This window comes from Cricetulus griseus, chromosome X (assembly GCF_003668045.3).
Source record: "Cricetulus griseus strain 17A/GY chromosome X, alternate assembly CriGri-PICRH-1.0, whole genome shotgun sequence".
Lineage (NCBI taxonomy): Eukaryota > Metazoa > Chordata > Mammalia > Rodentia > Cricetidae > Cricetulus > Cricetulus griseus.
Genome location: NC_048604.1, coordinates 67,148,112 through 67,260,408, shown reverse-complemented (window position 1 = coordinate 67,260,408; position 112,297 = coordinate 67,148,112). Strand labels below are relative to the sequence as shown.

The window sequence follows — 112,297 nt, the reverse complement described above, 5'->3', positions numbered from 1 at the left end:
TGTGTGGGTCAATATCATAGTTTTCAGTTTGATACCATTGGTCAACCTGTCTATTTTTGTGCCAATACCAAGATGTTTTCAAGACTATGGCTCTATACTAAAGCTTGAAGTCGGGGATAGTGATGCCTCCAGAAGTTCCTTTATTGTACGGGGTTGTTTTGGCTATCCTGGGTTTTTTGTTTTTCCATATGAAGTTGAATACTGTTTTTCAAGGTCTGTGAAGAATTGTGTTAGGATTTTGATTGGAATTGCATTGAGTCTGTAGATTGCTTTTGGCAAGATTGCCATTTTTACTATGTTGATCCTACTATCCAAGAGCATGGGAGATCTTTCCATTTTCTTGTATCTTCTTTCATTTCTTTCTTTAAAGACTCAAAGTTCTTACTATACAGGTCTTTCTCATTTTTGGTAGTGTTACCCCAAGATATTTTATGTTGTTAGTTGCTATTGTAAAGGGTGATGTTTCTCTGACTTCTATCTCAGTGAATTTATCATCTCTATATAATAGATTTTTTTAGTTAATCTTGTATCCTGCCACTTTGCTGAAGGTGTTTATCAGCTGCAGTAGTTCCCTGGTAGAGTTTTTCAGGTCACTTATGTAAACTATCATATCACCTGCAAATAGTGAAAGTTTCACTTCTTCCTTTCCAATTTGTATCCCCTTGATCTCCTTTTGTTGTCTTATTGCTCTAGCTAGAACTTCAAGTACAATATTGAAGAGATATGGAGACAGTGAACAGCCTCGTCTTTTTCTTGATTTTAGAGGAATCGCCTTGAGTTTCTCTCCATTAATTTGATGTTGGGTGTTGGTTTTCTGTATATTGCTTTTATCATGTTTGGGTGTGTTTCTGTTATTCCTGATCTCTCCAAGAGCATTATCATAAAGTGATTATGGATTTTGTCAAAGGCTTTTTCAGCATCTAGCGAGATGACCTTGGTTTTCTTTTTCAATTTGTTTATATGGTGGATTACATGGATGGATTTTCCTATGTTGAACCATCCCTGAATTCCTGGGATAAAGACAACTTGATCATTGTGGATGATTTCTCTGATGTGTTTTTGGATTTGATTTGCCAGTATTTTGTTGAATATTTTTGCATCGATGTTCATGAGGGATATTGGTCTGTAGTTCTCTTTTGTCGTTGGGTCTTTCTGTGGGTTGGTTACCAAGGTAATTGCAGCCTCATAGAAAGATCTTGGCAATGTCCCTTCTGCTACTATTGTGTGGAGCAATTTTAGGAGTATTGGTATTACATACCAATCCCAGTTATCTCTCACTCTTGTCCTCCCACTCCCCCCACCATTCCCCATCCCACCTCCATCCATTCAGGGAGGGTGAGGCCTCCCATTGGGGATTACCAAAGTCTGTCACATCATTTGGGGCTTGATAGAGGGAAGCAGTATGGGGTTAGGGTGAAACCTGGTGCTAGGGATATTCCCAGGAATGCACAAGTATGTCCCTAGCTAAGACTCCTAGCAATAGTGGAGAGGGTGCCTGAACTAGCCTTCTGTAATCAAATTGGTGACTACCCTAATTATCATCATAGAACCTTCATCCAGTAATGGATGGAAGCAGATGCAAAGATCCACAGCCAAGCACTGGGATGAGTTCTGGTAAATCAGTAAAAGAGAGGGAGAATGGATTATAAGAATGAGAGGGGTCAAGATCATGATAGGGAAACCCACAGAGACAGCTGACCTGAGCTAAGGGGAGCTATCAGTTCATGGACTCTGGACTGATAGCTGGAGAGACTGCATGGAACCAAACTAAGCCTTCTGCAAGAGGGTGACAGTTTCATGGCTTCGCCTGTTTTGTGGGCAACTAGCAGTGGGACCAAGATCTGTCCCAGGTGCATGAACTGGCTATTTGGAGCCCATTACATATGGAGGGATGCCTTCTACAGCCTTGATGGAGGGGGAAGGAACTTAGCCCTGCATCAACTTGATGTGCCAGGTTGTCTTGACTCCCCATAGGAAGCCTTACACTTTCTGAGGATTGAATGGGAGAAGCTGGAGGACAACAAGGAGGGGGAACGGTGGTTGATATGTAAAATGAATTCAAAAACTAAAAACAAAAAAAAAAGGCCTCCTCAGCTCAAAGGAGCAGATTCTAGGTAACAGCTCAGCTCCAGCAGGAGAGGGATTCCCCAGTAAACTTGTTGAACATCAGGTCTACCAGAGTGTAACAAATCAGCTCCACTCTGCACACAGTTGTCTCTACTCCTGCAAAAGAAAGTCTCACACAAGCATCATTCAAGATGTTTATTAGGTGGGAAGAATCCAGGAGAGTCTGCCATGTGCACAGGGACAAAAAGCACCCAAAAGCTGATCAGGGTGTATTTCATTCACTGGATCAGATTCCAGGGGGGAAAAAGTGTGTTTCTGTGGCACTGGTTTCAAGGTCAGTGTGGATTCATTTAGTTCTGGTTGCAGGGCCAAACTGTGTTTCTTTAGCTCTGCTCAAGGTGTGTTTCTTTAACTGACCCTTTTTGCCTATTTCCCGCCATTTTTTAAAAAATAAAAGAACATGGAGGTGTCTGGGGTAAAGCAGACGGAAACAGGTATTCTGGTTCGGAAGTCACATAATACTGAGTGTTACAGGTTGGACGGAAAGGTATTCTGTCACTCCCGAGGAAGTGAATTCCACAGGTCACAGTAGGCATAGCAGTTTAAAGCTCTGCTTCAGGGAAAGGCTACCAGTGTGTATTAGGTCTGCTTCTGCAGGGCAGGGCTTCTCCAGCGAATTTGTTACTGTTCTGCTCTGCTTCCCCAGACAGCCTGGAGCTGAGCAGAGTGGAGTGTAACAGCACCGCTCTTCCCCGGGGAAGGTTTCCCCTATGAAAGGGTTACAGCCTCGCTCTGCTCCACACAGGATCTTCTCCGCTCCACCGGAAACAAGATCTCATCCAAACCCTACTCAGGAGATAGATGTATTGGCAGGGACGAATCCAGGAGAGTGACTGCCTCTCCCTGGGTGGAAAAGAGCAGAGATGTTCTAAATGGGGATTGTTAAGATTTGAATCTCACTCAGGAGGCAGAGGCAGGGAGATCTCTGTGACTTCGTTGCCAGCCTGTTCTCCAGAGCGAATGCCAGAATAGGCTCCAAAGCTACACAGAGAAACCCTGTCTCGAAAAAAAAAAAAGGAAAAGGAAAAGAAAAGAAAAGAAAAAAGGTTTGAATCTCTGAACTTGGACAAGCTCCCACTTTGGCTGGGTTTCTGCTCAGGCAAGAGTTGGTTTCCTGCTCAAGGATTGATTGGTTTTTGTGCTGAGTTTGCTCAGAGACACAGTGTGTTTCTTTGGATCTGGTTTCAGGGGCAAAGTGTGTTTCCTTCACTTGTCCTATTTAGCCTTTTGCTCTAATTTTAGGGCCAGAGTTTATTTCTTTCACTGGCTCTGATTCCCGGGACAAAGTGTGTTTCTGTGGCACTGGTTTCAGGGTCAGGGTGCATTTCTTTGGTTCTGTTTGCAGGGCCAAAGTGTGTTTCTATGGCTCTACTCAGGGTGTGTTTCTTTATTGGACCCTGATCCCCTACATACACCCGGCCCCCTTTTTTCTTAAAAAACAAACAAACAAACAAACAAACAGATATTTGGAGTGGACCAGATGGGACAGGTATTCTGGTTCAGAGGTCACACAATACTGAGTGTTACAACTCAGATGGAAAGGTATTCTAGCACTCACTAGGGAGAGAATACCACAGATCATAGCATAGCAGTGTAAAGCTTTGCTTCAGGGAAAAGCTACCCGTGTGTTTCAGGTCTGCTTCTGCAGTGCAGGGCTTCCCCAGCGAATTTGTTACAGTTCTGCTCTGCTCCCCAAGACAGCTTGGAGCGGAGCAGAGTAGACTAACAAAACTGCTCTGCCAGAGGAAGGCTTCCCCTGTGAAAGGGTTGCAAACTCACTCTGCTCCACCCAGGGTCTTCTCCCCTCCACCGCAAAAGAGTATCTCATCCAAACCCCACTCAGGAGATAGATGTATTGGCAGGGAAGAATCCAGGAGAGTGACTGCCACTCCCTGGGTGGAAAAGAGCAGAGATTTTCTAAATGGGGATTTTTAAGATTTGAATCTCACTCAGGAGGCAGAGGCAGGCAGATCTCTGTGACTTGGAGGCCAGCCTGGTCTCCAGAGTGAGTGCCAGGAAAGGCTCTGAAGCTACACAGAGAACAGAGAAACTCTGTCTCGAAAAAAAGAAACAAAAAAAAAAAAAAAAGATTTGAATCTCCCAGTTTGGCTGGGTTTTTCCTCAGGAAAGGGTTGTTTTCTGCTCACTGATTGGTTGGCTTTCTGCTCTGGTATTGGTTGGTTTTTGTGCTGAGTTTGCTCAGAGACACAGTGTGTTTCTTTGAATCTGGTTTCAGGGCCAAAGTGTGTTTCTTTCACTTGTCCTATTTAGCCATTTGGCTCTAATTTTAGGGCCAGGGTGTATTTCTTTCACTGGCTGTGATTCTCAGGACAAAGTGTGTTTCTGTGGCACTGGTTTCAGGGTCAGGGTGTATTTCTTTGGTTCTGTTTCCAGGGCAAAAGTGGATTTTGCCTCTGCTCAGAGTGTGTTTTTTAACTGGCCATTTTCCCCTACATACACCCCGCTCCCTTTTTTCTTAAAACAAAACAAAAAAAAAAAAACTTACAGATATTTGGAGTGGACCAGATGGGACAGGCATTCTGGTTCAGAGGTCACATAATACTGAGTGTTACAAATCAGATGGAAAGGTATTCTGGCACTCTCGAGGAAGTGAATACCACAGGTCACAGTAAGCATAGCAGTTTAAAGCTCTGCTTCAGGGAAAAGCTACCCGTATGTTTCAGGTCTGCTTCTGCAGGGCAGGGCTTCCCCAGCGAATTTGTTACTGTTCTGCTCTGCTCCCCAAACAGTCTGGAGTGGAGCAGAGTGGAGTGTAACAACACCGCTCTGCCTGGGGAAAGTTCCCTGTATGAAAGAGTTACAGCCTCGCTCTGCTCCACACAGGGTCTTCTCCCCACATCCGCAAAAGGAGATCTCATCAAAACCACACTCAGGACATAGATGTATTGGGAGGAAAGAATCAAGGAGAGTGGCTGTCTCTGCCAGGGTGGAAAAGAGCAGAGATTTTTTAAATGGGGATTGTTAAGATTTGAATCACACTCAGCAGGCAGAGGCAGGCAGATTTCTGTGAGTTCGAGGCCAGCCTGATCTCAATAGCAAGTGCCAGGATAGGCTCTGAAGCTACACAGAGAAACCCTGTCTCGAAAAAAAAAAAATCAAAAAAAAAAAAAAGATTTGAATCTCTGAACTTGCACAAGCTTCCTGTTTGGCTGAGTTTCTGCTCAGGCAAGGGTTGGTTTCTGGTCACTGATTGGTTGGCTTCCTGCTCAGGGATTGGTTGGTTTTTGTGCTGAGTTTGCTCAGAGACACAGTGTGTTTCTTTGGATCTGGTTTCAGGGGCAAAGTGTGTTTCTTTCACTTGTCCTATTTAGCCTTTTGCTCTAATTTTAGGGCCAGAGTGTACTTCTTTCACTGGCTCTGGTTCCCTGGACAAAGTGTGTTTCTGTGGCACTGGTTTCAGGGTCAGGGTGCATTTCTTTGGTTCTGTTTGCAGGGCAAAGTGTGTTTCTATGGCTCTACTCAGGGTGTGTTTCTTTAACGGACCCTGTTCCCCTACATACACCCGGCCCCCTTTTTTCTAAAAAACAAACAAAAAAAAAAAACAGATATTTGGAGTGGACCAGATGGGACAGGTATTCTGGTTCAAAGGTCACACAATACTGAGAGTTACAACTCAAATGGAAAGGTATTCTAGCACTCACTAGGAAGAGAATACCACAGGTCATAGCATAGCAGTGTAAAGCTCTGCTTAAGGGAAAAGCTACCTGTGTGTTTCAGGTCTGCTTCTGCAGGGCAGGGCTTCCCCAGCGAATTTGTTACTGTTCTGCTCTGCTCCCCCAGAGGGCCTGGAGCAGAGCAGAGTGGAGTGTAACAACACTGGTCTGCCAGGGGAAGCTTTCCCCTATGAAAGAGTTACAGCCTCTCTCTGCTCCACCCACGGTCTTCTCCCCTCCACCGCAAAAGAAGATCTCATACAAACCCCACTCAGGCATAGATGTATTGGGACATAAGAATCCAGGAGAGTGACTGCCACTCCCTGGGTGGAAAAGAGCAGAGATCTTCTAAATGGGGATTGTTAAGATTTGAATCTAACTCAGGAGGCAGAGGCAGGCAGATTTCTGTGAGTTCGAGGCCAGCCTGGTCTCCATAGCAAGTGCCAGGATAGGCTCTGAAGCTACACAGAGAAAGCCTGTCTCGAAAAAAAAAAAGAAAGAAAGAAAGAAAAAAGATTTGAATCTCTGAACTTGCACAAGCTTCCTGTTTGGCTGAGTTTCTGCTCAGGCAAGGGTTGGTTTCCTGCTCGCTGATTGGTTGGCTTCCTGCTCAGGGATTGGTTGGTTTTTGTGCTGAGTTTGCTCAGAGACACAGTGTGTTTCTTTGGATCTGGTTTCAGGGGCAAAGTGTGTTTCTTTCACTCGTCCTATATAGCCTTTTTGCTCTAATTTTAGGGCCAGGGTGTATTTCTTTCACTGGCTCTGGTTCACCGGACAAAGTGTGTTTCTGTGGCACTGGTTTCAGGGTCAGGCTGCATTTCTTTGGTTCTGTTTCCAGGGCGAACGTGTGTTTCTTTGGCTCTGCTCAGGGTGTGTTTCTTTAACTGGCCATTTTCCCCTATATACACCCGGCCCCCTTTTTTCTTAAAAAAACATAACTACAGATATTTGGAGTGGGCCAGATGGGACAGGTATTTGCTTCAGAGGTCACATAATACTGAGTGTTACAACTCGGATGGAAAGGTATTCTGGCACTCTCGAGGAAGTGAATACCACAGGTCACAGTAAGCATGGCAGTGTAAAGCTCTGCTTCAGGTAAAGGCTACCCGTGTGTATCAGGTCTGCTTCTGCAGGGCAGGGCTTCCCCAGCGAATTTGTTACTGTTCTGCTCTGCTCCCCAGGAGAGCCTGGAGCGGAGCAGAGTGGAGTGTAACAACACCGCTGCCCCGGGAAGGTTTCCCCTATGAAAGAGTTACAGCCTTGCTCTGCTCCACCCAGGGTCTTCTCCCCACATCCGCAAAGGAAGATCTCATCCAAACCCCACTCAGGCATAGATGTATTGGCAGGGAAGAATCCAGGAGAGTGACTGCCTCTCTCAGTGTGGAAACAGCAGAGATTTTCTAAATGGAGATTGTTAAGATATGACTCTCACTCAGGAAGCAGAAGCAGGCAGATCTCTGTGAGTTCGAGGCCAGCCTGGTCTCCATAGCAAGTGCCAGGATAGGCTCTGAAGCTACACAGAGAAACCCTGTCTCGAAAAAGAAACAAACAAACAAACAAAAGATAGATTTGAATCTCTGAACTTGGACAAGCTCCCACTTTGGCTGGGTTTTTCCTCAGGAAAGGTTTGTTTCCTGCTCACTGATTGGCTGGCTTCCTGCTCAGGGATTGGTTGGTTTTTGTACTGAGTTTGCTCAGAGACACAGTGTGTTTCTTTGGATCTGGTTTCAAGGCCAAAGTGTGTTCTTTCACTGGTCCTATTTAGCCGTTTGCCTCTATTTTTAGGGCCAGTGTGTATTTCCTTTACTGGCTCTGATTCCTGGGACAAAGTGTGTTTCTGTGGCACTGGTTTCAGTGGCAGTGTGCATTTTTTGATTTGTTTGCAGGGCCAAAGTGTGTTTCTTTGGCTGTGCTCAGGGTGTGTTTCTTTAATGAGCCCTTTTCCCCTAAATACATCCGGCCTCCTTTTTTCTTAAAAGAAAAAAAAACTTACAGATAATTCAGAGTGAACCAGATGGGACAGGTATTCTGGTTCAGGTGTCACATAATACTGAGTGTTACAACTCGGATGGAAAGGTATTCTGGCACTCTGGATGAAGAGAATACCACAGGTCACAATAAGCATAGCAGTTCATATCACTGCTTCAGGGAAAGGCTACTACCTATGTGTTTCAGGTCTGCTTCTGCAGGGCAGGGCTTCCCCAGCGAATTTGTTACTGTTCTGCTCTGCTTCTCCAGACAGCCTCGAGCGGAGCAGAGTGTAGTGTAACAACACCGTTCTGCCAGGTGAAGGCTTCTCCTATGAAAGAGTTACAGCCTCGCTCTGCTCCACCCTCGGTCTTCTCCCTCCACCGCAAAAGAAGATCTCATCCAAACCCCACTAAGGAGATAGGTGTATTGGCAGGGAAGAATCCAGGAGAGTGGCTGTCTCTCCCAGGGTGGAAAGGAGCAGAGATGTTCTAAATGGGGATTGTTAAGATTTGAATCTCACTGAGGAGACAGAGGCAGGCAGATCTCTGTGACTTCGAGGCCAGCCTCTTCTCCAGAGCAAGTTCCAGGATAGGCTCTGAAGCTACACCGAGAAACCCCATCCTGGAAACCCCCCCCCAAAAAAAAAAGAAAAAGAAAAAAAAAGATTTGAACCTCTGAACTTGGACAACCTCTGCTCTGCCAGGGGAAGGTTTCCCCTATGAAAGAGTTACAGCGTCGGTTTCCTCCACCCAGTGTCTTCTCCCCTCCACCGCAAAAGATGATCTCATCCAAACCCCACTCAAGAGATGTATTGTGAGGAAAGAATCCAGGAAAGTGAATGCCCCTGACAGGGTGGAAAAGAGCAGAGATTTTCTAAATGGGGATCGTTAAGAATTGAATCTCTGAACTTGCACAAGCTCCCAGATTGGCTGGGTTTCTGCTCAGGCAATAGTTGGTTTCCTGCTCACTGATTGGTTGACTTCCTGCTCAGGGATTGGTTTGTTTTTGTGCTGAGTTTGCTCAGAGGCACAGTGTGTTTCTTTGGCTCTGGTTTCAGGGCCAAAATGTGTTTCTTTCACTAGTCCTTTTTAGCCTTTTGGCTCTAATTTTAGGGCCAGGGTGTATTTCTTTCACTGGCTCTGATTCCCGGGACAAAGTGTGTTTCTGTGGCACTGGTTTCAGGGTCAGGGTGCATTTCTTTGGTTCTGGTTGCAGGGCCTTTTTTCTCTACTGTATGCATGTTACTGTGACACAGGCTTTGATGTCTCATAAATGCTTAAGCCACTCCCTGTTAGGCAGAACCCTTCTTATTACCTGTGCATTATGATGTGGGAACTGTGTGGCAGCACCAGCCTCAGTGCTGAACCCCGCTGTCTGGCTGTGGTGCTCCTCATGACGAAGGCGTCCAAGTCCTGGCACAAGGGGAGAAGGTACATCAGCCTTATGCCCAGAGAATGGGTGATCGTGTGTCGGTGGCCACTGGGCTCGGAGGACCTAGACGTCACCGCGTTGGTAGTGAGGCAACTGCTATGATGCTGCCTGGAATCCTCGCCTTGATGCCTGAGGAGAGGGCCACTCTGGCCGCCGCCATCATCTGCAATGGTTGGAGCCAGAGGCGGTCAGCAAGTGGCCGGCCCTGGTGCCCCTGCTGGAGCGCGTGTGTGAAATGGCTAAGAGTTTTGCCCCCAGGCTGGCTGCCGACGCCACTGCTGACCAAGGAGCTCTACTGCCAGCCGCTAGTTCATCTTGCTACCTATGAGGAAGGGCTGCAGGAGTCAAGGACGCGAAGCCGCGGTGCAAGGCAGGTGCATTGGGCTGGTGGGTGGGTGGGTGACGATGTGCAGGACCACCACGAGATGGCCCTCCAGGACATGCTTCGGAAAATGGACATTAAAAATGATGACGGTTTGAGTTTCTCTCTATTTACTTTGATGTTGGCTATTGGTTTGGTGTATATTGCGTTGATCATGTTTAGATATGTTCCTGTTATTCCTGTTCTCTCCAAGATCTTTATCATGAAGGGATGTTGGATTTTGTCAAAGGCTTTTTCAGCATCTAGTGAGATGATCATGTGTTTTTCTTTTTCAGTTTGTTTATATAGTGGATTACATTGATGGATTTTCGTATGTTGAACCATTCTTGCATCCCTGGGATGAAGCCTACTTGATCATGGTGGAAGATTTTTCTGGTATGTTCTTGGATTCGGTTGGCCAATATTTTATTGAGTATTTTAGCATCGATGTTCATGAGGGATATCGGTCTATAGTTCTCTTTCTTAGTCAGATCTTTCTGTGGCTTGGATATCAAAGTGATTGTAGCCTCGTAGAAAGAGTTGGGCAATATCCCATTTGCTTATATTGTGCGGAACAGTTTGAGGAGTACTGGAATTAGCTCTTGTTTGAATTTCTGGTAGAATTCTGCAGTGAAGCCTCTAAAGTCAGGAACAAGACAAGGCTGTCCACTCTCTCCATATCTCTTCAATATTGTACTTGAAGTTCTGGCTATAGCAATAAGACAAGAAAAGGGGATCAAAGGGATACAAATTGGAAAGGATGAAGTCAAACTTTCACTATTTGCAGATGACATGATAGTCTACATTAGTGACCCGAAAAACTCTACCAGGGAACTCCTACAGCTGATAAACACCTTCAGCAAGGTAGCAGGATACAAAATTAACTCAAAAAAATCAGTAGCCCTACTATATACAGATGATAAATCCAATGAGAAAGAAATCAGGGAAACATCACCTTTCACAATATCCACAAGCAACATAAAATATCTTGGGGTAACACTAACCAAAAAAGTAAAAGATCTGTACAATAAGAACTTTGAGACTTTAAAGAAAGAAATTAGATACCAGAAAATGGAAAGATCTCCCATGCTCTTGGATAGGTAGAATTAACATAGTAAAAATGGCAATCCTGCCAAAAGCAATCTACAGATTCAATGCAATCCCCATCAAAATCCCAACACAGTTTTTCACAGACATTGAAAGAACAATACTCAACTTTATATGGAAAAATAAAAAAACCCAGGATAGCCAAAACAACTCTTTACAATAAAGGATCTTCTGGAGGCATCACCATCCCTGACTTCAAGCTCTACTATAGAGCCATAGTTCTGAAAACAGCTTGGTATTGGCACAAAAATAGACTGATAGACCAATGGAATGGAATTGAAAACTCTGATATTGACCCACGCACCTATGGATACCTTATTTTTGACAAAGGTGCTAAATCTATACAATGGAAAAAAGATAGCATCTTCAAAAAATGGTGCTGGTACAATTGGATTCGGACATGCAGAAAATTTCAGATAGATCCATACCTGTCACCATGCACAAAACTTAAGTGCAAATGGATCAAAGATCTCAGCATAAATCCAGCCACACTGAATCTTCTAGAAGAGAAAGTGGGAATTACCCTTGAAAAAATTGGCACAGGAGACCGCTTCCTGAACATCATGCCAGTAGCACAGACACTGAGGTCTGCAATTAATAAGTGGGACCTCCTGAAACTGAGAAGCTTCTGCAAGGCAAAGGACACAGTCAGTATGACAAAACAACCACCCACAGAATGGGAAAAGATCTTGACCAACCCCACATCTAACAAAGGGCTGATTTCCAAAATATATAAGGAGCTCAAGAAGCTAGCCACCAAAACACAAAACAATGAAATTAAAAAGTGGGGTGCAGAACTAAATAGAGAATTCTCAACAGAGGAATCTGAAATGGCTGAAAGACACTTAAGAAAGTGCTCAAAATCATTGGCCATCAGAGAAATGCAACTCAAAACAACTCTGAGATACCACCTCACGCCTGTCAGAATGGCTAAAATAAAAAATACCAATGACAATCTATGCTGGAGAGGATGTGGAGAAAAAGGAACACTCCTCCATTGCTGGTGGGAGTGCGAACTTGTAAGACCACTCTGGAAATCAGTATGGCAGTTGCTCAGAAAAATGGGAATCAGTCTACCTCAAGATCCAGCCATTCCTCTCTTGGGTATATACCCAAATAGGGCATGTTCATACAACAAGGACATATGTTCAACCATGTTCATAGCAGCATTGTTTGTAATAGCCAAAACCTGGAAGCAACCTAGATGCCCCTCAACTGAAGAATGGATTGAGAAAATGTGGTACATCTATACAATGGAGTACTACTCAGCAGAAAAAAACAATGGAATCTTGAAATTTGCAGGCAAATGGATGGAACTAGAGGAAACCATCCTAAGTGAGGTAACCCAGTCACAAAAAGACAAACATGGTATGTACTCACTGATATATGAATTTTAGACATAGAGCAAAGGATTACCAGTCTATAATGCTCTTCACCAAAGAAACTAGGAAACACGAAGGACTCTAAGGATTATATGGTCCCCAGGAATGGAAGGGGTATGAACTCCCGAACTAATTGGGGGCATGAATGTAGGAGGGGAAGGAGCTGCTACAATAAGAGCAAGAAAAGAGGAGTAGAGGAGAGGAAATGGAGAGGCAGAAACATTGAGTTGGGGGAAGAATAGAGGAAAGAGAGCAGGATGAGAAATACCATATCAGAGGGAGCCACTATAGGTCCTAGAAGAGATCTGGAACCAGGGAGATCTCCAGAGACCTACAAGGATGACACGAGCTGACAATCCAGGCAATGGTGGAGAGGATAACCCAAAAGCCCTTCCCCTAAAATGAGATTGATGACTTCTCTTTATGCCATCCTAGAGCCCTCACCCAGTGGCTGAAGGAAGCAGAGACAGACATCCACAGATATACACTGAGCCGCAATCGGGAATTTAGTTGAAGAGAGGGAGGAATGAAGAACGAAGGGGTCTGTACCAGGTTGGAGAAACCCATAGGAACAGTTGACCTGAACAAGGGAGAGCGCATCGACCCCAGATGCTGTCAGGGAGGCCAGTGCAAGACTGATCCAGACCCCTGAACATGGATGTCAATAAGGAGGCCTCTGCACTCCAGGGAGCCTCCGGTGGTGGATTAGTATTCTTCCCTGGTGCAAGAAGGGACTTTGAAAGCCCATCCCATATGAAGGGTTACACTCTGGACACATGGGGAAGGGCCTAGGACCAGCATAAGAAGATTTGGTGGACTTTGCAGAGCCCCAATTGAGGGCCCTACCCTGCCTGGGGAGTGGTGGGTGCATGGAGTGGGGTGGGGTGGGGGTGGGGGAGGAGGGTTGGGGGTGAGGGGAGGGAGAGGGAGAAGGGACTTGAAATAAGCTTGTTCCCTAACTAGAGCTAATAAAATAAAATAAATTAAAAAAAATGATGACGGTGTCAAATCTTTTTCTTGAGTAATGGTCCATGTTTTCAAGGATGGCATAGTAAATTGGGGCAGGATTTCTTTTGGTGCCTATGTCACCAAACACTTGAAGAGCATAGACCAGTGACATAGTGAGTTCCAGACAGCCAGACCTACATAGTGAGACCCTGTCTTAATTATAAGCACTCTCGGCCTGGAGGGATGGCTTAGCAGTTAAGAGCACTGGCTGCTCTTTCAGAGGTCCTGGGTTCAATTCCCAGCAACCACATGGTGGCTCACAACTGTCCTAATGAGATCTGGTGCCCTCTTCTGGCCTGCAGGCAGACTACAGGCAGAAAACTATACATAATAAATAAATAATCTTTAGAATAAAAGAATTAAAAAGAATATAGATAAATTACCCAGAAAAGTAAGTCTTCTCTCTTTATGTATTTGAAAAAGTAACGAGTGTGTTTAATAGCACACACAGCAAGAAATAATGGGATAAAATACTTCCCTATTCTTTTTTAGATGCTTCTTGGGAAGACTCTATACCATACTTCAATCTTTGCCTAAGATACTCTGATAATGTTTACATATTCTCTTAGCTCCCACGTTAATCATCTGCTTATTCTCTAATGGCAAGTAATGTTTTACTCCCCCTAGTTCTCTAAGAGTAGTGAGTAGTTCAATCATCTTTGCTTAAGTAATACAATTTTTAAAAATCCTTTCTCTAGCTGTAACCTTTGGTATCTCATCTCAGCCACATTCTTAGAAGCATTGCCATATGCGCATTTCTAACATACTCTTTTTAATTCATCCTGATTTCTTATTGTCTTCACTTAGAGAGAACACGTAACTCAGACTGATACAATCATCCAATGTCCCTTGAGGTTCAACAACCTTGTTGAAACTGACTTCATCACATTGGCAATTCTTATGCTGTACTTTTCTTTTTCTTTTCTTTCTTTTTTTTTTCGAGACAGGGTTTCCCTGTATTGCTTTGGAGCCTGTCCTGGAACTCGCTCTGTAAACCAGGCTGACTTCAAACTCACAGAGATCCGCCTGCCTCTGCCTCCGAGTGCTGGGATTAAAGGCGTGCGCCACCAACACCTGGTCAGCTGGACTTTTCTTGAAGGACTAGTGGGAAGCATGAAGGACTAAGCAGTGTTGCTAATGTAGAATTAAGGATAGAGGGTGATAAAAAAAAACAAAAGATGTGCTCACAAAATTTGCAAGAAAATGGATAGACTTAAAATTTATAATATTAAGTGAAGTCACACTATCTCAGAAAAAAACCACATGTTCTCCCTCAAATTCAGAATCTAGCCAATAATATATGTAACAAAAAGTACATGTGGGTTCAGTATAACATGAAGAAAAGAGAACAAGAAAGGCTAACTATTATGAAATGAGGAGAGACTGAATGCAGGTAATGGACACGAGTTATGAAAGAGACATAAGTCTAATTGTTTTTCTAGTTCTAATTCAGCCATGGATTTTTGTTGCTGTTGTTATTATTTTGGTGGTGAATAGCGCATGAAAATATACTCAACAGTGAAAGCATAAAATCCATTCTGAAGCTCTACAACTTCTGTTTGAAATGGTTGCTCTAACCATGTAGATGTTCATTGAATCGTTGGGTCTGGCTGATTTAAGTGTGTGTCTTTTTTATTTGAGATATTTTTATAATAAAATTTAAATACACACATATGTACACACACATACTTTTAAAAAGGGTGCTCAAAATAATAGAAGTGAAGAAAGAAAATAAACCAAATTTTGCATTAGACTAGCACTTCCTTTTCCTTCCTCCCCACCGAAAGCTATCGAGAGGTGTATCCCTGATTACTAAGGAAATGATGCAGGAAATGTGCAGCATGAAGTTTCAAGTTACCTAGCTGGCTTGCCGGACTTTCGGGGCCTTCATATAGAACTGGTTAGTTAGCATATGCTCACTGGGGTTATTGGATTTCTTCTTTGGTTTCCTCTCTGTAAAATTTTTGATCTAGGGGAAAATGGTATTTATGGGTTTGCTTTGTTTTTTATTTTTAAAAAATCCTGAACTTTCACTTGAATTCTAAAATTATCTCTCAATTTTAATGCTATTTGCATACATTTTAAAGCAAGGAAACTACTCATAGAAAAGTTCAAAACCCACTTGCACAGGCATGCTTGACCAGCTTCAAGCCTTTCCTCAGTAAAGCACAGCCAGGGAATTGTAAGGACTGTGACCCACAACAGATAGATAGCATTGCTATTTTGTATCCCAGCTCTTTTTTCCACTGATCTAAGAAGCTTCCTTCCCAGCAACCCATCCTCCATCCTCTCAGTGTTCTTCAGATAAAAAGAGAATCCTCTCCTCCTGGAAAGATTATGAGACCTTCCTCAATTATATATAACCGGAGGCCAGAGCCAACTTGATGAGAGAAAGGAACTGGTAAGGTTTACTCCAGTGTAACCAATGGGTCATAAACACCTCCCTTCTAACAGTTTCTTTCCCCTAAAAACAATAAAGACTAGGATAGCCTTTTTATTTGCTGCGAAAATCCTCACCTTTCCTTGCAATATAACCCTTGAAGAAAGGAGGGGTGGGGAGGAACCCTGCTGCATATCAAAGCCATGTGAACTGTTAAAAGGGTCTGTTGCTCCAATATGACAGATAAGACCTCAAAACCCTAGACAAAGTAGGAAGCTCTTTTCTTAGACCTCATAATTTCTACACAGAAAGAAAAGTGTCAGCATTCAAGAAAAGCTAGTCTTCAGCTTCTCTCTTGGATCTCTTTAGTGGAGGTGGGTAAGAGTGTCACCTTCAGATTGATTACATGAGGAAATAAGAGGGGCAGGGTAATGAAGTGACATCCCAGTGGAGAATGTCTGTTCTTCCCACCAGGAGGGCCATATGATGATGAACAATGTCTTCTTACATCAACTCCTGCAAAATGCAATGGAGAACTCCATTTTGGAGGTCATGAAGCTGAAGTACTTAATAGATCTGACCTGTTGCCAGACAGTAAAAAATTAAAAAGAATTCCAGATTCTCCTAAATCTAAAACAACAGACATGATCCCTGTCTCTAGGAATCCAGCGCTGTAGGCTTAGTCTTTCAATGCACCCGCTGGCTCAATACTGTCCCAAGTCCTCTCTGAACTCAGGATGGAACTCACAGAATCTTGGAGTCAGGGAATGTCATAAAATCACTGTAGCTTGAAAACGGAGTAGGAAAGAGCTTGCTGAACTGCTGCTGACAATAATGAACCTTGGAGTTTGTTAATATTGTCTCTATTAGTTTGAAAAATGTAATTTGTGCATAGAAAAGGAACAAGCAACAGAATGAAGAGTTAACCTACAGGATTATAGACATATTTAGTACCTTTGTCCTGTGAATAAATCCATTATATAAAGAACAGAAACAATTCAATAGTAAAAATGTGATTTTATCAGTGGTAAAAGAACGGATGACATATAAACAAGGCAGAGTGGCTCAAGCCTTTAATCCCAGCAGAGGCAGGCAGATCTCTGTGAGTTCAAAGCCATCTTGGTCTACACAGTGAGTTCCAGGACAGCCATGGCAACATGCCAGGGCTACACAGAGAAATCCTAGCTTGAAAAACTTTAAAAAAAAAAAAAAAAGGACACACAAATGAATAACATCTATACAGAAAGTACCTCACATAATTTTTCATTACAAAGATAAAAGTGCCCACCACAATGAAATATCACCTCACTTATGTTAGGAGGTCCACTATGAAAAAAACAAAAGAGAACAAATAAGCCAAGAACGCAGAGGAAAGGAAACCCTTGCATACTGTTCATGTAAATCTAAGCACAATCATTATGAAAACACTAATGAAGTTCCTTCCACAAAAATACAAAAACAAAACTACCATATGATCCAGCAATCCTTCTACTGGGTAATCAATATGTAAACCTAATTTTTTTCTTTTATATTTAATTATTTAATACATATCAAGTTTATGTATCAGTAACTTTCAGTGTGATATTTCAACACAAAAACATAATCTGCTGTGATCTAATCCAGCCAATCTTTACCCTCCTTCTCTTCATACTTTCCAACCTTTTTGTTTTTGTTTTGGTTTGGTTTGGTTTTTCGAGACAGGGTTTCTCTGTGTAGCTTTGGGTCCTATCCTGGCACTCACTCTGGAGACCAGGCTGGTCTCGAACTCACAGAGATCCGTCTGCCTCTGCCTCCTGAGTGCTGGGATTAAAGGTGTGCGCCACACACCTGGCAATACTTTCCAACGTTTAATAGCACTAGTCTACATTAAAGTTGACATTTCAGCTTTCACATATGAGAAAGAGCACATTGTACTTGTCTTTGTATGCTAATCTTATTTCAGCTAATAAAAGTGTCATTTGTTCTATACATTTTTCTGCAAAAATAAACAACAGGACTCCATTCTTATCTATGGTTGAATAATAATCATTTTATTCATTAATATACTGATGGACATATAAGCTGAATTCATATTTTAACTATTATGAATTTCAATAAACTTGAATGCATCCTTCATTTTGACATACTGATTTCATTGCTTTTACCTAGGTCTCCAGAGGTGGGATAGTCAGATCATATCATAGATATTTTTGAATTTTAGAGGAACCTCCATAATAACCTCTATAATAACTTTAATTTGTATTCCTACCAAAAGTGTATAAAAATTGTTTTTATATTATCCTCGACGTATTTTTGTTGTTCTCATTGTTCCTGCAGAGGCAGAGGCAGAGGCAGTTACATCATCACCTGCCACCAGGTTACTTCATTTCAGCAACCCTTAGAAGTGTCCCACTGTGAGGGGGGATGGGGGGAAGTGGAAGGATAGGAGGGAGAGGGAACTGGAATTGGTATTTAAATATTGTTTCTAATTTAATTTAAACATTAATTTTAACAGTGCCCATCATCATAATCCTCTCTTATTCTTGTTCCTTTAATTTCCTGTCTGTCCAGCCTTTTGCTCTCCCGCCTCCTCCCCCAATAATCTCTTGCAGGTGGCATGTTCTCTTAGGCATACCTTGTTAGGCCTGCCAAAGGTACCCACTTGCCAGTTTTTATATTTTTACTCATACTTTAAAAAAATTCCTTTCAAGATTTATTTCTTTATGTTTATTGGTGTTTTGCCTGCATGTATATCTATGTGAGGTCACCATGTCCTTGGAACTGGAGTTACAGATAGTTGTGAGCGGCCATATGGGTGCTAGTCATGAACTGGCTTCCCTACAAGAGCAATCAACATTCTTTAACACCTGAGCCATCTCCCCAGCCCCTTACTTATACTTTTAACTGGGTATGGTGATCTCTGTTGTAGTTTTGATCTACATTTCCTCAGTGCTAATGATGTTGAGCGTTTTTTTTTCTTTTAAAAAGTGTATTATTATGATTATTTATTGTGTGCTTGCCTGTGTCAGTGTATGCCACACATGTGTGGATGCTGGAGTTAAAAGCAATTGTGAACCTCCCAACACGGATGCTGGGAACTCAACTTGGCAGTACACGGTCCTTTTTTAAGAATTAATTTTTTAAAACGATGTGTGTGTGTGTGTCTATGAGTATATGTATGTGAGTGCAGGTGCCTATGGAGGCCAGAGGTGTTGGATCCCTGGAGTGAGAGTTACAAGAAGTCAGGAAGTCACTGCCCAGGGTGGGTGCAGGGAACTAAACCCAAGTCCTCTCTTTCTCAGAGCAGACCGTGCTCTTAACCACTGGGCCATCTCTCCAGTCTTATGGATACATTTGGTTTGGTCTGTTTGTTTGGCTTTTGTTTTGGGAGTTTTTTGTTGTTTTTTGTTTTGTTTGGGGTTTTTTTGTTTGTTTTTCTTTTTTTTTTTTTCCCCCGAGATAGGGTTTCTCTGTGTAACAGCTCTGGCTGTCCTGGAATTCACTATGTAAAATAGGCTGGCTTGGAACTCACAGCGATCCTCCTGCCTCTGCCTCCCTAGTTCTGGGATTAAAAGTGTTCAACACCACTACTTGGTGATGTATTTGTGATCAAGATTCACTATTCATTAAAAAGCTCCAGCTAGCCTTCCTTAACATTGAGAACTTCAACTGTTTCCTAGCTAATGCAGTAAGACTTAAGAAATACTGGAAAAATAGCCAATACCCTAGTTTGAACCTGTCAGGTACAAGCAATTTTTTCCTTGTCAGGCTTTCCCATCAACTTAAGTCTTTAACTGAATGGATGAATTCAGTTGGAAGGAAAGACACTCAGAAAAACATCCCAGGTACTTGTATGGATGCATAGTGTTCTTTTTTTCTTCTGAGTATAAACAAGTTACGAAGGTAATAGTAATGGTAATGCAACTATTGACATTCAGTAGGAAAGACGCTTCCTTGGGCATTCCAGCTAGTTACTTCCCTCTCAAGCTGCAGGAGGTCTTGGAGACGCTACATTCTACATAGGAATTGCATGATGTAGTGCTAATGCAGACTTTGTGACAGTGCAGCTGTTTGGGGATCCCCCACCCTCCTGTAAGGAAGCCATAACCTAATCTCTATATGACACCCCCACTGCACTCACTGGTCTCACCAAACTAGATTTCATGAAGGTGAAACTAAACTTGGTCTGTCATTGTTGCTCATCTGGGATGCTTGGGTCACCTTAAAATATACTTCATTCAAAAATAAAGACAGTAATAGTATCATAATTCCTCCTAACGTGAGGAATTGTCTTGAACAATCAAACATGCACTAATTTCTTCTCGAAAGGAGGAATTAGTCTTTGGTATTTAATCATCTTCCTACCCCATAAATTGAATACTCTGAAGTAATATATGCTAACAAACTTAAATTCTACAATATAGTCAGTACCTTTTTTGGTTTCTCCAGACAGGGTTTCTCTGTGTAGCCTATCTGGTCCTTTGTCTTCCACTCTTTCTTTTCTTTAATATTTATTTTTATTTTATGTACATTGGTATTTTTGCCACGAGTGTTGGGTCCCCTAGAATTGGAGTTACAGACAGTTGTGAACTGCCATGTGGGTTCTGGGAATTGAACCCAAGTCCTCTGGAAGAGCAGTCAATGCTCTTAACGACTAAGCAATCTCTCCATTCCCCGTTCTTTTTTTTTTTTAAGATTTATTTATTTATTATGTATACAGTATTTTGCCAACATGCCAGAAGAGGGCACCAGATCTCATAGATGGCTGTGAGCCATCATGTGGTTGCTGGGAATTGAACTCGGGACCTCTGGAAGATCAGTCGGTGCTCTTAACCTCTGAGCCATCTCTCCAGCCCCATCTTCCACTCTTAACTGCTTTATTCCTAAAGGCTTTCAAATATAATCAAGTCTTTCCCACTTAAGAAGGTGAAGAAGGAGAAAGAGAGAGAGGAGGTGGATGAAGAAAAGAAATGACAAATGATGGCAAGGACTTGGGAGAAAAGAAATCCTTATACAGTGTTGGTAGGAATATAAACTGGTGCAGCTACTATGACAGTGTGAAGTTTCCTGAAGAAAAACTAAAGATAAAATTATCACATGAGCAAGATATAGTACTCCTAGGAATATACTTAAACAAATATATGTCCTCTACACATCCATATTCATTGCTGCTGTATTTATAATAACTAGGAAATGGAATCAACCTAGATGCCCATCAACACATAAATGGATGAAAAAAATGTGGTTTAAAATGGAATTTAATCAGCACTGAAAAAAATGAAATCATGACATTTTCAGGAAAATGGATCAAACCAGAGATCAGTATGTAAGCAAAATAAGGCATGTATAGAAACACAAATACTGAATGTTTCTCATTGCAGAGCATCTCTCTGTCTGTCTGTGTCTATCTCTCTCTCTCTCTTCTTCCTTCCCTCCCATCTTCCCTCCCTCTCCCCTGTGTGTGACTGTGAAAGGAGACAAAGCAGCCTTAAAAGAGGGAGAAGAAAGGAAGAAAAGAGAGAGTAATGGAATATATGTGGCATGAAAGCAGATGTGGAAAGAGACTAGAGACTGAAGTGAGGCAGGGGTGTGGTGGGTAGGATGGGAAAGAATAAGAACAAGTATAATAATATATGTATGATAATGCCACAATAAAACTCATTTCTATTATGTATGTTTGCTTTAAAATGGAAAATCAGTCTTCTGGGGGAGGAGGCAACACAAATAACACATTTTTTTTCAGATCTGTCTTAATTACCCAGCCTCAACCTTTGCTCTAATTTTAGATGCTGGGCAGAGAAACTGAAACAGAAAATAAACTAGAGTCATTATAGTTTTAGTCCATGGAAAGTGAAGATTGTCTATTAACGTGATGGTAACAGCCACTAGTAAAATGTATTGAAGAACCCTCTCTCCAGCTCCTTTCATGTATTTGTTCTTATACCTCATCATTACATTTCATTATGTAAAGATTTAAATGGCAAATATAAGCTAGATAGCCTAATAAAATCTGCATATAATTAACATCTGCCTAGTTTTAATGGGCTAGTTGTTAATGGAATTCTATGTTGACAGTGGTATTTCTAAAGCTTACTAACATGATTCTCGGAAATTTCCATTACACTTAGGTAGACATGCCCTTTACAATGTGTGACATATATGCTATTTTCTCTCTTCTCAGGTGCACTGTATTATTCCAGAGTACATAAAAACTAATCACATGCTATTTCCCCAGTTATAGCTTTATGATTTTATACACACACACACACACACACACACACACACACACACACTTTCTTTTTTGTTTTTATTTATTTATTTTTATGTGCATTGGTGTTTTACCTTCATGTATGTCTGTGTGAGGATGTTGGATCCCCTGGAACTGGAGTTATAGACAGTTGTGAGCTACCATGTGTATGCTGGGAATTGAAGTTAGGTCCTCTGGAGAGCAGTCAGTGCTCTTAACCAATGAGCCATCTCTCTAATTTTTTGTTTGTTTGTTTGTTTGAGACAGGATTTCTCTGTGTAGCTTTGGAGGCTGTCCTGGAATTAGCTCTGTAGCCCAGACTGGCCTTGAACTCACAGAAATCCACCTGCCTCTGCCTCCTAAGTGCTGGGACTAAAGGCCTGTGCCACCATTGCTCAGCTAAGAGGATATCTTCTGTAGAAGATTCACCAGCTGTGATTCAAGTTATTATACTAAGTAAACATAGGAGCAAAGCAGAATTATTTTTTCCAAGTGTCAATGATTCAGAAATATCTTTCCCTATGGCAGTGAAATCCTGTTAAGTACTTACTTTTGTTCACTCTCACAATTAGTGTTTAATGGGAGTGCTAAAACTATAACCTTCAGTCAGGATTGTTTAAATGGCAAAGAAAAAGCTCTAGATATCAGTCTCTTACTTAATGTCTTTAAAACAATAGTCCAAAATTAAGGATTATATTGGTTCCTTTTCAAAGTCAATATCCACTTCATCCAAATATCTACAGAGTCTGATATTATTTCCAGAAATCCCAGACTTTGGCATAAGTGGCAAGCAGTCATGTAGTGATCACACAACATTTTGTGAACTCTTTTTGGTCTGTAATTTTCATAATTAAGTTATGAAGAGTAATTTGGCAAGTTAGGTAAAATTCAAACAAACCAGACTGGAGAGGCAGCTCAATGGTTAAGAGTGTTTGTTGCTCTTGCAGAATTCTGGGGTTTGGTTCCCAGTGGTTCACAGCTTCCTGTAACTCTAGTCCCAGGTAATCAATGCCCTCTTCTGACTTTCTTGGGTACCAGATACACACTTGGTATGCATACATATATGCAGACAAAAACCTTAAACACACAAAATAAAAGAAAGTAAATTATTTTAAAGATTTATTTATTATGTATACAGTGTTCTGTCTGCATGTATGCCTGCACGCCAGGAGAGGGCACCAGATCTCATTACAGATGGCTGTGAGCCATCATGTGGTTGATGGATTGAACTCAGGACTTCTGGGAGAGAAGCTAACCACTGAAGCTTAACCACTGAGCCATCTCTCCAGCTCATAAATCTTTTTTAATGACTCAAACTGGATTACTATTCTGGATTTTTGAACTAGGCCAAGTTTTAAGAAAAATGATAATGATGAATTACTAATTGCCAATTGCAATTTCTAGGTTCAGTACCTAGAGATATTTTTCCTTTTATGAAACAATTTGCTATTTTTAAGTAATCTTCTAGCATACAAAGAAAAGCCGTTTGTGCTACAGTGTCAGTTGTTTTTAGGAAGGATTTCTGCAAACATCAAGAAGTACAAAAGCTACCACTAAAATTGCCACTGAGAACTCTCTTGAAAGCCCACATATTCTACTGCCAAATCTTGGCTTTTTCTTTTGATTTACACAGAGATTGTCATCAAGCTTGCCCTGATCTTTAAGCAATTCTGCTTAGAATCAGTACTATCTTTCTCCACACTGATAAGAATTGCCACACAGTTCCTCCAATTCCCACAGTTTGCTTAGCACCTGGGGGAAATACTCCGAGGATGATAGCATCTCTATCTCATGAGTCTTTTCATACAGCAATGGGACTATCCTGATGTCTTATAGATCCTTAAGCCTGCCATCCAAATGCCTGTGCTTACATCTTCATCTTTAGAGGTCTTTAACCTCTCTGAATTGCCATCTAGTCACAGACAAAGGCCCTGAAAACTCCATGCTCTGGACCTCCTACAAAGCCAGGGTAAACCAGTCTGCGCTGTTCCTGTTTCTGTCATTTTGCAGTTTTGTTCAGTGCCCGATTCTACATGAAATTTCTCCTTTGAAAATAAACCCATTTTTCGGGCAATTCCCTTGAATACAACTTCTAAGTCTATGTGACAGACCTCATCTGTCTTTAGCAACAAATCAAAGCTGGTGGTTTCCACAGTCCATCTACAGAAGTTCAATAATTTTGCAGGAGAATTTCAGTGTCAACATCCACAAAAACAATGCCACTGAAGGAGCTCTCTCTCCTTCACTAAGGCATGTCGCTGACAGACATTGTTAGAATAGCCATAAATTTCCAGTAAGAGAAAATCTCTGCCCTGGATGGAGACAGAAAACCCCAGTTGTGCTGGGTCAATCACCCAGCCCAGTGGCCATTCCTTGAAAGGCAGGTTTACATTAAGGCATGCTAAAGATATAGGCTAGATAATTTTTCCTTTAATGAAATACTATACTTTTCCTTCCCAGAATTCCTATCCCCTTCCCTCAGAGCAACCCCTATGGGCCACCCTGACATTCCACAGGTCCACATCAATCTTTAGGTACAACCTCAGCCTGTTCTTTTTTCTGGCTTTTTCAGAACCTAAGTCTCCTTTTTCTGACACTTTGGGCCTCCTCATTCTTTCTGTTAAGCCCCCTTCCCACCATGTGTCTGACTTCCATACTTAAATCACATGACTTTTCTCCTCTTCCCCTCCATTCTCCTCCCAGGGCAGCTGCTGCGGTTTACAGCTTGCCTGCCATGGGTTTTTTTTTTTCTTTTAAACTGTGATAAAATTGTCCTTGGGCTTCCATTTGAGTCCATTCTAAAGTGCTTTATAAGTGGAGACTAAGAACCCCAAGAGAGGACCCCAATTTCCTGTGTGTCATCCCCCTATATTATCTGCAAGTCTCTAAAACCGAAACTGGAGGTTTCCATTAACAAAGCATTGTCTTCCTGAATAATGTAGATAAAACCACCTGGAATTCTTTCCATACTTTCCATGAAGTCATGGAGCACTGTAGCCTTGCCAGCTGTAATGACTCTGCAAACTCCCTACAATCATTCACTGTCACTTTGTCAAGGTTTCTTGACAGGAGACCATGGAGATGCTGGCACTCTCAGGTGATTGTACTCTTGAAGTTTCTGGTAAAAAGGGGGTGCAAGCCAGGGTATATCACAACTGGCATTTGCAGGCCACAGCTTGGAAGACTAAAGAAAACAATGAAAAGAGCCTCCAAGACTGGTAAATAGGGTCCAGTAGAGAACCTCACACTGGCGAGTGCAGAGAGCCCTAATGAAACGTCTATGGAAAGACAGAATGCATCATTTTCCTGATGCAAAACTGGATTGTCTACAGGAGCATAGATCCTCCCTGTCTCCCTCCCGCAGGCACACCACAGCCGCCAGCACCTATTGAGAATTTCACAAGCAGACGTCGACTACAAATGTTTCAGCCATATGTTTCTTGCCACATTTCATGGTGCACTGTTGTTGGGAGGGGACAACACTCCTGCTGCTATCGTACATCGTACATCGTAGTTTCCAGGTTTCCATAGAGAAAGCGAAGTTGATAGATCTGCAGGGCTTGCCCAGAGGTGCTGGTTGAGCACTGCAGCAAACACTGCAGCAAACAGACAAGCAGACATTACAGAGTGGCCGCAGTGCTTCACCCGCATTGGTTACCCTGGCAACCTCACCTCACACGGAGGGAGATGGGGGCGGGGGAGGGGGGGATACAGCAGCAAGATCTAGAGCACTGCCATCAAGCCTGGAATCAATTACAAGGCACAGAGGCCAGCACACAGGCCAGTATTGACACAACGTGGTCTTTCAATCCGTAGATACATGTTACTTTTCTGTTTACTTACATGTGTTATTTAGATTTATTTAGATTGTTTTGCAGATCCAGGGATTTTTATACACACACACACACACACACACACACACACACACACACACACACACACCCTTAAAGGAAAAATTGAAGAGAAGAAAAAATCGGTCCCTGTGGACTGTAGCGCCAGCTTCAGAACTCTGCTACTGAATTTTGGTGCTGTTTTCTGAGCTGGTTCTGTTTTTTTTCTGGAATTTACTAGTTTCAGTGCTAAAAGAGAGCCATACAGCATCCATGATATGACACAGCAATAGAGATATGCAAGATATCGTCTTAGTCAAATATTAACAAAATGCAAGGTCTGGATGCCTATGTATGTGATGGCTGAAAATGTCTTTTAAAAAATAATGATTAAGAAACCCTGCTTCGAAAAAACAATAATGATAATAATAATAATAATAATAATAATAATAATAATAATTATAGTGAGATTAACTTTCTACTCCTGGCTGCATTTGGGAAAGTAAGGGAAGAAAATGATGAGCACAAAGCTACAGTAATGCAATAAATAAATAAACAAACAAATAAACAAATAAGGCACTGGACACGATTCATTGTCCTTTCAAGAGAAAAGAAAAAAAAAAAACACTCAACAAATCAAGCAAAAAGGAAATGTAACTAAACACAATAAAGGCCACATAAAACAAGCCCATGACTAATATCATGCTTAACACTAAAAAATTGAAGATTCTCCCTTTAAGGAGGCCAGGCAATATGCGGCAGGGTGAGAGCTGCTGCAAGCCGTCCCTTCAGAAGGCGGTATATGGAGATGTGAAAGTGAAGGTCAAGCAGCACAGAGACCCCAGAAGGAGACGTCAGGGACATGGACAGGCAAGCTTTGGAAGCACGTGAAATTGCCTTGAAAAGGTGGCCATGCCTAACTATACCCTGCAAGGTTGTAGTAGAGCTGCCCAATCCCTATTTCAGCATGGGCCAGGTGCCAAGCATACACTTAGGATTCAATGTTTGCTCTGCTACGTTTTGGTTTTGTTTGTTCTGGCCTATCTTTTGTATTTTCCTGTCCCTCTCTCTCTTGGAATGAAAATGTTTGCTCTGTCATTGCTGCTTGATGCACACAGCACGTCTTTTGATTTTTGCAGGGGCTCACAGCTGAGAGTCTACCTTGAGTCTCAGATGAGACTTTGGAATTGGCCCTTTGAGCAATGTTGGGAAAAAAATTTTTGAGACAGGGTTTCTCTGTGTGTATCCCCAACTGTCCTGGTACTCTCTCTGTAGACCAGGCTGGCCTCAGAACTCATAGAGGTCCACCTGCTTCTGCCTCCCGAGTGCTGGGATCAAAGGTGTGTGCACCACTGCCCAGCTGCAATGTTGGAAATTTTAAGACTGAGGATTCTTAGAGATACAATAAATGCGCTTTGCAATATGACATAGATGTGAGCCACGGCTGTTACATAGAGAAACCCTGTCTCAGAAAGAAGGAAAAAAAAGAAAGAAAGAAAACAATTTATAGATGCTATGCAATAACCACCATCAAAACACTAATGGTATTGTCCACAGAGAAAGAAAGGTAATTTTAAAATCCACATAGAGGACGCCAAGAGAAGATAAGAAGGGGATGGGGACAAGAACCCTTGGCCTAAGTGGGAGCCCAGGGACAAGGGAGAGGAAGGAGAGCCTTCATCCTGTTACTGTTCGAAGCAGAAACAGACACCCACAGCTTAACACTGAACCATACTACTGGAATTCAGTTGTGGAGAGGGAGGAGGGATGAGCAAAGGTGTCAGAAGCCAGCCTTGGCGACCCCATACCTAGTTAGACGCCAGAAAGTCTAGCTTATCACAGGAGATTCCAGATATCTGCCTGAGAAGCAACTAACACCTATCCCCTCTCCCATTTCCTTAGTTAGTGCCTGAGATAAACACAGGAGATTCAGAATACCTGCCTGAGAACAATTAACTCATCCCTCCCCCGACTTCCTTTTTCTCTGCTCCTCTCTTCTCTTTAAAAAGCTCCTTGGTTTCAATAAAATCGGCCTTGACAATGGAATCTGCTTGGTCCTGCTCTTTCTTTCTCGCCCATTATTTGCAGGCAGGCATGATCCACCTCGGACCCACGAATTACCGGAGCCCCGCGGGCCGGGGCAGGTGGCGCCCAAACGTGCGGCTCGAGGTACGGATTCTTCGCCGGAACGGAGACCCCCGCCCCAAGGAAACCTCGGTAGTGCACACCGACAAAAAGTCTGCTCGCCGGATTGCGATGGACGCTGGTCTGGGAAAAGTTCTCACCGTTCATGAGTGACTGATTCCCTGGTAAGTCCCCCCTATTCCGTTCGATAATATGGGCCAAGAGTTTGAGTAAAATGTAAGGACTTGATTCAGTTTTTTGCCTTTTGTCAAAAAAAAAAATGTCCATGGGTCATTTTAAAAAGCCCAGACATTCATCCCTAACTTGGAAAAAGGTCGGAGAAGGACCTTAACAGATTGCTCATAGAAAAGGGAGCTGAGGCAGTTCCCTCACAGACTTTTAGTTACGGGCCTTGAGCCTCATTCTCCTAAAAACCTTAAAAATTACCCTGTCTTTAGTCCAAACCCCAAACTAAAAACAGATAGTAGAAGCTTAGACTGCTCAAGTACAGGAGATTTCAGAGTTTAAACGTTTTAAAAGGATCCTTCCCGCTTACAAAAGCCACTGCCATGATGCAGCATTTTGAGTTTCGCAGGGGCTTGGGAAGACTAGGTGCGGCCTCGCATACACGCAGGCCCTCAGGAGAGATCTAGGAATGTAATGGAGAACAGAAAAATCCGAGCCTACTTAGAGATGGCTAGATAGTAAAGAATATACAGGACAAATGATTGGGATCAGCAAAAAAAGAAAAAATTAATAACTACTTAGATGAAGGGAGCCTTCACCTCCTTCCTTCATTTTAAGCTGGAAATACAGAAAGGCAAATACTCAATGGTAAAATTCAGCAAGAGCTAAGAGACTTAAAAATTTTAACAAAATTGCTTACAGGAGATAAGAAATTTACAGGTTTCTTGGATCAGAGAGAATGGCTCAGGGGAATATAGCAGGATGCATGTGCCAATACCATTCAAACAGCTCTAGGAACTATTAATGGTTTGTGTCTAGTATGGACCAACAGAGGCTGATAGGGAATATTACTATAGAAGCCTCACCCCTAGGAAATTAAAAGGCCTGCCGGTCAGGAGGAGGATATTTATTATAGAGACTAGGCAGGGACCTAGGGAGTTGATTAAGAATTGAATTCTAGGCCTATATGGAATTTTACAAAAATGTTAGAGACACAGATGTTGGGAACTTTGATTGTAAAATAGCTAGCCTATGATAATGTTGGTAATGCATGCCAGACCACGCTAAGGCCTCACAGGAGGAGGACTGATATGGCGAATTCATTAAGAATTTTTCAGATATGGACCTAGCTTACACTCAGGGATTATCGATGATGGCTGCCTTACAGGAAATTCAGTTAAAAATAAGTTATTCCTACACAGAAAGCAAGGCACAGGGAGGAAAAAATGCACAGAGCCTTCGAGAGGTTGCTTTGGGCATTTTCAGAAAGAGCTCCAGGTCAGACAGAGTCCCAACAAAAGAAAGAATAAGGGATCATGCTTATGCCCAAAATACAGCCACAGATTTTTCAGCGGCCCAGAGGGCATGGTCGAGCTAAGGCCAAGGTCAGCCAGCCATGGCAGTGGCCAGGGTCTGCCGGCCCTCAGCCAGCGGCTTGGTACCACCTCATGCTGGCATCTGCGGCAGGCTAGACAAAATGGCTGCCGGGCTGGCGGACAGTCTGCCTCCACGTGGTAACTTCCAGTCTTGGGAGATGCCGCCATAGTTGATGGCTAATTAATACATATATAAATACTATTGATACAGCCAGACAGAAACTTTTTGAGACTTATAGAGAAAAAAGGACAACATATTTAAGCTTAGAATTGTTCAAATTTTGGATGCTCATATTTCAATGATTGGCTATAGCTGCTATATTAGAAATTTCAATTAGGGATTTTTCTTTTCAACAAACTGATCATAACCTAGGCAAAAGGAGAAATGTGAGACGTATGCAAGTTATGAATGAACGGTGTGGCCACACCTGGATGCATGATATGATATGATTGTAAATTTATGAATGCGGATAAATGAAAATGCCTAAATTGCCTTGGATATGATTAGAGAGATATTTACATTGCCTCAGATATTGTTTTAAAAATATCAAAATCATTTTAACATTGCCAAAAGGAGCATCCAATCAGTCAGTTAATGCCTTAGCAGGAAAAATTTTGATTTCAGCCCTAGGAGACAGTCAATTAAAAAGTTAGCAAAAGCCTATAGCGTTAGCTTAGAGGCATGAGGATTCTATGGATGATTCTGTAAAATTTGACAGATGAGAGGATACAGGTCTTACTAAATTTTTATGATTAAAAAAGGAAATCTAGAAAATTAAAGTTAAAACATGATATTAAAAAAGGTTTATAAAAAGCCTCAAAAAAGAGCCAACCTGTTAGATTCACAGCTTAAATGTTTTTTCATATGCAAATTTAAGCCAGGTCAGCCAAGATGCAAATGAGATTTTATCAGCTTGTCAGCCTCAAAGGTTAGATTAGAAAAGGCTACTCAAAAACTCTAAATAAATCTAGAAAATTGTTAAAGATATATGTTATATTCTAAAAAAAAATTAAGGCTTAATAGATAACAATTAGAAAAGATAGTTTAAAAATCTTTAAATAAATTTTTTAAAAATTGTTATAAAATATTCATTGGTTAAATGCCTTTTTTGGGACATCTAATGATGATTTAAATCCTTTAAGTAAAATTCTATAAGGAGATAATGATCCAGATATACCCAAACAGCTAACTAGAAAGGTAGACAAGTTCTATTATTGGAGGAGGCGATTCAGCATCATCAGATATATTGACTATGCAAAACCATTACTATGGTTCACCAGCCTAAATATTTTAAACCCTTATTTTAAAGCATTAGCCTACATGGTACAAAAATGCCATATAGATTTTAAAAAGTATTTTAGGAAAAAACCAAGTATGATACCTGTCTCCTACTCTAAGCAACAGTTTAATTGGTGGTTTCAGAACAATGAGTCATAGGTGATTGCCTTTGCTCAATTTTCAGGAAGAATTGATAATCAGTTTCTAGCTCATGGACTGTTACAATTTGCACTATACATCCTTTTGTATTTCCAAAATTGTAAAAAGCAGTCCTATAAAAATATGTTATGTTAATTTTTACCAATAGTTTATTGGGAGAGTTACTTACATAGGTTTTTAATAGAAAGAAATAGATAAAACTGACAGCTCTGGCTTCAGCTCAAATAATCAAACTGCAAGCTGTTACAATGGTCTTTTAAATCCTGGTAAATAATTCATTTACTTTGTATACTGACAGTCACTATATATTTAAGGCTTATAAGGTAACAAAAACAGTCCCATACACAGGGTCTAGTAATAGTCAAGTCAAAATATTATTTAAGCAAATTCAAAATGATATTCACCTAAGAATCATGTTTATGGGTCACAATGGGAACCTATTAAATAGGCCTTTCCCTGATTACTAGCCAAATGGAATGAATTATCTAATTAACAAAATTGGTTGATTTGCCTTAAATAGAAAAAGCTCGACAGGCTTGTAACTTTTCTTCATCATAATAACAAAAGTCTAAGTAAGAAATTTGGCTTAACCAGAGAGACTGCTGGTCAAATCATCAAACAATATAAAAAATGTCCACAATATGGCTATGGCTAATTTAAGGATAAATCCTCAAGGCCTGCTCCCCAACCATTTATGACGAATAGATATTGAAAGGTTCAGGCATTATGCTGGCCTGCCCCTGTTACCTGGTGGAATCCACTCAGGCAATACCCTGGTCAGCCCAAGGTTCCATGGGAAAGAAGTCTGCACGCAGGTGCAGAGGACCCCTTTAAAAGATAGGCCCCTGCCCTCTCTCTCTCTCTCTCTCTCCCCCTGTTCCTGCTCTCTGTCCCCTCTCTCTGTTTCCCCGCTCTGTCTCTCTATGGCGACCGGCCATGGCGGTCAGCCATTTACCCTGTTCCTCTTCTTAGTCTCCCCATTCTACCGGGCCTTATAATAAACTTATAGTCAATATGTCTGTCTCAATATTTCTCTTTTCTTCTTTTTAAACAAAAGAATAACATTTTGGCACCCGGACGTGGAAAGGCTCTGCCCTTATACCTTCTGCGACCTGCTGGCAGGCACATGTTAGGCAAGGGTAACCTTACAATCCACTTCCATCTCCGCTTTTCCTGGCACTTCCTCCTGCCTGCAGCAGCCTGAGATGCCGGAACTCAACTCGCCGCTTTCCAACTAAGGATCTCTTAAACTCACTGATCTGCCTATTCGCTACAATCCGGTAAGAAACCCAAACTGTTCCCATGGGGCAGACCCAGCGCTGTTCAATCTGGGTCCATTTTTCAGTTTCGGGCTGGGTGCTCTCAGACAGGGCAATCTGTGCATTTTTCGGCCTTGCCCACGGGAAATACATTTTTAGGAGATCTTTCGGTTACTGGCAGCAAATAGGTAAATGAGCGGAGTTCTGCCTCCCAGTGGGAACTTTCTTTCACCTGGGAATGTCCCTCATTGTTCTGTTTGTTCTTTCTCTGACTGTTTCTTCTTGGTTGGCAATGTCTGCTTGAGACGCTCTAAGAGTTTTTGTTTGTTTGCTGGTTTTCATTTTGTTTGTTTACTGGTTTGAAACTTTTCTGGCAATTGAGAATGTGCTTACGGGGGTCGCCACCTCGACCACGTGTGCTAACCTGGGGGCCGCCATCTTGGTCATAACCATGTGACCTAGCTTAGGCCTACCCACTCACTTCAAGCACTGCCACCTGACATCTTGCTTTTTATTTCTTTCACTTGTTGGGTGCATTTCCTAAAGGTCAGGCATGGGATCCCGCTCCAGGAGCGGTGCTTTTTTACTTTTTTCAGTTCGGACTGCTGGGTCCTTTTTCGATTTCGGGACAGCTGTGTCCCCTTCGGGGCCAGGCCCCTGGCAACTCCCACGGGCAGACGTGCATCCGTAGAGGAGCTTTTTGCCGGTTCTCCACCTGCCTCACCCATGGGAAATGCATAGAGGAACCTTTCTGGTTTCATCCAACAAGCAGGTTAACAGACAAAAGCGGTTTACGGTTGCCGCTGTTTTGGTCATGTGACCTACCTGTAGGCACGCACAGCTCCAGCGGCCTATCGAACAAACCTGTCTGCCAGATTTTTGATTTCTGCCAGATCTTTTTGCTTTTTATTTTATTTTTGTCTTTTTCTTCTTATTTTATTTTTTGTCTTTTTCTTCTTTCACTGGCTCTGTTGTTCATGGCTTGTTTACTAAATACTGTGCCTTTCCAGGGCCCTCTGTTTAAATCTACTCTGTCTCTTTAAATCTCCTGTCTGTTTGCTACAATGTACGGATCAGAGATTGCATCCTAGTTCCCCTTTACTGTTATCCAATGCTGCTTGTCTCTGTACTTGTAATTTAATTTTATACTTATCTAACTCTATATACAACTTAAATTAAACTGTTAAGTCTCATATTTCTATATTGCTATATATCTTTAAATGATGGTAAACATTTAAAGTCATAAAGTTCTAATCTACCTTTACTTAAAATATAAGCCAAGTCTATACAACTTAAATTTAACTTATGTATCTTTAAATGATAGTAAAAATTTAAAATCAAAAAGGTCTATTTCAAATTAACAAAATATTTATACCACTCAGTCTATCCTATAAGCCGTTTACAAAGGTACAGCTTTTATTACAAAAAGGGATTTTTCTCTAACTAAAGACAAACTTAACTGCTAAGATCCTAAACAGACAGCCCTCAAATGCTCAGAGATCTAGAGAATATGGCATTTAAAATGTTTTGTTAAAAAGCTTTTTATAACAAAGAGATAGGCCAGTTGCTGGTCCCACCCCATTTCCTCCGAGAAGACTGATGGGCACTGAATAAGCTTCATCTCGAGTCAGTGACAACGCTGGTCACGGAGCAACCCTGCCCTTCACCTCAACTGGTACAAAGTATTCCAGATCGTGGACAAGAGGACAACAGAATCGACTTTCCCGGCATTGCTTGGGCCAACGGTAGGCGAGTCTTCCCAAAGTCTGTAATCCACAGGTCACAAGTTATCAGCAAAAAGGCAGATGTCCTGCAGCCCGCTACTATGGATGGAGGACCTTGGGGATGGCTGTCCATACAGCCTGCTGGCAAGTCTCTGTTATTCTTTAATCATTGATTCAGATAAAATCTTATCCTTCTCAAGAACTCTGATGCTTTTGACGACTGATAGTCTTGCCGGCTTAAAGCAAAACAGATTCCAGTAACAGGTATTTTAGGGTTTATCTATGTAAAGATAGGAAAGTCTAACATGTATGAAAGTCTGAAAATGTAGTTATGAAGGCCTGAGGATAAAAAGGCGTAAATGATGATAAAATGAGTTGAGACATTAAAAAGAATAAAAAATGTTCCTGATTTCTCTATTTCTCATGCTACTGTTCATAGTAAAGTTCAACAATACCACTATATGATCATAACTACAAGGTCAAGATTACGATACTTTTCATTGTCAAAAAAAAAATCTGTCTGTTTTAAAATGGTAATGCTTTTAGCCAAGTTGCTTCTAACATGAATATGCTGCTAATGTGTCTAATACTTATGTTTCCACAAACTCTAAGGATTCTTGTAAGTTCCAGGGAGCCGAATCAGATCCAAACAGGTCAGATTCACTCCAGGTAATATTCAACCTTTCCCTGGTCCCAAATTCCCTTCACTCATCTTGGGACTCCTTGGGAACCCCTCCCTCATCTTACAATCTTCCCCTCAAGTGACTGGACCTAAGAAAATTTTTTCTAAACTCAACCATGTCTTCTGCTCTGTCAACATCTTGCCAGGTCTAAGAGGCACCAGGGAGTTCCATACAGCCTGGACTACAATGAAACAACCAGCTTCCCCAGGACGTGGCAGCACCCCAACCTTCTCGGGTCCCCCAAAGATGGTCAACGCCCCCCACGTCAGCAGGAAGCAGTCTTAAGAATTCGACGCCCTTATTCCTTAACCTGCCATGTCTAAACACCCCACCTTTTTTAATAATAAGTAGAGGTGGGAATGAAAGGTTCAGGCATTATGCTGGCCTGCCCCTGTTACCTGGTGGAATCCACTCAGGCAATACCCTGGTCAGCCCAAGGTTCCATGGGAAAGAAGTCTGCACGCAGGTGCAGAGGACCCCTTTAAAAGATAGGCCCCTGCACCTTTCTCTCTCTCTCTGTCTGTCTGTCTCTCCCCCTGTTTCTCTGTTTCCCGCTCTGTCTCTCTATGGCGACCGGCCATGCGGTCAGCCATTACCCTGTTCCTCTTCTTAGTCTACCCATTCTGCCGGCCCTTATAATAAACTTATAGTCAATATGTCTGTCTCACCAATTTCTCTTTTCTTCTTTTTAAACAAAAGAATAACAGATATGCCTCACATTACAGAGTTTGGCAAGTTAAAAATGTGCCACTCCACAAACAGGAGAAGCCACCAGGCATGTTATAAGTCACTGTTTAAGATGTTTTGCTTACATGGGAATGCCAAAAGTTATAAAAACAGATAATGGGTCTGGATATACTAGCAAAGCTTTCCAACAATTTTGTGCTTAATTCCCCAGACCGGTACTACCGGAACAGCCCATATGGCCTAGTCCCGCCCAATGCATGTGGACCTGCCTGCCGAGCCCGGGCTAGCAGTGGCGGACAGCTGGGCCCTCGGGACATGGCATGCCGCTGACTCAGGGGAATGAAGCGCCTGCCTCTGCGCTTCTGTAGATCCACACTTCTATAGACATGAGGCGAGCCCACAGCCCAGGCAGCGATGGCTCCTGAGCCGGCAGGGACGCAGGGGCCGGGCCCGATGGCACGCCTTTAATCCCAGCACTAGGGAGGCTGAGACAGGAGTTCTAGGCTGTAATGCGCTATGTCTGCACTAAATTCGGCATCAATATGATGACCTCCAGAGAATGGGCGGCCACCAGGTTGCCTAAGGAGGAGGAATTCTATACCATACATTGTCTATGCTAAATTTCCTCATGTATGATGCTACAGAAAAATAAGCCTTGGATAGCCTCTGGCATCCATAAACGGCTCAAAATTATGCTTAAGCCTTATGGAAAGACCCCCTAACTTACAAATGGCACGGACCAGATCCGGTCCTCATCTGGGGAAAAGGACATACATATATTTTTGATACTCAGGCCAAATATGCTAGATGGTTGCCTAAATGCCTTCTTAATCCACCCAGGGAAAGCCCCTGAGGAGCCTTCTAATTCTGCTTAATTCTAGATAAAAGATGCTGTCTTTTTGGCTACTTATATGTTCCCACCTTCGATTGCCATTGCCACTGGAAGCCCTTATCAGATCTACAACTACACCTGGATGATCCTCAACCCTGCCAATGATGCTGCCAACTGATGCTGTCAACGCCTTCACAACTATTGCGACCACCCCCTCCTTTCCCCCCCATAGTTGACTTATATACTTTAGCCTTAGGGGCCTCTCCAGACTAGGGAACCCCTGACCATTCCCCCCCCAGGAGCTCCCTTTTCCACTGACCTTATTCTATCCTTAATTAACCCTACTGTTCAGGCCCTCCATCAAGCCAGCCACTCCCTTATAGAGGACTCTTGGGTCTGCTATTCTTCCACCCCTCCCTTTTCTGAGGGAATTGCAGGCATTTAATTTCTACCTTGCCAGTTCTACTAGATTGACTACTTAAACTGTCACCTTTACCTTTTCAGAAACTAACCAGATTCATTAAGTACCAGATTGACGCCATCCTCGAAAAACCGGTTTTGGTTCACTACCAACGCTTAGCGGCATTAGATTCTGAGCTGCCTGACGATAATAACCCTTCCCCCAGTCCTAAAGGACTGGATTTTTCAAGCCTTGAACATCGAACCTCCCGATTTCCTTGGCCTTGGAGCCGTCCATGACGGGAAATATCGTGGTGCCGCAAGCCAGATGCCGACCCTTCCCAACGGCTATAGCGTCCTCCATGACGGGTTTAGCGTGAGACTGACCCCCAGACGCCCACTCCAAAGCACTCCCGAGCTGCTAGCCTTATGAAGGGTCATCAGAGTGCTGGGGACAGGTGCATCTCACGTAACCGAAGACAGAGGCACTACCCCTCACTGTCATAAATGACAATATCATAAAACATAGGGTCCTGGATGCGGGTGCCCATCATGTAGCCTAAGCCAGATGCTCCATTTTATTATACTTAGTAGGGGGAGATGTCAGAAGCCAGCCTTGGCGACCCCATACATAGTTAGACGCCAGAAAGTCTAGCTTATCACAGGAGATTCCGGATATCTGCCTGAGAAGCAACTAACACCTATCCTCTCCCCCATTTCCTTAGTTAGTGCCTGAGATAAACACAGGAGATTCAGAATACCTGCCTGAGAACAATTAACTCATCCCTCCCCCCACTTCCTTTTTCTCTGCTCCTCTCTTCTCTTTAAAAAGCTCCTTGGTTTCAATAAAATCGGCCTTGACAATGGAATCTGCTTGGTCCTGCTCTTTCTTTCTCGCCCATTATTTGCAGGCATGATCCACCTCGGACCCACAAATTACCGGAGCCCCGAGGGCCAGGGCACAAAGGAGCCAAGACCGGGATGGAGAGACCTGCAGAAACAGTGAACCTGACCTACTGACAGCATGGAGACCCTTGTCATAAAGCTGGGGAAGCAGCATTGGACCAAACCAAGCCCTCTGAATGTGGGTGCCAGCTAGGAGGCCAAGACAGTCTATGGGACTTCCAACAGTGGAGCTAGTCTTTATCCCTAGAGCACAATAGACTTGGGAGCCCATTCCCTATGGAGGGATACTATTGCAGCCCAGATACAGCAAGAAGGGCCTAGGCCCTCCCCCAAATGATATGACAGACTTTGAAGGTCCCTGGTGGGGGACCTCACTATCCCTGGGGAAGAGTTGGGGGTGGGTTGGGGGGGCTGTGGGGAACATGGGAGGATGGGAGGACGAGGGAATTGGGGGATGGATATGTAAATATGAGTAGCAATTAAAGAATTTAAATAAAAAAGAAAAAATCCACAAAGAAGCAGAAAACCTCAGAATAGCCAAAGTCATTTATTTTTTGTTTATTCTTTATGTCTTTCACATGATGTCTCCCAATCCCATCCATCTGTCTCCCCACCCCAAAATAAAATTTAAGAGAAAAAGAGGGGAGAAAAGAAAGGAAAAAAGAAAGAAAGGGAAAATCTCTTTATGGAAGCTGCAGTGTGACACACTGAGTCACACAGTAAACCCCTCTATCCATACATTTTTACATGCAGGTGTTTATCACAAAGAATCATTGGTCTGCTTCCAGTCCCCTGGCCTCTGCTGCCCCATCGATGCTGGGTGCTCATTGGGACTTCCTGGACGTCCAGTCTTGGTCCTGTGACATGGAGATCCTGCAGCCCTGGGGCACAGGTTTTTTTGGTTTTTGGTTTGGTTTGGTTTGATTGTTTTGTTTTGTTTTCAAGACAGGGTTTCTCTGTATAGCTTTGTAGACCAGGCTGAACTCAAACTTACATAGATCTGCCTGACTCTGCCTCTGGAGTACTGGGATTAAAGGTGTGTTCCACCACTGCCTGGCTCGGGCATAGGTTTTAACACCAAATTCTACCAGACTTATAAAGAAGAGGCAATACCAATACTCTTCTAATTATTTCACAAAATAGAAACAGAAGGAACATTGCCAAATTCTTTTTATGAGGCCACAATTACCCTGATACCCAAACCCCACAAAGACTCAACAAAGGAAGCGAACCACAGACTAATATCCCTCATGAACATTGATGCAAAAATATTCAATAAAATACTGGAAAATTCAATCCAAGACACATCAAAAAGATCATCCACCACGATCAGTAAAGCTTCATTCCAGATATGCAGGGATGGTTCAACATACAAAAATCTGTTAAAGTAATCCACCATATAAATAAACTGAAAGACAAAAACCACAGGATCATTTCATTAGATGCCCAGAAAGTCTTTGACAAATTCAACACCCCTTCATGATAAAAGTCTTTAAGATATCAGGGACACCAGGGAAATACCTAAACACAATAAAGTCTATAGCCAACATCAAATTAAATGGAGAAAAACTAAAACAATTCCACTAAAATCAGAAACATGACAGGGTTGTCCATATCTATTCAATATAGTACTTGAAGTTCTAGCTAGAAAGGAAGAAGTCAAACTTTCCCTATTTGGAGATGACATGATAGTATATGTAAGTAACCCCAAAAATTCTACCAGGGAACTCCTAAAGCTGACAAAAACCTTCAGCGAAATGGCTGGATACAATATTAACTTTAAAAATCAGTATCCCTCCTATAAACAAATGATAAATGGGCTGCTGAAATCAGGAAAACAAAACCCTTCACAATAGCCACAAATAATATAAAACATCTTGGGGTAACTCTAACCAAGCAAGTGAAAGACCTATATGATAAAATGTTCAAGTTTTTGAAGAAAGAAATTAAAGAAGCTATCAGAATATGGAAAGATCGCCCATGCTTTTGGATTGGTAGGATTAACATAGTAAAAATGTCAATCTTACCAAAAGCAATCTACAGATTCAATGCAATTCCCATTAAAATTCCAACACAATTCTTTTTTTAATTTTCTTTTTATTTACTCGTGTCTTTCACATCATGTATCTTCACCCCATTTCCTTGTCCCTTCATAACTGCCCTTGCAATGCCCATCCCCATACAATTTAAGACAAGGAAAAAGGAAAAGTGAGAAAGAAGAATCAATCTCATCATGGAAGCTGTAGTCTGACACAGTGAATCAGGCAGCAAACCCTTTTATTCATATATCTTTACTTGCAAGTGCTCATTGGTCTGGTTCAAGGCCTCTGGTTTCTGCTACACTATGGTTGCTGGACCCTCATTGGAACTCCTTTTGGATATCCTCCTGTTGCCCTGTGTCATGCAGATTTAGGTCTGCAGGACCGCCCCCTTCACGTGCTCCAGTAGATCACAGATGGGGTAGATGTTGGGGTGGGCTAACCCATAACCCTGGTTCTGGGCCTGGGTAGTTTCATGCTTGGTCAGCTCACCAGGTCTCCCTTGTCCTCACCACCAGAGTGAGCTCTCCTGCATTGTCCTGGCTAGTACACCCCTTGCAGCACTGAGCAAGGGGCAGGGCCAGTTCTCCTGCTTTCATGTCCTCAGGGTCAGGTCTCCCACACCTGGACCATCAGGGCCAGCTCTACTGTGTTGCCCAGGCATGGAGTAGGGGCCACACTCCTTAGTGCTGTAGCTGAAGAGGGGCAGGGATAGCTCTCTGACTCTTACAACCTCAGGGTGAGCTCTCCCACCTGCCTTGGGAGTTGGGGGTGGGGGCATCTGTCCATCCACTTATGCTGCCACCAGACAGATGAGTAGTGGGGACAGCTCTCTTATGCTCACAACATTGGGCCTGGCTCATCCACACCTCCTCCAACAGGGTCAGCTCTACTGTGCTGCCCAAGCATAGCACAGGGCCTGCTCTTCTGAGTGCTGCAGCTGGTGAGGGGTTGCCAAAGTAATCTTAAAGAAAAAGAAAAGAACAAAGTTTGAAAATTTTGTATATTCAAAATGATAGTAACCATAAAGCATGTCATTGGTGTATACATAGACACACAGACCAATGGAATGGAATAAAAAGCCGAGGAATAACTCTGAATTTATAAGTAACTAATCCTTAACAAAGCTTCAACATGGTATCAATCACATGTATTAGACTGAAACTTGACCCCTTATCTCCATACTGAAATCAACACAAATGGATAGAATATCTTAATGTAAGATCTGAAACTACCAGAGGAAAACATGGAAGGTCAAAATCTCTACATATGCAATGATACAGTCTCCGGGATGGGACTCCAAAGCACAGAACACAAAGCAAAAAATGGCAAGTAAGATCATATGAAATAACAAAGTGTCATTGCTATGAAAAGACTACTATCAAAATGGAGAAAGTGTATGCAGGCTATACAACCAACAGAGAACTAATATGCAGAGAATATGAAGATTATTTTAACAGACTAAAATATAACAAGCAATACAATTTACAATGGACGAATCATCAAAGGAAGAGATACAAATGACTAATAAACACATGGAAACCAAAGCTATAATGAGATTCCATCTTACCACTTTTTTTTTTTTTTTTTGGTTTTTCGAGTCAGGGTTTTTCTGTGGCTTTGGAGGCTGTCCTGGACCTCGCTCCATAGACCAGGCTGGCCTCAAACTCACAGAGATCCGCCTGCCTCTGCTTCCCAAGTGCTGGGATTAAAAGCGTGTGCCACCAACACCCGGCACCACATTTTTAAAATGTGTTTGAGACAAGTTCTCAGGTAGGTAGCTCAGGTTGGCCTTGAACTTGCTATGTAGCCAAGGATAAGTTAGAGCTCCTAATCTTCCTACCTTAATACCTCCCAAGTACTGGAATTATAGATTTGTGCCTCTGTCCTCAACTTGATACTGTTGTTTTTTTGTGGTGTTTGGGAGAAGGTGTTTGTTTTTCAAGTCAGGGGTCTTGATATATAACCCAAACTGGGCTGGAATTCACAATATTTTCCAGACTGGCTTCAAATTTGTCATCTTCCTGGCTCAGCTTCCTTATTGCTGGGATTACAGGTGTACACTCAAAAATATTTTTGTGGAAACAATAGATGCTAGCAAGAAAAACTCTTTATACGTTTCTGACAGAAATGTAAACTCGTATACCCACCACAGAGAGTATCAACTTAAAGTTTACTAAAGAAACTAAAAATAGGTATTTCATATGATCTAGCTATATCATTTTGAGTATTGTGGCAGTTTGACCTCCATTGTGGCAATTGGCCTCCATAATCCCATCATCTCATAGGGAGTGGCACTATAAGGAGGTGTGGCTTGTTGGAGTGGTTGTGGCCTTATTGGTGTCACTGTGGAGGTGGGCTTTGAGGATTCATATACTCAGGATGCTGCCCAGATTTTCAGTTAATTTCCTGTTGTCTGCAAGAGGTAGCACTCTCAGTTCCAGCAGCATGTCTGCCTGCATGCCGCCATGTTCCATGACATGATGATAATGGACTGAACCCCTGAACCTGTAAGCCAGCTCCCTCAATTAAATAAGAGTTGCTGTGGTCATGGTGTCTCCTCACAGCAATAAAAAGCTAACTAAGACAAGTATACATCAAAATTAAATATTTGACATATCAAAATCGCACTTCCATGACCATTTTGTTATAGTGCTACTCACAACAGATAAGATATGAAAATAACCCACATGCCCAGGGACAAATGAGGAATAGATAAAGAAAATGAGGTGCACACCTATAAAATAGAATGTGAATTAAACATAAAAAAGTAATGTTTTAGCATTTGTAGCTAAATGGATGCAACCAGAAGACGTTACATTAAGTGAAATAAATCAGACTTCACGGTCTCTTTATGAATGTTTTAGAGTTAACTGAAATGTGGGTTTGTTATTATTAGAGACCAAGCAGGGAAAGACTAGTAAGGTTATGGGAGGTTGGATAGTGGTCAAGGAAAAAAAAAAGCTAAACAAAGGAGATTAGATTCAGGAATCACGTTCTAAAAAGAAAAGGGAAGATATAGAAATGATAAGATTAAGGGCCAGGGCGGCGCGGCTGCGAGGCAGGCCAACCCTGCCGCCTGCGCCGGGCTGTGTTGCGCGGGTTCAAGTCCCCGTCGCCCGCACCCGGCCCCGCGAGTTCGGAGCCAGCGTGCAGGCGAGGGCGGTGGTCCAGGAGCGCTTGAGGCAGCAGAGGTTTGCCTTCCTGGCTCGCTGCCTCCCTAATGCTCTCCTGTCTCCTCCCCCAGCCAGCCCGCCCGGGTGCCTCAGCTGACTCCGGCCGGGCAAAGTCTCCAGCATGGCACGTTGCGTGGCGCTCTGCTCCAGCCCCTAAGTCCGCCCAAGTTTGTGTCTTGGCGGTCCACGAGGTGCCAGCGACCTGGCCTGAGACAGGGCTCCTGACACCTTTCCAGACGTTAAGGTCTGATCCGGAAAAACAACCCAGATGAGAACGTTCTATCAGAGTAAGATGGACGGTAGCTTTGATTGTGACTGTGGTGAGCTGGAGCCACCTGATGACTAACAAAAGATACCTGTCAGCCAACATCACCAGGGCTTCCTGTTGAAATACAGCAACAAAGGAAAACAGGAAGCAAAGGGAACTCGTGCTTCCCAGCGCCTTAGGATCCTGCTCAGGACCAGTCCAACACTGAATGTATCTGCACTGTGAGAGGATGTCCACAGAGGCCTGCCAGAGTGCATGTTTATTCAGTTTTGTCCTATGTTAAGTCGGTTAGCATAGTATAGCTGAGTGCATAGTATGTCATTTCATTCCGTTTGAGTTTCTTGAGTGTTTTCTTTAAATGACTGCTGAGTTGCTGCCCTTCCTTGAACTATGAGCACTGCAATCTTTTTAATTCTCAGTATGAATAGAGATTTTTGAGCTTTAAGTCTGAGGGGAACTCAGCGGGCCTGGTTGGCGTCTGCAATGAACGTCAAGAAACCATCGTGCTGTGGAAATGGAATTGTTTTTCTCCCTTTTTGAGAGATCTTTCCTTTTGATGCCAGTTTTCTTCCTTGTTTACAGAAGTTCAACAATTTGAAAGGAAAAGGCAATTATTGTAAGGGTTTCAAAATGGCAGAGAAATTTGAAAGTCTCATGAACATTCATGGTTTTGATCTGGGCTCTAGGTACATGAACTTAAAACCATTGGGCTGTGGAGGCAATTGCTTGTTTTTTTTCTACTGTAGACAATTACTGTGACAAAAGAGTAGCCATCAAGAAAATTGTCCTCACCGATCCCCAGAGCGTCAAACATGCTTTCCGTGAAATCAAAATTATTAGAAGACTTAACTATGATAACATTGTGAAAGTATTTGAGATTCTTGGTCCCAGTGGAAGCCAGTTAACAGACGATGTGGGCTCTCTCACGGAGCTAAACAGCGTCTACATTGTTCAGGAGTACATGGAGACAGACTTGGCAAACTGCTGGAGCAGGGCCCTTTACTGGAAGAGCATGCAAGGCTTTTCATGTATTAGCTGCTATGAGGACTCAAGTATATCCATTCTGCAAATGTACTGCACAGAGATTCAAGCCAGCTAATCTTTTCATTAACACTGAAGACGTGGTGCTGAAGATAGGTGACTTTGGTCTGGCACAGATCATAGATCCTCCTTATTCCCATAAGGGTCATCTTTCTGAAGGATTGGTTACCAAATGGTACAGATCTCCACAACTTTTACTTTCTCCTAATAATTATACTAAAGCCATTGACATGTAGGCTGCAGGCTGCATCTTTGCTGAAATGCTGACTGGTAAAACCCTCTTTGCAGGTGCACATGACCTTGAACAGATGCAGCTGATCTTAGAATTTTTCCTGTTGTGCATGAGGAAGATCGTCAGGAGCTTCTCAGTGTGATTCCAATTTACATTAGAAACCACATGACTGAGCCACACAAACTGCTAACTCAACTGCTTCCGGGAATTAGTCAAGAAGCACTGGATTTCCTGGAACAAATTCTGACCTTCAGCCCCATGGAGGAAGCACTTTCCCGTGCCTACATGAGCATCTACTCTTTTTCCAATGGATGAGCCGATTTCAAACCATCCTTTTCACATAGAAGATGAAGTTGATGATATTTTGCTTATGGATGAAACACATAGTCATGTTTATAACTGGGAAAGGCATCATGATTGTCAGTCCTCAGAGCATGACTGGCCTATTCATAACAACTTTGATATCGATGAGGTTCAGCTTGACCCAAGAACTCTGTCTGATGTCACCGATGAAGAAGTTCAAGTAGATCCTCGAAAATACTTGGAGACCGAGAGAAGTATCTGGAGGATCCCGCCTTTGACACTGGCTACTCTGCCGAGCCTTTCTGGCAGTACCTGGATCACCACGAGAACAAGTACTGTGATCTGAGTGTAGCCACACCTGTAACTACAAAACAAGGTCATCATCATACTTAGATAACTTGGTGTGGAGGGAGAGTGAAGTTAGCCATTACTATGAGCCCAAACTTATTATAGATCTTTCCAACTGGAAAGAGCAAAGTAAAGAAAAATCCGATAAGAAACGCAAGTCAAAGTGTGAGAGGAACGGATTAGTCAAAGCGTAGATAGGAAGCATCTGGAGGAAGCATCCCAGCAACTGGCAGAAAAGGAAAGGGAGAAGAGCCAGGGCTTTGACTTTGACTCCTTCACTGCAGGAACTATTCAGCTAGGTTCCCAGCATGACGTTGTTGACAAGGTAAATGACTTGAATAGCTCAGTGTCCCAGCTAGAATTGAAAAGCTTGATATCCAAGTCAGTGAGCCAAGAGAAGCAAGAAAAGGGAATGGCTAATTTGGCTCAGTTGGAAGCCTTGTGTCAGTCCTGTTGGGACAGCCAGTTTGTGGTAGGGAGGAATGTTTCCTCATCAGTCAGTTTTGTTGCAAGGTCAGGAAGGATGAGCATGTGGAGAAGGAGAACATACACCAGCTATTTGGACAAGTTCTTTAGCAGGAAGGAAGATTCTAAAATGCTAGAAACTAAGCCAGTCGAGGAAGGGAAGCGTGGGGAGAGAGGACACGAGGCAGGGCTTCTGAACGGCAATGGGGAGATCCTCCTGAGCAAGCAACTGGAGTCCATAGGCATCCCACAGTTCCACAGTCCAGTGGGGTCCCCACTCAAGTCTATCCAGGCCACATTAACACCTTCCGCTATGAAATCTTCCCCTCAAATCCCACACAAGACATACAGCAGCATTCCGAAACATCTGAACTAAACACTCAGCAGACATTTCTCTTTGTTCTTCATGAAATGTGTTGTGTCTTTTTTTATCACTAATGTTTTAAGTCATTTTTTTTACTTGAATCAGAAGGTGTCATTAATTTGCAAGGATTTTTTTTTTTAGTTCTCAGTTTGTAAAATGCAGACTTTTTTCTACATGTGCATTAGTTTTCATTTGAACTGGCATGTCATTTGCACACACACATACACAAAGAATAGAGCAAAACAATGCAGTGCAGGAGGAGACAAGATGCGCTAGGGTGGATAGACATTCTCTAGACCAATGACGTGCTTTACAGGAAACAAAACCTTGCCTTGAAAATTACACAGTGAGACTGTACATAATTGCATGAAAAGATCCATTTTTTTCCTGAAACATTTTTCATTCATTAGTATTTTCAAGTTTTTCATACTGTACACATTTCTTAAGACACATGATACCAGCAGCAACTGAAAACGAATGCCGAATTTGGTACACATGTGTTAGCTACCTCAAGGTAACAAAAGTATGTGGCGAAACATAAACCACCCATAGTGCTCCACGGCATATACACTCCTATCTAGCCAGCGTTTATCATAGTAAGCTATTGCGACTCGTTCACCATTTATAAATGTCCTGGTATTCATTCTTTATAATGAAGTGTTAAATACATCACATCTTATTTATTTTTAGCAAATCAGTATATTTTCTGTATTTAGTTATAAAAGTTAACTTAGTTTTAAGTTTATTTGCAACTGCCCTTTTTTCCATTTGGCACTATGGTTTGTTGCCTGCCAAGTTGATGACTTGATGTTGGCTTGTCCTGAGGCTGTCCATGTATGTTAAGTAAAGTACTCACTGTGTATAGGAATCTGTATTTTGGAAGTGCTTGATCTATCTACAAAGAAAAATTAGGAATTTACTATAAAATGCTCCTAGAAGTCTTAATTGTGTTTATTTAAAAAAAAAACTTGTAATGTTAGACTTGTGTGCATGGAAGTAATTAAGGTACATCATTATTGTAGTTTAAATATTGTACATGATAAGCCCCCCTTCCCATTTTTACTATATGTTTTTATTGAATGATCTATTCCCCATCCCTAGGCAAGCATGAATAAACTTAGGTTAAATGTAAAAAAAGAAAAAAAAGAAAAAAAGAAATGACCAAGCCAGCCAACATTCTAGAATATAAAAAGGAAGTTTTTACAAGCCTTCACCCCTAACTGAGGAGCTATGAACAGCTGATGGCTTCTAGAGGAGGGAAAGTTAGTTTTCTCTAAAAGAGCAGGTCCTTGTAGATTGACCATTCTCCAGTGGATGGCCCTACACCCTGGAATATATTGACTGCACAAATTGGAGTCAGTGTATTATTTTTTCAAAAGGACAAGAAGTTTCAAGGTATGGGGGCAGAGATGGATCTGGGAGGAGTTAAGGGGAGAAATGGGGAGGGAGTGAATGTGAGTAAAATACATTGTTATGACATTCTTAAAGAACTAATTAAAATAATTTTATTTGGAGCTGGCAAGATGACTCAGAGGGTAAATGTGCCTGCTTTGCAAGTTTGATAACCTGCATTAGATCTTCATAAACCATGGAGATGTGGAAGAAAAGAACAAACTTCACAAAGCTGTCATCTGACCTCAATACACATGCCACAGTATGTACACATTCACTAAGAATAAATAATATAAATTTTAGATAAACGGACTGAGAAAGAAATCAGAGATACATCACCCTTTACAATAGCCACAAATAACATAAAATATCTTCTGGTAACTCTAACCAAACAAGTGAAAGATCTGTATGACAAGAATTTTCAGTCTGTAAAGAAAGAAATTAAAGAAGATATCAGAAAATGGAAAGATCTCCCATGTTCTCTAGCACATCTTGTTCCTCTGGCAGCCGGCTTTCATCTCTCCCTTGGCTCCACCCTTCTTTCTTCTCTGTAGTTTCAGTTTGGCTTTCCCATCTAAACTTATTCTGCCTTGCTATAGGCCAAATCAGCTTTATTATTAACCAATGAGAGTAATACATATTCACAGCATACAGGATTTTCCCACAGCAACCTTGGAGTAGAGTACAGGTGTTTAAGAGCCAATGTAAGAGCTAGGGACGGAACCCCAGACCTCTGCAAGAGGTCTTAACTACTGAGCCATCTTTCCAGATTTGAAGTCTGTTTATTTATTCGTTTTATTGGCTTTTCAAGACAGGGTTTCTCTGTGTAAACGCCTTGGCTGTCCTGGAACTCACTCTGCAGACCAGGCTGGCCTCGAACTCACAGAGATCCGCCTGCCTCTGCCTCCAAGTGTTGGGATTAAAGGCGTGCGCCACCACTGCCCGCCCAGCTTCAACAAAAGCTCAGCAATCCTTACCAAGTAAGGGGAAGAAAATGGTGGAAGGGGAGTATGTTTAAAAGTGTAGTCTATGAGCTCAAAGAAGCAAGCCACTGAGTTCGATAATGAACCATGATTTGCATCTTTTCACATGAATTCTCCTTTACCAGGAATTTCCTTTCCCAATTTCTCTGCCTGACATTTAGTATGGACGTCATACATTTGGCAAAGCATTTCCCACCTTTCCTTATTTCTCCATCCTCTCCTTCATTTCTCCAATCACACAGTCACCTCACTTACCATAGTTAGTCCATAGTCAAAGTTAGCTTAGCTACTTTATCCCTCTTACTTTCTCAGCATCTTACACCCCTCTATCACAGCCATTCTGGCATTAATTACAAATATTTGTTTTTATTTGTAACTAATTACAAATAATTGTCTTTCTCATTAGACCTGTAACTCACTTAAAGCATGGATTATGTGTCTTTTTATCTCTAGAATCTAATAGAGAGGATGGTAAAAAAAATAGTCAATGAATATTTGGCAAATAGCAAAATGGAGCTTCTAATCTGGAGCCTACATTTTTTGAAAAGATATTAATTGCATTTGTGGACATAACTATATACAGTGCACAGTTACTTTGGCACAAGGTAAATAGAATTCTATTATGAGATATATTTTCTTCATTTCTTAATCAGTTAATTATTCCATATAACTTGTTTATTCTCATTTTAAACTATAGATGAACAAAGTCTCCGAGGAGCAGACGGGTCTATTTACTATGGATGTTAAAGTATGTCCTAGCTTGAAGGGAAAGATGACTCATAAAAGAAAAAAGAAAAACAACAATAGCTGAAATAGAGTGAGTCACCTTTAATAGCCACCTACAGAATTGCAAGGAAATAAATATGTTGCACTTAACAAGCAAAGGAAATCAATGATGTTCTTTATGATAAAACATAAAGTACTTGAGAGCTACAAAAAAACTATACTTCTTTTGGCTTAAAGTGACTCAATCTATGCCAGTAGATATGTCTGAATGATTCATCACTTATACATACAACATACAATACACTAATGTAGAATACTTTCAGAACTCTTCATTGCTTACCGTGTGTGTGTGTGTGTGTGTGTGTGTGTGTGTGTGTGTGTGTGTGTGTGAACCCTAATCTCCCCAACCTACAGGCACCTTGTATACCATATCTAACCTCTCTGTTCAGCCAGACCCTGTGCATTTTGGGCCAAGGTATAGGCAGGTGTGTCTTCCTTATCCTTCTTCCCATCCACACAACCTCCTCAAACCCCTAGGTCTATCCCAGGTGCCACATCAGTGCCCTCACCTAGTCTGGCCACCCCTGCTTATGCTGCTCAATCGCTCTGCTTAGCCAGGTCCTGTGCATCTTGCATCAGGGTCTGACCTGCTGAGTCCAACAGATCCTCCCCTCCACAAACTCTCCTCAACCTCCAGATCCAGCCCAAATTCCAGGATAAGATCACGATGACAATCTAGTTCCCTGTGTCCACCTGACTTCCTTTCACTTAAACTCTATCCAACCCTTAGGCCCCACCCAACCTACACACTCTGTAGCTCCTCCCCAAACTGCTATGTTGATTTCAAACACAGAAGTAACAGAAGATGTCCATGTGCCCAGATTCCATTGCAAAAATGCAGTCAATATGAAAAATCAAGGCAGTATCTTAAACTTCATCAAAGAATTCAGAGTTTAAAGAAGATACAAAGAAACGGCTAACAAACTTAAAGAAAATAATAAATGTCTGACGATCAAGAAAGCATAAACATAAGGCTAAAGGAAATGACAAAAGCAATCCAGAACTTAAAAACAGAATTCAATAAACTGATAGAAACATTGAAAAGAACTCAACCTGAAATGAATACAGACTTGAAAAACCCAAGTAGGAAACTCAAGAGGAAGCCTTACAAGTTGAATGAAACAAAAGATAGAGATGAGGACTTGAAGATAAAGTTGAGGAATATTTCATTGCAGTTGTGCCAACAAAACCTACAAGTATACAAGATTTCAGCAGACATCCATCAATTCTCTGTGACAGAAAGGGAACTAGCATGGTCCAGGTAACCATGCATGGAGTCTCTGGAATACATATGAAATACTATCTCAGTTCTCTCATAGTGACAGTCACTAGAATAACATGCCTTTTTGACAACTTTTGCCAGGTGTTATGATAAATCTTTTTGCCAAAAGCCACCTGAGCCCCACTGCCATGTGCGAGTTTTATGCCAGCCGCCTGCCCGAGTTAGGCCCAAATGAATACCCAGAGAGACTTGTATTAGTTACAAAGCTGCTTGGCCAACGACTAGGATTCTCATTTGTTAGCTCAGTCTCAATTACCATACATCTATATATTTTATGGGACTTACCTTATTGGATGCCTATTTGGCGTCGCTCCTTGCTGGTGAATCACATTGTACCACTGAAGCAGGAGCCGAGGGGAAAAGAGAGCCCTTCCTGTTTCTCTTTTGCTTAAATATGAGTCTCCTTGCTATGTCACTTCCTGCCTGGATCAGCACTTCTCTACTACATTTCCCAGAATCCTCTTTGATTCCTACTTTCGTCTAACTTGCTGTCTCATTGGCCAAACAGTATTTTATTCAATAATCAATAAGATAAACATACACAGTAGTACATTCCCCATCAGCCAGGCTTTGTGGATTCTTTTCAACAATAGGCATGTTATATAGAGCTGGAAAATTATCGGAGAAATAATTTGTTATCATTTCAGACTTAGATCTTACAACCTCATCTGTTCTGTCCTCTTTGATGATGGCCACACAGACAACCACTTACCTTTTTAGAAAATAATACCCATAATTACCTCATGAGTAGAGGAAAAAACTGCCTGAGACAGAATACTGTCTAAATAATAAAATGTTGTATAATATACTCAAAGAAAATATGAGAACCTGAAAACATGCTTATTTTAAAAAGAAAGAAAAAAGGCAAAAAAAAAAGAAAAACCAGACTGAAGTCCTGCATATGTTTGTGTCTGTTACAAAAGACCTAGAAGAAATTCTGCAGCTAATGATGAGGCAGCCATCCAAAGTATCCATTGAACACTCTCACAGCAAATGGACAAATGGAAAACAGAGCCTGGAGGACAGAAGTGAAACAATATTTAAAGAAAAAGGCATCGATAATTGCAAGTGTATGCATATTTTTGTTTTTAAAAACTGATGTCAGAATGAAATGTGTAAAACCTTAAAAAATCACACTGACTACATGGGCTATATTCAAGAATAACTAGGCCAGGTATTTTGATCTTTGGGACCTTATAAGAACATTTTTCTATTGACTCAGTAATCAATTAATAGGTCACTTTTATATGTTATGTGTTATTAATGAATACATGGGCTTTCAGTAAATGAAGGGGGAAAGACATCCCAGAAAATAGCAGTGTGAAAATAATAGGAATTACACAGACAATGTTTAGGGAGCCAGTTTCAGGGACTGGCATAGAAGATGCTTGTGGCAGATAGGATTAAAATACAGCAATTTGGTACCATTTCACAATTATCATGTGCCTTTCAGAGAAGGCAGAGATTCACAAAAGTAAAGTAAAGGTCTCACTTGGAGATCTCTTATTAATCTGTTAGAGCCTACTAAGAATTCTACATACACTCCAGATTGTTTGCTTTTCCGGTCAACAATGATAAATATATATATAGCCAGTTGACTTTACAGAAGATATAGCTAAATATCGAGACACATTTGTCCTACCTTAAAACAAAACTCTCTTCATCAACCTGAGTAAATCCCCAAGGAGAGAACAATTATCCTTCAAAAAATGTATATGCTTCCCCTGAATAGACCTATCTGGGCAATATCCAGAGCTCAAAAGTTCAGCTGCAAATAGAAACTCAGCTTTCTCCTTTCAAAAACATGCACATGAACTGGTGACATGGTTCAGACAGTAAAGGTGACTGCTACCAAGCCTGATGACCTGAGTTTGATCCCCAAAACCCACATGGTAGAAGAGAACTAATTGATTGATTGGTTGATTGATTAAACGCAATAAAAAATTAAAAGACACATACTTCCTAGTCAATACAGCTTCTCTCTGGAACAAAGGAGATGAGTTAAGAGCATAATTTGATTTCTACTAAGTCTGTTACACTCAGTCCACTCATCCAGAGAACACTACTTAAGAAAGCAGACTGCAGATGAGTGGTGGAGGTGCACACCTTTAATCCCAGCACTCGGGAGGCAGAGGCAGGTGGATTTCTGTGAGTTCGAGGCCAGCCAGAGCAACACACAGAGAAACCCTGTCTTGAAAAAAAAAAAAAAAAAAAAAAAAACAAGCAAGCAGATTGCATAAATGATTGGTATGTTATAGAGGCTTTTATTTTCTTTTTTGGTCATCTGAAGTACTCTCAATTTCCATTACAGGATGAGCAGGAAAGTGTAAAGGTGAAGCAATAACATGAGCACTACTGGAACCTCACATGTAAGTGTTTCTTTCTTTTTGCTTTTTCAAGACAGGGTTTCTCTATGTAGCTCTCGCTGTCCTGGAACTCATTTTGTAGACCAGGCTGGGATCAAACTCACAGAGACCCATCCTCCTCTGCCACGTGCCGCCATACTGGGATGTTACCCGTTTTCTTAAAGACTGTCATTGTGATTACAATTAGATTGACTCTCAAAGTAATTTGATTTTAATTTCCTGGATGACTAATGTGTCCATTTCTTTTCTTGTTTTTGAGAGAAAGTGTCTGAAAAAAAACAATTTAAGGGAGGAAGGATTTATTCTGGCCCACAAATTGAAGATTGAGATTGAGGAAGACATGACAACAGGAGTGTGAGGCAGCTAGTCACACTAAGTCCCAGTCAGGAAACAGAAAGAAAATGCTGATGTTCATCTATCTTTCTCCTATTTTATGCAACCAGGACTCTGTCCACAGAATGATGCCTCCCAGGGGTTAGGTTTTAATTAACCTAATCTAGATACTCCTTCACAGACTCATCCAGGGGCTGGTTTCTGTGGTGATTTTAGATCCTGCCAAATTGACAATCAATATTAACTATCACAGCTAGTAAGGCTGAATGGTTTTTTTATGTATTTATTGGTCATTTGTACTTTATCCTTTGAGAGAACTATCTGTTTATTTCATTGATTGAGTTGTTTGATTTCTGTAGGGTTTTTTTTCACTCTTTGTGCATTCTCTGTATTAAGCCTCTGTTTGCTATAGCAGCTGGCAAAGACTTCCTCCCGTTCTACAGGCTGCCTTTTCACTTAGTTGTTTCCTTTGCAGCTTGGAGCTTTCTTCATTTCATGAATCCCACTTGTTGATTGTTAGGCTTGTTTCCTGAGCAAATAGAGTCCTGCTCAGGAATCCTTGCTTATGTTTGAAGTGTTTTCTCTCCTTTTACTCATGACAGTTTCAGAGTTTAAAGTATCATATTATTGACTCTGATCCACTTGGAGTCGACTTTTGTAGAGGCTAACAGACAGGGATCTAGCTTCATTCTTCTTTATATGGATAGCCAGATCTCCCAGCATCATTTGATGAGGAAACTGACCTTTTTTTTTACATCTTTATAATCAGTTGACTGTATTTACATGGGTTTATATCATGGTCCTCCATTCTATTCCATTTATCTACGTGTCTCTTTTTGTGCCATTAGCATGCTACTTTGTTCTTGTCGCTGTATAGTATAACTTGAAATCAGTTTTCATATCTACAGCATTCTTTTTTATGTGCAAATTGCTTTGACTATCTAGAATCTTTTGTGCGTCCATCACTGTCCATCCATTCCTTTGAGACTGGGTCACAAATTGAGCCTGCAGCTAGGCTGGTGACCAGCAAGCCTCAGTGATCCTGCTGTCTCTATCCCTAACAATGCTAAGGTTATGGACACATGCGCAGCCATGCCTGACTTTTTTTAAGTGTAGGTTCTGAGGATTCAACCTTAGGTCCTTTTCTTATTTATCAAGTGCTTCTACTCACTGAATCATTTGGTTAGCCACTAAGATATTTTTATGACAACTGCAAATGGGGTTGTTTTCTTGATTTAATTATCAGCACGTTTGTTATTTGTACATCTAGTGATTTTTGTGGGATAATTTTGTATTCTGCCATTTTGCTGCAAGTATTTGTCAAATCTATGAGTTTTCTGATATAATCTATTATGTATAGAATTATATCATTGCACATAAGGATACTTTGACTTCTTCCTTTCCTATCTGTATCCCTCTTATTTCTTTCTCTTGTTGCTTTAGCTAAGACTTCAGATACTATATTAAATAAGATATATTCAAGATATATATTAAAGCAGAGACCAGCGCGGGTGGAGGGTGTGGACCGACCCTCCAAGTGTTCCAAGTGTGACAAGACTGTGTACTTTGCTGAGAAGGTGAGCTCCCTGGGCAAGGACTGGCACAAGTTCTGTCTCAAGTGTGAACGCTGCAACAAGACGCTGACCCCCCCCCCCCAGGGGCCATGCTGAGCATGATGGGAAACCTTTCTGCCACAAGCCCTCCTATGCCACACTGTTTGGACCCAAGGCATGAATATAGCAGGCGCTGGTTCCTACATCTACGAGAAGCCTCTGACTGAGGACCCTCAGGTCATTGGCCCCGTCGAGGTCCCTGTGGAGCGAACCGAGGAGCAGAAGACCGGCGGACACCCCCCCCCGCCAAGGGTCCCAGCAAAACCTCTAGTGTCACCACATGCACTAGGGAACCCAACATGTGTCCTCGATGCAACAAGAGGGTGTACTTTTCTGAGGAGGTGACCTCTCTGGGCTGGCACCGGCCCTGCCTGAGCTGTGAGCGCTGTTCCAAGACACTGACCCCTGGCGGGCATGCTGAGCATGACGGCCAGCCATACTGCCACAAGTCTTGCTATGGAATTCTCTTCGGACCCAAGGGAGTGAATACCGGTGCTGTGGGCAGCTGTATCTCTGACAAGGACCCTGAAGGCACAGTTCAACCTTAAATCTGCAGATGCTGTACTCAGAGTCCCCTGCTTGACCCTGAGGGAAAATGACCTGCTGCCTAGCCCTGCCTCAGTGTGTCTTGACTGCAAACCCCGGGGCCTGAGTGGTTGAGGAAGAAGCCTGCTGGGTAGTGTCCAGAACAGCCCAGAATTCCAACCCTATTTCTTTGTCACCTCGGCATGTCCTGTGTTACCCACTGCCCCCTTTGTGTCTATGTGCCTCCGTAGCCTCATGTGTCCTGTGTCCCCGTGCCCAGCATTCTCTCTGTCCCTGTGTCCCCATGTCCCTGATAGCTCTCCGAGGTGGCTGTCCTATAATATCTCTGTTGCCCACACCTGCCCACCAGTATTATTTATGCTCTGCTTGATGGAGGGGCTAGGGGAGAAGAGGGAGAGGCAAGTGTGGCCAGGGTGTATAATAAAAAAGTAAATAAGCTTTATTTAATGAAAATATCAGCATCGGAAATCGGGTGTCTGATGCTAGGCGGTAGTGGCGCACATCTTTAATCCCAGCACTTGGGAGGCAGACGCAAAGGCAGGCAGATCTCTGTGAGTTCGAGACCAGCCTGGTCTACAAAGAGCTAGTTCCAGGACAGCCTCCAAAGCCACAGAGAAACCCTGTCTCGAAAAAAACAAACAAACATACAAAAAAGAAAAGAAAGAAATTGAGTGTTTGAAGTGCTGCCTTCTAAGGGCTGACTTTTTTCCCTTACAACCTCACCCAACCCTTGCCAAGGAGCCAAGCCAGCTGCACAACCCCTCAGTCTGAAAGGATTCCTCCTTCCCCAGCTCTAGCCAGAGGGTGAGAGCCAGATGAGCCTAGGGCAGTGGGACAGATGCCACCACAAGTCACCAAGTGGGAAGTGACTAGGAACAAACAGTCAGATCCTTTACAGTAGCCAAATAAGGAATAGCTCCCAGGATGCTAACTGTAAAATAGATTAGATATAAGCAAGGGTTAACTGCCTTGAGGACAGTTGTGCGGGCATTTCACCTTCCTGTAGAGGAGCAAGCATCTGCTCAACACCAAGAAATATCCCACTAGGGCTCCTTCCCTCTCATCTACCAAGGATCCTTAGACTGAGGCCATTCTACTCCCTCTCTCGTTGTGGAGCTTGGAGCTTACAAAATCCACTGGGGAGGAGATCTGGGAAGAGGAAGACAGAGAGTGGGTTACCAGAGAGATACCATATAGCTGCCAAGGACGAAAGAGACCCAGGCATCACGGTCGTTTGGCTTGCATGTATACTGTGCACCACTTGTGTGCCTGGTGCCAGCAGAAAAAGGTGTCGGAGCCCCTGAGATGAATTAAGGTGGAAGCGAGCCATCACGTGGGTGCTGGGTATTGAATCATGGCCCTCTGGAAGAACAGACAGGTTTTTTGTTGTTGTTGTTGTTGTTGTTGTTTGTTTTGTTTTTTGTTTTGTTTGGTTTGGTTTGGTTTTTCGAGTCAGGGTTTCCCTGTGGCTTTGGAGCCTGCCCTGGAACTAGATCTTGTAAACCAGGCTGGTCTCGAACTCACAAGAGATCTGCCTGCCTCTGCCTCCCGAATGCGCCACCACTGCCCAGCCCCGACAGTTTGTTTAACTGCTGAGTCACCTCCAGCCCTTGCCCCGGAAGTCCTTAAACTGAGTGTATTTTTCTAATATCGCAGAATTCAGGAAAAGTATGGCCTATTGTCATATAAAGGAAAGACCCAGAGACTCTAGAAAGTTCTTTGTGACTTGACAGTTGAGGCAGGGTTGTAAAAAAAAATCTGAGAATGACTTGAGTTTTTCTTCAATCCATGCTGTCCGCCTACCCAGACAGCCTCGGTTAACAGCTCTGGTGGCAAGGCCAGCCTGAGAGTATATAAGGCACGGGCTCAAAAGAAGAGCACCCCATGGGCCAATCAGAGTGCAGTATTCATCACGCCATCAGGTAGGTGACCAATAGGAATGCAGTGGGCTCTATAAAAGCCGAGCCCACAGGGCACCTAGTGCACTCCAGGAGTAGCAGAGCAAGAAGGAGTTTCAGGACGATGGCACGCACCAAGCAGACAGCGCGGAAGTCGACGGGAGGCAAGGCCCCACGGAAGCAGCTGGCCACGAAGGTGGCACGCAAGACTGCACCGGCTACTGGTGGCATGAAGAAGCAGCACCGCTACCACCCAGGCACGGTGGCGCTGCGTGAGATCCGCCGCTACCAGAAGACCACCGAGTTGCTGATCCGCAAGGTGCCCTTCCAGCGCTTGGTACGTGAGATGGCCCAGGACTTCAAGACTGACCTGCGCTTCCAGAGCTCGGCCGTGATGGCGCTGCAGGAGGCCTGCGAGTCCTACCTCGTGGGGCTATTCGAAGACACCAACCTGTGCGCCATCCACGCCAAGCGGGTGACCATCATGCCGAAAGATATCCAGCTGGCTCGTCGCATTCGTGGAGAGCGTTCTTAGACTCCACAGGCTCCTGATTGTTGCACAATCTTTAACCCAAAGGCTCTTTTCAGAGCCACCCACCAAGTCTGAGAAAGTGGTTGTAACCTTGTGTGTAGATTTGATCCCATGCCGGCTCTGTGGAGATCAGAACAATCTGACTGGAAAGTCCAGTGAGCTAGTCAGGCTTAGCTGCGGACCCTTACCCGTTTAAGCTGTTTGGTCCACAATTGCATGGTGTGCTGACTGGAAGTCTGCATTAACTCTTCCAGTTAACTTCCATTATAAGTCCCGCAAATCTTTGGTTTAAAAGGCTGGCTACTCCTGTGTGTTAAAAGTTAGCCTTTCTCCTACGATGGAAAGCACAGTGAACTGTGTTTTATTAAACTCTAGTCTGTTAAAAAACAAAACAAAAAACCCACTGGGACATAACTGGGAACATCCCTGGGAGTATGGGACTCACAGCAGGAATCTGGCCTCTACCTGAGAGTAGCTTACAGGAGGTGGCTTCAGTCTGGGTCAAGGAATAAAGGTCTTGTAGATCCCTGAGGTCTCTTGCCGGTACAGGAAGTCAATGCTCAAAACAGAGTCTAAAGCCATGCTCACACAGCCAAAGCTTCCCCTGCATGCGACTAAGTTCCTCCAACTCCTGCTTGTGGTGGTCTGTTTTGTGGGCCATCGGTAGAAATGTAGGACAAAGGCTATAAACACAAGTCCCCAAGGTACTGTGATTGCCATGATTGCTGGGGTGGTCAGGCTGTGATGTGGCTATAGAAGCAGAGGATGGTGTGAGGTTGGAAGCTAAACTAGGGGAGACAGTCACAGTTAGCACCTGGGGCATAGGTACTACAGGAGCTGTTTTGCCTATGGGTGTCCTAGTGGGCACACACTTGGCCCAACCCACCAGAACAACTCTGGCAAGGAAGAGAAAGGTGCCCAGGACAGTGGAGAAGCCCCAGGCCATCTCCACATATTGGTGGAGTCGTTGGTGTGGTGGACTGGTAGACAGATTTGAGATGTTGCTTATGGCTCCAATAGGGGGCAGAAGACATGTGGAGACTCTAAGTGCAAGAAGGTACCCAGCTACTAACACAGTAGTGCAGGCCCTCCAGGTCACTAGCAGGCCTGGTAGGTATTTATGATTGTTCTCCTGCTGTGTCTCCACCACGGCCACCATGGTAAAGTCCAGCAGCAGAGCAGATGTGCGACTTAGCCTGGTTGAGGTAAACGTTATGTCAGTTGAGCCCTAGCAGAGAGCGCTGACTGCCCCTCCCATAAGGTCCAGGTAACCCCAGTGCACAAACTCCTGGTACATGGCGGAGCCTACCGGCTGTCTACCTCCAGATTCATCAGGACCTGTTTGCCCGTGTTCCCCTCAATGTCCTTCATTCTGAGAGTGACTCCACAACCGACAACAACCACCAGGCCACAAAGGAGCAAGGCACCTTGGGTCCCCAAAAAGAGCAGACCGAAGCCACAGCAGGACTCCATCTTCCATGGCCCAGCAGCCCCAGCCAAAAAAAAATATATTTTGACTGTATAAAAAATACTACAGAGCCAGGTGGTGGTGATGCACACATTTAATCACAGCACTCGGGAAGGCCGAGGAAGGCAGATCTCTGTGAGTTCAAGGCCAGCCTGATCCACAGAGTGAGTTTCAGGTTAGCCAGAGCTACACAGAGAACTACTGTCTCAAACAACAAAGAAAACAAAAAAACTACAGAAAAAATATTGTGTGGTAGAATATTATTTTAAGGTGTGTGACTTTTGTTTATGCTGTATTTGTTTAACTCTGTGAAGCTGTGGTTCTTTGCCTGTCTAAAACACCTGATGTCTAATAAAGAGCCTAACAGCCGGCCAATAAAGAAGCAGGAGCAAGGATAGGCGGGCCTGGCAGGCAGAGACTATAAATAGGAGAACTGAGGAAAGGAAGCAGCAAGGAATGAACAGGGTCGGGAGGATGTCAGGGACTGCCCAGCCACCTAGCCAGCCATGGAGTAAGAAGGAAAGTAAGATATACAGAAGTAAGAAAGATAAAAACCCAGAGGGAAAAGGTTAATTTAAGATAAGAAGAATTGGCAAGCAACAAGCCAAGCAAAGATTGGGCATTCCTAATTAAGACTAAGCTTCCATGTGTGATTATTTGGGAGCTGGGTGGCAGGCCCCACAAAAAGCCAAAAGAGTGAAACATCACACTGAAATCTTGAAAACACTAGGAATGGAGGGAGCATACCTCAGTATAATAAAGGCTGTATACAAGTCTATGACCAACATACTAAATGGAGAAAATCTCAAAGCGTTCCCACTAAGATCAAGAACAAGACAAGTGTGCACACTCTCACAACTCTTATTCAATGTAGTGCTTTAAAGTCAGCTAAAGCAATATGACCAGAGAAGGAACTACACAGGATACAAGTAGGAAAAAACATCTCACATGGTTCTTTACATAAAAAAAAACCTTAGAGCTATTTAAACACTTTCGGTAAAGTGGGAGGATATCAAATTAATACACATAAATCAATAGCCTTTTCTATATAGCAATGGCAAACAACCTGAAAAAGAAATCACGAAAGAAATCCCATTCACAATCCCCAATGAGAAAGTAAAATACTTAGGAATAAACCTAACGAATGAAAAGAAAGTCCTCTACAATGAAAATTTGAGGACACTAGAAAAAGGACTTGAAGAAGGCACCAGAAGATGGAAAGCCTTCCATGCTCATAGACTACAACAATCAATCTTGTGAAAATGGTCAGCCTACAAAAAGCAGTCTACAGATTCAATGCAACCCCAATCAAAATTCCAGGCCCATTCTTCTCAGACACAGAAAAACTAATCTTAAAATTTGTATGGTAACAAAAAAAAGAACCAAAGCAATTTTTTTAAAAAGAACATAATAGTTTATTTTTAATATTTCCTTATTCTTGAGAAATCTATACATGTATACAATGTAATATGATCATATATACTTCTGATTCTCCCAAAATTTACTGTCTTCAACATGTCTTTTTTCAAGACAAGGTTTCTCTGTGTAACAGCCCTGGCTGTCCTGGAACTCCCTCTGTAGCCCAGGCTGGCCTTGAACTCACAGAGATCTACCTGCCTCTACCTTCTGCATGCTGGGATTAAAGGTGTGTGCCACCACCACTCACTCAGCTCAACATGTCTTTTTTGAACAGTAACTCCATATATTTTTTTATAAACCACTAAATCCAGCTGGTGCTGACCTTAAGTACATGGATATGGGCCATCTGTGGGAATCATGTCATTGGTCAAATCCTCAAAAAGAGTGATTCTTCCTCCACCAGCAATTATCAACTACCAATAGCTCCCCAATAAGAGGTGGATCCTAGAGATCATCCAACCCATCTATGCCAGAATTTTGAGTGGCTTGATCTTGTGCAAGTCTTCTGCTAGTAACCTCAGCTGCTGTGGGTTCATGAGTGCATAACTACATCATGTCTGAAAGATGGCATTTCACAGCACTCCTCCCCATTCTCCATCTCTTGCATTCTTTCTGCTTCCTCTTCCATAGCGTTCCTTGGGCTAGGGGATGGGGTCAATGTTCTCTTTATGGCTGAGCACTCAGTCTCTAATTCACAGTACTTTGATCAGTTATGTATCTTTCAGTTGGCTGCAGTCCACTGCAAAAAAAGAAGCTTATGTAATCAAGCTTAAGAGCAGCCCAAGTCTCTGGGTATAAATGGAAATATTGAGAAAGATACTTTGACATCATGACAAATTAGAAAAATGACAATATGAGATTCTATCCTAGGGCCTTTATAGTACCAGGCATGGAATTCCCTTTTGTGGAACAGGACATTTGCTTACATTATCTTTTTCCACTCTTTGACCTCATGATGGTGTCCAGTATTTGGTGCTGAGATGTGGTTCTTGGCGGCATCAAAAAGATGGATCCTGTTTTTTAAATCCAATCTGCTTGTCAATATCTTTTCATTTGGAGAAATGAGACAGTTAATAGGGAGTTACTATTGGTAGCTGTGTCTTGATTCCTGCTATTCTGTTGGTTTTGTGGCGTATTCTTAAACTTCTTTTGATTAACTGCACTGGTTTTGTTTACTTATTCATGTGGCATCTTCTTGTGGCTATCCTTCCCTTCAGATTGACATACTATATCCAGTATCCTCTGAAGATCTGGCTGAGCGGTCATCAATTCCCTTAGTCTATTTTTATCGTGGACAGTGTTTATTTAGGCTTCAATTTCAGCACACAGTTTTCCCAAGTATAATAGTCTGCTGTGGCAACTGAGGACTTTCAGATCTTTGAATACATCTTCCCAGGTCCTTCTGGCTTTCCAAGTTTCTGCTGAATAATCAATCAGGTGTCATGCTGATGAGACTGCCTTTATTCAACCCTTCTCTCTTTCTACTTTCAAAACATTCTTTTGTCTGTGTTCTTACTATAATATGTCATGGGAAGCTTATTTTCTGGTCTTATCTATTTACTCTTCTATGGGCGTCTTTTGCCTCTCTGGGCATCTCTTTCTCTAGGTTTAGGAAATTTTCTTCTATGATTTTATTGACAATTTTCTCTATGCCTTTGGTGCAGCATTCTTCTTTTTTATGCTTATAATTAAAAGCTCTGGTCTCAGGGTGGGAAGATGGCTAGGCTCTTTAAAGGCTAGGCTCACAATAACAACAACAACAACAAAAGATCTGGTCTCTTCATGGTGTCCCAGAGCTTTCATATGTTTCATTCACATTTTTAAATTTCCTCATTGATATTTACTGAATGATCTAATATCTCTACCTTATATTCCAGCCCTGATACTATTTTACACATGATCCCTTTTGTTCATGAGGATTTCCATTGATCATTTAATTTGGTTTATTGAGTTTTCAATTTTTAGTAGCACTACAGTTTGTTTTCCCTTCTTCATTCTTCTTATTGAATCCAAGTTTTATATCTTGGATTGCTTCTTTATTTCATTCAGCTCTGCTTTTGTTCTCTTGGGATACATTCATTCACACCTTCTTTAAGTTTTTCCAATCTACTTATAATTATTCTTTTAAATTTTATTTCTGGAACTTTTTTCCAAATTGTTACCATTAGGAGCCATTACTATAGGACTAGTGATTTAAAAAAAATTCTATCTTGTTTTTCATGTTGGTTCTTTTTTTCTTCCTTTCTTTTGTATTTTGCTCTTTTAAATTCAAGCTCTCTTTTTTTTCCATCAGTGACAGTTTTCACAGTGTTCTGGGATTACTAAATTGTACTAGGATTGAGGTGTAAACTCCCTCTTTGGGATTGGATTTTTGGGGCCAGAGACTGTCTCTTGTCTTCCTCTGAAGGTCTGTTATGGCCCTGTGTCAGTGTGGGCCGCCTTCCTGCGTCTGCAGCTTTCACTAGGCATTGTGGAACTCCCCGTGTATCTGGGCCTTACTCTGAGTCAGACTCAGTTGCTATCATGTGTCTGCAGTTTCTGCTGAAGCAACTGTGAGATGTGGAACTTCTCACTTGCTTGTGACCCTAATCTAGAAGTCAATTCTGTCTCTACTCTGGATCTGCAGCTGCTGCTAAAGCAGCTGTGAGATGCCCAAAGCAATCTTGAATAAAAAGAATACTTATCTGACTTCTAATTGTACCTCAGAGCCACAGTAATAAAAAGCATCCTGGTGTGGACACAAAAGGGAAGTCATAGATCAATGGACTAGAATAGAAGACCCAAATATGGAAGTTTGCCCAATTGCAGCAACATGATCATTGACAAATTTACCAAAAAAATATATACATTGTAGAAAAGACATCTCTTTAACAAAAATTGCTGGGGATTTGGATCTCAAAATGTGGAAAAAACCTGGATGTTTGTCATTCATACTTTACAAAACTCAACTCCAAATTGGTCAAGGACATCGAGATATATGACCTGATACTGTGAAACTGGTAGGACAAAAATTAGGGAAAATATTTTGATTTATAGGTGCACTCAAGGACTTCCTGAACAGGACTCCCATTGTTCACAAAGACCAACAACTGGTTAATGCTATCTCATGAAATTAAAAGCCTTCTCAAAGGAAACTGTCAATCAAGTGAAGAGGCAACCCAAAGAATGGGAGAAAATCTTTGCCATCTAGGCATCCAACATTAGTGTCTAAAGTATACAAAGTATGGGGTGGGGGAATCTAAAAATCAAGAAAAGAAACAATCCAATTAAAAAACAGGCTATGGGACTAAACAGAAAGTTCTCAAAATAAGAAATACAAATGGATAATAATCATAGATTAGCAGGGAAATGCTGATTTAAAGCACCTTCAGATTCCATCTCACCTCAGTCAGAGTAGAGATAAATGCTGGCCTGGATGTAAGGAGAAAGGCACTTTTATATTATCAATAAGAATATAAACTAGTGCTCCTCCCAGTTTGTTTAATTTACTCTCTTATATAGCCTAGAGCCTCCTATCCAGGGATGGCATGGTACCACCCATAGTGGCCTGGGTACTTCCACATCAATTGTCTATCATGAAAATGTCACACAGACTTGTCTACAGGCCAATCTTATGGAGGTATTTGCTCAGCTGAGGTTCCCTCTTAATAAATGAACTTAGCTTGTGTCAAGTTGACACACACACACACACACACACACACACACACATACGGGAGATTAAACAGATTTAAAATATACCATAAAAACAAAATTTAAGCAGAAATACCCTGCATATGCAGACAGTATTGCTCCCAAACAATATGCGCCATTAAATGAAAATTTTAGTGCCATGAATAGAATATCTCCCTATGAATTATTGGTCAGGAAAGCCCCAGAGGTACCAAAATAACACAGCTATTGCTATTACTCTTGGTTGTAGTTGTAGTTAGGTTTTTGTTGCTATGGCAAAACACCATGACCAAAAGCAACTTGAGGAGTAAATGATTTGTTGTATCTTACAGATTGCAGTCTATAATTGAAGAAAGCCAAGGCAAGAACTTGAAGCAGAAACTGAAGCAGAGACCATGGAGAAATGCCACTTACTGGCTTGTTTTCCATGGCTTGCTCACTTGATTTATTGTGCAACCCAGGACCACCTTACCAGGGGTGGGACAGCCCACAGTAGGCTGGGCCATCCAATTATTAATCATTAATCAAGAAAATATACCATAGTCATGTCCGCTAGCCAACAGGTGAAGGCAATTCTTTAATTGAGGTCCCTGTCTTAGTTCGGGTTTTTATTGCTGTGAAGAAATGCTACGACCATGACAATTCTTTTTTCTTTTTCTTTTTCTTTTTCTTTTTTCTTTTTTTTTTTTTTTTGGTTTTTTGAGACAGGGTTTCTCTGTATAACAGCCCTGGCTGTCCTGGAACTCACTCTGTAGACCAGGCTGGCATCGAACTCCCAGAGATCTGCCTTCCTCTGTCTCCCAAGTGCTGGTATTAAAGGCAAATGCTACCACCGCCTGGCAACTAAGGCAACTCTTAAAAAGGAAAACATTTAATTAGGGCTGGCTTACACTTTCAGAGGTTTAGTCCATTAATATCATGGTGGAACATGGCAGCATGGAGACAGACACGGTGCTGGAGCTGAGTGAGAGTCCTATATCTTGATTGAAAGGCAACAGGAAGTAAACTGTCTAACTGGGCGTGTCTTGAACATATGAGACCTCAAAGCCTGCCTCCACAGTAACACACTTCTTCCAACAAGATCACACCTACTCCAACAAGGCCACACTTCTTAATAGTGTCACTCTCTTTGAGGGCCATACTCTGTCAAACCACCATAGTTCCCTCTTCTCAGTATATGTCAAATTTCCAAAAACAAGGAAAATTGACCCCTTATCAACTTGGCATACAGATATATCACGATTAAACTATAAGCTTTCCTTTCTTTTCCTTTTCCCTCAAATCCCATGTTAATATCATAGTATAAAATATAGTATATGATAGTTTGAATCAGACATGTCCCCCATGGACTCAGGAATTTGAAACTTGGTCCCCAGTTGGTAGTTCTATTTAGGAAAGTTTAAAGGTGTGGCCTTAACCCAATGGTAATGGCACACACCTCTAATCCCATCATTCAGGAGGCAGAGGCAGGCAGATCTCTGTTGAGTTCAAGGGCAGCCTGGTCTACAGAGCAAGTCCCAGGATAGGCAGGGACTTGCCTATACACAGAGAAACCCTGTCTCTAAAAACAAACAAACAAAACAAATAAAAAATGAGGTGTGGCCTTGCTGGATGAAGTATGTCACTAGGTACAGGCTTTGAAAGTTTAAAGATTCATGCTATTCTCTAGTTTCCTGTCTCAGATTCATGCTTGTAGTTCAAGACTTGAGTTCTCCACTTGCTACTACAGCCTCCATGCCTATCATTCCCCCACCATGATGGACTCTTATCCCGTAAACCCAAATAAACTCTTCTATAAATTGTCTTCCTCATAACGTTTTAGAGACACTCTTGAAGATACTCAGGCAGTTTCTCATAAACCAAATATACTACTATCATATATCTATCAGTTGTGCTTCCTGATATTTACTCAAATGTGCTGAAAACTTATGTCTACACGAAAAGTTGCATATGGATACAGCAGCTTTACTTGTAATTGTCAAGATATCCTTTAGCTGGCAGATGGATAAATATACTGCAGTATAATCATACAATGGAATATTATTCACTGCTAAAAAGAGATGAGGTACAAAGCATGAGAGACATAGTGGAACTTTGTATATGTACTTCTGAGTGAAAGAAGATGATCTGAAAATGCTATATAGTATATAATTCTGACTATATGATAGGCATTTTGATAAAGGCCAAACAGAATTGGTTAAAAAGATCAGTAGTTGAGCTGGGTGGTGGTGGTGCACGCCTTTAATCCCAGCACTTGGGAGGCAGAGGCAGGTGGATCTCTGTGAATTCGAGACCAGCCTGGTCTACAAGAGCTAGTTCCAGGACAGCCTCCAAAGCCACAGAGAAACCCTGTCTCGAAAAGACCAAGATCAGTAGTTGCTAAGGGACAGAGACAGATAAGGATGAATAGGCAAAGATTAGAGCAATAGGACAATGAAAGTATTCTATATAGTTCTGTCACAATATGTAGATATCATATACTTGACAACAGCCACACACCATAGATATTAAGAACAAACCCTAAAACTATAGAGTTTCGGAGGTGTGCCACTATAGTCTGAAATGTTTATGGTTGATGAAGATGTGAGAGGGTTCCATTTTACTTTGATCAACTTGTTCACCCACTCCAGTACCTTCTGGACCATACAGTAGCCATGTTCTTCTTCAGAACTTAATCTTCCTGTTACAATTTTGCAATATTTCCTTCTCACACTGTCTTCAACAAATATGGCCATAGTATCTAACCTGTATTTCCCAAATCCCAATCCCCAGGCAGGCATGAATACTGTCATAAGACCAAAGGACTATTGAAGCAACTTTGTGCTGGTTTTTTTTTTAACCTTGAGCCAGTTACCAGATCTCACTGAATTTTCAGCCCTACCCTTCCCTCCTACTAGCATGTAAAATAGGACTGAAAACCATTCAATCCCTTTGACTTTGCTGATTCTGATGGAAATGTCCAGGAAGAAATGCCTGGGTTCTGACTGGGAGTACATACATGCTCTGTGAACTGGACTTCTGCTTCTGTTCCTCCAACAACCAGCCATCACTTGCATTTCTCTTTTTACTTTAGAGTCAACCATTTTTACCATCTCTGGCTATCATTTAAGATTCCTCTGCTATGCTTAGAACACTGGGCTTGCATTGTCTCCCTATCAGGGCTTGATCTTTGTTTTCCTCTGCCCTCTCTCTTCTGCAAAACCCTTCTCATATACATGTCTGAGTCCTTGAATTAGGCAGTGGCCCCTACTTGCCTCCTCATACACAACTTCTCCTTAAGTTGTCCTTGAATGTCTAAGAAGCCTATGTCTTTACTGTGTTAACTTTTGACTTTCACCTAGCTTTGGACTTCCACAGTTTTTTATTGTCATCCAAAACTGGGGATCTGGACCCTTCAATTAAGGTTACTAGAGAACTCTAGTCCAAAACCATTCCAATGAGTACTTGTCCTAATTCTTCACAATCTCAGAAGATACTCTGATCTTATTATGAAACATACTTTGGTCTTGCTTTGACCAACACTCAGTGATTCCTCTAGAATACCCTCCCTGGAAGTGCAGATGTTTGTCAGAGTGATGAAGATGGTCAGAAGATGAAGTTTATTTGAGCACTAGCATCACTAAGGCTCCAACAAGATCAAGGAGAAAGGTGGGAATGGGTAGGCAGATTGCAGCGCAAAACTTGAACAGAGAGTCAACAGGCAGAGATGTCCATGCTGTTCTCAGTCTTCACACCAATCATCAGGCATTCCATTCATGAGTGGAACCACGGAGGCATGGTAGGCCCATGCTTTGTATTCTCAGCCACTCTGTGGATGATAGTAATAATAGCTATTTGCTGAACACACTGTTGTTGCATTGAACCCTCTCAACATCATTATAGAGACCTTTCTATTGTTTATCCCTGGTTTTCATATTGAAAGCTGAAGCTGGAAGAAGTGGAGTGCCCTGTGGTAGACCATAGTGAATTATGCTTGGGCTTTCCAAGCTCATGGGCTGTTTGCTAGTGTATGCCTGGGTAAGTTTCTGGTTTATTCTCATCCTCAGTTACCATTCCATCAGAGATGGACTTAAATTCTGAACTCTGTGTGTCCTTCTCAGGACTAGGAGAACCCTAAGATTAATAACAGAATCCAAGCTCTATAAGACAAAGAGATCATTGTGCTCTTCAAATTCCTTGGCAAAGGCTTAAACCTGGCCTCAGTCTGGGCCAGGGAGGTGGAGAAAACTATTAGAGGGGAATGTACTAGGATGGAGAGATGCTCTCAACTGCTCTAGCAGCATTGAGGGGCCAATCTAGGTTTAGGAAAAAAATTGTCAGGTGATGAGTTTTCCCAAGAATTCAAGGGTTTAACCAGGTCCCCGTGGTTCATCAATAATTTCACATTCAATTTCTCCTTCAGCCTTAAAATTAACCTGGACAGTGAAAGGAATCACCCCAGTGTTTGAAGCCCCATTCCACCACTGCTTCTATAAATTTCACTCCCTTCAGTGAGGCTGCTTCTCTGGTTAACATTCAAGTTAAGAAAGAAATCAAAAGTTGCTTTTAAATAAACTAGATTCCTTGTCTGTCCCTTTTCCAACACACACACACACACACACACACACACACACACACACACACACACACACACACACACCAAAACTGGAGAGAGAATCCTGAAGTGGAACCCTGGCAAGCACCAGGCAGTGTTCTTACCACCCTTGCCCCCACTCCCTGTAGATGGGTCACTGGGTCAGCATGGTTTCCAATCCACAATCCAAAGGTTCTTTCACCATCCAAAGGTCCTTTACTGATTCAGTACATAAATACTTCCCAAAATTGCGGAGTAGAGGATGTTCTGTTCTACTGGATGCAAACACATCAGCTCATGTTTTCTCAAAGCACTCAGATCCCAAAAGAGTCAGATAAGACTTTAAATAGCCCTGAAGCAGACCAAATAGTGACAGTCATTTAGGGACCAGCATCTTTAATGGAACTCAAACAAAAGGAACATAACTTTCTGAGAGAAAGATTAAGAGACTTTAGGGAAAAGTTAGGTATTGGGGCTGAGTCTTGTGAAACAGAGAAATTGAACTTTTAATCTTTCTATAACTTAAAGATTGTGGAGACAGTTCGGGCACAGAAAGTATATATGCAAAAATAGTACCTTCTAGTGGAAAGAATGATGAACCCATAGTCGACAGACCTGTTTTTCAAATCACGGTTCTGTCCTTCAGTCCCTTAAAATCTTGCCCTTTCAAGCCCTCTTGTCTCCTCATGTGTAACACTGGATTCATTGGGTTGTTATTTTTCTCTCCTTCTCTTCCCTCTCCTCTTTTCTCCTTCTAATCCCTTCTCCTTTTTTATTTTTGTTTTTTGATGAGTCCCCTCTGTAACCCACACTGGCCTGAACTCACTATGCAGTTCAGATGGGTTCTGAACTTGTGGCAATCTTCCACCTCAGCCTTCCAAGTGCTGGGATTACAGTCATGAGCCACCATGCCCTGTTACAGGACTTATAAAGGTCCTCCATGTCCCTTTGTCCTGACATATTATGTCAAATACCACATGGGCTAGTTTGCCTCTGTATAGAATAAGTAAAAGAATTCAGAGCTTTTCATCTTTAAAATAGGAATAATAAATCATTTGTGGAGTTTTGTGAGGATTAAGTGAGATCATTGTGTAAGGAACCTGTAGGTACATTACCTAGAGGTATAAAATGGCCTTAGTCCTTCTCCCTTGCACAACACTTTTCAGTAGTTTTTGCTGACCAATTGCTTCTTTTACTTCTTCTCAGAAACAACTTTAAAATATATATAGAATCCATCCCCACTGTCACTCACAAAGTTGCAATAAATATTTAATTGATCTTCCTAATTCTATTTTTGCTTGCTTACAGTATTTGGCAATTTGTTTGTTTACTTGTTTATTAGTTTTGAGGCAGGTTCTCATGCAGTCCAAATTGCCCTTGAACTTGCTATGTCACTGAAGATGGCACTGAAAACCTGATCCTCCTCATTCTACCTGCCAAATGCTGGGGTTGCTGATAGATGTGTTCTTCCTTGCCAAATTTATGGTCTATTTTAAATTCAATGGCCAAAGCAATTCACCATAATATTCATCTACTCAAAATCCTACAGTATCTGTACTTCATTAAGAGAAAAACTTAATCTTTACCAAGTCTTACTCTTTCCTCAGCACTTGGACCTCATCTGCTTTCTCCAATAGAAAACAAACATTCCCTATTCACTTGTTCTCTTGGTGTAGAGCTTTCCTCATGACATAGTCCATCATCTCTTGTAATTTATACATCTGTTATTTCCAAAAGAAATTTTTAGAGACTACTAATCTTAAAATTGCAGTATCTTTCTCCAACAATCCATATCATCTATTGCTTTCTTTTTCTTCATGGAAGTTTTTGCTGTTTGACAGACCACAAAATTTAATTATCTAATAACATCCCCACTAGAATACAAGCTTAAGGGCCAGTGAGATAGTTCAGTAGCTGACAAACCTGATGATCTAAGTTTAATCCTCAGGATTCACATGGAAGAAAAGATAAATTCCTACAAGTTGTCTTCTGAATTCCACATTACAACACATGCACGCGCGCACGCGCGCGCGCACACACACACACACAAATAAATAAATAAATAAATAAATAAATAAATAAATAAATAAATGTAATATTAAAAATAGAACCCAAGCTTAATAAGGCCACATGCTTTATTCATACACAGTTCAGCACCCACTACTTAAAAATATTTGTTCTTCTTTCCATCGTGAGTGGAAATTTTCACTGCTTTCACCAGATCCTAGGACCAATAGGGAAGGATGAAGGGTTCAGAATGTAAATCTACAGGAGAAGAAGCAAGAGAACAATAACCCAGGCATCTATTTCTGGTGGGAAACTGGCTTATGTGACTATATGATACTGTTTTAGAGGCAATATGGACTTCTGTGCTTTGAGGCAACACAGGAGGAGAGCATGCCTGTCACTTTCAGAACCCTAGGATTCTAGCTTTCCTTGGCTCTTTAAAACCTTGAGTTTGTGGGGGGTAGGTTGGGGGTGGGGGAGGAGGAAAGGGGGTGAGGGGAGGGAGAGGGAGAAGGGACTTACATGTGAAACAAGCTTGTTCCCTAACTTGAATTAATAAAAAAAAAAAAATAAAAAAAACTTTGAGTTTGGGGTGGGCTACTTGAGTTCTGCTCTAAACAGAATCCTTTGGTCCCTAAGATGGAAAGGAGAGGGTGCACATGAAAGAGAGTTTGTTTGGGACCTTGTATCTTCATGTGCTTCATATTCTATAATGTGAGTTGTTTGTTTCATCATATTGCTTTACTCTGAAAAGGGATAAAATTGTGAGTATGTCCACTACACCCAAGGCTCCCATTCAATGACTTATTGTGAACAGGTTCACAAACAACCTGAATACAACCAATAGGCAGCTTTGTACTATCTGAATCAACAACTCATAGACTAGTGCTAAGTCCTTATACTGGTATAGCTGAAGCTGGAATTCCCAGACTTGCGGTGGTGGAACCCACCAGTCTAGCCAGATATCTTTGGAAATTTGTATTGAAGAGGCCACCCACATGCCCCAAACAACACCTGGCATGGTGAACAGAACCCAAAACCTGTATACCATGACTCTGCCCTGGCTGCCATAGCTTCACTAGCATGCTCATGTCTAAAAGTTATCACATTAAGGAAGTTCCTGAACTTTCTTCGTTGGTTGAAGATAAGGTTGAAAGTTACAAGAAGGCTACAAAAGTTGTTCTATTTAAGAAACTTAAAACCTAGAACACCAAAAAGACTGGCCCCACACCCAAGAGTAATTGGTCAACATAAACTGGACTCATTTTTGGTTTGGTTTTGTTTTTTAAAGGAGGAAGGCTGGAGTAATGGTCAGTCATTAAGAGTATATACTGGCTTCCAGAGGACCAGAGTTGGATTCCTAGAACCCACATCCAATGGCTTACAACCACCTGTGACTCCACCTCCAGAAGGATCTAGCCAGCTCTGGACTCTGCCGGTACCAGCAATCACACAAATACACATGAACACACACACACACACACACACACACACACACACACACACACACACACACACAAATAATAAAAATAAATTTTAAAAGAGAAGGAATATAAAGTGGGTGGGTAAGGAGGAGGTGGGTGGTTCTGGGAGGAGTCAAGGGAAGGGATAAATACTATCAAAAGGCACTTCATGGCTGGACAGCGGTAGCGCATACCTTTAGTCCCAGCACTCAGGAAACAGAGACACATGATGTCTGCATGTTTGAGGCCTGCCTCGTGTACAGAGTGAGTTCCAAGACAGCCTCCAAACCAACAGAGAAACCCTGTCTCGAAAACCAAAAAAAAAAAAAAAAAAAGGCACTGTATGAAATTCTCAAAGAATTAATAAATGACTTTTAAAAGCTTTATGCTCTTTTACAAATGAGAGATGGCAAGAGCAAAATGAGAAAGTGTCATTGTATCCAGTTCAGGGGACCCTGAGTCATCTGTAATGAAGACAATGGTGTCATCAAGACGTTCAGAAATATCCCTGGAACTGCTCTGCTTAACATAAGCAAACTGCTCCTGGTGGGTGTGGGGGAGATGTCTGCATTTGGACTAACAGCGTTTTTTGAAAGTTAGATGAATCGTGTGCCGCTAGGTTTAAAACTGTTTCCCTCAAGAGTAACTATAGCCTTCACATGTACCAAATGTTCAATATAGAAGTCAGCAGCATCTTGAAAAGCCTAGAGATCCAAAGAGCTCGCAAGCCATACACCGAAAGATTAATCAGACTCCTGAACATGAATCTATGAAGAACCTGAGATTCATGTTGAAGCTAAACCCACACACAAGGACCCTGCCACAGAACACAGTCTTCACCCAGCCAGAAAAGACAAAGGCTGGATAAAGAAAGAAGGGGCAGCAAAAAGCCAAATCAGATGAGGCTGCAGAGAAGAGGCTGAGAAGAAGGAGATGCAAAGGGATGCGAAGAATGAGTTAGGAAGAAGGAGCACATGAAAAGGCAGTACAAAGAGGAGTGTGAGAAGGGATACAGAGATGCTAGGATGCAGAGGGGTGAGAGAAGGGCTGTGTGGAAGGATCTGCAGAGAAAGGGTGAGGAGAGCACAGTTTAGAGCAGGGGCCACAGGCCAAGAAAGTCGGCAAGGAAAGAAGATTGTTGGTATTAAGAACACGAAGAAGTCTTTGCAGGAAAAGCTGCGATTTCCAAGAAACCAGTAGTTGAAAGGAAACCAATCAGCAAAAAAGAAGTCTACCACAGGGGTTGGGTGGGGGAACCGGTCACACAAACTATTAAAATCTGTTTTATGTCATTCGGGTGAAAAAATTGGGGACAGCTTATTTGAATAAAAACCTGGTCAAGTATGCTATCAAAAATGTGTCCGATGAATAAATGAGTACAACAGTCAAGCTGGTTCTCTGCTTCATCCTAGTGAACCCTGCCTTGTAATGGGGCTTCTATTTAAATGGATGAAAGGGTCTAGGGATATAGGTGATAGGATGCTTACCTAGCTCATACTTTTGGAAGGAAATTGCAAGTCTGCTGCAGCTGCCGTGGATTTGAGACTGCAAGAATTCCCTTCCTTTAGGGCACTGACTAAAGCAGGAAGAGATACTTAAACTAGTACATTAATACGACTTGCGGACAATGCCTGCTTTCTCTTCCCCCCACCCCTTCCCTTTTCCATAGCCTATATACTTTGTTATTCTTTAATGTGTACATATTTGTTAAGCATCCAATTCATCCAGTCTTCCATTCAACTGGAATATAACTTTAGGAATCCGAAGGAGAAATGTTTGTTAGTGCTGTATCCCCAGTGCCTACAACACTTCCTGACACAGTATGGATACTGAATATACATTTGTGAAACAAATATCTGTCCATGGAAACAAAGCCCCCTTCTTGAGGAGTGTGTGGAAGAAGGGAAAGTCCTTTTCAGTGACAGGATGGGCCAGGGCCAAGTGGAAAACCCGTACCAGGGGAATATGGGCAGAGACGGAGACCAGGAGAGCAGGCTGGGCTCTGGAAGACCAGCGAAAGGCAGGCCTCAGTGTAAGGAAAGCAAGACTTTGTCTGCGTGTCCCTGTCTCATTTTGAAGGAGCTGGTCAGAAATCTCTTGAGGAACAACTGCCTCCAAAAGTGAAAACTGGTGCTAAGGAAGCAAAAGAATCCCGGAAGCGGCGCAGAAAAGCCTCGGAGCCGGAGGAGAAGGTGCCTGGAGTGGAACAAGTCCCTGAGGAAGTGAAATGACCCTTCATTTGAATGCAAATGCTATGTAAAAGCCTGAAGCCCCTTGACGTCAGCCCAGCCTTTGGTGGCCCTCCTATGGCCCACTACCAGTCACCTGGAAAGCTGGGGTAGGAAACGAAGGATGGAGTAGTCCCAGACGCACTGAGGAGCCAGCGGCGCAGCTAGTGATTCTCTCTTGAGCCTCAAACTCGGGTTGGCGCTAAATTTAAGGGGACCTCAGGATGGCTTAGGGGGCAACTTACTTTATCCAAGTCATCATGTATGGAAGCTGCCTTTTGGAAAAAGAAGCGGGCATGTACCCAGGTACTCTTAGGAGTCCTGGGGGAGGCAGCACAGCCGGGGTGGGCACCTCTGGGGGCAGTGGTAGTCCGCTGCCTGCCTCCAACTTCTCTACGGCCCCAACTTACCCACATTACATGGGGTACCCTCCTATGCCTAACATGGATCCTCACGGGCCTTCACTGGGAGCCTGGAGCTCACCTTACAGTCCGCCCCGGGAAGACTGGAGTACATACCCTGGGCCGTCCAGTACAATGGGCACAGTGCCCATGAACGACTTGCCCTCAAGCTCCCCGGCTTTCGGCTCTCCAGACTACAGCAATCTGGGCCCCACCAGCGGCACAAGCAACGGCGGTAGCCTGCCAGCCCCCACCAGTGAGTCACTTGTCTCCATCGACTCCGGCACCGCTGGTGCCAGTTCTCCCAGCAGGAGCCGCCACAGCCCCTACGCATGGATGCGCAAGACTGTGCAGGTGACCGGTGAGTAGTAATCCAGCCCCGCACTGTTCCTTTCCTCCCTTCTTTAGTCTTGGTCCGCCTGCCCTCTTACTCTTCACCACCCCCGCCCCCCAGGAGAGTTCAGCTAAGCAGCCCACAGCGTAGCTGGCTGGCAGAATAAGTACTTCCCTCCTTTGCACCTAGGTTCAAAGCCGGCTAAAAGTAGCACTTGGGACTAAACCTTTCCTGAGGGTTGACGGGGTTTTTGGTTTGCTCTGCTTTGTTTTGCTTTTGCCCCTTCTCAATCACTCAAGGGAGTGAGCGCATGGGCAGTGTTTCTGATGACCACAGGGTTGGCTCTGTCGTTGCCCACATGGGAAAACAGATGCAAATGTCATGAACCGGGTGAGAGGACAGCGGAGGTTGTCACGATGCTTGTCTGCTCTATATCCAAATCTTTCCCCACCCTAGTGTGCAGACTCGCCAAAATCTGGTGCTGCTCAACTAAGTAGGTGCTTAGCTGGCAACCGACGGCCCAGTCTAAGGTTTTTACTGCAAAGCGTCCTCGTTACAGAACTCTCAAGGGAGCTGCAGCTTCGCTTCGCCTAAATTAACAGTGTCTGAAACCTATCACCTTCCAATGCACCTTCCCACCGTGGAAAGCATTGAGGTGGGCGAGGTTACAGCTCTGATCTGTCATTTCATAAGACACAACGCTCACACCTGCCAAGCGTACAACCAATATGAGTATTATCTCCCCAATAAGTGCCTAAAGCCCTCATCGCTATTCCAGCAGGTGTCCACGAACTGCAGAGGCAGAATGCAAGTCTGACACAGTGACAACATACAAGGTGGCAGGCATAAAGATCCAAATTTAAGACCTCATGTCGCTGCCGGGCAAGCCCTTGGTGGGCAACTTCTGGGAGCTGGTGGGGAGGGAGGCGCAGAGAGGAAGCGAACGGTCCTTTAATCTTGGCCTGGGATGGGGTGACACGCTCCTCTTCGCTGTGGTTGTTATCTTATCACTTTCTTATTATTCCAATACTTGTTCCCTGTCACTAGAGAAAATTATTGACATTTGACTACCACATTCATCCCTCTGGGGAGGCAATGATATTTCAATAGTATTTGTTCACAATGGTTATGTTTGTCACAGCCCTGTGTTTTCTTTTCTCTCTCCTCCAAAAAGCAAAGGTGGAAGAATAGGAAGATACCATGTCCTACCTCTAGGACAATTTTCAGCCAGAAGGAGGAAGCTCCAGTTTCAATCCTAGGGTTAAAAGTAGCACTTACAAACGTGCTTAAAAGCCTATGTGGTGGTAGACAGCATTAAAAAGAAAATAAGGTGAATCATGCAATTTTAAAAATGAGGTTAGGGTAGGGCATCCAACTCCAGAGCTTTTGTTACATCTAATCTTGGGGGTAAAATTAACATCCATTCACCAAAACCTAATAATAAGCAAAGTACACATTTCTAACAGATGTAAAGGTAGCTACTGCTTAGGTTTATACTTTGAAACAGGTTAGGGGAAGAATGTCACTCTCTTGTTTTTAATAGAAAACAATGAGGGGCGGAAGGACATGATAAGGAAATTATGTTGTGATAAATTGTCTGTTGGTGATGGAAAACACAATTTTCTCTATCTTTAAGTCTTCCATTTGATATATATCTCAGAGCCTTCTTAGGATAATTCTGATGCCAAGAGAAGTTGAGAAGGAACCTCCTTTCCTTAGTCTGTGTTCCTTCATTTGTGAGACCTTTAAACCTGACTTAATCATGCTACCTTCGCAGAGATCTCTTCATTGTTTAAGAGAAGCCTAAAACTGAGAATGATATTGGAACTACCTGGCTCTTGGCAACTCATCCTATAGACAAAGCTTTGTTAACTTCAGCGTGTGTTTCATTTGAAGTCCTTATGAGTCAAGGCCACCCTTTTGCAATATTTTTTGTAGCCCAAATAAAGTTGGTTTATCAACAATTTAAGAAGTTGATGAATATGCATAAGAGCACCTCAAAGCACACACATTAGTAATGCTTTGCATAAATTCTGGAGATTTTTAGACCCACTGAATCTCTTTCATGATATCAGGCCATAAACTCCACAAAAATAATTGTCATTACCCTATTGGAAACTCTGAACCAAAATGTACTCCTTTATATGCTTAGCAAGTAGAGCAAGTGTTAAATGTTCATAAAATGGATAAATGAATGAATGAATGAATGAATGAATGAATGAATGAATGGTTAGATCTTCCTAAGCTTTCTGCTCACCTTGGAACATTGCACAACAATGTGTGGTTTAGGGCTAAGAGGGAAAAAAAAATCTGTGGACAACAAACTGGAAGCAGTCCTGCCTGTATTAAGGCAATCCAACAACAGTTTTTTTTTTGTTTTTTTTTTTTTTTTTTACATTATTGAAGATAATTGAAACGGACTTTAGTTAAAGTGTGAGGGGCATTCATTACAGCTGTGATTTCTAATGAAAGTGAAGAGATTGACATGTAGAATAAATTACTGCCTTCCAGATGATCATAGTTTTCTATTCCAAACACATGTCTTTCCAGAGCTTATATGAAATGCATCTGAGAATGTTAACATTTTCATACAGTCTCATGTTTTAAACAATGCTGGTGCATGAGAACAGGTCTTTTTTTTTTCAGTTTTCTTTAGTACAGAACTGTGGCCCTGTGTGAGCATTGGTCAGGCACTATCCTAAGCAGAGCTGGAAAGAGGCTCCCCTGTTTACAAGAGGGGGAAGTAATTATGATTGATTCTGATTAAGCCACTCAGCACTAAGGAAATACTTTTAAAGGGCTATTCAATTGGGACACTGCACAAATTTAATTTCTTAATAACCCTTGAGGCTTATCATTGTCTTCCTTGATTTTTCAAAAGTTGTTGGACAAGTTCATAAAAGAATTTGGATGTGATTTTTATTTAAAAGCAGTAAAGGATTGCCACGAGGTGAAAAGTCATCATGGTGGTACTGCCTATAGAAGAAAACTGGCTTTCTTCATCTTTGTCTCCACTGCCATCACCACCATGTTCCCAAAGCTTTGGGGGGGGTTCTTCTTAGCATCATTTTGGCCATGAGTCTCCACTGAACAACGTTTCAAACACACTTAGGGTGATAGAAAGTCCTCCTATGTGGTGACACTGCCTTCTGAACTGTGAGGGCACTGTCTCCTGGGTGCTGGGAAGGACCACTATGAACTACGGAAGTGTTTGTTCAAGTCTTTGTGGAAGAAGTAACGAAATCCTTACTTCAGAGAAATGCAAATAGCTCTTTAATAAATGTTAGACTTTTTTCTATTCCTAAATTAACTCACAATATCGGCTAAGAAGGAAATACCCTGGTCTCAAAATGTCATTGTCTCTGGAATATAGAGAAACTTAGACAATAAAAACAAGTACTCTTCGTGCTTTTTTTTTTTTTTTGGTGTTTGGCTTTAGTTATGGGAATATGGATATATTCTACCAGAAAGTGTACAAATCCTTTCACTCATTTCAGAGGAAGAGGCAATGGGGGAAAGAGGTGTGGTTCTGAAAAGGCAACTCAAGACGAGTTCCAGGAAATTTCCATTTATTTCTCTTTGTAAACTGTGCAGGTAGTATACTCCCCTGTCTGCTTAGGGTTTCAGGTCTTATCTATGAGATTGGGGCTACAGATCCTTTTTAACACTTGTTTAGCTTTGATATGCATCTAGGCTCTTCTCATCGCTCCTTTCTTTGGAGGTTATATTGCCGGAAAGGGTGAGCATTTTCATGGCAAATAAAGAGGCCTGGTCTTGACTTTATTGTCCTCAGAAGAAACTGCAAGAGCGGAATTTATGACCAATGGGGGTGGGGAAGGACCACAGCCTTTCCAGAGCTCTTGAAGACTGGTTATATTTACTGATTAATTGACTGAACTGAAGACACAGACACACACAAGTTGAATTTTAACCCCCCTGCTTCAAGTTAAAATTTAAACTCAGCCCCTTTTTGATCACGAAGGGTTTTAGGAAATACCTCCTCAAAATTCTATTTTGATCCTCAGGTTTTTGTTTTCATTCTTCTTTGAGATTATACATCCTGTCTTTGATACGCAAAAAAAGCTAGATCCCTGGTTTCCTATGTTTCTGTGTGGATTCAGAAATCTAGCTCAAAGTTTGGGCCTATGAGGAAAGTTAATTGGCTGGGACCCATCATTTCAAGGGAGGGAATTTTCATTTCATTGAGTAGCCCATAAGTTATACAGCCATTGAGTTGAATCCTAAGATAGATCTGTTTCTGCATCCATGCCCCCCCTTCCTGGAGATGAAAGGGTGTCTGACATTTGTTTAGGGCTTGTAAATTCCAAGTCAATCGGTTGATGTTCCTGAATGTAAAGAGGTTCAGGGTGGGATCCAGGCTATGTAGCTCCTTTGTTAGGCCTGTGCTGCGTCTTAACACCTCAATGCAGTTTAGGGACCCACTTTAAAGAAGTCTTTGTCCTATAGGTCGCCCCCCAAAATCTCACATCAAAAACAACCAGAGAAGATCAGAAGAAGTTTCTAAAAGCCAGAGAAAAAGAACAAGATCCTAGAGGGGGTTAGAGAAACTGAAAAGAAAGGGAAACTTCCTAATCACCTTTGGAAAATTTGAAAGGAGGAATAAAACTGCATTTAAAGGAGAGCATGAGAAATTAGCTCAATGTTGTAGCCCAAGCCAAATGTTTGCATATCTTTTCAAAGCACGTGGAACACTCACTTCAGTCTGCTTAAGTCAACACTCCCTCCTTCCCCCATTCACTATCCACTTGGAAATAAAAAGTGCCTTAAGACTAACAAAGGAAAACTATTACTTTTTCTAATAAATAATAGGAACTATTTTGAAGCATAATTTGCCAAGTAGCAATAAATAATTTCTTTTCAAACTATACAATTTTTTTTCTAAGTAGTACATATAACTATGTCAAGATTCCAGAATAGTTTGCCACACTTGGGATTGCACTTCCCAACAGGTTTAAACTGGGGATAAATCTAGCATATTGAACTGGGAGTCAAAGGTACATGCTTAACTCTACACTCCTAAGCGAAGTAGAACAAATTCACTTCCCTTTACTGAACCTTGGGTTCCTCATTTATACGATGGGGATAAGCCATTTTCTGCATAACACAACAGAGTGGGTAAGATGCTTAATGGGAAACAGGCATGAAAGAATTGCATAGAATGTAATTCAGGGGGGATGTTGCCATTAATGCTCATTCAATTGTTATATGTGGATGGGAATGGAATGGAAATTCATGGGTTGGTTGAGTGTTTATTTTAAATGTTTTGATATAACAGTAGGTCAGTGGTGGAGTAGCTGTAATTTGACTGATCATTTCAGGAGAAACATTAAAAAGATGTTTGTTTCATATATATAGTAGAATGATGGATGTTATTATACACATCGAGCTAGACATAGATATCATGGCCACAGATGATAATGCAATTAGTGAAGAAATAGTCATGACATATTTGGTTTAAAAATACATTTAATTTATAATTAAAAGTAATAAATGAAAGTCAGAAGAGTAACTGGTTCTTTCAACCCAAATAACCTCCAAAGAAGCAAATTAAGATGAAATGTTGTGCTTTCTCCCCCAACAGGGAAAACCAGAACAAAAGAAAAATACCGTGTGGTTTACACCGATCATCAAAGGCTGGAGCTGGAAAAGGAATTTCACTGCAATAGATACATCACCATCCGGAGGAAGTCAGAGCTGGCAGTTAACCTGGGCCTTTCTGAGAGACAGGTATTACCAAACATGTTCCATGTAGTCATTTCAATTGTCTGTGCTTTGGAGGAAACAGCAAAATAGAGGAAAGATGCTTTCTTCAAGCACCCCTAAATCCACACTCATCCTATGTTGTTTCATTGGCCTTTGGATTTATTAACTATTTAATGGGTGGATATCATGTGGGCCTGGGAAAGAAGAGATGGAGCAGATAGATGAAAAGAGATTAGAATTCCAATACAATTCACCAATCAAGCCAAACCTTGATCTGATCTCTTGAGTAGTACCAGCAGGTGTGAGAAGTAGAAATTTCACAACTGTGGCCACTCTCTGCTCCCAACCAGTCAAACTACAAAGGGAACTGCACACCAGTGCAGCTCCATGGATGGAGCTTTTCTGTCATTCAAGATAGGAAATACAGTCTTTTCTGGTCTATATGATGTTATGATGCCCGCTTTGAATTTAGTTTACTTTGAGTACTCAATGAAGGCCAAGGTACAGCAAAGGTTAGCAGTTTCCGCTCATTCAGCCTTTGCAGTTACATGAGCACTTGGTGATTTTTTCCCTTGAATCTATGAGTGAGGCAGAAACCATAGAAGTCTAGAAAGGTAAAGTAGTACATTGCCTTATCTCAAGCAATTTGCCTTCCATCCATGTGTAAGCACATTAACACCACTCTGGTGTTGATTTACAACAAGAAATAGATGGTATTTCATGACCCTGTTCATCCAGTTCTAGGTGTTGTTAACTTTGTAATGTAAGGAAGTTTCTCTTAATGGCCATTTGTAATCACCTTTGCTATTTAAATCGTTCTCTTTCATCAGCAGTCCTTGCCATCCTTATATAATGATTCCTACTTGTGTAGCAGAGGGTGCAAGTGAGTTGCATTCAGAGTTGGTAGTCCTAGATTTGATTATTTCAGTCTCATTTCTTGCAAAGCACCTGTCCTCTATGAGCCACAGCTTTTTAGAACCTGTAAAATGGGTGTACTTCATAAGTTTACCATGAGACTCAAATGAAGAGATATCCATGAAGGGGCCTTGTAAGACCAGCAGTCACCGTTGACTACACTCAGGGAAGTGCCCACTAAGTATAAAGCATTTTGTGTTTCAGGTGAAAATCTGGTTTCAGAATCGCAGAGCCAAGGAGAGAAAGATGATCAAAAAGAAAATCTCCCAGTTTGAGAACAGTGGAAGTTCCGTGCAAAGTGACTCTGGCTCCATCAGCCCTGGGGAACTGCCTAACACGTTTTTCACCACTCCATCTGCTGTCCGTGGATTTCAGCCAATTGAGATACAACAGGTCATAGTCTCTGAATGAAACAAGAGCAGAGAAATGGAAGTAGCCTTCCCTTTGCAGTGAGTGTCTCTTTGGCCTCTAAGATATCAGCAGGGCAGTTGAGATTGGCTGTAATTCCTTATAAGTCAGAATTCTAAACAAGTGGACACACAGTGAGTTGGAGATATTTCAGAAGACTCTAACATTCAGAAACTATCCCCAGATAATTCCTAGTCTATGTTGTTATATAGGTGGGGGGCTGGACTGGAAGCTCAGTAAATTCTAGACTCACGAGCCCTTGCAGCTTTCTCCACCATTTCAGACACTTGCTTGTGAACAGATTTTAAAACACAGTCCTGCCAGACAGTCCTGCCCAGGAGCACATGTACATATGCTCTTATGTTTGTTATTTGATTCTGGATGTCTTTGGGGTCTTTTTTAGGGGATAGGATTAAAGTAAGCAGAAATTTCTCTATCTTTAGATACCTTTTCAAGCAGTAATTAAAAACACCTCATTTTCACTGGGCGTTGGTGGCGCACACCTTTAATCCCAGCACTCGGGAGGCAAAGGCAGACGGATCTCTGTGAGTTCGAGGTCAGCCTGGTCTCCAGAGCGAGTGCCAGGACAGGCTCCAAAGCTACACAGAGAAACCCTGTCTCGAAAAACTAAAAACAAAAACAAAAACAAAACAAAAAACCTCATTTTCTTAACAAGCTAACTTGGTAAGACAACATCAGGAGGTTATTTACAAATCTATCGCCACTGGCTAATAAAGCAAAGATCATTTTTCCCCTCGAATAACACTCGACTGCCATCAAATACCTAATCATAGAACTTGAAGATGTATTCATTTCATATCTTGTCAGAACAGGGAAATCAGACTAGAATAATACAGGCCATGTTAATTGAGTCAATAGCAAGGCAGATAGATAGTCAACACACAGAATAAACCATCCTGCCCTCTCAAAGAGCTGCATGTCACCACTTAGAGTCACACAATCCAGGTAAAGATACTGCTGAAGTGAGTAGGGTGGCCTGGAGCTCTTGTGTGGGCCCAGTACACTGTTCGAGCATCAATGTGGCCAAAGACTAGACCTCCAGTCTTAAGACAAGGTCTCACAATTACCTGTTTGGGGATTGAAAATAAGAACTGTGTCTTCCCAGTCCTTTAAGAAAAATCTCAGAAAGGGGGCTTACAGTTTCATGGTTCCTGCTGAGGACATATCAATTAGTGCTGAAAGATTTAAGGAAAAATCCTTCCACTTCTGACTCTTGGAAGTATATTCCTTACAATACATTTATGTTGCCCCATTTTACTGATAAGAAAATTGAGGTGTGAGCATCTGGTCACTTTCCAAAGAAATAAAATAAGACAATTACAGATGCTGATGAGGACTTCTGCCTACAGAGGGGGATCTTCTTCAGTTTGAAATGATAAGTCCAAACTCACTCTTAACACATAAAAGATGCACCTTTGTCTGTAACAGTCACATTTACCTGTATGTTGCCCTTTCTTGGTATAAAGCTATTGCTGTTTTTCTATCTCACTAGACTCTGAAAAATTGATTTTTTTCCTTAATAGCATATTAAAGGCATTTTCTCTCAAAAGACATGTTTATTCATTCTCTGAGTGCTGAGAAAAAGATACACCCCCTACTTTTATGGCCACATTACAGTGGTAGACAGAAGAAAGATAACACCAAAGCTCAAAGGTTGTACTCCAAGTAGGCTTCAATAAGGAAGGAGGTAGGGAGAGGCAAGGCAGGAATAAAAATTCAACAAATGCCCAACAGTGTTCAGTGGGTTAAATGGAGGATTAAGGAAGGATATTCTTTTCATATTTTTCAAATTTATGTATACTATTTTCACTCTAAGTTTTTATCCTCAAGTCATTTGCAGACTTTAGAAGAGTCTTTGCAATTTATTCAGTGTTCCAGTCTTGAAATACTTTACTTAACACTGTCGATCTTATCTTAGAGTTTGTATGCAACTACAAAGAAAGATCATTGGGAGGACCTCGCCTATTTCCAGATAAAGAAGGAAATACGGCCCAAGGAAAGTTTTTCCACAGTTGGCTCAAATCCAAAGAACTGGCCACTGCACTGGTTGAAATGTTTTAATATAACCAAACCAAGTCAAGGAGGAAAGGGGAGCCAGTAAGGAAGGACTGGAAAGGAGGAACATAGTAGAAGGTGGTGTGGAGAAACTTAAGAGGCAGTTATCAGTCTGCAGAGATGCTGCAAAGGGGCTGGGAATTTATAGAGTGCTTGCTTAGCACAGAGTCCTAGGACCAGTCTCCAGCACTGCATGATGCATGGAGCGTGGAAGCTCATGCCTGTCGTCCCAGAACTCAGGATATAAAGGCTAGAGGATTCTTGGCTCTATAAAAAAAAAAAAAAAAGAAAGAAATCGGAAGACAGCCTGGACTACATAAGACTCTGCTCCTCCCCCCCCCCAAAAAAATACTGCAAAAATAATTACAGCAGTTTTATTACAATTCTGATAACCAAAAAAAGGTAAGGAATCATTAGAGAGTTTAGTCGTTAGAGGAAGCCACATTATAATTCAACCCCTCAACAGGGATTACTGGCTCTCGTATTGGTACTTGAATATGCTACTGAGGAGAGACACAAATAATTGACAATCACTGAATCTCCCATATAATGACAACTAGTAGGTTGGAAAGGTAGGGGCTGATCTGAGTATATGATCATTAAATCTTCAGAGTGGAAAAGTAGTCCTGTACTGTGTATCCTCAAGGACAATAACGTAAACTGATAGTAAAAGTACATCGCTAGTACAGTGGTGTTAAAAAGTCCTAATAAACTGAGAAATAAGAGCTGGGTTTCTAGTTTTGCCTGATTCTGTAACTGAAGAGCTGTGTTTGTTTGTTTATTTACATTCCAATCCCAGTTCCCCTCCCCTGCTCCCCCCACCCCATCTTCCATCTGCTCCTCAGAGAGGGTAAGGCCTCCCCTAAGAAGTCAACTAAGTCTGTCCCATCACCTCATTGAGGCAGGACCAAGCCCCTCCCATGTCTACCCTCCCCCTTGTCTCGGCTAACAAGGTATCTTTCCATATAAAATGGGCTCTACAAAGTCTGTGCATTAGATCTTGGTCCTACTGCCAGTGATCTCATATTCTGCCCCAGACATACCATCATTAACTCTATTCAGGAGCCCTAGTTCGGTCTATGCAGGTTTCCCAGTTGTCAGTCTGGAATCAGTGATCTCTCACTATTTCAGGTTGGGCTATGTGATTTTTGGTTGTCACTTCACCTATAAGAGTCTCTTATGTTATTAGTTTTTTTTTTAAGTGTTTTGGACTGACTTTAAAGGTTTGTTCTAGTTTTAACCCTCTTAACATGTTTGGGAAGGCCCCATATGCTTTTAACTTTTTTCAAAAATTACACAAAATCTCAATCTTTCTCTCTCTGATCTTTTTTTTCCAAGGCTTAAAATATCACTGTGGAGGATTTACTGCTTTGGTCTGAAAGAGTCATAACATCTTCAAGAGTTTACCATGGGGTCTTAACTTTTCAGAGTTCTCATGTCATCTTTATCTGTAAAGCATGGATTTTGAGTTCAATTTCACCAATCTCTGAAACTCTAGTCTTCACCTACCTACTTAAAACATAAATGCCAGCCAGACGAATGCCTTTAATCCCAGCACTTAGAAGACAGAGGTAGACAGATCTCTGTGAGTTCAAGGCCAGCCTGATCTACAAACAAAACAAAACAAAACAAAAACATAAATACTGTTTGAAGAGACAGACACTTAAACTGTCAGTCATTTCTCTAATCCCTTTCAGACCAGAAAGGCCTTCTCAAAGTGGATCATATGAAATGTCCCTAAGCAGAAGGGAACCTCATGAGATTAGAATAATAAGCTCAAATTATTTAAACTGAAGTTTTTGCCTTTAATTGTACATAAGCATACATTTCATATAACTCCACAAGTCAATTATCTACCAAAGAAAATGTACTTCTCCTCATTTTCCAGTATAACCTTGTCTGACACTGTGCTGGCCTGATAGAGGAGTATAGAAAATAGTACAAAATAGAAAAGAGGGTTTGGTGATTTAGCTCAGTGGTAGAGCAGTTTCCTAGCAAATGGGAGGTTCTGGGGTCATTCTTCAACCCCAGAAAGGAAGGAATGGGGGGGGGGCATCCCTGGCATGTAACACCCTCTTCTGACTTCCACAGCCTCATGCACACATTTAGCACACATACACACAAATAAAATAAATACTATAAAACAGTGGTTTAGAACAGTATTAAATGAATAGCAACAGCTAGGGCTACTGCAAGGAACATAAGTAACTCTTGAAGAGGGGTAAAAATCTGATTTTCAATATTTCAAGTGTTCAATTTTTCAATAAAAATTACTGATCGTAAAATTATCATTGAAGAAGCATAGCCCCTACTTCACAGAAGAAATTGGTGGCTACTGTGCCTGAGGAAACACAAGACATCAAACAAAGACTTTAAGTCCATTATCATAAATTTGCTTACATGTTAGGGAAGTGTGCATAAATATCTAAAGGGAAGATGGGAAATTGACATGTGGACAAATAGAAAACAGAAATAAAGATTACAGATTTGGACTTTGGGTGTAGCTCAGATGGTAGACTGTCTAGTACACAAAAAGCCCTGGTTTTGATCTCTAACACCGTAGAAAACCACGTATAATGGTGCATACCTGTTAACCTCTCCATTCACACTGATACAGGCAGAAAGAGCAGGACTTTAAGGTCATCCTCAGCTACACAGCAAGCTTGAGACTAGCCTAGGCACATGTATGTGACCATTTCTCAAAAACAAAAACACAGTTACTATAGGATTTTTTTCCTGCAGTTCTGGGTTCTAATCCAGGCTCTGTGGTCCTAGGCAAATGCTCTACCACTAAGCTACACCCCCCCCCAAAAAAAAAACTTTTTTCAGTTTGAGACAGGATTTCATTGTGTAGCCCACAGTGGCCTTAAACTTGCCATCTTTCAGGCTTGGCCTCCCAAACAGTTGGTATTGCAATACTACATACATGTGCTTCCACACCCAGCTTCTAGAAGATTTAGCACCAGATATGATGTGACAGAAAAAGGAATTTGTAAATTTGAAGCTAGATATATTTAAATTATGTAGCCTGAGCTGAGAGTGGTAGCACACACTTTTGATCCCAGCATTCAGGCAGAGGCAGTTGGATCTCTGAGTTCGAGGCTAGGCTGGTCTTCACAGCAAGTTCCAGGACAGCCAAGGCTGTTACACAGAGAAACCTTGTTTAGGAAAACAAAACAAAACATTATGCAGTCTAAGCAATAGAAAGAATGAAGAAAAATAAACTTAATAGAATCTAAAAACCCTGTAAAATATCACTAACTTTGCCAACATTCACATTATAAAAATTATGAAAGGAGAAAACAAGGAAAATGAAGTGGGAAGAACCTTGCAGAAATGACAGAAAACCTGAGCATGCTATCTTACACCTGTAATCCCAGCACAAGGAAGGTAAAGGCAGGAGGGTAAAGAGGTGATGTAAGAACATCAGGAGTTCAAGGACAACCTTGGCTGTATAGTGAGTTCAAGGCCAATGTGGGCTACATGAAACTGTGTTAATTAAAAAAAGAAAAGAAAAATGTCAAAATGTTCCAATTTTGATCAAAGACATGAACATATCTATCCATGAATCCCAATAAAGTCCCAGTAAGTTAAAATCAGAGATAACACAAAAGCCTGTTAAAATGAAATGATAAGTCAGTAGTAAAAAGAAAATCGTTTAAACACTAAGAGCAAAGTAAAGGGCCCTCAATAAGATAAACAACTTTGATGCTCATGTGGTGGGAAGATGGGAAAAAGAAGCAGAACAGTTCATATGCTGTAGAGAGAGGCGGAACTGGAGACACAATGGCTATGAGAAACAGGCTGATGTGAGTGGCCAGTACTGCCACCTGAGGCCTCGGGATGTCTGGGCCGAGCTGCAGCTAAGGGCCAAGTCTGGGCCCCTAGCCCTACTGCAGCTGGGGTCTGTGTTGATGTTCATGGCCCATATTACCACCAAAAGCCAGGAAGTTGTCTGTGGTCTGAGTTGCCTCCTGAAGCCATGTTGGTGTCCATGGGCCATGCTGAGCTGGCCTCACCCCCTCACTGGGAGTGGGAGAGTTAGCTCCACCCCTCATCAACCACCACAGAGTGGCACCCAGCCATTGCATGGGCAGGGTTGGGGGTGGGAGTTGGTGGAACCATAGCCACAGGATCTCCATGAGTCTGAGCAACAGCAGAATATCTGAGAGGAGTCTCGGAGAAGGTCCAGAACTTATGGTGTAACAGAAACCAGAGGCCTCGAATCAGACCAATGACTCATTGCAATTAACATTTGCCAGCAAAATTGTTTGGACAAAGGGGTATTTTAATGTACTACTTAGTACTCAGGCAATCTATAAAATATGAGTGACAAAAAAATACAGTATACAGATCATCCATCCTGAGACCTCCATGTCCTAGGCATGGAGCACATCTACTAAAATACTTGTAAAGATTAGAGCAATGTTCGCCTATAGACCTCGGAATGAGAAAAGATTTGGTTTGTTACTGAAATCCTCCCAACTTCCTAAAGTATCTGGAAAAGAATTCTGAGGTTTTGCTCAGTATTGAGTGATTCTGATGTGGCTTCTCTTCACTAGCCCTAGAAAGCTGTTCAATGCTGGCTTAAGCTTGAACTTCTGACACACATTCGGTCTTGGTCCACTTGTACAAGTGATGTAATTTGTAAGTGTTGATGTATAACCAAATTGGTGTTTGTTTTTCTTGTTTATTTTAACAGTGAAAATAGAAGGTGTTACAGTTCATTTGTCTTGCTTTTTTCATTTTTAAAATTGTTACCTGTATGGTTAGTGATTAATAACCTAGACATATGCTATAGAGTGCCTTACAGTCTGGTTGACAAGGATGTTTTTAAAGAATCATAGTTCTATTCTGACACCCCACACATTTTAATGTGTTAATGCCATGTGATGAAATCATCCAATTCCCAGGCCCAAATACTCAGCTTATTGTGGAAACTAAACACACACATCCTTTTGATCTTCTTTTAGAAATGAAGTAAGGAAACCATCTTTTTTTAGTCATCTATATTGTTCTTTTGGTGTTTTTTTTTTCTTCATTCATATTGGTGAAGAATAAGATCTTGGCTTGTGTCATGGTGGTTGTGGCTAACCCATATTTTGGCATAACAAATGTATTGTGGTACACTTTTCTGGGAAAACTGGTCTTTTTTAATGATTTATTTATTATGTATATAGCATTCTGTCTGCTTGTATGCTACACATCAGAAGGGGGCACAAGATCTCATGATAGATGGTTGTGAGCCACCATGTAGTTGCTGGGAATTGAACTCAGGACCTCTGGAAGAGCAGCCAGTGCGCTTAACCTCTGAACCGTTTCTCCAGCCCTGAAAACTGGTCTTTTACTAATTGCTTTTCCTGTCTTTTTTTTTTTTTTTTTTTTAGCAGGGAATATGATGGAGGCATTTTTCCTTTTTGTTTATTTTTTATATTTCAATCCCAGTTCCCCCTCCCTCCTCTCCTCCCACTTCCTCTTCTTCCCTCATCCACCCCACCTCCCATCTGCTCCTCAGAGGGGGTAAGGCCTCCCCTAGGAAATCTACTAAGTCTGTCCCATCATCTCATTGAGGCAGGACCAAGGCACCTCCCCACCCTACACACACCCCTGTGCCTAGGCTAAGCAAGGTATCTCTCCATATAGAATGGGCTCCACTAAGTCAGTTTGTGCATTAGTGTTAGGTCTTGGACCCACTGCCTCATATATTGCTCCAGATGTACCATTATTTTAAGGTAGTCTAGTTTGGTCCTATGCAGATTCCCCATTTGTCAGACCTGAGTCAGTGATCTCTCACTAGCTTGGGTCAGCTGATTCTGTGGGTTTCCCCATTATGGTCGTGAATCCTTTGTTCATATTATTGCTCCTCCCTCACTTCGATTGTACTCCAGGAGCTTGGCCCATTGGTTAGTTGTGGATTTCTGCATCTGCTTTTATCTGTTTTTGGAGGAGGGTTCAAGCTTCTCTGGGGTTGTGGATTGTAGGCTGGGTATCTTTTGCTTTATGTCTGGTATCCACTTATGAGTGAATAATACTACATTTGTCTTTCTGGGTCTGGGATACCTCACTCATGATGTTTTTTTTTTTTAGTTCTGTCCATTTGCCTGCAAATTTTAGGATGTCATTGTTTCTTACCACTAAGTAGTACTCCATTGTGTAAATGTACCACATTTTCTTTATCCATTCTTCAGTTGAGGGGCATCTAGGTTGTTTCCAAGATCTGGCTATTATAAATAATGTTGCTATGAACATAGTTGAGTAAATGTCCTTGTGGTGTGAATGTACCTCCTATCTTTAATAAATATTTTCTCTAAATTTCAAATAGAGAAAAAACTGTCAAATCCCAAATATATCCACCAAAATTAATTTTTGAAAAATAAATGAGAAATTAAGACATTCTGGGTAACAAAGACTGAAGAAGTTCATCAACACTAGAGCTTCCCCACCAAAAAAAAAAATCTAAAGTGAGTCAGGAGGCTGAAATGAAAGGAAACAGTCTCAGTAAAGAATAAAAGGCTGGACATGACAGCCCATGCCTTTAATTCCAGTACTCCCGAGTTAGTATTTGAGGTTAGTCTGGTCTATAAAGTGAGTTCAAGGGATGCTTAATGAGACCCTATCTCAAAAAAGAAAGAAAAAAAAGCTAAACAAACAAGGTAGAACATACATAGAAAACAAAAAGCAAAATGAAGGACATCGTTTTTCTTAATCAGAAATTAATGTAAAAAATGGATTATGTTCTCCAATCAAAAGCAGAAATTAAGAGAATGGATTATAAACAGAATTCTCAATAGATCGATCTCAAATAGCAGGAAGATGTGTCTCTGTGGAGAGATACCTTGCCCAGCCTAGACACAGGGGTGTGGGGAGTGGGGAGGTGCCTTGATCCTGCCTCAATGAGATGATGAGACAGACTTAGTAGACTTCCTAGGGGAGGCCTTACCCTAGAAGCTGATGGGAGATGGGGTGAAGGGGGAGGGAGGAGCTGGAGGTGAGGAGGGAGGGAGAACAGGGATTGCAATGTAAAAAAAATGATTAAGAAAAAGAGAATGGATTGAATAACATAATCAAACCTTATGCTGTCTACAATAGTTTCAGTTTAGAGTCAGAGGCACAAAGAGACTGAAAATGGACTTTACACAATTGCAAAGGGAGAAAACATGGATGCAAAAATCCTCAACAATTAACACAACAAAGTAAATTCCGTAGCACATTAAGGGGACCATTCACCATACTCCAGTGGGGTTTATCTCAAGCATGCAAAAATAGTTCAAAATATGCAAACCTATGAAAATGACACACTATATTAACAGAATGAGAACAAAAATATATGACCACTTCAATAGATGCAGAAAAGATACTTGTTCAAGTTCAAAACACTCTCACTATAAAATTCTCAACAAGTTAGGTTTGGAAATACACCTCAACAAAAGAGAGACCTTGGATGACAAAATCATGAATGACACTATATAATATACATTTGGGAAAGGCTGAAAATGTAATGTCTCCTCTAAAATCAGAGATAAGAAAGGACAGTCTCATCACTTCCATTCAAAAAATATTTAAAGTACTGTCCAGAGCAATTACACAAGAGAAAACATGCAAAGTTAGCTAAGTTGGAAAGGAGAAAGTTAAATTTTCCTTGTTTCCTGATAACATCATCTTATAATGTCTCAGAACACTCTAAAGACTCAAGCAGAAACTGTCAGAGCTGATAATACAGTAAAAATGCAAGACAAAAATCAATAAGCAAAAATCAGTAGTAAGTCTACACACTGACCGGAAATAATCTATGAAGGATTTCACAAATGCATTATCATTTACAACCAGGTTGATCTCAAACTTGTGGCAATCCTCATCACTCTGCCTCTCAAGTGCGGAAATTATAAACATATACCATCACACCCAGCTGATAAAAGAAATTGAAGGCCTTAACCGGGCTGTAGTGGCGCACACCTTTAATCCCAGCACTTGGGAGGCAGAGGCCAGTGGATCTCTGTGAGTTTGAGGCCAGGCTGGTCTACAGAGCTAGTTCTAAGACAGCCAGAGTGTTACACGGAGAAACCGTCTCAAAAAATCAAAAAAAAAAAAAAAAAGAGCAAAGGTGATGCATCATAAAACCTCACTATATTAATCAATATACTTATAATGCTGGCAAAATAAAAGGCATATAGTCCCACCGGGCGTTGGTGGTGCCCACCTTTAATCCCAGCACTCGGGAGGCAGAGGCAGGCAGATCTCTGTGAGTTTGAGGCCAGCCTGGTCTCCAGAGCGAGTGCCAGGATAGGCTCCAAAGCTACACAGAGAAACCCTGTCTCGAAAAAAAAAAAAAGACATATAGTGAGATAGTATACTTTAAGTGTTCTCAAAACAAAAATGATGAATATGTGAGATATAACATGTTAATTGGTTTAATTTAGCCATGCCATTGTGAACATACTGTATTATGTATCATAATTGTGCATGACTTTATTTATGAGCTAAATAGATGAATGGAAAAAAAAAGACATATAGTCCCATGTAACAGAGTAGAGCCCAGAAAGAAATCCACATACTAACTACCAATGATTGATTACTAGTTTTGTCAATGCTACCAAAAACACACAGTGAGGAAAGGACATTTGTCTTCAATATATTTAAGGTCTCATATTTTTATGTAAAAGTTAATTCAAAAATGAATAAATGAAAAAAATGAATACATGACAGAAATGTAAAGCCTCTTTGGGGAAATGAAATATCCCCCATAGACATGGGCATTTGAATATTGGTCCCCAGTTGGTGGCACTGTTTGGGTAGGTTCAGGAAATGCAGCCTTGTCCGAAGAAATATGTATGTCCCTGTAGGTGGTCTTTAAGCGAGCATTTAAGAATTGTCACAAGTGGCAGCTCATGTTAATGAGGATGTGGAGCAAGGGGAAGACTCCTCCACTGCTGGTGTGAGTGCAAACTTGTACAGACACTTTGGAAATCAATATGACAGTTTCTCCAAAAATTGGGAATCAATGTACCTCAAGATCCAGTTATATCACTTTTGGGCATATACCCAAAGGATGCTAAGTCACAGCACAAGGACACTTGCTCAACTATGTTCAGAGCAGTTTATTCATAATAATCAGAACCTGGAAACAAGCTAGATGCCCATCAACAGAAGAATGGATAAAAAAAAAAAATGTGGTACACTTACACAATGGAGTATTGCTCAGCTGTAAAAAAAACAATGACATCATGAAATTTGCAGGCAAATGGATGGAGCTTGATAAGATCATTCTGAGTGAGGTAATCTAGACCCAGAAAGACAAACATGGTATATATTCACGTATAAGTGGTATCTTATTTGGTTTTTATTGTTGTGAATAAACACCATGACCATAGCAACTCTTACCAAGAAAACATTTACCCAGGTGGTAGCATTTTACACCTTTTATCCCTGCACTTGGGACACAGACTCAGGCAGATCGTTGAGTTCAAGGCCAGTCTGGTCTACAAAGTGAGGTCTAGTATAGCCAGGACTGTTACATAGAGAAATCTTGTCTCAAAAAACCAAAACAAAAAAGTAAACATTTAATTGAGATGGCTTGCTGACAGTTTCAGAGATTCAGTCCATTATCATCATGACAAGGACCATGGCAGCATGCAGGCAGATGGGGTGCTGGAGCTGAGAGTGCTACGTCCTGCAGGCAACAGGAAGTCAACTGACAGTCACACTGAGGGAAGCTTAAGAAAAGAGGCCTCAAAGGCCACCCCACAGTGACACACCTCCTCCAACAAGGCTGTACCTCCTAATACTGCCACTCCCTTTGTGGACATTAACTATAAAGTAAACGACAATCATGCTACAATTCACAGACCCATAGAGATTAAGTAGCAAGTAGGGCTCAAGAGGGGAATGCATGGATGTCCTTGGAATGGAGAAATAGACTAGATTTCAAAGGTGGACTGGGGGTGGGTAGGGATGGGAACAGGAGGGATCAGGTGGAAGTGTGGAAGGAGAGAGTACTGGAATAGACAACTGGAATTGGAGGGCATTTGGGGGGTAAGGTAGAAACCTGATCAATGGAAACTCCCAGAAATCCACAAGGGTGACCCTAGGGATGACTCCTAGTAATGGAGGATATGGAGCCTAAACTGGCCATCTTCTGTAACCTGTAACCAGGCAAAGCTTCCAAGGGTGAGACTGGGACACCAACCCAGCCACAAACCCTTTGACCTACAATTTGTCCTGCCTTCGAGATGTGCTGGGGTAAAGGTGGAACAGAGATTGTGGGAATGGCCAGCCAGTGGCTGGTAGAACTTAAAACTCATGCCACAAGAGGGAGCATATCCCTGCCCTTCCCTGGAGGGCTAGAACCCAGAGGCCAGAGACCCAGAATAGAACCAAACACAACCAGCACAAAAAAAAAAAAAAAAAAAAAAATCAATCAATCAATCTAGGAAATGATTCCTAATTATATTTTTCTATACTCATAAACAGGAGCCTAGCATAATCATCATAAGAGAGGCTTCGCCAGGCGTTGGTGGCACACGCCTTTAATCCCAGCACTCAGGAGGCAGAGGCAGGAGGATCTCTGTGAGTTCGAGGCCAGTCTGGTCTATAGAGTGGGTTCTAGGACAGCCTCCAAAGCTACACAGAGAAACCCTGTCTAGAAAAACAAAAACAAAAAAGAGGCTTCATCCAGCAACTGAGGCAGGCAGATGCAGACCTACAGCCAAACATTAGGTGGCGCTCCAGGAATACTACAGAAGATGGGGAAGAATTACAGGGGCCAGAGAGTTCAAGAATACCTCAAGAACACGACCCACAGAATTAACTAACCTGGGCTCATAGGGGCTCACAGATACTGAACCCACAATCATGGAGCTCACATGGCTCTGTGCTAGGTCCTTTACAGATATCTTATGTTTGAGTGTCTTGGTGTTCACTAACAGTGGAAGTGGGGCATGCCTCTGATTCTTTTGCCTGTTTTAGGGACTCCTTCCCTTCTACTGGATTGTCTTGTCCAGCCTTAATATTAGGGGGTGTACCTAGTCTTATTGTAAATTGTTATGCCATGTTATGGTTGATGTTCCTGGGAGACCTGTTCATTTCTAAAGGGAAACTGAAGAGGAGTGGATCTAGGGGAGAGGAGAGCTTTCAGGGAGGCCCTGGGAGGACAGGAGGGAGAGGAAAGTGTGGTCAGGATGTAATATATAAGAGCACAACAAAGAAAAAAACAGAGGGCCAGGCAGTGGTGGCGCACACCTTTAATCTCAGCACTCGGGAGGCAGAGGCAGGCAGATCTCTGTGAGTTCAAGGCCAGCCTGGTCTCCAAAGTAAATTCCAGGATAGGCTCTAAAGCTACACAGAGAAACCCTGTCTTGGAATACCAAAAAAGAAAAAGAAAATAAAAAGATTTGCACAATTTTCAGTTTACTCTGTTTCCTGCTTGTGGTTGGAGAAGTGAGCTTCTAGATTTGGTTCCAGCTGCCATGCCTACAGCCTGCTGCCTCTGGTCCACATCATGGGCTCTAGCCCTCTGGAACCAAACAGCCAAATAAAACCTTTCTTCTATAAGTTACTTTCATCATGGTGTTTCACCACAGCAATAGAAAAGTAACTAGTATAGTAATATGTAGAGGAAAAGTCCATGACATCAGTCTGGATAATGACTTTTGGGCTACAACATGAAAAACACAGGCAATATTAAAAAAAAAAAAACAGACAAATGGTTTTCAGATCAAAGATAGCAAGCTGCTAAAAAAAAACAATCAACAGTATAAAAAGACAGCATATAAAATGGGAGAAAACTAATTTCAAATATTTCACCTGGTAATGGGCTAATATTTAAAATAGACAAGAAACTAAACAACTCAATAAATGAGAAAGGACCCAAATTAGCTGTTTCTTAAAGATAGGCATACAAATAGCTAACTGATACATAAAAACATGCTGAGCATCAATAATGTTGATGGCCAGTGTTGGCCTGTGGTCATGCTTGCTTCTCTTGATTAATGGGATTATCTTGCTAAGTGGTAAGACACATCTTAATTGAAGATAGAGTAATTTCCTAAACAGGACATCCTAGATGATACAAAATGGAAAAAGAAAGCCAGGTGTTGGTGGTACACGCCTTTAATGCCAGCACTCAGGAGACAGAGGCAGACGAATCTCTGTGAGTTCGAGGCCAGCCTGATCTACAGAGCAAGTTCCAGGACAACCTCCAAAGCTACAGAGAAACCCTGTCTTGAGAAGAAAAAAAAAAAGTGTAAAAGAAAAATGGAAAAAGAAAGCTGAGCATTAACACGCACACTACTCTGTGTTCTCCTTGACTCCCCACCATGGTGCCTTGAACTGTAAACAAAAATAAGCTTGTTATCCCTTAAGTTGTTTTCATCAGAGGAGTTTATCACAGTGACATGGAAAGAAACTGAGGCACTTATGACGGAAATGCACACTGAAACCACAGTAAGACACTTCCTTTTGCCTGCTAGAATGAATACAGCAAAGACAAAAGCTAAGTGTTAGCCAGGATGTGAAACAAAGAAAGTCTTTGCATAAGGTAAGAATGAAGATTAGAAAATGCATTGTGGCCAGGTGGTGGTGGCGGTGCATGCCTTTGATCCCAGCACTGGGAGGCAGAGGCAGGTCGATCTCTGTGAGTTTGAGGCCAGACTGGTCTCCAGAGTGAGTTCCAGGACAGATAGAGCTGTTACACAGAAAAAACTCTGTCTCAAAAAAGCGAAAGAAAACAAAAGAAAAGAAGATTTACATTATACAAAGCAGTATGGAAAGTGTTTTAAAAATTAAACACAGAAATACTATATGGTCAGTAGATGCATAGTAAAAGAAAATGGGCTAGAGTTTGCAATGGAATACTGTTCAATCAAAACAAAGAAGGAAGTCATGTCATTTTTAATAAGTTGTAAGAAACTGGAAGACATTGGCTTTTTATTTCAATTGAAACCATCTTATTTTACATACCAATCCCATTACCCTCCCCCTCCTGGGCTTCCCCTCTCCCCATCCCATCCCCCACCCACTCCTCAGAGAGGGTGAAACCTCCCACTGGGAATCACTAAACCCTGGGAAGACATTATCTTAAGTGAAATAAACCACACAGAAAGGCAAATGTCACACCATTTCATTTATACTTGAAATCTAATAACCTGATTTCACACAACTAGAGTAGAATAGTGTTTACGAAGTACTTAAGAGCAAGGTGGGGAAATGTTTGTCAAAAATAGAATATTTCAGTTAGGCAGCAGGCAGCAGTTGAAGAGACCTATTGAAAATCAGTGACTGCCGGGCAGTGGTGGCACACGCCTTCAATCCCAGCACTCAGGAGGCAGAGGCAGGCAGATCTCTGTGAGTCAGAGGCCAGCCTGATCTACAGAGCGAGTTCCAGGACAGCCAGAGCTGTTACAATGAAACCATGTCTTGAAAAACCAAAAGAAAGAGAAAGAAAGAGATAGAGAAAGAGAGAAAAAGGGAAACATAGTGACTGTAGTTAATGAGACATTGTATTCTTAAATAATGCTTAACTAGGTTCAATAGTTCTCTATACAAACATTATAACTACATTAATAAGTTTGACTTAACCATTCCACTATTAATATATTTTTAATTAATTTATTTTTATGTGCATGGGTGTTTTGCCTACATATGTACTGTGACTGGTGCCTACAGAGGCCAGAAGAGGGCTTTGAATCCCCTGGGACTGGAGTTACAGAAATTGTAAGCTGCCAAATGAGTGTTGGGAGTCAAACCCAGGTCCAGTGGAAGAGCAGCCAGTGCTCTTAACTGCTCCACCATCTCTCCCAGCCCTGAATGAATTTTAAATGAAACCTCATGTTTTACAAGGTGAATACATACAATTTTATTTGTCAAAGTATTTTGGTGTGTGTGTGGGGTGTGTGTGTGTGGGTGTGTGTCTTGTGTGTATGTGTGTTACTGCTGCTGCTGCCAGTGATGGAACCTTTGTGCATGCTAGACAAATGCTCTGCCAAGAGCTATAACCCCAAGCCTTTAGATCTCAATTTAAACCAGTAAAATACAACTCAATTAAAAATGATAGAATACAACCCAATTTATTGTAAATAAATTATACTATATATGTGGATCACACCAAAAATACATGATTTAGGAGAATTCAATATAAGTATCATCATTTTTATGCAAATACTTTTACAAAAATAATAATTAATGATGCTTTCACTTTCCACAAAAATGTGATCTTGATTTTTTTTAAAAGATTCTGAGCCATCTCTCCATGCTTCTGCCCTCTCTCTCTCTTCATTTTTCACTTTCTTGACACAGAGTTTCTCTGAATAGCCCTGGTTGTCCTGGAACTCACTCTGTAGACCAGGCTGGCCTTAATCCGCCTGCCTCTACCTCCTGAGTGCTGGGACTAAAGGTGTGTGCCACCACTGCCTGACTTTTCCTTTTTCATATAAAGCAACTAAAATATTTACCTTCCAGGTCCTTTTATCCGTGCTCACCAATCACTTTTGCTCCTCAAATGTCAAATTCTGAGCCAATAAACTTGAGCTCTTTTAAATATATTCTTTGGCTGGGCATTGGTGGCACAAGCCTTTAATCCCAGCACTCAAGAAGCAGAGGCAGTCGGATCTCTATGAGTTTGAGGCCAGCCTGGTCTCCAGAGCGAGTGTCAGGATAGGCTCCAAAGCTACACAGAGAAACCCTGTCTCGAAAAACAAAAATAAATAAATTAAATAAAATAAATAAATAAATAAATATATTTTTGGGGCCAACCTTGGTAGTGCACACCTTAAATCTCAGCACACAGGAAAGAAAAGCAAGCAGATTTCTATGAATTTAAGGTCAGCTTAGTATATAGAACAAGTTTCGGGCCAGCCAGGGCTACATAGTAAGACTTTATCTCCAATGGGTGTGTGCTCATGCATGCAAGAGTATGTACACTCTTTACTTATTCCTTAATATAATTATCTGCTTTCTCATGTCCCCATTCATAGATGTGATTGCAACAATCAGTTACTTTTTAATATGAGAAATACTATATTTTTGTCTTCATTTTTGAAAAGCTGTGATTCTAATGGGTGTATATTTACTCAGCGTGTGTTTTTGTAGGATTTACTTGGCATCATGGCTAGACTAGACATTAATAGGTGACAGAAAAGACATTATCTTGTCTCTGAAGAGTGTATTATTTAGAAAGTGAGACCATCTCATATCCCATAAGGAGAGGCAGGGGCAGGGGCTGAAAATGAATTCTGTTGGGTAAATGCTAAGAAAGGCAAAGATATAAATGTCAGCAATAAGCTTCTGTTAAAGGTACATAAAGATTGGTAAAAATAGGATATATGTATTAATAATCTCTGTGCCTGTAACTATAGATCCTTAAATCCTAAAATGAGGCTCAGGAAAAGCTGCATATATAATAGGCATAAGCACCCTAGCAGCTGTAAGGACCTGTCAATTGTCTTACAGTTTCAGTTTGTATTTATTCGATATTATTAAGATTCTCACATTTTGGAGCTGGAGAGGTGGCTGTGTGGTTAGGATTCTCATTTCAGAACTCTAGTTAAAGGTTTTTTGTTTATTTGTTGTTTTGTTTTATTTGGGAGTTTGGGGTTTTGCTTTGTTGGGTTTCTTTGTGTGTTGTGTTTTTGTTTTGTTGTTACTGTCCTGGCTGTCCTGGAACTTGCTCTGTAGACCATGCTGGCCTTGAACTGAGAGATTTGCTTGTCTCAGCCTCCTGAGTGCTGGGATTAAAGACATGCACCACCACCTCCCAACAAACATTTGTTGTTAATGCTGCCAGATTGCCAAGGAAGGCCTATTCAGAACAGAAGGAGAAAAGTATAATTGCAGAGAAAAATTTGTAATGTAAACCACTAACTAACTAGAAAGAATTTTAGGATCAATAGTAGGTAGCAAAAGGCAAACTCAGAGAGGACCAAGGTGCTGACTTAGCATCTACTGTAAGAAAAAGTACTAACCCCAGGCCCAGCGCAGGATGATGTGGTGGACTTTGCAGAGCCCCCGTTGAGGGCCCTACCCTGCTGGGGAGTGGAGGGTGGATGGGGTGGGGGTGGGTAGTTCGGGGTGGGGGAGGAGGGATGGGGGTGAGGGGAGGAAGAGGGAAAAGGGATTTACATGTGAAACAAGCTTGTTCCCAACTTGAACTAATAAAAAAAAAATTTTAAAGACAAGAAAACAAAAAAAAAAGAACAAGTTCTAACAAATAAACTTAGTGTTGCAGAAAGCCAAGTAGGATGCTAGAAGCTTCATTAGTGCAGGATGGTAAGAAAGACCTCCACACCAAGGTGCCACTAGAAACCACATAGGAAGTCTGGCTTTATATCTTCACCTAACCATGTTAGTAGTTTTTCACACTCATAGACTGGGTTTTACTTACTTTCTGCTATTTATAATACATATAATATACAAATAAGTGTTGTTGTGCTGTCCATGTTAATTGTGAAGCTTTAAAGCAACAGAGGGCTGCTTATTAGTAGTTGTTTTGGGGAAAGCAAAAGCTACACATGTGACTCAAAGTGTACAGTGGCAGAGTACCTGCTCAGCATCACAAGGCCCTAGTTTCTACCCCTAGCACACACACACACACACACACACACACACACACACACACACACACACACACACACACACACACACACACACTTATATATGTATGCATAACTGTGTGATGGTTGGTGTCCTAAAGTTCTACACTATTCAGGGGTCAATTTATAGACACAGATTCATGTGTGTTGCATTAATGTGTGTGTGTGTGTGTGTGTGTGTGTGTGTGTGTGTGTGTGTGTAAGGAGGGAGAGAAGTAGAGAGAGCAAGGAATTAGCATATGTGATTATAGCAGCTGGCTAGGTTTCTTAGAGTTTCTATTGTTGTATTGAAACACAATGACCAAGCAAGTTGGGGAAGAACAGGTTTATTTGGTTTACAAGTCCACATTGCTGTTCATCACCAAAGGAAGTGGGGACAGGAAATAAGCAGGGCAGGAACCTGGTGGTAGGAGCTTATACAGAGGCCATGGAGGGGAGCTGCTTACTGGCTTGCTTTTCATGGCTTTCTCAGCCTGCTTTCTTATAGAACCCAAGACCACCTGCCCAGAGATGACACCACCCACAATGGGCTGGGGGCCCTTCCCCTTGATCACTCATTAAGAAAATGCCTTACAGCTGGATATCAGGGAGGCATTTTCTCAATGGAGGGTCCTTCCTCTCTGATGAATCTTGCTTGTGTCAAGTAAACATAAAACCAACCAGTACAGTAGAAGTAAAAAAATATACATGGCCATACTAAATGACACAGAAAAATCATTTGGCAAAATGTAGCATACATGCACAATACAGATGCTTGGCAAACTAAGGAGAGCAGAGAACCTCATCAACTTAATGAACAAACTTTATAAAAGTCAACAGCTAGCACACACTTCAAAGCTAAGGTAGGAAATAATTAACTGATTCTCTTCTTAACAGTTTTTAAAACATATTTATTATTTTCTGTGTATGTATTATGTGAGTGTATATATGTGAACCATATGCATGGGGGAGCCTGCAGAGGTCAGAAGAGGATATCAGATCCCCTGGAACCACAATTAAAAGTAGTTGTAAACTGCCATGAGATGCTGGGAAATAAACCTAGGTCTTGTGCAAAAGTAATAAGTTCTCTTAACTGCTGAGACATCGATCCAGCCCCTGTTCTTAAGACTCTTACAAATATATTACTACAAGTTCTAGTCAGAGTATGAGAAGATTTAAGACAAACTTTTAGGAAAAGAAAAAGTAATAGTATCCTCGTTTCTAAATAGCATAATTGATGATGTAGAAAATCCCAAGTAGTCTACTGAAAACTCTTATAATTAATAAATGAGGCCAGTGACATCCTAAGATATAAGATAATCACCAAAATAAAAGTCAGCTTCTATACATAAACAATGAACACATGGAAACTACCATACCTAGATTTATTTTTCTTATTGTTAATTTGCCTAAAATATAACTGCTGGAAATATTGGCAGTACTAATGTACCAGGGAAACTGAATGTATTCTGTTAAATTTTCACTATATGTGAAGCAACTTAGTGCTATATGAGAGCAAAGTTCAATTATTTTAAATGGATATCATAAGCCCCAAAGCAATCACTAAAAGCTAACAACAGCAAAATAAACTATAAATGATACTACATGAGAGAAAATAGTATGCAACCTTAGATTAAGTCAAAGTAAAACCATATAAATTGTGCCTGGAGAGGTGTTCAGTGATTAGGAGTGCATACTACTCTTGCAGAGGACCTGAGTTCAGTTTCCAACACCCATGTTGAGTGGCTCACAACTGCCTATAGTCCAGTTCTAGGGGATCCAACTTTATCTTCTGACTTTATCATGCACCTGTCCTCACACGTGCATGCCCACACACAGACATGCACACAGACACATAATTTTAAATATATTTTTATAAAAAATAAAGGGAGGAGGGGAGAAAAAGAAAGGTTAAATGCAATAAATCAAAACACTAGCAAAGGTTGTTTGTATTCAACTATATAAATATTTGCTTTTTTATTTCATAGGGGTTTTTTTGCCTCAAAATGTATGTGGCTTTTTTATTTTGGTTTTTTTGTTGTTGTTTTTACACGAATAATAAAAAGCCAGAGACAGATATTGGGGTTCAAGCTGAAGACCAGAGAAGCAAAGCGGCCAGCCACTAGAGAGTTTTCACCTCTACCAATGCTCAGACAAAAAGGGGAATCATGTCCTCTGATTGCATCTCCAAACTGCACTGCTCCTCAGACTGCTCTGAGACTGCTCTGGGCTCCTACCTTATATTCCTCTCTAGTACTGGGATTAAAGGGGTGTTATCCCAAGTCCTGGGATCAAAGGTGTGAGCTCTGTTTCTCTTTTAGACTGATTCACTCTCTTGTAGCCCAGGGTGGCCTTGAAGTTGCAGAGATCCATCTGCCTCTGTCTCCCAAGTACTAGGATTAAAGGTGTGGTCAGCACTGCCTGTCCTCTATGGCTAACTAGTAACTTATTGTGTGGCTAACTAGTGGCTTGGTGTGTGTGTGTGTGTGTGTGTGTGTGTGTGTGTGTGTGTGTGTGTGTGTGGCTAACTAGTGGTTTAGCTCTTAACTAGGTGTGTGGCTAACTAGTGGCTTAGCTCTGCGCTCTGATCTTCAGGCAAGCTTTATTTGTTAGATTACAAACAAAATATCACTACAGTTTTTTTACAAGTTTTAAAAATTAAAATACCATTATATTATTTTGTTCCTTCCAACTCTTCTCATATCTCCTCTTCTCTATTATGTTTTATATATATAAACACATAAATGGGTTTGACACAACCTACTGTCATACATCCCTGACTGACTGCAAACTTGTGTCAGTATTTCTGGCTCAGCCTCCCAAGTGGTTGGGAGGTGTCAGAGTTAGCTTCAGCTAGCAACTTGACACATACTTAGAATTACCTGGGAAAAGGGACCTCAGTTGAAGAATTGCCCAGATAAGATTGGCCTGAAACCATACCCAATGAAGCATTTTCTTTTATTATTATTATTAAATTATGTCTCTGTGTGTGTGTGTATGAGAGAGAGAGAGAGAGAGAGAGAGAGAGAGAGAGAGAGAGAGATTTAATTCTCTACATCGTGTGGGACTCAGGGACCAAACTCAGGTCCTCAGGCTTTGCAGCAAAGACCCTTCCCCACCAAGCTTTCCCACTGGCCACATGAAGCATTTCCTTAATTGCTAATTGATATAGGAGGGCTCAGCCCACTGTGGGAAGTATCATCCTTGGGCAGGTGAGCTGTAAAGAAAGGTAGCTGATCAAGCCAAAGGAGGCTGGCCACCAAGCAGCATTCTTCCATGGTCTCTGTTTAAGTCCCTGCCTCCAGGTTCCTGCCCTGGCTTCTGTTGATGATAAACTGTAACCTGTAAGCCAAATAAACCTTGTCCTCCCCAAGTTGGTTTTAGTCAGTTTTGGTCACTATTTCGTCACAGCAATAGAAAGCAAACTAGAGCAGGAGGTGTGGACCAGTAACAGAACACTTGACTAGCATGAATAAGGCCCTGGGTTTCATCCTCAGGGTCATAAAAAAATGAAAAGGAATCAATTCTCCAAAGAAGATATAATAATCCTCGAGACATAGACATTTAAAAAGACAGCATTCAAATACATGAGTAAAACCCACTAGAAATGAAAAGGAAACAAAGCCAGTTGTATAGTCTAGGGAGAACACATTCCTACCTGTAATTGGTAGAGTAGGCAAAAAGTCAGCAAAAATCTAAAGAAAGTAGATAGCTGACTTTCTTTCTGTCTCTATCTGGTTTTTCAAGACAGGGTTTCTCTGTGTAACAGCCTTGGCTGTCCCAGGAACTCACTTTGTAGACCAGGGTGGTCTCGAACTCCCAGAGATCTGCCTGCCTCTGCCTCCTGAGTGCTGAGATTAAAGGAGTGTGCCACAACAGCAGCCTAGATAGAAGTCTTAACCAACATAATAAAATCAACATTTTTGCACCACTGAGTCCAACAACAGCAAAGTACAAGTGCATGGAAAGCACACAGCGAACATTTACTAATATGTATCATGTGGGCTATAAAATATATCTTAATAAATTTTGAGAAAACAACAGAAATTATGTGAACTCTATGTTCATACTACAAAACCATAATCTAAACCATAAACAGAGAGCTGGTAGTTTGGAAGCATTTAGAAACTCTACAGCATACTTTTAAATAACCCATGGGTCCCTGAAGACTCAGGAGAAATTAAAAGGTTTTAACTCATTAAAAATAAAAGTACAGTACATCTGTATGTGCTACAGCACATCCTGGAGAGATAATTCTAGGGTTAAATCTCCATATAACAAAAGAAAGAAGATTTGAAGAGAACAAATTAAGAATCCACCATAATGACTTGGAAGGGGTAAGGAAATTAAACCTACAGGCAGCAGCAGAAAGAGAACACTGAAAATGAAATTTAAAAAAATCACTGAAACTGAAACCAATAGAAAACCCACAGCCAGAAACCTTTGATCCTTGTACTTTCGGCTACCATGACTGAAGTGATCAACTGCCACCATGGCAGCAGTAAACTGCAGTTTGGGCCAAGTCGCCAAGTCTCTGTCTTTGTCTCTACTGCCAGGAGCTACCCAGAGCCAGTGCCCCAAGTCAGGCAGATCTCTGGGAGTTTGAAGCCAGCCAATCTACCTAGTGAGTTCAGGACAGCTAAAGCTACATAGTGAGACCTTGTCTACACACACACACACACACACACACACACACACACACACACACACACACAAAAGGGGGCAGGTAAGATTGGCTTAGTGGGTAAAGGTGCTTGCTGCCAAGTCTGATTATCTAAATTTGACCCCCAAGAAGGAAACACCAACACAACTCCTGCAAGTCATTCTCCAATTTCCATAAGCACACTGTGGGGCACACACACACACACACACACACACACACACACACACACACGTAAGTACAATTTTTTAAAACAGCAAAGATCCCCCATGTCATTATTCAACAGGAAAATGAAAACCAAAAGAAGGAGCATGAAATGCCACTGCATACATATAACAACAACTAGATACAGGATGACTGTAATGTAAAAGAGCAAGACAGACAATAGCAACTATTGATGATGAGATGGGAATGCTGGAATTGTTGGACACAGCTGGTGGAAAGGTAAAATGATGCAGCCATTGTAGAAAAGATTGACTGCTTCTTAGAGAAGCAGCATAGGTTTTCCATGACACCTGGCAAATGCATTCCTCTGGGTAACCTCTAAGAGACAAGACTACATGTTCAGAAGCACTTGTATGGAATACTAAAAGCAGCATTATTTTCCAGTACTTGTATTGTGCCTATTCCTTTTCATAATAGGCAAAAGTAAAAGCAACCTAATAACCACCAATTCATGAATGCAAACAAAATATGATTCATCATAAACATAATTTTATTCAGCCATTCAAGGAACAAAGTGCTAGCAAATTTTTGTATATTGAAAATATTGTGTCGCACAAAACAAACAAGCCCAAAGTAAATACTGCACGTTGTGTCATTCTGTTCCTATGAAATGTCCAGGATACACAGTGTAGATTACTGGTTGCTGATGGCTGGAAAGAGAGGTGGACTGGGAATGGCCATTAATGGGGTGATCATAATGTTCTGGAATTAGAAGTGTGATGATTTCAAACATTTGTGAATATACTAAACAGTATTAAATTGTATACTTTAAAATAAAATGTATATTGCCAGGCGTTGGTGGCGCACGCCTTTAATCTCAGCACTCCAGAGGCAGAGGCAGCCGGATGATCTCTGTGAGTTCGAGGCCAGCCTGGTCTCCAGAGCGAGTGCCAGGATAGGCTCCAAAGATACACAGAGAAACCCTGTCTTGAAAAACAACAACAAAAAAAAATGTATATTAAACTTTTTAAAAAAAATAGTCACAGATTTCTATTTTAGGGAATTTAAAAAAAAAACATAATTTTTGGCCAGGCATAGTTGTACATGGCTTTAATGCAAGAACTTGGGGAGATAGAGACATGTGGATCTTTGTGAGTTCAAGGAAAGAATAGTTTACATAGTGAGTTCCAGGCTAGCCAGGCTTACATAGTGAGATCATATTACATTGCTCATATTTACCCCATTGCTCTCTGTTGTTACCACTAAACCTCTTGTTCTTCCTAACAAACCTCCCTTCTACTGTCATGTGTGCATGTGTGTGTGTGTGTGTGTGTGTGTGTGTGTGTGTGTGTGTGTGTGAAAGAGAGAGAGAGAGAGAGAGAGAGAGAGAGAGAGAGAGAGAGAGAGAGGGAAGGAGGGTGGGAGGGAGGAAGGGAGGGAGAGGGAGAGACCCACTCTGTTTAATTGGGGCTGCTTGAATGAACATGGGTGAGGCTTATTTACTTAATCGAGGAAAGCTTACACCACTGGGCTACACCACTGGGGACTATAACCCATTCCCCCTTCCTTACTGGGATTTCTTGTTGTTAGTTTTTTGTTTTTATTTTTGCTTTTGGAGACAGCTCTGACTGTACTGGAACTCGCTCTGTAGACCAGGCTGGCCTCAAACTGACAAAGATCCTCCTGCCTCTGCCTCCCAAGTGCTGGGATTAAAGACACACTTATTGCCTCATCTATCCCAGATTTGGGGATGAAGAAGCCATAACCATAGCAATACTAGTTGGGACAGATATAAATTTATCCCCAACTCAGTTCTTTCTAGCCAAAGGACCAGAAAAGGAGCAGCATACTAACTGAAAAACCTTTAGATGGTTGGTTATCTGTATAGTAATCGTAAATACCATAGAAAGGAACTCCAGTTCTGCCTTCATGTACACAGCAAGGCTAAGTTTGTTGCTTTGACTCTAATTCTTCTGAAGTTGCAAATAGTGGGAAAAGAAAGCCAAACAATCAGGACTTCTCATTTTCACTCATCAACTGAAAGGCACTTCTATCTACAGGATTAGTGCAAATGACATAAGAAGCCCAGTTTCTCACCTCATGCAGCAGTAACAAGTACCCCTATTTGAGTGTCAATCAAGTCAATGGGGAAAGTGGACTTTCATCTCCAACAGGGAGTCACATAATGTACCAGCAACTCAGCTTTCCTTAAGGGAGCAGAGCCAGCAGACATGAGTCAAAAGAGAAAGCTGAAAGACTATCCAGGCTCTCATGAGCTAATATGAGGATATTCACATTTTACTTGAAAGCAACTCATTAAACTGGGTATGATACTACACGACTTGAATCCTAACATCCAGGAGGCAGAGGCAGGTGGATCTCTCTCTGTGAGTCTCAGGCCAGCCTGGTCTACATAGCAAGTTCTAAGCCAGCCAAGACTACATAATGAGACCTCGTCTCAAAACAAGAAGAGGAAGAGAAGCAAAATGAGGAGGAGGAGGAGGAAAGGGGAGGGGAGGAGGCTCAAAATAGAAGAACAAATAAATCCATACCAAACTACAGAATAATTAAATTTTCAAATATTAACAACAAAGAAATATATTGAAAGCATCCAGCAAACAACCAAAATATCATTGATATCTCAAAACCAAGAGATTGTTCTTTCTCTAAAAGACATGGACACATGAAACAAGTGGCATAACCTTTTTCAAATGCTGAAGCCGTCATGTCAGTTCAAATTTATACACCCAATAAAAAGACACAGGTGCAGAAAAGTAAGATAAGTCACTGCCAACGGCCATGAAGAATAAGTCCAGGGGCGGGGGAAGGAGTAGTGCAGTGTTGGAGCACTTCTCCCAGTGTGTGTGAGGTCCTGGGATCCACCCCCAGCATGGTTTAAAAAAACAGAAAAGACAATAAAGACTAAATAGGAAAGACAACAAAAATGTAAAATATTTTGGAATATCACTAACAAAGAAGGAACAGTAAGCAAAAACATGAATAAATATCTCTTTCATATTTATAAATGGTGGTGGCAGTTGAGATGTTATAAAAGAATCATTTAAAAGACAGAGAAGTTATGATTTAAAAAAAAAGACAGATAACTCATGAGAATGTCAACTGATAGAGCCACTCTGAAAAAATACTTCAACGGTTGTATTAAGTTCAACATAATCTTTGTTTAAAAAAATATTTTATTGTAAAGCAAAGGACAACTACACTACAATCCACAGCCCCAGAAAAGTTAGATAATGAGTAGGGCCCTAAGAGGGACATGCTTGCATCGCCCTAGGAAGGAGAAATAGATAAGATCTCCTGGGTAAACTGCAGAGGGGTGGGGGATAAGAACATGAGGGAATGGAAAAGCCTAGTTGAACGAGGGACAGAGAGGGAGAGAAATGAAAAAGACATCTTGATAGAGGGAACCATTATGGAGTTAGGAAGAAAACTGGTACCAGGGAAATGCCTAGGAACCCACAAGGATAACCCCAGCTAAGACTCCAAGCAGTAGTGGAGAGGGTACCTGAACTGGCCTTCTCCTGTAATCAGATTGGTGACTACCCCTACTGTTATCATAGAATGTACATCCAGTAATTTATGAAACCAGATGCAGAGATCCACAACCAAGCACCAGGCGGAGCCCCTGGAGTCCAGTCAAAGTGAGGGAGGATGGATTATAAGATCAGGGAGGAGGGGGTCAAGATCATGATGTAGGAAACCCACAGAGACAGCTGACTTAAGCTAGTAGGAGCTCATTGACTTTGGACTGACAGCTGGGGATCCTGCATGGAACTGAAGTAGGCTCTCTGCATGTGGGCAACAGTTGTGTAGTTTGGTCGGTTTGTGGGGACCTTGGAAATAGTACCAGGACCTGTCCCTGGTGCATGAGCTGGCATTTTGGAACCCATTCCCTATGGTAGTATACCTTGCTCAGTCCTGATGCATTGGCAAGGGCCTTAGACTTGCCTCAACTTGATATACCAGGCTCAGTTGACTCCCCATGGGAGGCCTTACCCTCTCTGAGGTATGGATGGGGGGTGGGGAGAGGTGGGGGGAGAGTGGGAGGAGGGGAGGGAGGGGGAACTGTGGTTGGTATGTAAAATGAATAAAAAATTTAAAATAAAAAAAGAAAAATTGCCTGGCGTTGGTGGCACACGCCTTTAATCCCAGCACTTGGGAGGCAGAGGCAGGCGGATCTCCGTGAGTTTGAGACCAGCCTGGTCTACAGAGAGGGTTCCAGGACAGGCTCCAAAACAATACAGAGAAACCCCGTCTCAAAAAAACCAAAAAAAAAAAAAAAAAAAAAAAAGAAAAGAAAAGAAAAGAAAAGAAAAAATGATCTTATCATTAACTTTGTGTGTGCACATGTGTGCAGGTGCCCACCGAGGCTAAAGGCATCTAATCTCTTGGAGCTGGAGTTACAGGCTGTGTACTATCCAAATAATGGGTGTTGAGAACCAAATTCATATCTTATCTGCTCTTAACCTCTGAACCATCTCTCCAGCCCCAATGTTCAGTCTTAAGTATGTGTCCCAGAATGCCTGTGAAACATATCTATTCAAGAAAAAAATTAAACCATGTACTGGTGGCATATGCCTGTAATCCCAGCACTTGGGAGGCAGAGGCTAGGAGTTCGAGGCTAGCCTGGTCTACAAAGTGAGTTCCAGGACAGCCAGGGCTGTTACACAGAAAAACCACGTCTCAAAAAAGAAAAAAGAAAAAAAAGAAAGAAAAGAAAAATTAAAAGATGTTTCATAGAGACATATGAATGTCCATAACATCATTTTCACAATATGCAAAATGCAAAAGGAATTCAAATGTCATCACCAAGTGAATGAATAAGCAAATACTGCACAATGAAATATTATTTGTCCATTAAAAGGAATGAAGTAGTAATAAATGACACGATACGATGAACCTCAAAGATACATTAAGCAAAAGAAGGTGTCAGAGACAACATATTGTATAATACAATTTATTTGAAAAGTCCTGCTAAAGAAATACTAACTCACAACACAGACTGATAATTACATAGGATTAGGAATTCAAATGGGGGTATTGAAATGAGGCAATGGACATATTATAGAGTTAGTTTATGGTGATGACTGCACAATTCTGTAAATTGACTAATATCACTGAATTGCATATGTTAACAAATAAACAAAGCTATGTTTTTAAACTGTGAAACTCTCTCAGACCATTAAACCTGAGACTTTGTGCCTCAGGCTTCCATCTATTAGATGAGAAAACTGCCCTCATGACCTCCTTAGCACATTAGGTAAACAAAACCTTACAGCGCCTGCTTTCCTCTCTATCTACTCCCCCAATTAACTATCCTGAAAGCTAACTTATCATTTAAAAGCCATCATGCTTCATGTGTTCACTGACAGTGAATACACAAAACGTGTTTTTTCGCAGCTTTCCCAGGCTAAATCCTCCTGGCAGAAGTGATTACCTTTGCAATCACACATGTTTTTTCAGCACCATGTATTTGCAGGAAAACAGATGAGCTGATGAGCTTGTGCTTGCACACTTGGCGAAATGCAGCACTCCTCTAAACTACTTTGTCCTTTTGACTTCTGACTAAATGTCAGCAGCCTCTTTCCAATTTATTTAGTTTGTTTTGTTTTATTTTGTTTGAGATAGTGTCCAAGGCTGACCTCATACTTACTGTGTAGCCAAGGATGAACTTGAACTTCTGATCCTTTTGCCTCCACCTCCCGACTTTGGGGATTACAAATATACACCCCCATTCCCAGGTTACTCTGTGCTGGAGATTAGAACTAGCATTTTCCTGCTTGATAGGCAAGCACTCTACCAACTAAACTACATCTCTGAACTTTCCCCACCCCTCTCTCCCTTCTTCCTGTCCATCTCCCCTAGCCACTATTTCCTAGTTTTACAATAGTTCCAATGTCTTACTGCATTTACCACAAAATCTAACTCTCCCTCCTTTCCCTTTCTGTCAGTTATTCCTTTCTAGACTAATCTTGAGTAGTGAAAAAGAGAAGCTACCACTGGAGCAGTAATCAGCAAAATAGTATTATTCCGTCTAGATATTGATCTGCTGGACTCTTTATAGATAAGATGTTTGGGAAATATTTAATACTGGTCTGTGTAAAAAGAACAAGCATAAAATATATTGAAGTTGATCTCAGGTTTAAGGTCATTCACCCTCATTGTTGCTATGATATGTTTAATAGCATCAGGAAAACCAGCGATTATTATTAAATATTTTAAGATTCTATCTTTTATCCTAGTCTCGGGCTAAAATAAAGTTCTCTACACAGCAAAAAGCTACACTTGTCTCTTATAGATAATGTTACAACTGACTTTTCAATTCCAAAATAATCAAGCTATTGAATATAATGGAAAAAATAACATTAAAAACACCAATTCCTGGATATTTGAACAATCTCTCTTATAGAAAAGATTTCTCTCTCCCTCACATACCTAAATATTTTGCTTATTACCACTGTGCTGCTGATGCAAGGCTCATTCTAAATTCCAGGCTCTGTCTGTTTTCCCAGTCACATCATTCATCTTTAATTCTGATGAAGAATTAAAGCTCCAGTGCAGCAGAAGGCATAGGAAGCCTGTTACCTGGCCCACAGTACTCATTCTATTAGGGAACAAATGCGCTACTCTATAGTCTTAATGGCACAAATTCTGTGCTGCTGCCAGGTATGAGGCAGTTTGGTACATTACCTAGAAACTTGAAATATGCCATCTCTGTATTTTAGTGGTATAGAGAAGATGAGGTAGGACGTTTGAAATGGGGGGAAGGTGAAAAAAGGTCACTACAGACCTGAATGGATCGTTTAAAACTCCTGACATTCAATTTTCATCTTTTTAAATGATTTATTTATCTTTAGTTTATGTGCATTGGTGTTTTGCCCACATGTGTATCTGTGTGAAGGGGTCAGATCCCCCAGAACTGGAGTCACAGACAGTTGTGAGCTGCCATGTGGGTGCTAGGAATTGAACCTGGGTCCTCTAGAAGAGCAACCAGTACTCTTAACTGCTAAGCCCTCTCTCCAGCCCATCAATTTTTCACCTATAAAAGACACATAAAGGCTCCTACTTTACCAGATTGCTTGAATTAACCAAGCTATGGCATTTGGAGGAATATGGCGTCTATACAATAGGT

General features: G+C 41.6%; 2 protein-coding genes and 4 pseudogenes across 2 annotated transcripts; 4 read left to right on the top strand and 2 right to left on the bottom strand.

Moving 5' to 3' along the window:
- Positions 1–23,353: 23,353 nt before the first annotated feature.
- Positions 23,354–32,318, bottom strand: LOC113837686 (annotated as a pseudogene).
- Positions 32,319–42,867: 10,549 nt separating this feature from the next.
- On the top strand, positions 42,868–45,359 carry LOC100761862 (annotated as a pseudogene).
- A 6,671-nt stretch (positions 45,360–52,030) lies between these two features.
- Positions 52,031–54,650, top strand: LOC100765355 (annotated as a pseudogene).
- Positions 54,651–56,670: 2,020 nt separating this feature from the next.
- On the top strand, positions 56,671–57,081 carry LOC100765062 (histone H3.1). The gene has a single exon (XM_027433034.1). It carries the CDS (start codon positions 56,671–56,673, stop codon positions 57,079–57,081), a length of 411 nt encoding a protein of 136 aa, XP_027288835.1.
- Positions 57,082–57,631: 550 nt separating this feature from the next.
- Positions 57,632–58,449, bottom strand: LOC100764773 (annotated as a pseudogene).
- A 15,716-nt stretch (positions 58,450–74,165) lies between these two features.
- Cdx4 (caudal type homeobox 4) lies at positions 74,166–81,690 on the top strand. The gene is made up of 3 exons (XM_027432863.1): positions 74,166–74,667; positions 80,243–80,388; positions 81,484–81,690. The coding sequence occupies exons 1-3, from the start codon at positions 74,166–74,168 to the stop codon at positions 81,688–81,690; spliced, it is 855 nt and encodes a 284-aa protein (XP_027288664.1).
- The last annotated feature ends 30,607 nt before the right edge of the window (positions 81,691–112,297 follow it).

What these genes read in the sequence shown, in the direction of transcription:
- LOC100765062 (XM_027433034.1), top strand. Translation starts at nt 56,671, where the DNA reads ATGGCACGCACCAAGCAGACAGCGCGGAAGTCGACGGGAGGCAAGGCC.
- Cdx4 (XM_027432863.1), top strand. Translation starts at nt 74,166, where the DNA reads ATGTATGGAAGCTGCCTTTTGGAAAAAGAAGCGGGCATGTACCCAGGT. An exon ending in CAAGACTGTGCAGGTGACCG is followed by an intron (nt 74,668 to 80,242) that starts GTGAGTAGTAAT and finishes CTCCCCCAACAG; the next exon opens with GGAAAACCAGAACAAAAGAA. An exon ending in TGGGCCTTTCTGAGAGACAG is followed by an intron (nt 80,389 to 81,483) that starts GTATTACCAAAC and finishes TTTGTGTTTCAG; the next exon opens with GTGAAAATCTGGTTTCAGAA.